The sequence below is a fragment of the Kogia breviceps genome, chromosome 7 (genome assembly GCF_026419965.1).
Source record: "Kogia breviceps isolate mKogBre1 chromosome 7, mKogBre1 haplotype 1, whole genome shotgun sequence".
In the NCBI taxonomy this organism is placed as follows: Eukaryota; Metazoa; Chordata; class Mammalia; order Artiodactyla; family Physeteridae; genus Kogia; species Kogia breviceps.
The window spans coordinates 11,307,747-11,442,888 of NC_081316.1; the positions used below are offsets into that span (position 1 = coordinate 11,307,747).

Sequence of the window (135,142 nt, forward strand, 5' to 3'; positions counted from 1 at the left end):
TATTTCTAAGTGGTAGAGACCTAGGCTTCTTGCATTTGTAATACTGACATTAGCACAAGTAACTCCAAAGGTTCCTGTGGGTTGGAGGAGAGGGCACAGATAAAAAGAATGAGGAATACATATATATATTTTTAAATTTTAGAAGCCACAGCTTCAACTACCATGATAAACTACCTTCTGATTAAATAAGGTAATGCATGTCACAGCAAGCATTCAATATATAAAAATAATTACTATTATTTGTCTAAGTACTACTTTTGGGCATGCCACACTATTCTTCATGCTTGACTAACACTTGAGTATTTCCATCTTGTGTCAGAATTTATTTCAGTCCTTGCAGAGTTTTTTGTGGGTTTTTTTTTCCATCTCTGCTGTTATAAAGGCCCAAAATTATCTTAGGGAACAAGATTTTTCAATTCCTCAGGAGATATAGCATCTCTCCAGTATGCTCTGCAAAGTTCAAGCCTCTAGTTTGGGGCCTTTTTCCTCTGTGCATATGCATTCATCAAATTCTGAAAGCAGGTTCATGAACCAAAAAACGGCTAAGAACCACCGCGCACGCAAACTATTATGACTGAAGCACAGCCTCTCTATTCATGAGGAGCTGGGCTTTGGTGCTTTTTTTCTCCCTAGTCCTAGTTTTGTATGTCCAATGCCAGATAACACCTAGATTTTCTTTTTGTCAAAGCCCCGTGGAACGGTGGTATCATTCCATAAACCCTAAAAATAATTCTGTGTTGTCAAAATTCTTAAAGTTTGGAAACAATACTTAAAACACCTCCATCCTAGAGATTCAAATGCTCACTAGCCTATTAGAAAAGCTGAGGGCTTCCCTGGTGGCACAGTGGTTGGGAGTCCGCCTGCCGATGCAGGGGACACGGGTTCGTGCCCCGGTCGGGGAGGATCCCACATGCCACCGAGCGGCTGGGCCCGTGAGCCGTGGCCGCTGAGCCTGCGCGTCCGGAGCCTGTGATCCGCAACAGGAGAGGCCACAACAATGAGAGGCCCGCGTACCGCAAAAAAGAAAAAAAAATGCTGAAAAGTACTGCAGTAAAGAAAGCTGTTTAACTTACCTCCTCGTGGAAATGCTTTTTCCTGTGTAAACCTATTAACTCCCCGACAGCATTAGGATCTGGAGAAAAAAAATTCCCTATTAGACAGAAGTGTGCAATGCATGAAATTTATACAAAGTATCCCCCAGGAGCAACGCATTGCAGAGTTCTACTCTTTGAACATTTCACGCCAGCTTTCAGAAGGACTGTATATATTTTTCCATGTATAATTCATGATTCTCTCTCATTATGCTGAGCATTTTGTAAGGACTCAGTTTTGGTCATGCTTACCTTTCAAATACCATCAAAGTGTCTGAAATGTTTTAGTTATCAATAAAAGCTTCATGAGTAAATGAATAACTCAGAACATTTTGTTTGTTTCATAGATGGGGAATTGAGTAACCAACTGTTCCAATTTTCCCAGGACTGAGAAGTTTCCCAAGACTGGAGTCTTTCAGTCCTAAAGCTGAAAAGTCCCAGGCAAACTGGAACAAGTTGGTCATGCTAAGTGGTGGTGATTTTTTATTTTGTTGATTTTTGTTTTCAGTCGTTCTATTTGTGCAGTGTGTGTGTGTGTGTGTGTGTGTGTGTGGTATGTGTTGGGAATTGAGCTAAACATGGACTATGAATTTTTTGTTGTTGTTTAATCCTCACAACAGCCCCAGGAAATAGGAGGTATTATTTTGTCTCCGTTTCAATGACAAGGAAACTAAGACAAAGGTTTCATGCCTGGCTCAAGAATACATAGACTTTCGGGCTTCCCTGGTGGCGCAGTGGTTGAGAGTCCGTCTGCCAATGCAGGGGACACGGGTTTGTGCCCCGGTCCAGGAAGATCCCACATGCCGCGGAGCGGCTGGGCCCGTGAGCCATGGCTGCTGATCCTGCGCACCCGGAGCCTGTGCACCACAACGGGAGAGGCCACAGCAGTGACAGGACCGCGTACCGCAAAAAAAAAAAAAAAAAAGAATACATAGACTTTCTCTGAAGAAAACCATAACTCGAAAGGATACATGCACCACAATGTTCATTGCAGCCCTGTTTAGAATAGCCAAGACATGGAAGCAACCTAAATGTCCATCAACAGGTGAATGGATAAAGAAGATGTGGTACATATATACACTGGAATATTACTCAGCCATAGAAAAGAATGAAATAATGCCATTTGCAGCAACATGGATAGACCTAGAGATTATCATACTAAGTGAAGTCAAATATCACATGATATTGAGAAAGACAAATATCACATGATATCACTTATATGTGGAATCTAAAAAAAATGATACAAATGAACTTATTTATAAAATAGAAACAGACTCACAAACTTCAAAAATACACTTATGATTCCCAAAAGGGAAATGTGAGGGAGAGAGATAAAGTAGGGTTTGGGGATTAACATATTCACACTACTATATATAAAATAGATAATCAGCAAGGACCTACTGTATAGCACAGGGAACTCTACTCAATATTCTGTAATAACCTATATGGGAAGAAAATCTGAAAAAGAATGGGTATATATATATATATATATATATATATATATATATATATATATATAACTGAGCTGTACACCTGAAACACAACATTGTAAATCAACTATACTCCAATATAAAATAAAAATTAAATTAAAAAGAAAAAAGAATATACAGCCTTGACCCCCCTCCAGCTCCGGAGCCTGTGCCCTTAACCACCTCTCCCCTGCCTTCCAAAATGGATTCTGCAGGTACAGCAAATACAATAAGGTCACAAAACTCCTCTTTGAAAATAAGCACACAGTAATTCATGTGGAAAATAACATGGACAAGGATAATCCACTCCCTGCTGGGTGAGATAGAGATGGGAAGAGAAAGAAACCTGGAAAGTCATAATCTTGACATTAATCCAAGAGGCGAGTGAGTTTGAATATGAGGTTTTAATATGTTATAAACAGGCCAAGCAAGCTGAGAGCTATTTTTAGCTCTGAGTTATGAAATACAATCACATGGGCAAGTGGCCTACATTTTCAGTTTTATATTTGGTGAGGAGTTTTGCCATCTAAGTGAGAATGACATTTTGCCGACCCCATTTGGAAAAGGCAGCTGGATTCCTACGGATTCTGAGCGTGCCGAGTGGGAGACCTACTGATGTTGAGGAGTGGGAGACAGAAAATCTGGGACCGCTCTCTAGCAATATGACTGGGGTAGAACCACTTACAGATTTTGTACCTCAGCTTCCTCATCTGAGACACAGGAGATGGTGGGAAGGTCAAGATAGAGTAGAAGGCATGGAGAGCCAACAAACAGAGTAGGTTAGAAACCTGGTTCTACCCCTTAGCACCTGTGTATCTGAACCTCAGTTTCACCATCTGGAAAATGAAAAAAATTAATTCACCTCTCACAGATGTACTGTGAATTTTAAAGAGGTACTGTACATTAAAATATAGAAAACATATCTGACATGATAAAAGTGATCAATAAAATTATAATTCCCTTTCCTTGAAGGTTTAATCATTAATCCTTTCAGGAAGATGCATTGATTTAGATTCCACATATAAGCGATATCATATGATATTTCTCTAAAAAAATTGTTGTCAATGATGATACACATGAACTTACGTACAAAACAGAAACAGACTCGTGAACTTAGAGAACAAACTTATGGTTACCGTGGGGAAGGGTGTGGGGGAGGGATAGTTAGGGAGTTTGGGATGGACATGTACACACTGCTGTATTTAAAATAGATAACCAATAAGGACCTACTGTATAGCACAGGGAACTCCGCTCAATATTCTGTAACAACCTAATTGGGAAAAGAATTTGAAAAAGAATAGATACATGTGTATGTATAACTGAATCACTTTGGTGTACACCTGAAACTAATACAACATTGTTAATCAGTTATACTCCAATACAAAGTCAAAAGTTAAAAAAATAAAAATAAAGGAAGATGCATTGAACACCTGCTATGTGCCAGGTACTAAGTGAGGTGCTAGGGATTCCAAAGTAAAGATGACAGAGTGCCTGTCCTCAAACCACTTATCATTTAGTAGAACATGGTGAGCCTTCTCCAGCTTTTTGTCCTTCGGGAAGCTACTCCACAGCTCTAAGCCTTGGTTTTATCAATTATAAAACTAGGGATGGAGTGGGAGTTTGGAGTCAGCAGATGGAAACTATCATATGTAGAATGAATAAACAACAAGGTCCTGCCGTACAGCCCAGAGAACTATATTCAATATCCTATGATAAACCGTAATGGAAAAGAATATGAAAAAGAATATATATATATATAATATATATATATAATATATATATATCATATATATATATGCATAACTGAATCACTTTGCTGTATAGCAGAAATTAACATTGTAACAGTGTAAATCAACTATACTTCAATTAAAAAATAAATTAAAATAAATTAAATAAATAAAAAATAAAACTAGGATAATAAAGTAAATGCTAATAGAGTAATTGTGAGAAATAAAAGTGTTCAGCGGAGCTTTTAGCACACAGAAAACCCTCAGAAAATATTTAAGGAAGCGGGGGTGGTCTCTAAGCCTCTTTACATCTGTAGGGCGTATGAATTTGTGTGCATGAACCTCAGGGCTACTATTTTCTGCTTTCTGAAGAAAGCAAGTCTGGAGATTTAGGGTTCTATCTCTGCAATCGCTGGCAACAGAAATCGCGATCCTGAGGAATGTAAAACAATATTATTCGACCCTCAGAAACTATCATAGAAGTTAGAGTGTGTGAGGAGACTTCTTAGATCCTATTTGCTGGGAAATGGGCTCTGCGACCGAGATTTGCATGCACGTGGCTCCCTGGGGAATGTTCTTAGGAACAGCATCTGTGAGGGAGACACAGCAGCGGCACCAGAGCGAGAAGTCGGACTGTGACGCCGTTGCAACAAAGGCTTCAGCCAATCCCTTGCGCATCTCTGGGGCCGGGATGGCCCTTAGGAACTGTCTGAAGGAGATAAGGGGCCAGGCCTTTGTATCCCTCACTGACCAGTCTTGGATGTGGGTTACCTTGAGTGAGGTGTCTCCCTTCAGCCGAAGGCAATTCCTGGAGGGAGTTCAAATATGAGGTCCAATTAGAGAAATGCAAATCAAAACTACAGTGAGGTACCCCCTCACACCGGTCAGAATGGCCATCACTAAAACTCTACAGACAACAAATGCTGGAGAGGGTGTGGAGAAAAGGGAACCCTCCTACACTGTTGGTGGGAATGTAAATTGATACAGCCACTACGGAAAACAGCATGGAGGTTCCTCAGAAAACTAAACATAGAGCTACCCATATGATCCAGAAATCTCACTCCTGGGCATATATCCGGACAAAACTCTAATTCAAAAAGATACATGCACCCCTATGTTCATAGCAGCACTATTTACAATAGCCAAGACATGGAAACAACCTAAATGTCCATTGACAGAGGAATGGATAAAGAAGATGTGGTACATATATACAATGGAATATTACTCAGACATGAAAATGAACAATATAATGCCATTTGCAGCTACATGGTTGTAACTAGAGTTTATCATACTAAGTGAAATAGGTGAGAAACAGAAAGATAAGTACCATATGATATCACTAAAATACGGCACAAATGAACCTATCTACAAAACAGAAACAGACTCACAGACACAGAAAACAGACCTGTTGCCAAGGGGGAAGGGGGGAGGGGGAGGGATGGACTGGGAGTTTGGGGTTGGTAGACGCAAACTATTGAGCTTAGAATGGATAAACAACAAGGTCCTGCTCTATAGCACAGGGAACTACATCTAATCTCCTGGGATAAACCAAAATGGAAAAAAATATAAGAAAAGAATGTACATATGTATAAATAAATAAATAAATATATATATTATATATATATATATTTACTATTATTGACAAACGGGGTGCTTGGAATTGAAGAGAGCAAATATGAAGAGTAGCCAACTAGGGACCCAAAGAGAAGATGCTACAATTAACTTGAAAGGCACAGGTTGGCTCTTGGATATGACTTTCTGTCCAGCTCTAGCCAGGCCCACTAAAGTGACATCATCTGAGGAGGGAACCAGTAATGTGTTTATAAGAACAAAGGGTGATTCTACCAGAAACATCCCAGGAGAAGCAAAAGTGGGTGTTCTCAAGCATAGGGTGGGTTGTGGTCACCAGCCAGGAGCACTGTGGTGTGTGTGGCGTCCGCAGTGACGGAATATGTCACAAGATCTGGCTCTGCCACTTTCTGGATGTGAGACCACTTCCCCTCCCTGGGCCTCAACTTCCTTGTCTTAAACATGCAACGGTGGTCTCTTTTATTCCTATGTACCAATAACTCCAGATCTTAATCAACATTGTCAGCATGAAAAATTGGTTAAAACATGGATGATTTGGTAATTACTTAGCTTTCTGAAGTAAGTTAAATTTTGTGGCAATGCTTTCTCTGCATTATTCATTTTCCTACTGAAATGCCAGTTGAAGTATTTATGGGCTCATATTATTGAGGGTTTTTTCCCCTATTCTTTTAACATTTAACATTTCTACCCTATTTTTCAATTTCTTGAGGCTGGGAGCTTGTCTCTTGTTCACTGTATAGTCCCTGGAGGAGTGTCTTTCACATGCTAGATATATCAGTTATCTTTTTTTTACAGAGACCAACTCAGGCTAATATAAAGGAAAAAATGGGGGTGATTGAAAGAATATCAAGACATTCACAGAATCAAAGGGAAACTGGACCAAAGGTAGGAACCAAGGGCATTTCAGAGGCTAAGGAACAGAAGTCAGCAGCCAAGAAACCATGTCCTGGCTAGAATGGCCCAATGAGAATCCCACAAATGGGGCGAATGCCTCCAAGTCTACATGCTGCCCTTGCATCACTTGCTTCAGATTTAAATTGGGGGAAATGAGAACTTGTTATCGGCTGAGATTAGGATTCATGCTTGCCTCTCTATATCTCTATGCATTACAATTCAGGGTCCTCTCTCTAGGGGGGCAGGGAAGGAAAGACTCTCCTTGCCTCAGTTTCCATAAACTTGGGTAGGCACAGGGAATTCTTCCTCCATCAACCCAATAATTAAGAGATCATTCTCCAAGAAAGTCAGAACGTTTTTAAGAAGGAAAGTGGATTCTGGATACATCCAAAAAAATAAAAAATAAAATAACCAATTTCCGTCACAACAGGTGCTGAAATAACTTTTTAGGTGGATATGTGCTCGCTGAACAATTTGCCTAAAGCAAACAAAAGCTTTGTTTCAACACAGATGCATAAGCAAACCTGTTTTAAATGTTTTCCTATAGTAGTTGGGATTTTGCCTTTAGCTCTGACATCTGCACAATATCTAAACTTTCTTTAGTGGAGTTAGAATCTATAGTATAAACTTGAAAATCTTAATCTGAAAGAGAATAACCTCTACAGTTGGGCACCAACTTACAGCATTCCAAACTTATTTTCTATTATTTATCTTCATGAATATTACATTCCAGACAAACAGAATACAGTTTGCTCAATACATCTGCATACCATCCTTCCCATTTCACTGTATCTCTCTCTTGTCCAGAACAAATGTTATGTTCTTCAAGTCCCCACCCTGGGATCTATCCTTCCTTTATTCTACCATAGCATTTTTTTTTAACATCTTTTTTTGAGTATTAATTGCTTTACAATGGTGCGTTAGTTTCTGCTTTATAACAAAGTGAATCAGCTATACATACACATATATCCCCATATCTCTTCCCTCTTGCGTCTCCCTCCCTCCCACCTTCCCTATCCCACCCCTCTAGGTGGTCACAGAGCACCGAGCTGATCTCCCTGTGCTATGTGGCCGCTTCCCACTAGCTTTCTATTTTACATTTGGTAGTGTATATATGTCCATGCCACTCTCTCACTTTGTCCCAGCTTACCCTTCCCCCTCCCCGTGTCCTCAAGTCCATTCTCTAGTAGGTCTGCGTCTTTATTCCCGTCCTGCCCCTAGGTTCTTCATGACCTTTTTTTGGTTTTTAGATTCCAGATAGTCAGAAGGATACCATAGCATTTTATGTGTATCTCTTGTAGTTGTTTATAATTTTCCCCATAGAATTAAAGTTACTTATATGTAGATATTGTCCTCACTTTAGTTTATACTATAAACTTCTTGACTATAGGAGCTCTGTTTGATACATCTTCTTTAACATTTCTATTGTGAAATATATCTTATACAGAAAAGTACATAACAGAAATGTACATAAACACTTTGATTTTAGGAGCTATGTTTGACTTACCTTTTCTAACATTTTTACTGTGAGACAGGCATGGATATTTTTAAGTGCATAAAACATCTAGTTTTAGTTGAATAATAGCAAACTCCAATATATCCACCACGTAAGTCAAGAATAGAGCAGCAGCCTCTGTACATCCACTCTCATACGTTTCTGTCTGTTTGTGGTTTGCTTTCTTTTTACACAATAGAAAAATGGCTGAAAGATTTGAAAAAAAAAAGAAACACGTGTGTTTAGTTTCATCAGTAATCAAGGAAATGCAAATTAAGACAACAATAGGGGCTTCCCTGGTGGCGCAGTGGTTGAGAGTCCGCCTGCCGATGCAGGGGACACGGGTTCAGGACCGTGTTCAGGACCGCCTGCCCCGGTCCAGGAAGATCCCACATGCCGCGGAGCGGCTGGGCCCGTGAGCCATGGCCGCTGAGCCTGCACGTTCGGAGCCTGTGCTCCGCAACGGGAGAGGCCACAACAGTGGGAGGCCCGCATACCGCAATAAAAACAACAAAAACAAAAAAGACAACAATAAGAAAACACTGACCTCTCTCCAAATTGGCACAATCACTGTGGAAAATAACACATTTTATTTAGTAAAGTTGAAACTGTATATAGCCTATGATTCAGCAATTACACTTTAAAATAGATACACTCTAGAGAACTGAAGGCATATGTGCACTGACATACATGACAAAAATGTTCACATCAGCCTTGTTCATCTTTACCCCAAACCAGAGATAAACCAAATAAACATGAACAATTGACTGGAAAATTAAATTTTGTATTTTTCTATTGGGTTGTCTGACTTTTCTCACTGATCTGTAGAAAGTTTAAAACAAAAGCATTTTATACAAACACATGCATACGAACTTTCTGCTAATTAAATACACTACAGTAATCTTATCCATCCCCGCCCCCCTCAACTAACACACACACACATACCTTGCTTGTGAAATAATCACAGACCAACCCCTGAGAAATCCCATGTTATGAACAGGAGGTAGGACTCTAGGGCTTGGATCTGCATAGCTGAGTGGTGGTTTCCTACAGAAGTCTTTCTGTAAAAGCATGATTTCTCTGTGGGGGTCCAGTCGTTCCCATAAGCCCAGGCTCTGCATCCAGTTTGATGGGAAGGAGTCTTAATTGACTAGAAGTAATGGACTGAGGAGTTGGTGATTTACCTACTTCTGATCTGAATAGTTTATTTTCTTACAAGTTCCTGCCAACAGAAGGTCCTGCCATATGCAATCCCATCTCCACACCCGAGTTCAGATGGGTCCCTATAGGTCAGGAACTGCCCCATTCAGCTCTGCTTATAATAGAATTACCAGCAGCAATAATGTCCTTAGAACAAGGGTGGCAATGTTTAAAATGCTTTCCTGCCCATTATCTCATTTGACCCTCATAACACCCTTGAGGAAGGTGTGGCTGGTGCTTTTATCTCCACTTCCACGAGGAGGAACTTGGCTCAAAGCTAAGCGGCTTATGCCAAACTCAGAACCAGTAAGTGGTAAAGTTTTGACTAGAATCCGAGTCTCCTGTCTTGGAATTCTGGACTCTCTGTATCATCTTTTCAGATTCTGGCTCAAGTTCCACCTCCTCCAGGGAGCTTTTTCCACCCACAGGATTCTTTCTCATCTCGGAAGAGTTCTAAATATTATTTTCTGTGCTACTCACTTGACAATAACCACAAATGCCTTGGGTGGTCATCTATCTTGAAGTACGTGCCTTGTTCCACTGCACTATTTGCAAGCTTCTCCTGAAGCAGGAACCATGTAGTCTATTACTGGTTCCTTCACAGACCTCACACCATGCCTTTCCTGCAGCTTGTGCCCAGTAAGTATTGGCTGGGGCTGGGCTAGTCCCGTGGGTTGCAGCATTCAGAGAGCCAATTCCAACTATCAAGACTGATATGCCCTGATCGATGCATATTTCATAGAATGTAGGAAAAATTCCTGCCAACAAAGTTGTTGAACACTGAGTCATGAATCTCAAAGTGCATTACATCGGTCACCATATATACAGGAGGATTTGCTTTGTTGAAGTAGGAATTATATCTTATATTCTTAAATGTGTTTGTATTCTCCAGCATGCCTTTCCACACAGCAGGGACATATCATGAAAGACTGTCTTGAAATGATTTCTACATCAAATAGGTCGTCTATTGAAATTTACTGAAACACAAGGCTACTTTTTTTTTCTCAGAGAATTGGGCAGGAAAGCAAGACTTATGTTCAAATCTGGGCTCCTCTTGCTACTGCTATAGGCAAGTAAGCGTTTCAAGGAGTTGATTTCTTCAACTGCAAAACGGAAGCACAAAAATCTGTCTCCTAGTGAACAAATGAGAGTAAAAATGTCTTTTGATACATCAAGAACTTTATAGAAAGTAAAGGATGAATAAGAGTCAAGGAAGATATGGTTCTTGGGAGGTTAAGCAAGTTAAACTGTGGGAATCAGGGTTTTCAACTGTAAAATGAGAGAACTGGTATAGATTATTTTTAAAGACTCTTTCGTGGCTAAAGAGTCTATGACTCTGTAATATTAGCTTCAATCGTCCAGGACTCTTAATATTTTTTTCTTTCCATATACATAAAAACTAAACAAATTATTTCATGAACAAAGGGAGACTCCTATTTAAAATAATTCAATCATGAATCCTTTTTCAAAAGGATAATCTACCCTGATGTAAATAATTGTCCTTATATATGTGTTTTCACATTCTGTTTTTGGACGTTTCAGGAAGGAAGTCTTCCTGTGCCTTTATTGTGCTAACTTGAGCTTCAGGTCTTACTCACAATGTCTTTCCTTCATGAGGACATTCATGCAGGGAGAGGGTGGGTGTTGTTAAAAACCAAATGAGCATTTTGTCTCCATTTGAGAGATTTCCCATGTGGACGTGAAAAGTTCCCCATGGTAATTTGTATTCTGTAAATTGATGTCTTAACTGGCAACAACACATCTCCTGAGTAGCTTATGTAAATGAATACTCACGTGATGTCAGATTGAAATGTGTCTGCTGCAGGACTGGGAGGTTGGAGGATAGGAAATTAAACAAGGAATGGACTTAAAGGCTTGGACTGTGGGTGGGGTGGACAGAGTCGGGCAGCCCAGGAGCCAAAAGTGGGAAGTACAAGAACAGAGAAGTGAGAGCTATTGCAGGACTCTCAGCTGTACAAATCATGCATGCATTATGACAGGCATGTTTGAATACTTTATTTCATGGTATCTTCACAGTTTATCCTGTATGTTGGGTTCAAAGAGATCAAATAAATGACTTTCTCGAGGTCATACAACTGATAAGAAGGGTAAGAATCTTCATCCAGCTCTTGATACTAGAACTAGGACCTTCATACCCATTTGCAGTCAACTGTAGTGCTAGTGTGAGATGACTTCAATAGAAAACGTAATATGTAATCATTAGGCCTTCAACTCTTAGAAGATCCACATACGTTTCTGCCTAAACTGGGATATAGAAGCAGAAAGAAACATGCCCAGAAATACACCTTACTAGGTACTGTAACAGTTTTAATATAAAAACTATAGACTTTAATTTTTCATAGGGATCTAACTGCTTAGTGGTGAGGGAAGTTCTTGCTTGGGCTGAAGATGGAAAGAGGTTGAGGAAAAAAAGAAGAAAAAGAGGAAGAGAGAAGGGAAAAGAGGAGCAGGAAGAAGAGGAAAAGAAGTTAATGATATCTATCAAGTAGGAAAAGAAGCTGAGCTCTGAGTGGAACACACTCAATGCTCGGATAGATGCTTCCCAGATTCATCTCCAAATCTGGGTACCTTGAGCTCTGTAACTGCTATAAGTTACTGAGAAGGACTCCTTGGTGAAGTGGATCCTGGTCATTCAAGGTTGTTCTTCTGTGTGTTACTGGAAAATCCTCACTGCTAAGGCAGGGAGGTGGGAGGATGGATGAGACGAGTCTAGGTTGTCAAGGCCATGGATCCAGAAGCTCCCAGTCCCTTTAGGTGATGGTGACCATGTGCTTGAGAAAGTTTTTCCTACAGGTCAGCCTAATGTCCCTCTTTGCTTCTCGCTCCACAAGACCCATGATCAACCCTCTTCAGACCAAGGCTGCCCTGTGCGTCATGGAGTTTGATCATCTCGAAACGAATATGACCTTCTAAGCTCCCTGATTTAGCCCAACCAAGATTTCTGGTTTTCACATTTAAGATTAAAAAGAAATTTTTTTTGAGATCTTGAAATCATGAAATATGCGGGCAGCTTAGACTAATCGTAGCTATAAACATCCAGCAGTTGATATGTGAGAAGTGAAATTAATCACCACTCCCTTCCCACCCACACACATCCGCTCACACCATTTAGCTCATGAAACAAGACCTGAGGGTAGACTTGTGCTGTGTATCATCAGGCCATTCCTATTCCCATCTGTGTCAAGCACATTAACACAGGCTTTTTAAATTGTTGCTGCATCTAATTACAGAACATCTGATTAGAACAGGGATCCAGAGGTGAGCTGAATTATTGAAAAAACAGAAGCAATGAGGGCACAAAAATCTATTGTGTGAATTCATAATAGATTCACCAAACTTAAGGATGAGGAGAAATGCAAGCATTTAATTCAGAAGACAAATATCCCTTCTGAAGGCCCTTGGAAAAACATTTTTTTCTTTAAACCTTCTGTAAGTTTTGGTTATTATGTTAGACCAAGGCCAAAAGCATAGAACAGAGTGCAGGAACTGTAAAAAGAGATACACTTAGGTTACAGTTTAAACAATTTATCTACTGAAACACATACACAAGGTGGCTTATTGTTTTCTACCAAAGTTGTCCTAACACTTTAACAGAAGGAGATGGGGAATACACAAGTACACAATCGGGTTTCCCTGGTGGTGCAGTGGTTGAGAGTGTCTGCCTGACGATGCAGGGGACGCGGGTTCGTGCCCCGGTCCGGGAAGATCCCACATGCCGCGGAGCGGCTGGGCCCGTTAGCCATGGCCGCTGAGCCTGCGCATCCGGAGCCTGTGCTCCGCAACGGGAGAGACCACAACAGTGAGAGGCCCACGTACCGCAAAAAAAAAAAAAGTACACAATCTATGAGTGAGGGTGGGAATGCGAGTGGGCACAGGGGGAGGGGTTAGAAGGATTTCACACTGGGTCACCTGACTCTTGGTCCAGTGCCTTGTCCTTTCCATCACAACCTTCTTTGAGACATTATTAAAAATACTGAAACATCCTTTGTCAGCATTAGACACGTTAACTTTCAAACTCACGGATCAAAGAAACGAAAAGCATAAGGCTGTGCCTTCCAGTTGAGAACTATTATTCAATGAAGATGTACCACACTTTAAAAACAAATGGAAAATTTCTTCCAATTAAAATAGGGAGAGGGAGAGTCTGTGCATTCACTTTATGCTTTGATCTTCTGCTTTCAACCGTGTCGGGAAACTAATGCAGGAAGGATTTTAAACATCCCAGGGTGCTGTTCACTAAATATAAGGTTATTTTTCTGAGTGAGACATTTCAAAGGGCTGCTTTTCCCCCACTTTTCCTAACAGCAGAAGTAACCACTGTTCTTGCAGAAGAAAGAACTGAAATCTGCCATACCTCAAAAGTTGAGGTGGCATCTAGGTCTGGGGGGAAGGTTTATCTCTTAGTTACCTGCCTACTTCCTACTCACACTTAAAGACTGGGAATTAAGTTTGTTGAGTATCGTCCAGACAGCATGTTTCACTTCTTTGTTCCTAAGACTGTAGATCAAGGGGTTCAGCGTGGGAATCACCACCATGTAAAACACAGATGCTATTTTGTCCATGTCCGTGGACTGGGCGGAGCTGGGCTGTAAGTACATGAAGATGATTGTTCCATAGAAAATGGAGATGGCCGTGAGATGGGACACACAGGTGGAGAAGGCTTTCTTCCTTCCTTCCCCAGAATGCCTCCGTCAAACGGCAATGTATATGAAGAAGTAAGAGACGAGGATGACCAGGAGGGTGAAAAAGACATTGAAGCCCACGACAAAGAAGACCACCAGCTTCCTCATGCGTGCGTTGGAGCACGAGAGAGCCAGGAGTGGAAGGACTTTGCAGAAAAAGTGATTCACCTCATTTGAACCACAGAAGGAGAGTCTGAAGGTGTCTGCTGTGTGGATGCGGGCACTGAGGCAGCCGCAGGCATTGAGGAAGCCACAGACATAGGAGCCCATCGTCAGGAAGGCACACGCACCCGCCGTCACGGTGGTGGTGTAATGAAGGGGCCTACACAGCACTGCACGGCGGTCACAGGCCACGGAGGCCAGGAGGTAGCACTTGACAGTGGCCAAACCCACAGAGAAGAGGGACTGAGCAGCACATCCATTGTGGGAGATGAGTTTGTTTCCTAAGTGCAGTGCAGCCACCGTCTTGGGAGCTACGGCTGTTGAGTAACCCGGATCGACAGAGGAAAGGTTGCTGAGGAAGAAGTACATTGGAGTGTGGAGGTGGGAGTCTGAGTAGGTGACCAGCATCATCCAGCCCATTCCCAACCAAAGTGATGAGGTAGGTGAACAAAAATACCAGGAGGAGGGGAACCTGGAGGTTGGGGTCATCTGTTCATCCCAAGAGGATGAACTCTGTTGCTTCTGTGCTATTCTCCACTGAGGTGAACTTCAATTTAGCCTGGCAATTAAAGAAGAGGAGCCAGTGAAACACATGAAAGTATAGAGGGGTGATATAAAAATAGAAAACTAATATATATATTGAGAAAGTACTCTGTGTAAGGCACCTGCTAGACCCTTCTATTACATTACAGCATTTAATCCTGTGAGATAAGTACTATTATGCCTACTTTCTTGGGAGCTTACTATTGACGAGAATAAGCTAATTAGTAGGGGACAGAGTTAAATTCACATCTTTATACTTCTGAAACCAATGTCCATACACTCAGAGCTTGAATTATTCTACCTGTTTACATCATAGGAAACAAAATATGATATGTCTTGTAGCCTAGCTTTTAAGATTTTGTTTATTCAGTTTTTAAAAAAATCAAAGAGAGAATAGTATGAAGTAAAAAGTATAAATCCCTCATTCCTTGTTTATTTATTTCACTCCTAAGAGTATAGCCTCTACAGAGATTTCCTGATATTTTGTATGCCAATAGAATTATATGGTATTAAGCATAGTGAGAGCTTACTGTATGCCAGGCACTGCTCCAAGAGATTTACTTGAAGTTAACTCATTTCATCCTCAAACCAACTCTTTGGGGTTGACCATATTATTTTTCCCATTTTACACAAGGAGAAACTGTATAAATGTGTAAAGTGTGCAAAATATACCCAAGGAGTATGTACGATAATACTCTTATTTCAAAATGTTCACCTTTTTCAACAATGCTGCATGATATAAAATATGCAAATAGAGCATTTTCCTTTTTACTTAGATTATTTCCAGTTGTCAGTATGTCTTATACTTGGTCTCTTTTTTCTGGCTACTATCTGCTCCTAAAATCTAGTAGCTTTTAGATGAAGACCAGAGAGCTATTATTATGAAATAATAGTAATAATAATAAGATGCAGAAGAAGGAGGGGGTGTAGGAGGAGGAAGGGGGGAGGAGAAGAGAAGAAGAGGAAAACATCACCCAAAGTCACATAACTGGTAAGTCTTGAGAGCGGAATTAAAACCTTGGTCTCTCTGCTATCAAATCCAAAGCTCTTAATTACAATTTTAATATCTTTATGAGTGTATCCCTCAACAGTAATTCAATTGTGTTTTATATTTATATATTTAAGTTGAGATTACACCTCTCCACTTCCTATCAGACGTCTTTGTTATTGATCCTGATTACAATTGAGTTCTCCCTTGCTCTGCTCTCCCAAAGCACTTGAGACGAGTGATTCACACAGTTAGTTGAGCAACTACCATGACCCCTTGATCACATACCTAAATATATGGTGAATTAATTAGAACATCAAAAGCAAAGTGTTTAAACATTTTTCATGCTAATTAACCCCACAACAAACAGCTTCTTGTCCTCTTGTCTAGCTGGGTCCACCTTTTCTGCCAACATATTAACTAAGACTCGTAGTATAAAAAATATTCAGAATTAACAGTGAGACCGGAGATGGGCAGGGCTGGAGAAAGACTTGTGTCCCAATTCTAGTGACCAGTCTCTCTCTCCTATTGTTTTCCCTCAGTCTGATGTGCTCATAGGTTTTTCCTGTCCCTCGTGGCAGAATGGTGGCACCAGGCTCAGACAGAGGAAGAGAGAAAAGATGTGAAGGAAGGAGAGAAAGGGAGCAAGAGGGGATTTAAGGGAGAAAAGGCTTCAGCTCTGCTTGACCTTGGTTAATCTGCAACTGCAGTGATCAGATCGGTAAGGAGCCTTTTTTACAACACAAAAGGAGACCGCCCAGCCCGTCATGTTCAGATGACGATTACACACACGAGTGTCGCAGCTGGTATCACAAGACCGGCTCAGCCAGTTTGGAAATGCTATTGGTCAGGAACCATGATAAAACTCCAGTCCTGGGCTTCCCTGGTGGCACAGCGGTTGAGGGTCCGCCTGCCGATGCAGGGGGCGCGAGTTCGCGTCCCGGTCCGGGAAGATCCCACGTGCCCCGGAGCGGCTGGGCTCGTGAGCCATGGCCGCTGAGCCTGCGCGTCCAGAGCCACAGGGAGAGGCCACAACAGTGAGAGGCCTGTGTACTGCAAAAAAAAAAAAAAAGATAACTTATATTTAAGGAAGTTCCTGGAAGACAGTAATTACATCCTGTGCTTTTTTTTTTTTTTTGCGGTACGCGGGCCTCTCACTGTTGTGGCCTCTCCCGTTGCAGAGCACAGGCTCCGGACGCACAGGCCTAGCGGCCATGGCTCACGAGCTTAGTTGCTCTGCGGCACGTGGGATCTTCCCAGACCAGGGCACGAACCCGTGTCTCCTGCATCGGCAGGCGGATTCTCAACCACTGCGCCACCAGGGAAGCCCCTGTGCTTTCTTTTAAAAGCTAAGAAGAGCTTTAAAAAACCAAGCAGCAGGGGCTTCCCTGGTGGCGCAGTGGTTGAGAGTCCGCCTAACGATGCAGGGGACGTGGGTTCGTGCCCCGGTCCGGGAGGATCCCACATGCCGCGGAGCGTCTGGGCCCGTGAGCCGTGGCCGCTGAGCCTGCGCGTCCGGAGCCTGTGCTCCGCAACGAGAGAGGCCACAGCAGTGAGAGGCCCGCGTACCGCAAAAAAAAAATGTGTTTATCAAAATTGTTTCTAAAGGTGTTTGAAGAATCACCCTCAGCCATCCCATCCCATTGGGGGATTTCCAAAAGAAGATTCTCAACGGAAAACCATAAGACTAAATTCCACAAAAAAAGACAATAAAGGATTAAGGAAGATAAAATAAGAGAAAATCTAGCCACTGTGGTCTATGGTGGGTGCTCAATACAAACTAATTTATCTTTTCATTAAACTATCCATCAATCAATAGAAAACAAACTTATGGTTACCAAAGGGGAAAGGAGGTGGGGGAGGGATAAATTAGGTGTTTGGGATTAACAGATACAAACTATAAAATATTTATCTCTATATAAAATAGATAAATGACAAGGTCATATATATTTATATATTATATATACATATATTATATATATGTATATATAACTGAATCACTTTGCTGTATACCAGAAACTAGCACAACATTGTAAATCAACTATACTTCAACAAAAAAATATTTTAAAAAACTATTGGTCAATCATATGAACTTGAGTCCCAGATTTTATTAACACCAGCTGGTAGCAGCATTCTACCTAGAAATGACTATGTCAGTTTCTGTTTAAGAAAAGATGACCCAAAACTTACCTAGGAGAGATTCATTGTCTCAGTTTTTCGTGGGGAAAATGGAATTGAGTCCTTTTTTTATACCTACTTCTGAGCCCCTTTCTCCTAAAAAAAAAAAAAACCATTATTTTTACCCACAGCAGAAGAATGTTAAAAAAAAAAAAAGTCAGGGAAAACATACCTAGTTCCTTGGGAATTCTGAGACCTTAATTCAGAACTGCCTTCAACTACGGGGGTTTTTGAAGCCTGCAAAAGAAAAGAAAAGCTGTTCAGTCTCAGAAGACCTCAGATTTCAAAGCGTAAAAGATTTCCTGAGGCTATGAAGTAAGTGTAAAAGCAGTTCAGCTGCGGTTGCAGCTTGTTTCAGAGGTTGAGAGGTACCAAACTGTATGAGAGGCCTGGGATGGGCCAGAAGCTGGAATCTATGTAGATGTGGGAGCCTCTGGAGGGACTCAACCCCAATCCAGAGCTCAGTAACATGCAAAGGAGTAATCAAAACCCCACTTTCCTGAGGGAATGAAACATTATTGTGAGGTGGAAAGGCTTAAAGGCCCAGGGGGAGCTCCAGGCCTTCAAGCAAGAGCTAAAATGATTGGTGATGAAGTTCCATCAAAAACTCCTTCAAAGGAGCTGCAGGGTCCAACCAACCCCACTCAGCCTAGAGAAGACGTCCTGTGAGAATTTGGGCTTTGGTACTTTCTCTAAGACTAAATGGGGAGAAATTTTCATTTTAATTTCATCTTTATTTAAAATTAGAATTAAAATTTCTAATTTTCATTTTAACGTCATCTATATTTGAAATTAAAATTTCTAATTTCAAATATAGATGATAGACTTGATCAAAATTTCCATTTGCCTAAATCCAGCTCTAAGGAACCTCAAGTTACAAGGACTTTTATGGATCAAAACAGTTTCATGAAATTCTTTTCCAATCAACTTGATTTTGAATGAGCTTTAGCATGGAGCTTACAGGAAGCAGTCTTCTATTCCAGCCCCTACTGGATCACACATTGGATGTTTCCTATGTTTCAGGCCCTTGCTAAGTACTATATGAGTGTGTTTTTTCATTTACTGTTCACCCAACTCCCCAAGAAATGTATTGATATTATCTTTCCAGTTTTTCAGTTGTGAAAATTTCAGTATATACCTAACACCCTAATCTTGGTTTCTAATAATAATCTCCAATAAAAGGAACCAGCACTCCTTGGAGTACTGACTGATTCCAAGACTAGAGCAAGGGATACAACACACAAACTTGGAGCAGCTTCTCACTCCAGGAAGTAAGGAGATGCTCAAGTCTGTCTGACTTAAAGTCCACATAGTTTTACACTGTGCTCTACTGCTCCTTTTGGGAATCAGTGTAGAAGAACAGGGCTGCTCTCAGAATCCAGAAAAGGGTCCTACTTCCCACAGGGACTCACAAATGCATGTTCCAATAGAGTCAGCTACAAAAGTGAAACTTATTTACATTTTTTCTTTTCCTTTTATAAAAAATTTCTGTTAGAATAAATTTAAATTTTTTTGATAAAATAAGAAGTGGCCAAGTAAGTGGCAAGCTAGGTGTTAAGAGGCCAAGGATGTTTTTGCACCACTCTTCAAATTTTGTAGGATCTAATCTTCTGACCCACACTTCCAACCTGAAGACTAGACTTTCCTCATTGTTATTTTATTTGATCACCAAAACAACCAAAAGGAGGATGGAGAGAGAAAGAGGGAGAGAAAAAGGGAGAGAGATTAAAAAGAGGGAGAAGGAGAAGGAGAAGGAGAAGAAGAAGGAGAAGGAGAAGAAAGAAGGAGAAGGAGAAGAAGAAGATGAAGAAGAAGAAGAAGAAAGAAGGAGAAGAAGAAGAAGAAGAAGAAGAAGAAGAAGAAGAAGAAGAAGAAGAAGAAGGAGAAGGAGAAGGAGAAGGAGAAGGAGAAGGAGAAGGAGAAGGAGAAGGAGGAGAAGGAGAAGGAGAAGAAGGAGATGGAGAAGGAGAAGGAGAAGAAGATGAAGAAGAAGAAGAAGGAGAAGAAAGAAGGAGAAGGAGAAAAAGAAGAAGAAGTAGAAGAAGAAGAAAGAGGAGGAGAAGGGGGAGGAGGAGGAAGGAAGGGGAAGAGGAAGAAGAACAAGAAGGAAAAGAAGGAAAAGGGAAGAGAAGAGGGAAGGGGAAGGGGGAGAAAGGAAAGAGAAAACTTCACCTTGTAGGTCCAACATCTAACAACTGAGACAATCTAGCCAAAACATCTGACTCTATAAAATAATTTAGTACTCTCCTTTATCTGCATTTAATATTCTAAAAAAATTAAACTGCTTAAAATGAAGACTATTAACATGGTAAAATGGAATAGGACTGGCTCTTGGCGAGTGAGAGACCCAGAATCCGCTGCTTACTAAATGGATAACTCATCATTTCCTCGTGCTCCTGAATTTATCTCTTCCTCTTCCCTCTCAAAGGCTCTTCATTCCTATGGGGATACCTCTGCTTTGACTTCTGTGGCTCCTTCACCGTTGAGCTCCTCACAAGATCAAGCTGTGACTTCACCTTCAAATAAGTATACTTTGGGGTTTGAGAAAAATAAAGGGGAAGAAAGGGGCCAATTCTGACTTCGGGGTTAGTTCAAGGCCAGGTATCTCTGAGTTAACGCTGCCACCTTGCGGCCATTGCAAGTCTTTCCTGCGAGGATTACAAGAAGAGTGAAGAAGCTACCAGTCCATCTAAAAAAGTTAGTTTTATAGACACATGGGACGTCAGCACCTTTTAAGACTTAAGAGATCACAAGGTGTTAAGGTACCCAAGACACCATGGCTCAGAGGTGATAAGTACAGTCCCTAGAGCTAGATGCACGGGTTCAAACCCCAGCTCTCCCACCAGTGCCTGGATGGCTCAGACAAGTCACTCATCCTCTCTATTCCTCTCTTTCTCATTATGGGATTGTTGTGAGAATTAAGTGAACAGATGTAAAGTATTTAGAATACTGAGCACTGTATAACTATGTGTTACCTTGTAAATATCTAATTTTATCGAGGAATAAACAGGTTCATAGAGATGAAGTGATCAGCCTAAAGCCACGCCGCTGATTAACAGCACGATTGAAACCCATGCTCTAAGACGCCTGACTCATTTCCAGCCATCAATTTCCCCAGAATTTCCTGAGCTTCTCTTGAGTCCTCAACCCCACTGAGGTGTCTGCACTCTCCGCGGATGACATTATCTTCTTTACTAAGATTGGGGCCACCTGATGTTAATGTCACATCAGCCACTCCATCTAAATTCAGGCTGCCTTCTGCCTTCCTAGCTCGGACCTTGCCCTCTTCTTTTCCCACCCCCATCATCTATACCCTCCATCCAATCTCTACTTACTCTTGTGAGATCTTTACTGTAGCAATCAGTCCCATCCTTCATACCTTCTCTTACTTGCCCTTACCCCATGTGTCCACAAGCATGCTTAATTTACCCATCCTTTCCCCAAAAGTCTCAAAAGGCTTTCTCCCACTCTAATAGACCCTTATGCTCTATGAATAGCCCTCCTGCTACCCTTACAGTATCATCTACATCATCTCCCATCCTATCCTCAGTCTACTGCACCATAGCCTCAACTATTGCCACCTCCATTCTATTGAAACAATATTCTTAAAGGCCACTCCAGAGCCTGCTTCACAGACATGCATCTAGCATAGTCACGTGGGGACCCATGCTCAGAAGGGCCCCATCCTTGGGGTTTAATGCTCTGCGGTTGTCATCTTCAAATTATTAATAATTTTATCTTCAAATACGTATTTTGTAGATAAAATCTGATGGGACAATGGAACGTGCGTGAGAAGCTTGGAACCTCGCCTCATGCGTGGTCACACCTCCCCCTGCCTTGCATTCTCCCTTCAATCCACCACGTTCAAAACTTCGATGACTTACCTATTGCCTACAGATTAACGTGCAGCCTCTCCAGCCTGACATTCAAAGCAAACTAGCCCCAACCAACCTTTGCAGTTTTATTTCTCTTCCTTTATTTTAGTTTAATTTTTATTTTATATTGGAGTAGAGCTGATTTACAATCTTATGTTAGTTTCCAATGTACAGCAGTGATTCAGTTACGCATATACATATATTCATTCTTTTTCAGGTTCTTCTCCCATATAGGTTATTACAGAATATTGAGTAGAGTTCCCTGTGCTATACAGTAGGTCCTTGTTGATTATCTATTTTACATAGAGTAGGGTGATTATGTTCATTCTTTTTACTACTACCAAGTATCCTACTTTATCCACGCACACCCGGAAAGGCACCCCTTAGATCCTCAATAAAGGAGCTCCTTTCTCCACCTACCGTATCAGGCACATTTCCCCCTTTGCCTTACTTCATGCTTCTCCGCCCTGCCCCACACCCCTGCCTCAGGTTGGAATGCCCCAGTTTTCTTTTCCTGCTTCTATGTGAAGATTCAAATTAAAGCCGTCTCTACCATGATGTTTTTCTCTGAGATTCTGAGAAACATGTGTGTCTCCTTCTATTTATATCACTTTTCCAAATTGCCTCCTTTTGTTTCCTTTCCCAGAACCGAATACGTTCACGTTTCCCACCTGCAGGTCCTTCCTCTTTCACTGCCCTGACCTCTGCTGCCAAGGAAGAAACCCTCCTGTATGGACAAGCTCATATTAGGGCTGAATGTGTGACTCTTCCTAGACTGTAAGCTCCTTGAAGACAGAGACTAAGTCTTACTATATTAGGTTTTCCCCTGGAACCTAGAACAGTCCTGTAAACAGCAATTGCCTACCAAATTATGCAAATCCTACCTGATTTTCTATTTAAGAAATTGGACTAGGAACAGGGATGGATGTCATTTGAGGAGCTCACTTAGGGCAAATTTATTTGTCTTTAACTCACCAAACTAACATTCAGATCACCAGACGTGGTAATGTTAAACAGCACTGTATGCTTCTCATTAAGAATAAAAATGGAAAGAATAATAATGAAAAATTATCTATTTATAGATTTGCAAACCCTGAGGGCTTCTGTGTTAGTGAAAAATAAAAAAGAAACAGTTTAAACTGGTGCTTTGAAATGTATCTCCCCATCACCTTTAAAGAGGAAACCAACAGCCATCGGCTGTATCACAGCACATTTGCATATGTAAACTCATAGAAGATGGACCATCCTTATTCCTTAGAATAACACCTCATCTCAGCCTCCATCTCATCTGTCCCCTGTTGTATCTAGTTTGATTACCTTCTTCATCTTAAGACTCCAGTATCTCCATCTGTGACCTTCGTCCTCTCAGCACACAAACATCCAAAAAATACTTCTCAACTCTGATCATCCTTAGAGCTACCCTTCTAACGCAGCTTTAGTTTCCACAATATATTTCAAAAGAGCTGTTCATGTGCACTGAGTGAATGAACAAAGAGATGATAAAAAGTCAAATGATATTGCACAAGGTAACAGAATTAGTAAGCAGTAGAGCTGGACAGAAGCCTACACCTGAAGTCAAGACCCACAACATAAAGCTGTCCCAACTTCCCTGGTGGTGCAGTGGTTAAGAATCCACCTGCCAGGGCTTCCCTGGTGGCGCAGTGGTTGAGAGTCCGCCTGCCGATGCAGGGAACACGGGTTCGTGCCCTGGTCTGGGAAGATCCCACATGGCGCGGAGCGGCTGGGCCCGTGAGCCATGGCCGCTGAGCCTGACGTCCGGAGCCTGTGCTCTGCAACGGGAGAGGCCACAACAGTGAGAGGCCTGGGTACCGCAAAAAAAAAAAAAAAAAAAGAAAGGAAAAGAAAAAAAAAAAAGAATCCACCTGCCAATGCAGGGACTCGGGTTCTAGCCCTGGTCGGGGAAGATCCCACATGCCGCGGAGAGCAACGAAGCCGTGCACCATACCTACTGAGCCTGCGCTCTAGAGCCTGCGAGCCACAACTACCGCACCCTCTAGGGCCCACATGCCACAGCTACTGAGCCCGTGAGCTGCAATTGCTGAAGCCCATGTGCCTAGAGCCTGTGCTCTGCAACAGTAGAAGCCACCGCAATGAGAAGCCCACGCAACCCAGCGAGGAGTGGCCCCCGCTCACCGCAACTATAGAGAAAAGCCCTTGCACAGCAATGAAGACCTAACACAGCCAAAAAATAAAATAAACAAATAAATAAATAAAATAAAAAATTGTAAAAAAAAAAAAAGCTGTCCCCATCTTTTAACTAAGGTTCAAATACATCAGTCCCAAATGAGCCATAAACCCATGCCTGAGTGTGTTTACTTGAAGGAAATGGGTTTACTACTCGACAAGCAGAAATCGTTGCATCTGCATTGGTCAAGATCATGCAGGCCAACATGGATCTCATCTACAGGGATATGTCACCAAGATGCAGCAGGACATCATTCTTCAGCAGATAATGTCTCAGGTTGCGAATGTGAAAAAGGATATGATTATTATGAAGAGGAGCAAATTTCCATCCTTCAAAGCAGAAAATGAGAAAATGAAACTTGAACTATATCAATTAAAACAAGTTATGGATGAAGTGATAAAAATCAGAACAGATACAAAATTAGATTTCAATGTAGAAAAGAGCAGAATCAAAGAACTATATTCATTGAACAAAAGAAAGCTGCTGGTAATGAGAACAGAAATAGTGATATTACATCGCAGCAAGATCAGGCCCCCATTTACAAAGACACTGAGGTTGCTGGCCTCAAAACCACGGTAAAGTTGTACAAGCTTGATAATATTAAATAGTGAGCGGGGTCTATATTTATGTGCCTAATGGTTAAGTCTGGGATTTCATGACCTGTGTATATAATAAAGTGTCTATTGTTTTAAAAAAAAAAGGATCAAAATTTGCCTGTTGATGAGTTTGGAATTAGATAACAGAGTGAAGCCACCAAGCTCATGACCAGAAAGCATGTGGAATTGTATCTTTGAAACTGTATCCTTTTGAGTAATATTATGGACTGAATTGTGTCCCAACAAAGTCCATGTGTTGCTTTGCTGTTTATCTGAAACTAATGCAACATTGTAAATCAACTATACTTCAATTAAAAGGAAAAAAAATCCTATGTGTTGAAGCCCTAATTCCTAATGTGTCTGTGTTTGGAGATAGGGCCTTCAAAGAGGTAATTTAGATTAAATGAGGCCATAAGGGTGGGACCCTAATCCAATAGGACTATTGTTCTTATAAGAAGAGGCGGAGACACATGCACAGAGGAAAGGACATGTGAGGACAACAGAGAGAAGGTGGCCATCAGCAAGACAGGAAAGAGAACTTAGGAGACACCAAACCTGTCGACACCTGGATCTTGGACTTCCAGCCCTAGAATTATAAGAAAATAAATGTCTGCTGTTTCAGTCATCCAGTCTGTGGTGTTTTGGTATAGCACCTCTGGCAAAACGAATACAAGTAATAATGATGCCTGGGAATTTCGTGTGAATTATGGTTAAGCCATTGACAGGCAGTGAACATCATGGCCTTGGAAGGTTCCTGAACTCTTTTCCCTTGGTTCTGCTTCCTTAACCTGAGTTCGCTGTTTTCTATGTAGGGGAAGCAGCTAACTGGATGGATTTCCTGTGCCATGGAAATCATTCTGTCTTGAGCATTATTTTGTCAATACGTTGCTGCAAAGGAAGATTATCAGCTCACACTGAAGCTCTTCTCCTTATCTCCCAGCATTTTCAATTCCATCAGCTTTCATCCTTATCCCTAAAAAAGATTTCTAAAATCATACAAAAACAACTAAAAGCCTGCCATGGTTTCACAGTCTCCATGGAAATTCTGCAGAGGGAAGCTATACTGACTTCCTCGCATATCTCTTGGACTATTTTGTTAATGCCTCTTATGTATGGTTCTTGGATGTTTACAAAGCTCTTTCGCACTTATTATCTTGGTTAATCCTCACAGCAAACCCATGTTCGGAGAAGATAAATAGCTTAACTAATGTTCACATAATTTGTAAGTGGTACAGTTGGCCTGTGAACTTGGGTCTGTCTGGTACCAAGGCTCCAGTTCTTGCCACTATACCCCTAAACATCATAGGTTGCACCACTGGATCACCCTTCCTGCCCTAGTGACCTCACTCATGCCTTGAAAATTCACCTCATGGGACATATTTCTGAGATGTATTTTACACTGTGGAAGTAAAGCCTAAGGGGAAGTGTCCCAGGCAAGGCATACTAAACAGACATTGGCCTGGTTCTAGTGCTATCACTAAAATTGAGTGATCTTGGCCTATTCATGTAATTGATCATTTTTCCATAGGTAAAACGGAAATAATAATTTCATGGCCCACTCTTTTCCTCCCTAAATCCCCTCCACCATTACTACACTGGCTGTAAGCTAGTGTAATGCATTAAGCTTTCTAGAACTGGGAACATTTTAAAATTCTGCAAACAAATGGCTTACGACCCATTCCAGATGTGATCATCAGTGACTCGAAGACCTTTCCAGTGAAGTTTTTCTTACGTGCTTACCTCCTCATAACTTTCCCCAACGATGCTCTCAGTTTCCATGTCTGGCGGTACTCGCAGCCAGGGGCACGCTGATGTTTCCTACTGCAAAAGCACCTGTGACTCAGACTAAAGGCTTTCTTTGGTCAGAAGCAGGTGCAGCTTGCATAGCGGGAGGCAGAGGCGGGGTGGGGGCACTGGCCGGCATCCCACGTGGTCCACAATAAACCTCAGAGGTCACGCAGCGTGTTGAGCTCCAACTTCCCCAGCAGCAACCCGTTCGTTAACGAACGCTGAACTGGCCCTTTGCTGTCTCATTCCCTCGACCCCCCGCCACCTGTACATCCAGCAACACCCTCCTAAATAGACTCTTGCACATGAATTCTAGTCTCAGGGTCCACTTCTAGGAAAAGCCAAACTAAAAGCCACTCCAGGATGAGAGGTGGTGTCCCCAGGCAATTTGCGTAGGGAATTAACCGAGTGACTGGATCCCCGTTGCAACCTCTGCTCCTCACAGAGTGTGCCCTAGGTCACCCTTCTTGTTTCCCCATGTTTCCTTCTTTAGTGGAAGCTCTGGAAATGTCACCTTGTCCAACTCACAAGCTCTCTTGTATATCCCATAACTTTCTCCCCTCCTTCTTTCCCTCTCTTTCAAAATTTTCACATTATTTTAGGAAAACCTCTCTCCCTCTAAGCTCCCCCACCTTATTTTTGAGCCTCCAATATTTCTTAACTCATATCTGAAAATGCAAGGGCACCAGACAGGGAAAGTCATATTTTCCCAGTGTCACTGGACATAATGAAAACCATCACCCTCAACCTCCAGAGCACTAAAAAGTATCGCTACAATCTCCTCTCAGCATCACTATAAATGTCTTCTTTCTCTTCCTCAAGCTCTTATAAACCCAATTTTCTTCAAGTACCAACTTTCGGGATAAAGGTAAATATAATTCTCTTATAATTTTCCAATTTTTTTCCTTTTTTGTTTACAAATGAGGCATCAAGGTTTTTTTGTTTTGTTTTTGTTTGTTTGTTTGTTTTTGTGGTATATGGGCCTCTCACTGCTGTGGCCTCTCCCGTTGCGGAGCACAGGCTCCGGACGCGCAGGCTCAGCGGCCACGGCTCACGGGCCCAGCCGCTCCGTGGCACATGGGATCTTCCCGGACCGGGGCACGAACCCGTGTTCCCTGCATCGGCAGGCGGACTCTCAACCACTGCGCCACCAGGGAAGCCCCATCAAGTTTTTTAAACTATTTTTCACTACAAATACACAGCATTACAGTAACATTAAAGATTTAACCATTTTCTATGCAGGGGCACTAGACAAAGCAGCATATATAACATGATTTTCAACACATTTTTGCATCTCAGAGGATGGCAGCACCCTTCCCTCTTTTCTGCCCCCTTAGTGATATCGATACACATCACTCAACTTTACTAGCAAATTGGACAGGAACAAGAAGTTTGTTTTCTAAATATATGAGCTATGCACAGGATGCCTCAGACTTAAAATACAGCATTTCACTGTGCTCTAATGTAAAAAGTACTGGGCAGTGAGCAGATAGTTTTTTGGTCTATTTGTTTTTCATGGTGACATGCAGTGTACATTCTGCACCACTACAGAGTTTACTTGTTTATTTATTCATTTTTCCACAATACTTTAAGTTTACAAAAGAAAGAATATGTCTGTTCTGCTTACTCAATTAATTGGTGAGACAATTCCAACTCAAATCAGCTGAAGCAAAAAATGAAAAGTTACAGCTTCCCAGTCTGAAGCTAAGATGCTGATATGTTAAGACTGAGTGGCTCAAAAAAAAGAAGACATTGCCTCTCCATTACTTACCTCTACTTTCCTCTGTGTAGGATTCCTTCTCAGGCTCCCCAAGTGATGCTGAAGATACTACTTTTCAGCAGCAAAGGGCTATTAATATCCTCGGAGCCAGAATCCTAAACAAATCAGAGGGCCTCTTTCCCAATAAGTCCAGGGGAGGTCCTGGGGAGCAATCTGATTGGCTTTGCTAGGGCCACATGTCTACCCCTGATCCAATCACCTTGATCCAGAAGAACAAAGAACATTTACTGGTCAGGCCTGAGACTTGGAGCTGAGGGTAAAGTCAGCCCCACCTAAGCACATGGACTGAACAATGGGAGCCATGCAGTTCCTTGTGGAGAAACTAGACTGAAAAAAATGATGCTGAGAAATGTACTTCCATTCTATTTCATATCCCAAAGGCAATAAAATCCAAAATCAAATTGTCTCACCAACTCTGAGTTAAAGTTTACAGGAAGTAAAGTCCTGTTTGATTTCTTTCTTTTTTTTTTTTTTTTTGTGGTACGCGGGCCTCTCACTGCTGTGGCCTCTCCCGTTGCGGAGCACAGGCTCCGGATGCGCAGGCTCAGCAGCCATGGCTCACGGGCCCAGCGACTCCGCGGCATGTGGGATCTTCCCGGACCGGGGCACGAACCCGCGTCCCCTGCATCGGCAGGCGGACTCTCAACCACTGCGCCACCAGGGAAGCGCCTGTTTGATTTCTTGATTTGTTCATCCTCAGCTATAGGAGTTGTATCATTTACACCCGTGATCTGAGATATCTCTCACTGGAACTGGGATAGTTTTCCCAGGCAGAAATGTTATTCCTAGAATGCAATATTTGTTGAGATTTGGTGATACCTAAAATAAGGAGGCAAGATGGATTGCTCTCACCAGGATGCCAGAATGTCTATGCAATTATCAGAATCCATGGCCTGTCAACCTAAATGCAGTTAGGAGCTGTCTTTTCACAGGAAGTTAATTTAAACACTATTGTGTTTACCATAACTGGGGAGGAGGAACCTCCTACATTAGCAGTATTTTACCGAATAGATTTGAGGATAGATTTGAGACATCGCTGCCTCTGGGCAAAATTATACATTTGTAACAAGCACGACTCAAGCACCAGCACTGATCTGAGAATTCTTTCTTCCTCCTCCAGGGGATCCCAGTAGATTTCCATTTCCCCTTTGACCTCTGGGTTCTCAGCACTTACATGCTGCCCTGATGGAGAGTTTTATCTACTAACACAACCTCCACAATATTTTGAGGGCAAGTAGTCACCTTTTTAGTCTCGTGTTTTCGTGGCTGCCACCTCTGTCCTTATTAAGGACCTGCTCACACCTGAGACACTTGCCCCTAGAGACTTGTCACTCCTCACCTTTACTTCAGCTAGAAGATCTCCCTTCTCAGATTCTCACACTGAAGCTGTTGTTTGATGTTTCTTAATGCCGTGCCCCCCCCCACCCCCCAGGGCCTAGGGAAGATCAGTATCTCTGCCATATGTTGCTTGTAACATCATGTTCCTGGCTCTCTGCTTTTACATTCTGTAAAGTTCTCAGGCATGTTCCCTCGGGGCACTGGAAAGTTCTAGTTTACCTTCCATATTATCTTGAAACTCAGAAGCTCTTTAATATTTTTGTTTTTGAACATACAGTCATATAAATTCAAGATTCATTGCCCTCTTTTTACCAGCACCCAGATTTTTCAATATTCACATCTCCTCCACAGAGCCCTTGTGTTTTTAGAAACTTGGTCCTGCCCCTAACTCTGGAAATGATCTAGTTTGGTTTAAGGCAAGCTGCGTAGTACAATTCCCCAGCAAAAATCACTGGTTGGTATGTGACCTAAGCTAGTACAGTTTAGGAGGATCTCCAGACTTTTGCTTTTGCAAAGATAGAGAAAAGTACTCTCTTGCCCTCTGTTGGTCACTAACAGGGAGCCTGTAGCCAGCAGCCAGCCTACAAGTTTACGTGCTAGAATTTGTATAGAAAAATGATTGCCATCTTTATCGAAGTATCGCCTTGGAGGACTCTATACTTATTCCAAAGAATCATTGGCCAAACTGAGGATTTCCTCCTTGAGAATAGAGTTCCCAATCTATGGCACATTCTTTTATAAAAATATATAGCCTCAGAGGTGGAAAAAACCTGTCTTTTTGAGGGTAGGTTTTACATTTTTATTTTTTTTAATTAATTTTTATTGGAGTATGGCTGCTTTACAATGTTGTGTTAGCCTCCACTGCACAACAAAATGAATCAGCCATACACATACAGGTAACCCCTCCCTTTTGGACTTCCCTCCCATTTAGGTTACAACAGTACATTAGGTAGAGTTCCCTGTGTTTCTATTTTAAAAGCGATAACTTACTCAGAACCAAGAGTAAACAGGTATATAACAGTGTGAGAATAGTATTTTTTTAAACAGGTGAACTTTAAAATTTTGAGTGGTTTCCTTGTTGCTAAAACCCTGGTCCTGAAGGCAGCATCTCCTTTTGAACAAATATATAACCACTTACTTTCATTATGAAAAGAAAGAGTTTTCACTTCTTAATTTCACCTTAGTAAACTCTGGTTTTTCTTCGAAACTTTTAAATACATAGATTCTACCGTAATCTCAAAACAGCTAATCCTTAAAAAAAAAAAGTCAGCACCTGAATGTTCTTTCTTAAGGGTTAAAACCCAAGTTTCCTTTGTCAAATTCCCAAAGCTACCATGTTAACATCTGCAAATGACATCACAGAGTCATATGCAGTAAAGAGGATGTTTAGAAATCGAACATATATTTTGCTTAGTCTGGTACTCTCAGCCAGCCAAACAGGACAAAAACCCAGCTGGCTCCCTACCTGGGTGGCCTCCCACATAGTTGGGATGCATTTGGAGTTCCTATTTTATAGAATTAACTGTTACTACTTCCTTTTAATTTTCAAAAGCCCCTTATCATCCGTTCCAATAAAGGAGATCAAAATGATAAAGCTTAGCAAGAATCATTTAATCCATTTCAGTTTTCCAAGAAATTCTGTGCCCACATTAATAATCTAAAGACACCAAAATTCAGCCCTATTTTTAAAAATACCTCCAGTGAAGGAGTTTTCCTCAGTAATTAAAAAAAATTTTTTTTAATAAATTTATTTAGTTTTGGCTGCGTTGTCTCTTCGTTGCTGCATGGGCTTTCTCTAGTTGCTGCTAGTGGTGGCTACTCTTCGTTGCAGTGTGCAGGCTTCTCACTGCAGTGGCTTCTCTTGTTGCAGAGCATGGCTCTAGGTGCGTGGGCTTCAGTAGTTGTGGCTCCCAGGCTCAGTAGTTGTGGCTTGCGGGCTCTAGAGAGCAGGCTCAGTAGCTGTGGCACACAGGCTTAGTTAGCTGCTCTGCAGCATGTGGGATCTTCCCGGTCCAGGGCTCGAACCTGTGTCCCCTGCATTGGCAGGTGGATTCTTAACCACTGCGCCACCAGGGAAGTCCCTGAAAAAATTTTAATAACAAATAATCAAAGTTATTTTTAAGATCATGGTAAGAGAGATATCGTATAGACTTTATCAAGATTTCTTTTGAGGAAGCATTACTCCTTCTGAAGCTGACTTGAGATAGGACATGAGAAAGTCAGATTCCTTAATAGCCTGACAAGTTTTCGTACAATTTTACTTATTTTTCAGAGGAAAAAATAATTAAGTGGAGATTTTTTTTTACGTGGGCCTGGGATTTTTCGAATCCTAACTGGAAAATGGTGAAACGAGGTTTTATAGCATCTTTCTTCAGAGATGCTCTAAGAACAGCCATCTTGTTTCTCTTTATGAGACAACTATGAATTAAGGAAGATGCATGTTTCATTTTTTTAGACAGTTTTATTGAGATATAATTGATATACAAGAAAATTGGACAAATATATACAAATTTATGAGTTTGGGCATATGCATACATGTGCAAATATGAATTTGGAATTGCCTAGTGGAAATCACTTTTTCCATAGGTAAACAAAGTGATGAAAAACTTTTAAGAAGCTTTGCCAACTTTTAATCAATCACTGAAGTGCAAAAGATAAAGTGAATGTTATGAGCCCCAATTAAGAGAAAAGTTAGTGACTAGGAGTCCCCCCTTTTACTTTCTTTTGAGTTAAACGAAGTGTCCATTGTATGGAAGTAAACAAGAGGTATGATACAAATTTAATTGCACATTGTGCCTAGTATATAACATGGGAAGCAGAAAGTTTATTTACCAAAGTAATATGACATTGAGTCATTAAAACCACAAGCTACTTTATTTATCTATGATGTCAGTATTCAAAGTTGTCCAGTTCAAAATCTACTTTCTCTTGAAGAAGAAATACACTGAAGGGAAATGCGAGGAGCTGAAGAGTGATATCATGATCCCTAACAGCAAGAATAAAGTCTGCAGCAGTGATTGTGAGAAAGTGAGTCACGGGGAAATGCAGGTAGCTTAAAAGACCCAGTTCTATGAGGGCCAGAAAAGAGAATATCTGAGTAGAGTCATCATAGGGGTGAAAATGGGGAAATGTGAGTAAACGAGTGTGGAATGAATGTGTGCATGTGGAAAATACATCTGCAGAGGCACTAGACAGCAGGTCCAAGATCTAAATTCAAGTACCTGATTAAAAAAAAAGACTTGAAATCAAAACTTAATACCACAAGCCTAGTCATGTAACGTCTAGACGTTCCCTTATTTGTTCATCACCTTTGCTTTCTCTGTAAGCCTACTGAGCAGAAGGTCAGCAATTACAAAGGTACTCTTTCCTCTCTTGGCTTAAATTTTATAGCAAATCAGAAGAGGGTGTGGGTTTAGCTGAGATTACAGTGGGAAGAGCTTGTTGAAGCAGGTTTGACAGTAGGTCTTGTCATCCTGCTCTCTGAAGATTCCCTTCGACAGCTGCGTCAGGCAGAAAGCACATACAAAGTGCTCAGGATGGAACTTGTAGCCCATGGCACTGATGCAGCGACCAGTGATGGGCTGCCCACATCCGTGGCAAAGGGTTCCTCGGCGGTGATGGTAGTGGAGTTCACAGAACGGACGTCCATCCAGTTCAAAGAAGGAGCCACCAGAAAAACTGCTAAAGCAGTCCTGGGTGGTGGAGAGAAGAAAAAGAAAAGGGAGGCAGATGTCAAGCAGTAAAAGCATCAGCAAAACTTCAGCCTTGAAATCCCCGCCAGTTTCCTGCCAGTGCAGGAATTCACTCGGGTTCTTGACAAATAGAGGCTAGAATATTGCCCATTTGCAAGACAGACAAGCAAATGCGCACAATGGAGGCTGTGTTTTGTGTTTCTTTTAAGAAGGCCCCTGTCAAATTCTCATCCCGAGCTTGAACCCTCTTACCAGCTGCCTCTCAGAAAGGAGAACGCTGACTTTCCCTAAATCCAAAGATAAGTGAGTATACAGACCCCACAGACAAAGCACTCTGGGTGCCAGACAGTGTCCATGGCTGAAAGGTAGTTTTCCAACACTGGGCGGTTGCAGCCACCACACTTGGGTGAGAACATGGCTAAGAAATCCTTCCGGCAATACGGCTTCTTGTCCTTCTCATGAAAGCCTGGAGAGAGAAAAATCAAGGGTTCACTACTGCACTGTGAGACCGTAAACCAAGTTAGAGACTGAGAAGAGGCCAATGATTTAAACACTCCCAAACTCAGGGTCTTCATATTCAAAACAGTGCTAATAGATACCTACCCCAAAGGGCTCTTAGAAGAAATATATGAGATAATGCAGGTAAAGTGTTTCCGTATCGTGCCTGGGTCATAGTAAGCATTTAATAAGCATTAAGGTCTATTCCTCCTCAATGCCTTTGTACTGAGTATTCCCTCAGCCTGTTCAGTTCTGCCCCGGGCCTTGATATGGCTAGCTTCACCTTGTGTTTCAGAAATCAGCTCAAATATCATCTTATCAGAGAGGCATCTCTTTTGCCTGTATCTACACGTCATCTTTTTTACTGTTTTTATAACATTTTCCATTATATGAAATTTTGCGGTCTGTCGCCCATCAATGGAACATCTGCTCTGAAAGAAACTAGATATTGTTGCTCTGGTCACATTATATCCCTAGGGCCTAATATTTAAAAATAAAGTACTATTAAGTAATAATTTCCAAATCGATGCAAGATCTAAATATAATAATGGAAACCCTACAAATACCTGAATTAAATATGGATAGGCTCCTCTTTAATCGGGGAATGAGAAAATTGTAATAAAAACGGCTCACATTTCAAAAGCAAGTCAGAGACTAATAAATTTAGCTACATTAAAAATACAAATGAATGACTCATACATGACCAAAAAACATCATAAGCAAAGACAAAGACAAAGGACAAACTGAGGAAAATATCTGCTAATTATATCTCAGAAAAATATAGCTAATACAAGAGTTCCTAACTAGATGCATGATTTAAAGTATTGTTTTATAAAGTTTTTAAAAATATAAAATAGAAAAAATATCAATCCCTAAAAATTATATCAAGTTTAAGCAAATTAACTTAATTGTATATCAAATTGATGATATGACAAAGAAAGGCAATGATTCATTCATGTGGCTTTAAAACACAGTATTTTGACTGTATAGTCATACTGGATCTATCCTAAAGACAAAAAGAGCTAAAAAGAAATTTTAAACTTTTTTCAATAATCTTGTTTTTGCAACATTTATATTGATTTCTTTAAAATAATATGGGTAGATTTATAAGAAAGCAAAAAATCAGTTATGGTAATTTGGTAATACCCTTGGTAGGCAAGGTTTTCAGTGTGAAAGAAAGATACAAGCATAAAAAATGGGGTGGGAGGGCGAGGCTGGGGTGATGTGAGAGTAGCATTGACATATATACACTACCGAATTTAAAATAGTTAGTTGCTGGGAAGCAGCAGCATAGGACAGGGAGATCAGTTCAGTGCTTTGCGATGACCTAGAGGGGTGGGATAGGGAGGATGGGAGGGAGGCTCAAGAGGGAGGGGATATGGGGACATGTGTATGTATATGGCTGACTCACTTTGTTGTACAACAGACATTAACAGTATTGTGAAGCAATTATACTCCAATAAAGATTAAGAAAAAAAAGATTTCTTTTAAATATATAAATATCTCAATCCTGGAAATTAATCCATACAAATAATACAAGAGAAGAAAATTCTACATTTAAAGATAGTCATTACAGGACTTCTCTAGTGGTGCAGTAGTTAAGAATCCACCTGCCAATGCAGGGGACATGGGTTCGAGCCCTGGTCCAGGAAGATCCCACATGCCGCGGAGCAACTAAGCCCGTGCGCCGCAACTACTGAGCCTGCACTCTAGAGCCCATGAGCCACAACTACTGAGCCGTGTGCCACATCTACTGAAGCCCGTGTACCTAAAGACCATGCTCTGCAACGAGAAGCCACCGCAATGAGAAGCCAAGCGCAACACAACAAACAGTAGCCCCTGCTCGCCGCAAGTAGAGAAAGCCCATATGCAGCAACGAAGACCCAATGCAGCCACAAATAAATTAAATAAATAAATTAAAAAAAAATAGATAGTCATTACAACACTACTAAGACATCAGAAGTAATCTAACTACACTATTACAAGCACATTTATTGTAGTTGTTTTCAGTATTTGGAACTACAATGCTTCAATGAACATCTTCAGGCATATAATCCATTATAATTTGTTTACATAAAGAAAGCCCTAATGGAATAACTGATATTATTTAAATTATTATTATAAAATTATGAAACATGGAGAAATGCTTAAGTAAAAAAATGGAATATCAGATACACTATAACTTTTGTATTCATAAATATTAATAAATGTAGAAAAATATTGGTAGGGCAAATTTTTTGTTGCATTAGGTTAAGAAGGTAACAGATTATAAATGAAATTTTATGCAGTCTTCTTATTGTCTTTGCAGTAAAAAAAGAGAAATATAATAAACTAATGCATTCTCAAGCACTTATTCAAGTGATATATTCCCTCTGCTTCAAAAATCACTTCCCAAGATACCCAGATGGTTTGGTTCTTCACTTAACTCAGGAGTCTGCTTAAGAGAACAACTGATCAGATCACCCTATTTCAAACAGAACCCTGTCACTCTCCCCACAACCTCTCCTAACAAATAGAGCGAGTTAGTTAATTAGTTAGTTAGTTGGCTAGTTTGGTTATTGTCTGTCTTTCTCACTAGCATATATGCACCATGAAGACAGGAGCTTTGTTTTTTGTCATTGTCTCCCTAGTACCTAGAATAGTATCTGACACATACATAGTAGCTGCTCAATAAATATTTATTGAATGAGCAGACATATGAACAATATTACAATAGCAAAATTGAGCCCATCAGCTTCAGAAGAGGCTTGCCCCACTTCAAGATTAACTAGAACATGTATAAAAAGGTGAAATTTTCTGGAAGAAACTCTCCTTAGCATTTACAAGGAGAGTCTACCTAAAATGAAGAGGACTATTGGCAATCCCATTTGTGCAGGGAAGTACTTTGTACTGGTTCCAACTGAGGGCTCTCCCTATAGTATTAAATCAAAATTAGATTCTTCACAGCATTCCTCCCATTTTACAAGTGAGAAGAGGGAAGCTCAAAGAAATTACATATAACCAATGTCAGTGGAGGAGCTGAAATTCAAATCTAGGCCTAACTTCAAAGCCTAACTTGGATGTCACACCCCTAGCTTAAATGCATTCTGACCTTGTGGGAACTGAGAGTATCAGCTGAGCCCAAATATCATAACTCAATAACTTTGTAAATATGAGAGCTCTCTAACTGTGCCCCACCAAAACAGCATGTAAGCAAAACATGCACAGTGGATTGGAAAGCAGCCCATCCAAGAAAGATTATTTCTAGAAATACGCTTTGATAGTAGCAGCCAGACCAAAAACAGGCAATAGGGGTAGCCAGGTTTGGGACCCAAATCATGTAGCTGCAGTGGTCTGTTACCTGCGGGCACTTTTTTTTTTTTTAATTTTTATTTTTTTAACATCTTTATTTGAGTATAACTGTTTTACAATAGTGTTAGTTTCTCCTTTACAACAAAGTGAATCAGTTATACATATACATATGTTCCCATATCTCCTCCCTCTTGAGTCACCCTCCCTCCCACCCTCCCTATCCCACCCCTCTAGGTGGTCACAAAGCACAGAGGTGAACTCCCTGTGCTATGCGGCAGCTTCCCACTAGCTATCTAATTTACATTTGGTAGTGTGTATATGTCCATGCCACTCTCTCACTTCGTCACAGCTTACCCTTCCCCCTCCCCGTATCCTCAAGTCCATGCTCTAGTAGGTCTGTGTTTTATTCCCGTCCTACCACTAATCTCTTCATGACTTTTTTTTTTCTTAGATTCCATATATATGTGTTAGCATACGGTATTTGTTTTTCTCCTTCTGACTTACTTCACTCTGTATGACAGACTCCAGGTCTATCCACCTCATTACAAATAACTCAGTTTCATTTCTTTTTATGGCTGAGTAATATTCCATTGTATATATGTGCCACATCTTCTTTATCCATTCATCTGTTGATGGACACTTAGGTTGCTTCCATGTCCTGGCTATTGTAAATAGAGCTGCAATGAACATTTTGGTACATGAGTCTTTTTGAATTATGGTTTTCTCAGGGTATATGCCCAGTAGTGGGATTGCTGGGTCATATGGTAGTTCTATTTGTAGTTTTTTAAGGAACCTCCATACTGTTCTCCATAGTGGCTGTATCAATTTACATTCCCACCAGCAGTGCAAGAGGGTTCCCTTTTCTCCACACCCTCTCCAGCATTTCTTGTTTCTAGATTTTTTGATGATGGCCAGTCTGACTGGTGTGAGATGATATCTCATTGTAGTTTTGATTTGCATTTCTCTAATGATTAATGATGTTGAGCATTCTTTCATGTGTTTGTTGGCAATCTGTATATCTTCTTTGGAGAAATGCCTATTTAGTTCTTCTGCCCATTTTTGGATTGGGTTGTTTCGCGGTCACTTTTTGATATGCCTTACCTTGTCCAACTATGCTTTCTTTGAAAAGCAGACAATTTAATAGACTTCTGAGGTCTCTATATCTAAGAATGTAAACTAATAATTTTATAAGCTGTCCTGTATTCTTCTTTTCTATCCCTGAGACACAGAAGAGCTCACTTCGCTTTTTCACTTTATCAAAAAATGTCTAGAGTCTGATCAAGTACAAAACTGAAAGCAGGCATGGGGGTTCCCTGGTGGCGCAGTGGATAAGAATCTGCCTGCCAGTGCAGGGGACACAGGTTCAATCCCTGGTCCAGGAAGATCCCACATGCCGCAGAGCAACTAGGCCCCTGTGCCACAACTATGGAGCCTGCGCTCCAGAGCCCATGAGCCACAACTACTGAGCCTGTGTGCCACAACTACTGAAGCCCGCGTGCCTAGAGCCCGTGTTCCGCAGCAAGAGTAGCCCCCGCTCACCGCAACTAGAGAAAGCCCGCGCGCAGTAACGAAGACCCGACGCAGCCATATATACATACATACATACATACATAAGTAAATAAATAAACTGAAAGCAGGCAGTCCTGCTATTTAAGAAAAACAAACCAACACCCACAACCATCCTTCTTGCTTTTGTGTGGCACACAAACTATAACGTGCATCCCTCACCTGGAGAGTTTGTCAACATGCTGACCGCTGGGCCCCACCCCACCCAGGGTTTCTGATTCAGTAGGTTTGGGATGGGGCTCGAAAATTTGCATTCTTGACAAGTCTTGATGCTAATGCTTCATAAAGCAAATGGCATAAAACTGTGCTTGCCTATAAGTAGGTGTTACTTGAGAAAATTATAAGACATTCCGACTGACCTAGGAATGACCCTCATCTAGGCATTTACAGGGTATCTGGTCTCAAGAATGAGACAGCAGAGAAGTAACAGCCTCCGTTTCAACTCAGGTGAGTCTCAGGAGAGGAATCAAAAGCAATCAGCCAAACTTGCTGTGATACCCCTGCATTTAGCAATCCAATAAATTGAGGAAGTTTCAGCACTAACTTTCCTGGAGGCTCTCTCTGGGGCCAATTACCTCTGGAGGGCGGATGAGAAACACTAACAGTTAAAAGTGCCTTAGAGAGAAGAAGGGTGTTTATACTCTGGTGAGGCTCTTAGCCACAGGGGAAATTAGGGAGCACCTGCATGGCCTGGATAATGAACAATTAGAAGAAAGACAAAGGCACTGAGGACCTGGTCCCTACAGGAGGATGCTAAGGCCCAATGTGCTTAGAAACTTGAACCTTAAAGAGGAATTCTCTGAACTGAAACAAAAATGCAGACGAATTCAATTTCCCAGGAGGCTCAGTAGTTAAGCTGTCATTACAGAAACTCTGTGTGTGACTATGTGACTTGGAGCAAGGCAGGATGCCTGGGACTAATTACTGGACTAACCATATGGCAGGAGACCCATTTACAGAAAACAAAGGATGAAAGCAAAAATACAACCGAAGAGGAGCTTCTGATTAGTAAATGGCCTTTTTTGTCACTCGTCTCAATAAGTATGTTTTAGGTGTGGCTTCATATTTTCATGTAAAGTCATAAATGACCAAATCAGCCTTGTCTGGTTAGAAGGGGTCCAAGTCAAAACCAGTAAGAACTAGCTACCTTCATGGCACTTTCTGATCATCCTATGAATAGGGTATTTCTCTTTTGTACCTAACTTACGTCTCTTCTTGAAATATGTCTGCATCCTGTTATTCTGCCCTCAGGCAACTTCCACATCATAATCATCTATGAGCAGTATTCACTTGCTGACTATTCTACTCAACAAACCCTCAGACTTCTAAGGCTACCGGTGCAATATAAGCTGACCATGACTTAGATTAAATCTCAATGAAAAATGCTGCTTAACCAAAGTGCAATCTAAAAATGAAAGATCTAATGATTTGTGAAAAGCATTGAACAAGCTTCAGTGAGCAAGCAAATTACTACAAAGCAGTTGGACAATGGATTCTATCAGTGCTGCTCTATCCAGGTCTGTCTTCAAATAAAGTGTACCGTGTTGGTGCCAAGAAAGTACAGGGACAACAACAGCAGAAGAGGGACGGAGTAAACATGGAGCTTGCTAAAATGAGACCTGAATTTAAATTCCAATTCTTTGATTTTCTAGTTGCATGACTTAAAAAAAAATCACTTTACCTCTCTGATGCTCAGTGTTTCCATCTATAACTTGGTAAAATGTGGGATAAAATTATTCTCTCAAAGTTGTGCTGGGGATTAAATGAATAATAGTTAGGAATATACATAATAACCTGCCTGATATTTAGGACCTGACCTCCAGGAAAATGGCACAACACACAGGTTTATCTTCATGCCCTCTTGAAGCATCACCACAATAGTTAAAGAAATATTTAAAGCAGAAAGACTCATAGGAAAAAAGAGAAAAGGAAACGACATGCCACAGATGAGGTATCAATAAAATTCTCCAAAATTTAAAGTAGGTATTAGAGTGGCTTGTAGCTTGGCAGAAAGAAAAAAAAACCTGAAACCTAAATCTCTGAAGAGGGGAGGTGCCAATAAAACTCAAGCCATCCTGAGCTCCAAAACATCAAAGGGGCTCAGGAACTGAATGCATAAAATAGTCTTCAAGGCTGAAAACAGGATTGGTTGAAAGTCTGAAGAGCTGTCAGAAAATCAGATCTCTCATCTTACCATAAGATGCAGTGATTATTTCTATAAATTTCAAACCAGAGGGTCTCAATGATCAGGGATACTGGACATCGTAAGAAAAGAAGTCAAGCTTTCTACTAAAAATTGAGAAATAAACAAAAGTTGGCATGCCGAATGGTGAAAACCCCATCCCCCAATCTCTTTTACTAACTTTTGTAATGTCAACAAAGGAGAATATCTCTTTGGTAAAATTTATTCAAGATGAAAGACCTAAAATATTAATAGTCGGGGGTCCTGCAGCAAAATGGCCAGAGCACCCTACCTGAGTACCATACAGTTGAGTCCACCAGTCAACACGTTCTGCCTTAGCCACAGAGCTTCCAGTTAGCATTTTAGTGTCTCATTCATTCTTAAATAAAAAATGGGCAACCAAAGGTCAGCAGCATTTGGCAAACACCATTGTAACAAGATATAAGGCATCAAGATGTAATAGACGTCAAAGTTCAAAGTGCACTGCAAGACATCCCTCAAAGTAGATAGCCACGGACTATTTGCACAAATCTTGAACTCCTCACTCATACGTAGGATATAAAACAGGTAAAGAGAAGGGGAAATTGAGAGAGGGATTTCTTTGGAGAGAACTGTGCTATGTGTGCTCCACCACCACCACCAAGAAGCATGGGGTATGGTTCCGGCTAACCTCAAGTCAAGAGAGGGAACTCAGTGGGACCACTCAGAGAGCTGGGTATGGGTCCCCTGCCATTAGCGGGATTCAGCTGATGGTACCTGGTTCATCCCAGGTGAGCATCTGGCTGAAGGGGCCTAGGGCAGCTGAATAGAGTGATGTGCCTGAAACTAACTGCAGTCCCCACTGACTGCAAGAGAAATATGCAAGTTTCCCATGGTCCATATTTGAAACTATGAGTGAAAGAGTTAATCTGGAACCATTATAATCATTTCTAAGTGATCAACTCGAGGGAACAATGAAAATCCTGCAGAAAAGAGTATCTGTGGAACGGACCCTCAAAGATCCATGTACTAAGGGGAGAACAGCCAGCCAAGACATGTAAAGGGCCACCAAGAATTTGTCATTAGATCCAGACTGAATAGACAAAAACGTCCAAGTAAAAAAAGAAAGTCAGAGTTAAATATCTGCCAGGCCCGGAGAGCACAAAGCAAAAGCAAATTAGACAAGTTAGAACTTTCCTGCCCTCCAGTGTCACCTCATCCACCCGTTTCAACCCTGGAGGGGTCAGCTATCAAGATTAGCAATGGGTATGAGAGTGGAAGCAAGAAAGGACCAATGAAAGGCCACAACCCCCTTCCCTGGCCTCCTGCAGCTTAAAGGCCCCACCAGGGGAGAGAGTAGCTGTCACTTTAAAGTTGGAAAGCTTTAACTCTTACACAGACTGAATTACCCAAGGACTTAGATTTGTGTTTTGTGTCTTAAATTTTCTATTTAGAAGAGTTTATTAAGAACAATAAAAAAAGACATGGGACTGCCCAAATCTTTATTTAGAAGAAAACTTTTCCCACTGAGTTAATTCTAAAAGGACAGGAACAGAAAAAATAAAGAATGTTTCCATGCATGAATCATATTTATTCAAAAGAAACATAAAAAGAAGTCAGAAAAAGATCAAGAAAATTCAGAAAACAGAAGGAAAAAAAGCTTGCAAAAGGGGAAAAACAGGTCACGTAGAAAGGATCAGGAACAAGAACAAAATTTTAAGAAAAAACTTCTCAACCACGGAAGCTGGAAGACAGTGGAGCAATGTCTTCAGAAAGATGAAGGGAAACAGTTCCCACCTAGAATTCTATGTCCGGGCAACTTAAGGTCGACAAATTAGTTTCAGATATTCAAGGTTTCAAAACTTATACCTCCTATTCATTCTTTCTCAGAAGCTACTGGAGGTGTGCTCCACCAAAATAAAGGCAATAACATGTATTGAAAGATAGAGGGAAATAGTAAAAATAATTCCCAAGATAACGGCCTAGAATAGCGACTCCTCAGCAGGCCTGAGGAGAAACCGTTTTAGGCAGGAGCAGAGGGTCAAAGCCTCCTGGACAGATGTGTCTCCAAGAAGAAAACAAATGGAACTGACATATTACCAGATGTGCTTGACCCGGTTGAGAAGGATTTCACAGCTCTGTCAGATAAATTAGTGATAAGTACAATGAAAATTAAGCTAATGAAAAAGGGATCCAAATATTAACTTCAGGAAAAAACAAATATATGTGAAAAGGACACCATGATAATGATAATCATCATCATTACCAGTCTCCATGTGCCAGGCACTGTTGTAAACGCTATACTGATACTGTCTCTTAAAATCTGCATAATGACCCTAGAAGGTAAGCATTATTATTAGGCCCATTTTACTCATGAGGAAAGTGAGGTACAAAGAGGTTAAATGACTTGAACAACATCGCATAGCTGACAAATACCACAGCCCAGATGTGAACCAGACAGTCTAACCCCCAAATCCATGCTCTACTACATCAGTTTGTTACGTGGCTCAGCTGTGAGCAATGCTTATGTGACTGTCAACGTATACACACTGAATACTGATCTGACCTATAATTATGACCTAATTATAACTGAGAGAATGGGGGAGGAATTATGTTGGGGGTAGGTGGGGTAGTAATAAAATTTCTAAAAAAATTAAGAGAGTTAAAAATTAAGTTAAAATTTAGTTAAAAATTTAGTTAAAAATTAAGTTAAAAATTAAGTTAAAAAATTAAGAAAGTTAATATATAATGGTTAAAACTGGGGGAAAAGAAATCAGTATATAGTAATATATTATTTAAAACATACAGATAAATAATAGAAGAAGCTAAAAAATTTACCGAGGAGAACTGGATTTGGCAGTGGAAAAAGGAAAAGCAAGGCACTGTTCTTTTCAATATTACTCTTGAAGTAATATTTGCATTTTTAAACTATGCATTTGTATTTCTTTGACTAAAAAAGTCAATTTAAACAAAATTCATCCATGTTGGAAAAAGGCAGGGAGGGATGGCGTTTGGTACTGAAACGGGCACTTGGATGGTAGAGGCAAGAACCAGCACCAACAAAGCAGACCAGGGAAAAGCTCTGCTGGTCTTCTTGTAACCGCCCTGGGTCATACCTTCTTCACCGAACACCTCTCCACAGTGAGCGCAGAAGAAGTGCTCTGGGTGCCAGGTTTGGTTCATGGCCGTCAGCACTTTCTGGAAAGGAAACACACTGGAGAGATGAAAATGCTACAGAGCAGTAAAACACGACCCCAGCTCGAAGTGAGGAGTAAGAGCTACGTGAACGCAGGGGGAGGGCGGTTTACTCACACCCAGGATGGGAGCCGCACAGTAAGCACAGCGTGGAGAGAAAAGGTGGTGGTAGTCCTTGGGGCAGTAGGCCAAGCCACTCCGCTCAAAGAAGGGGCTGGAGCCAAGCGCTTTTTTGCAGTGAGTGCAGACGAAGTGCTCCGGATGCCATGCTTGTCCTAGAGCGTGGATCACCTGGAGGACACAACAAAGACCGGCAAGTGGGGGCCCAGTTGGGGGCTCTAGGGTCCACAGGGGGCACGACTCTGGAGGGCGCGCTTCCAAAAGTATTCCATGTAAACGACTCCACCCTGGAGTTACACAACACTGAGGCCTAGACCGAGGTTCTACCCATGTGGTCTCTTGTCCGTACTTTATGGACAGTAAAACAGTGCCCAACTTTCCTGAGTGATCACACTGAGAAAAGCCTATAAATGATCATTTCCACTATATTGCCCCAGAGGATGGGAGAAACAAAATAGAGCATAGCAGTGATGGACAAGAGATAACTAACTATATCTTGGCATGGAAGGGACACCTGGAAGAGGAGAAGGCCAATGACAGTTTTTATTCCTCTGATCTGAACACCTCATCTCACATCCCATGCAAAATCAGGTCTCAAAGCCCTTTATTATGGTTTTGGTGAAGGATGATGCCTGAGCAGGAGTTTGCGGCCATGATATGGAGCCGAGTGCAGCTAAAAATCGACATCAATTGATTTACACCCAGAATGTTTGAACAGAGGGAGCAGTGAGAAAGTTCCTCTGGGTGAAGGCAGTACAAGAAAATGGTTTAGAGCTCTAAGTCGGGAGACAGACTCTCCTGGGTTTGGATCTTACCTCTACCTCCTGCTAGACCTTGGACGTGTCAGTTAATGACCCTGAGTCCTCGGGTTCCTCATCTTTATAAAGGGCTTGTGACCACTGAAGGGCTAATGTGACCATTAAATAAAGGAATACTTGTAAGGTGCTTTGTTCAGTGCCTGGAGCACTGTAAGGGATCAGTAACAATTACTAAACTGTCTTAGAATATAAGGAGAGGGCTTCCCTGGTGGCGCAGCGGTTGAGAATCCGCCTGCCGATGCAGGAGACACGGGTTCGTGCCCTGGTCCGGGAAGATCCCACATGCCGCGGAGCAACTAAGCCCGTGAGCCATGGCCACTAGGCCTGCGCGTCCGGAGCCTGTGCTCCGCAATGGGAGAGGCCACAACAGTGAGAGGCCCGCATACCGCAAAAAAAAAAAAAAAAAAAAAAAAAAAAGAATATAAGGAGAAAGAGCAATCCTTAATGGGATGGAGACAGACATACACACAGACATAGATGGCTGCAGGATCAACGTCTTGGCCTATCCCACCTTTCCAGCAATCGGTTTACAGCAGGAAACACAATGGCCCTTGGGCACTGTCGCAATTCCAAGGTCCTGCAGTTCCTGCTCCAAACCCCCCAGCATCGAGTCCAGGGAGGCCTTGTGATCATGCTTGTCTGGTAAGTGTTTCTTGCTGGTATCTGCTTTCACTGTAACCTGTATCAAGAAGAGAACCGTAAAGAGAATCATCCCCACTGGCATCTTCTGCGCGATCCCTTAGTCTTTTGCTAACCTTCCTCCAAGGCACTGGGAGAATCTAACCTTGTAACACCAATAAAAATGCTTTCATTTCCTTTTCATTCTAAGTTCCTCAGGGCAAATGAAATCTGACTAATCTTCCTCAATTAACCTTATCTTCTTTTTATTCACTTATTTTGCAGTATTTATTGGGCCCTGGGTTTGTGCCAATCACTGCTCCAGGCTCTCGGTACAGAACAAGGTACAAGACCAACCAAGTGTCTGCGGTCATGTAGTTTACAGTCTCTGGGTAATACACAATAAGCAATTAAAGAAATAAAGATATGATGTATATCTCAGGTGGAGATAAGATATAAGTTATATATTGAGACAAATGACAGAGGGTGGAATGGAGAGGAAAAACTGATTTAGATGAGGGTGATCAGAGAAGGCTCTCTAAGGAGGTGATATCTGAGCAGATATTTGAATGATGTACTGAGATCTAGAAATACTGATATTTGTGGGAAAAGCAATCCAGAGGGAAGGAAGGCCCAGAGCAAGGAGACGGACTGACACATAAAAAGAAAAGTAGAAAAGGTCAGTCGGGCTAGAGCGAGTGAGAATGAGCGAGAGGAAAAAATGGTGGAAAAAGAGGCAAAGATCACATAGGGCCGTCAGGGTAAAAGCTGCAGTTTTATTCCAAGGGTGATGGAGCCATTTTGTTTCAAGCACGAGAGTGAAAGAATCTGATTTACAAGATCCTTGTGGCAGCCGAGTGAGGAATTAGGTGTGGGCAAGCCAGAGTGGAATTAGAGGCACTAGTTAGGCAGGAGACCATTATAACAGCTCGAACTAGAAATGACTTGGAGCAGTGTCAGTGGAGGAGGTGGTGAGAGGCTGTCAGATAAGACTTGCTGACGGATTGGATTTATTAAAGCAGAACTCCAAAACAGTTATTATAAAACGTTCAAAGGAAAAACCACAAATTACAAAACAGAACAAATTACAAAACTGCCCAACTTGTCCTTCGTCAACTCTTGTCCTGAGATTCCATCTCTCTCAGCTCCTTTCCAGCTGGGCTACTGTGACCATCTATCTAATACTTCCTGATCAGAGAACTACAATGATTCTCCATTGCTTCTAGCATGGAATTCGCAGCATCAGATGGACATTCCAAGTCTCCCATCCCCTGCCCTCACTTTACCTTTCCAATCTCATCTTTTATTACTCAGTAAAAAGCCTCCATTGTTTAAAGCCAGCCAGGTTCCCTGCAGTCTCCTGAATGTTACCGTCTGCCTTCAGGCCTCCACTTATCCACTTTTTACTTCCTGGAATAACCTCACATTATCTCACTAATCCAAAATGCTCATTTCCCTTCAAGAATCTTACCATATGACACATTTCCTTCCTCCTCTATTATATAGTGTTAGTTAATGCTGAAGAGAGTAGTGTTCAAAAGGTTAACATGGAAAAGGCCTGAAAGTACCAAAGTAAAAACACAATAATGTATCTATAGCTACTCATCGTACATCTACATCTATAGCTATATCCTGGTATATTCCAGAATTCTTTTGAAAGGGTATGTTAAACGTAAGAAAATACCGACTACCTCCAAGGGGCAGAACTGGATGGCTGGGAACAGCTCACTGTAAACTTTTGTACTTTTGATTTTTGTACAGTGTAAACGTATTCAAAAAATAAACAGATATTTTTGGAAAACGTAAATAAACCAAGACGCGTGCTAAACCAACTTAAAAACACCACACAATTAAAACTCCCAGTGCAGGGACTTCCCTGGCAGTCCAGTGGTTAAGTCTCTGCACTTCCAATGCAGGGGACACGGGTTCGATCTCTGGTCGGGGTACTAAGATCCCACATACAGAGTGGCATGGCCAAAAAAACCCCAAACAAATTCATAATGTAGATTTTTTTCTAGTATTTTCAGATATACAGTGCAATGAGGAATGCACCCAGCTTTACTGTAGACATTAAAGAAACCTTGTTTCTGATATTTATTCATTTGTCCCTCTAATAAGTACACATTACTCATAATGTATCAGGAACAGGGCTGGACATTGGAAGTCCAAAGATGAGCCACAGAGATAAGCTTCCTGCCCTTCCAATCACACACATTTTTATACACTGCCCTGAAATTATTTCATAGTCATTTCATGGGTGCGTATCATATCCCCCAACCAATTCAGAGTGGGTGGATTCTCTACTTTTAAGAATTCTAGCTCAATATTCTGTAATAACCCAAATGGGAAAAGAACTTGAAAAGGAATATATACCTGTATATGTATAAGTGAATCACTTTGTTGTATACCTGAAACTAACACAACACTGGTAATCAACTATACTCTAACATAAAATAGTTTTAAAAAAGAATGAATTCTAGATGATAATTCCCTTGATAAATTCTTAGGTCCATTTATGTGAGTTCCATTCCCTGCCAGGCCAGTGAGCTTGCCACCCATGCTCTGGAGACTAGAACAAGGGCCAGATTTGATCTCAGTGTGAGTTCAGGACTCATCCTTCCTACCGCCAAAGCCACACTCCGCTCTCCCTTGCTCCGACCCAGCTTGCCCACGGCTCTCCTCCATCCCACTCAGGGGGCTCTCTTTAACAGCCCTTCCGCACTTTATCCAGTTTTAGTGGCAAACGATCTGTCTTTTATTCTATAAATGTCACAATCCCTCATTTTATCAAGCACGCTCCAAGCCCCTTGAAATCAGAACCCGTATCACAGTATCTTTTATGTCCACACCTTAAAAAAACGGATACAAATGAACTTATATACAACACAGAAATGGACCCACAGACTTAAAAAACAAACTTGTGGTTACCAAAGGGGTAAGTAAAGGGGTGGTGGGGGGTAAATTAGGAGTTTGGGATTAACATATACACACTACTATATATAAAATAGATAACCAACAAGGACCTGCTGGATAGCACAGGGAACTGTACTCAGTATTTTGTAATAACCTATAAGGGAAAAGAATCAGTTTTATATATATATACATATATATGTATGTGTATATATGTATATATATGTGTATATATATATATATATATATATATACACACACACACACACAACTGAATCACTTTGCTGTACACCTGAAACTAATACAACACATTGTAAATCAAGTATACTTCAATTAAAAAAAATACATAGTACAAATTTGAGTTCATCCATCGAATTAAATTTAGTATGGGAAAATGAATCATGACTTAGGGAGTTTCTCAAGGGGGAATATGCCGAGCTGAGTTCACAGAGATAAGACCTGAAGGCTGTATCACAGGGACTGTGCTCACCTGGGTCTGCATTTCACACAGGTGGGCCATCAGCTCCTCCAACTGCACAGCTGCTGAGGTTTTAGGAGGTGGTGGTGATTCCTTTGGCTCTTGGACCTCACTATAGGCAGAAAACAAAAGTCATACCAACACATCAAAACTTAAATAAATGTTAGGCCACGCATAAAATACTAGAAAACGCAGTTTTAACTATTAACCCCTTAGACATGACTAAAACTAGAGACAGAGACTATTTTTAAAAAATAGGTACTAAACATCTGAACAAGGTCTCCCTGCCTTTGTCTCCATGTTTCCCTCTGGTCGTCTCAAAAACTGACTGTTGTTCTCAAGTGCATGAAGAAAAGTGCCAGACCTGTAGCTGGGTGGCCATTCTCCCCCAACAACCAGGAAATAAGCGGCCTCTGAAAAGAGTTTGAAGACCACGGTCCAATGTGTATTTTTTATTTTAATAGCATTCTTTTTTAAATTATAAAGTATTATATCTTCTTTCAGTTATTGTCAAGTGAAAGACAAAAAATAAATATATATACTATATATTTATATGTTTAATATATATTTATATAACACATAATATTTATATAATATATAAAATACATAAAAATAAATAAATACAGAGAAGACATTGGTCCATGGGCCCCAGAAACAGTAAACAGATTTTTATTCAAATACATTAGTAAAATTAACCACGTGTGAGGACACAAAATAGAGTCTAATAAATTCTAAGAAGTAAATCATACAGACCATATTCTATCTACTTAAGTAAAAATAAAGTAATTCTAAGTAATTCTTGGGAGAAAGAAAAAATTAACAATTTTCAAACTATTTAGAAATAGCTATAAAATCACACAGGCTCTTCCGAGTTGAAAGCAAAATGTTATTGAGAAGAAAAATATAAATAGACTTAGGTGCAATATTGAAAAATAAAAAAGACCAGAAGCAAATTAAACATCTAACTCAAGACTATTAAAAAATTTAAAAAAATAATATAATAATTAAACAGAATGAATAAAAGCATAAATCAATTAAACAGAAAACAAACCAAAAAAACTAACAGCTTTTTGGGAGCGTTGTATAAATTACCAAGTACATAATAAAATATGGAAAAATCACCCAATAGGTTCAATGAATATCTCAGAAACTTGGTACTAAAACCAAAGACAGAATGGTATACGTGTGTGTGTTGGGGGGGGTACTGTGCATACCAGTCATCCAAGAATGGTTCAACATTACACAAAGGATTATTATAATTCACTATACTAACAGAAAAAGAGAAAATCTTTATAAACATATTGAGAAGTACTGAAAAGCAACTGAAAACAAATTTAACCACCATTCCTGTTGTTGAAGATTGAGGAGGAGAAGAAAAATTCCATAACCTGACAAAATATGTCTATAAAAATCTATAACAAGCCTCATATTTAATAGTCAAATACTGAACACATTTCTAATTAAGGGAAGAGGAGGACAAGGCTCCTACTATCATTGCTAGTCTCCAATATTATTCCAGAATGCATTAGCAAATGCATTTAAAAGTAAAACTAAGATTTATATGTTTTCAAGAAAAACGTAAAGCACTCTCACTTTTTAAATATATAATAATATTCCTAGAAAATGACAGATAAATGATATAACAACTATTATAATGAATTTTAAAAAATCAGGATGGCTACTAGATACAAGAATAAAATGAAATAATTAGTGTTTTTCCTATAGACCAGGGGTAACTGATTTGAAAATCCAATGAGGAGAAAAATGTGTTCACAATACCAAGAAAAAAATATATTAAGTATTAAAGAATAAATCTAACAAGAAATGTGTAAGATTTCTATGAAGAAAAATCACTAGAAAGAAGACCCACCTGAATAAATATGCATAATATGATGTCAGTTTCTCCCAATTAAACTATAAATTCAACGTAATCCATACAAAAATTATAATCGAATTATTCAAGTTAATAGGCTGATGCTAAAATTCAAAACAAGTGAGAACACTCAAGGCAATTTTGAAGGAAAAGAAAAAAAACAGGGATAACTTGTCCCAGTAGATGTGGTATCCTATAGAGTGATAATAATTTAATTTGTGTGATGTTGGTAAAGAAACAGACAAGTAGATCAAAAGTAGGGTAGACTAGAAAACCCAGAAACAGACTCTGGTACCATAAGCACTCTGCGCATGGTAAACATGGCGTTTCAAATAATCAGAAACAGACTATTGGAATCAAGGTGCATGATAACCTATTTGGAACACAATACATTTAGATCCCTAACACACTGTACACACGAATGTGTTTTTAATGAATTCAAGATATAAATGTTTAAACAAAAGTACTAGAAGAAATGGAGGACTTTTTAATAATTTGGAGTGATACTTTCCTAAGAAAGGCATAAAACTCTGAAGTGAGGTCAAAAAAGAAAAACTATTGATAAAGATAGTATTTAAAAATTTAACATGAATAAATATTTAAAACATAAACAATATTCAAATATTTAAAAGTTGATTAATCAATAGTAAAAATATAACCCAAAAGAAACCTAAGCTAAGGATTTTTTAAAAAGTAAGTTTCAGGGCTTCCCTGGTGGCACAGTGGTTGAGAGTCCGCCTGCCGATGCAGGGGACACGGGTTCGTGCCCCGTCCGGGAAGATCCCACATGCCGCGGAGCGGCTGGGCCCGTGAGCCATGGCCGCTGAGCCTGCGCGTCCGGAGCCTGTGCTCCGCCACGGGAGGGGCCACAACAGTGAGAGGCCCGCCGCGTACCGCAAAAAAAAAAAAAAAAAAAAAGTTTCAGAAAAAGACATTTGAATGTTTACTACATAAAAATATACTCAATCTCAATCTTTAATATGGAAATTAAATGGTGAGATGCCATTTTTTTCCCGTGAATCAAAGATTTGAAAGATTGACAATATGCAGTGTTGGCAAGAGTCAGGGTTATTTCTACACAGATACATTTACATATATTATAGGTAGCTACATAAATTATAAAACCCTTTGCAAGGCAGTATCTATCAATATTTCAAATGCATATACCCTTGGATGCAGCAATTTCACTTCTAAGACTCTATCCTACAGAAAAATTGGACATATCAATAAAGATATACGTACAAGGACATTCCTTAAAACACAGAAACAGAATAGTTTTCATGAGCAAATTAAAACTAAACTAAATGAAAATATAGTCAAATAAATTATGGTCCACCCATGCTACAGAATAACCCTGCAGCTGCTAAAAAGAATGCCGACATAGAATTTTATGAACTAAGGAAGACTTCTAATTTATATTGTTAACTTAAAAAAGCAAGGCCCAGAACAGTATGAAAGATATCCTTCCATTTATGTAATTTTAAAAGCACAGATACATAAGTATGAATATGCATACACAAAGGTCTGTAAGGAGACATACCTACTGGCACAGTTACCTAAGGAGCTGGTAATTAGGTGGTGGGAGGAAAGACTCTCTCTACTGGAGGTGGTCTCACATCTTACCCTGTATATCTCACATTTCTTTTGACTTTTTTTTTTTTTGATGGTGCCAGCGTGGCTTGCGGGATCTTAGCTCCCCAACCAGGGACTGAACCCGGGCCCAGCAGTGAAAGCGCAGAGTCCTAATCACTGGACCACCAGGGAAGTCCCTTCTCTGACTTTTTTTAAAGACTGTTTTTCAGGGCAGTTTTAGGTTTACAGCAATATTAAGCAGAAGGTACCTCTCTGACTTTTTATATATGTGAGTTTATAAAATAATTGTGTACATGCAGTTGTATTTTCAAAACAAAGATCCTCTATACTAGAAAAGAAACAATGATGCAAACAGATGAGGCCATAGGGGTGGCAGACGGGGCATCAGCAGTACAATTCTCACGTATTATCTTAGTTACACACATTCATAAATAACGATTCCATAAACAACCTTCCATATACTACATTAATACAGTTACAGTGTTGAGTCCTACTAAAATTATTTTTAAATATTAATATATTAAATGTAGAACATTTTAAAACTGCAGAGGAATACAAAGAAAAAACTAAATCACACATAATCTTCCTTTTGAGAGGCAGTTAATACTCTAGACATGCTGGCTTATATTTTTACACTCTTCTATGACTGTGTATGATTTTAGAAAATTTGAATATTACTGTTTTTTTCATGTTTTAAAGTTAACATTTTTCCATATCCTTATGCACATCCTTTATCTTTGCAAACGTAATAGGTAACATTTATTGAGTGTGTATACTACACGAGGCACTCTGTAAAGGGTTTTACACATGTTCTCTTTAAATCCTCATAAAAACCTTAAAGGTAAGTTTTATCACTCCCAGATGAAAAAACTGGTGCCTAGAGAAGTTAAAAACTTTGCTCTACCCAATACAGATGGCAAATAACAGAGTTTGGGCCTGCAGACTGTGAAGCTTGTGTTTTCTATCACTAAATTATCTTTTAAAATGATATATAAAGGCTATATAGTTTTCAAATGCATAAGGTGCCATAATTTATTAAATCAATCACTTGTTAGACACCTAGATTGCTTCTGATTTTCACTGTCATAATCAATACTGCTACATAAATATTTGATATTTATTTCCATAGAGTACACGCTGAGAAGTGGAATCACTGGGTTAGACAGGGAACTGACTCTGGAATAATGTTTGCCATCAACATTAACCAAGAAGCTTAGCTAACAATCCACCAAACTGTGTGTGTGTGTGTGTGACAGACACACACACACACAAAGCAATAAATAAAACCAAATATTCTACGTCTTTCACTAAATATGTTTTCAAAAATGACAACAAAGTCTTACTACTTTACTTATTTTTATGTATTTATCAGCTAGGGAAAAAGTAGAAGGAAGATGCTTATCTTCCTCTGTTAAGAAAAAAAGACTATCTCTTGGGTACAACATGTCCTGCTACTGACTCAGTTTGAGTTATTTAACAAGGAAAATTTAGGAGGAAGTGGATCTCTTCCCTTCTTAAAAGACTTTGTCTTTTAGGTACAACATGGCCTCCTGCCCCACATAAGTTTGGGTTTGTTTTTTTTTTGTGGGGGGAGTAGGGGTGTTTAATCTAAGCACACAAATGGTCAGGTGACTGATTACAAGTGACTGATTTAGTCCTTGGAGGCTTCCAACAAAGTACAGAGGAGCTCTCTCTCACACAACTCTTTTCAGTCATAATCCCTTAGTAATTGCTGCCACAGGCATGTGTCTTAGAAATACAAAAGGCAGCAAGACTGGGAACACATTCTTCTGCCCTGTGCCCCAGTGTAGAATAAATGTAGTTTCTTATATGGGTCTGTATAATCCTAAAAACCTGTCCATCTCACAGGTGGGGTATACTTGTGCTTATTGAAAGAACTCTTACTGGTTTCTAACTAGACTCCTAGTGCAGTGTATAAAAAGAAATAGATCATTGCCAAAATACCCTAAGAGTAATTGAGTCAACAATACAAACTTCTAAATAAGAAATGACAGACCTTGAAGAGTTGATGTTTGCCTCACTACAGAAAATGTTTGTGAAAAGAGAGAAACCTCAAATCAGAGCTCCTTTGATTTGTCCCCAGACCTATTGAAGATGATACAGGCACTTAGCATGCCATCAGCAACAACTTCATTACTCCGAGGTTTTAATAATACAAATACAAGAGATGAGTTTAAAAAATCCAGACTTCTCAAGTGAGGGGCTTCATTTTTCTCCCCATTCATTCCTCTGCAATATTTTTATGAAGTCTCCCTATTTTTCTTTTTTCTTTTTTTTTTTTTTTTGCAGTACGCGGACCTCTCACTGTTGTGGCCTCTCCTGTTGCAGAGCACAGGCTCTGGACGCGCAGGCTCAGCGGCCACGGCTCACGGGCCCAGCCGCTCCACGGCATGTGGGATCTTCCCGGACCGGGGCACGAACCCGTGTCCCCTGCATCAGCAGGCAGACTCCCAACCACTGCACCACCAGGGAAGCCCCTCCCTCCCTATTCTTACCAAAATTATTTCTGTTTATATAAAAGATACATTTCTAAATACTATCATATTATATTCACGACTAGTATTTCAAGGTATTGGTACTTTTAAAGTTGAAAGTAACGTCTGGTAAATTTAAGCCACAGCCAGAGGTGTGGAATGGTGGAAACAAATGGTGGAAACAATGCAGGAATCTTCTTTCTGTGTCTCATGCTCCATCTGTACATGTGAGCCTTGTTGGCTCATAATTATACCAGCCTCGGGTCTGTATCAGTCCATTACATATTTACTAGGCCACCTGGATTTCATATCACTCTCCCACTCAGATCTACACAATAAGTATCATTCAGTAATGGTTAAGTACATCGATCAAGGTCCACTCAGGAAAATACAAACGCTAGGAGTAAGAAGAAGGAATTTAATCCAGCAATTTGATTACACAGGTGATGGGAGAGCTAAGAAGCAAACAGAAAACACTGAGGGAACCCAGAGATTAGCTACAGCAGGAAGCCATGAGGCCAAAGGGACAAAGCAAAGAGGCAAAGTTACCAGAGCCCAGGAGCCCAGGTTTACAGGCATAAACTGGAACCACAGCAGACCTGTTTTTCTCCAGCTGAAGCCATAAAAGTAGATATAACTGCTGACAGAGACACTGTGGAGAGAGAGATTGGGGAAGCAAAGGCCCTAAATTTCCCAGCCTTTCACCCTCCAGTCTCTCCACAGTGCCTCCCATTGGTTGAAACCAGTAAAAGCCTACAGACTCTGGAGCCTGGAGAACCCAACCTGCAGGGTTCAGCTCCCCTGGAGTACAGAGCAGAGCAAGAGAAGAGGGAGAAAGGGGTCTGATGGGAAATAGATCACAGATTTGTACTACAGAGGAGGGGGTGTCAATAAGTTACCATTGGCATACCATCAACTGATCACAATGTCAGATATACAGGAAAATGGCTGTTGGTTGGGCTGGTTCTCATCGTAAACATTCCTGTGTTTATTAGTATTTCCATTAAAGTCTTGGTTTCCTCAATTAAAAAAAAATCACAGCCTACTGTGTACCAGGTACTGTTTCGTTGTTGTTGTTTTGCTTTGTTTTCATTTTTTTACAAGGGGGAGAGACAGGAAGGCGTAGGAGACTTGCCCACCAGGCAGCTTCCTAGAACAGGAATAAGCTGGCATATGTATTAGTAAATTGGCTTCACTCTCATCAAAGTAGAAAGTGCCTTAAAGTGGGGAGTTGTAAAAAGACTTCAAAAGATAGCACAGGTCCTTCCCTTATTTTTACACCGTGTGTGCACTATTGGTTGCAATTCTGAAACCAAATAATATGTGGTGTAGTACTCTTCACCAAGCATGGACCTTTACTATCTACATTTTACACCCTTTGTTTCCCAGAACGCTGTTTCACTTTTTTTAAAAAACTGCAAGCTATAACTGAAGAGAGAACACGAAAAGTGGCCTATTAATTTTTTTAGACTGTCAATTCTGCTTTGGCCAAAAGAGATAATTTAGTAAGTGGATCTGTTTCAATATGTAACTTTCATTAAAAGGAAATCCCTCCACCACTAAATAAATTTTGAGCAAATATGGAAAGAAGTATATATTCATTAATCTTCCATGGAGACACACTATTTTAGTGCAGCCCTGATCCTAGGTCTGATTTTGTCGGCATCTTGCTGAAATTTCTTTAGGTGTTTTCTCTTTTGTGAACTCAAGCATGATATCTGAAATGGTTGGGCCAAAACATCTGTGGTGACTTTGGACTATTCACACTTTTTCAGGTGGTAAAAGGAATAGCAGAGCCCACCAGCCTGGACAACCCATCTAAAAGCCAGGCTCTTTGAGAAACTGCCAAGTCAGCTGGGCAGAAATCCACCTCTGCTCACAGATCATGCAACGAGGGGGAGGGTAGTAGGAATTCTAATAATAAACACCTGCAAAGCAAATTATGATCCAAACACAGGTGATAACAATGATCTAATAAACTTAATTTTTAAAATATTTACTTAAAAAAAATACCTGTGGACATGGGGCTCCTGGATTTTGGTAGTATACATGAGCTGCACCTAAGACATACAAGTGAAAGAGAAGAAAGAATGAATTTCTGTTGGATGCTGGATGAACAACAAGGTCCTACTGTATAGCACAGAGAACTACATTCAATATACCCTGTGATACTAACACACCACTGTAAAGCAGTTATACTCCAACAAAGATGTTAAAAAAAATATCCTGTGATAAACCATAATGGAAAAGAATACGAAAAAGAATACATATATATATGTATAACTGAATCACTTTGCTGTACAGCAGAAATTAACACAACGTTGTAAATCAACTATACCTCAATAAAATAATTTTTTAAATTAAAAAAAATGTTGGTACTTATCTACACCCAGAGTTAGAAGATGTTTTTAGCTTCTAAAGGGGACGGTAACTAGCCTATCTCTGAAATCTCATTTCACAAGGCAGAGGAGTACCAGCCATCCCACAGAGAAAGGCCAAATTCTAAGCACAGTAGCTGGCATGTGAACAAATATGGTGTCCCCCTCCCTGCCCTAACTGACATAGAGAAGTCATCGTACTCAGAAAAGAACCATAAAACAAACAAAATGAGTCAGAGCAAAGCCCCTTTAACTAGACAGGATGGTGTCTAGGGGAAGACCATAACACAATTAAATTGAACATACCAAAAGAAATAATGAGCGACTCTAAAGGGTAGTTGGCCAGTAGTTTATTTCACAAACAAATATTTATTGAGTGCCTGTCATGTGCCAGGGCTGAGGATGCAGGAGTCAACAAACAAAACAAAACAAAGGAACAGAAATGTTCCTGAGCCTTACATTATGGTGGTGAGAAAGAGATAATAAATTAATATGTAAAAAAATAATAAAAATTAATGAAGGGTAGGAGATAAGAAATGGGGGAGGGATGGCATTTATAAATATATTGGTCAGGGAAGGACTCACTGAGAAAGGGGCACTTGGACAAGGGCTTATAGGGGGGTGAGGGAAGCATGCAGATATCAAGGGTAACATGATCCAGATAGACAGCACCCTGGAGCATCTATGGAGCAGATAGGAGGCGAGTGAACCAGTGAGACAGGGGCAAAGAGTACAAGGGGCCAAGTCATGCAAGTAGGGTGACCATATAATTCATTATTCAAACTGGGACACCTTTGAGAGTGAAGGAGGGGACTAAAAAATAATTAATATTACATTAATTTTTTAAACATTTATTTATGGACCAAAATTTTATTTTATTATATTGGTGGACCAATAAACTAATTCTATTCAAATAAAATTTTCTAGAATATTTTTAAATGGCACACAGCTATGAATATGAAAGCAAAAAAGCTTTAAACCTTTCATATTGATTATTTAAACATTTAAAAATAGCATAAGTAAATAATTATTCTTGAGATATAGATATATTTATATATACCTTAATTGGCTACTTAGCCATTGTTGCCTTTAACATTGTGATGTGAAAATTTTTCTGAAAAATGTCTTTCTTTTCAATATGATCTTATTTATTTTTATATTTTTTTATAAAATTGCAATCTTCTACAAAGCTTCATTTTATGGTTAGTATATTTGAAATTGTTGACGCTGCTTCTCCATAGCCCATAATAGTTTTAACTGAGAAAATACTCTCTCTCCAGATGCTGATGAACCTATAAGTTCAGAGCAGATTCTGCTAAATGGAAGATATTCTGAACTCTATTTTTTATATTAAAATGTGTAATTATTTCAGCTCCAATATTTTCACATGTGCTGTATTTCTGCCTCCACTAGGCCCACCTTTCTTCAATAATATTTTTACAGGACAGAGCTCTTAAATTGTCTCTACTTGTGATGCCTTTTAATACTTCATCAAATGTAGATACTGCAAAATCACAGGCCTTTACAATTTCATCCCATTCCTGTGGGAAGATAAATTTATCCAATTAAAATCAGGAGGTCCCACAAAGTCGAGATGTTTCCAAAGCACGATTTTCAAGTTAGGTAATTAAACCATTTGAACTTTCATCTTTTGATTTGCTGAATTCCTCCCAGGCTTTTGTAGGGAGAAATCTGAGCTTCTTCCTTTTTGTAAGCTTTGTTTCACATAATTGCAACTTGTTAAAAACTTCAAAAGCTGACTTTTCATGCTACGTTCATTAAATAACTTGATTAAATATTTCCAACTGATTTTGCACATAATGTGGCCTAAATTTAGGCTGCTTTACAAAGTGATTTTTCAAAGGCTCAGGCTCACAGGCAATGAAGAGAGAACATACAGCCATGCTAATATATGTTTACATTCAACAAGAGCTTCTGTCACAAAAGTTCTGTAGATGAGTTACATATATATACTCTGATTGTGTACAAATATACATACATATACAACTTGTAAATTTTAACAATTGCAGTTTCTACTTTGATTGGTGGAATACTAAAGCTTATTTGGATGCAGTCATGAATTTTGTGCATATCACAACCAATTCCAAGTACATATCTGCTCCATAGGCTTTTAAGTATGTAAGAACATTGATTTTACCACTATGCTCTGCTCCACCAAAATCTGTATTAGTATTATCACCCCCGCCAAAACAACATTTTATCTCCATTGTTGAACTTTTCGACTAAATTTACAACGGCATTAACAATCTCATTTTAGACAAAAGAATGAACTTCTAAATATTTTGCTTTCTTTGAATTGGATGTAAAAATTAAACCATTTTGAAATTAAATTTTCTGCTGTTTTTTTTTTAATTTGTTTGTTTGTTTTTTTGCGGTATGCGGGCCTCTCACTGCTGTGGCCTCTTCCGTTGTGGAGCACAGGCTCCGGATGCGCAGGCTCAGAGGCCATGGCTCACGGGTCCAGCCGCTCCGCGGCATGTGGGATCTTCCTGGACCGGGGCACGAACCCGTGTCCCCTGCATCGGCAGGCGGGCTCTCAACCACTGCGCCACCAGGGAAGTCCCTGAAATTAAATTTTCTAATTGAGGTCTCTAATTGATTTAATCTGGTATTATTTGACGGCTTGCAAAGGGAATCAATTAATTAATCATCACCAATTCACTTTACTTACAAGCACAAGAAAACTTGGAATTGAAAATGAGCAAAATTAATTTAGAAGAGTAATTTGATCCAAAGGGAAAGGTGTGTTTTTCAATGACATGTAAACATACCTCCTGCAGCTTCACATATTGAATTATCATCTGCTGGCCCATTCTTCTTAAATTAGATGTTAATTTTTGAAGTAGATCCTGATGCTTCTTCCCCATATTTGTGTCTTGTGGTTTTCAAATGGACAGTGATAATTCTATTCCCCCCACAGTGGATGGTAAATGTTAACAAATACTTAGATTACACATCCGTTATCAACTTTATTTTATTACTTTTTTTATTTGGTTGCTCTGGGTCTTCTTAGTTGTGGCAGATGGGCTCCTGAGTTGCAGCGTGCGAGCTCTTAGTTGCGGCATGCATGTGGAATCTAGTTCCTTGACCAGGGGTCGAACCCAGACCCCCTGCATTCGGAGTGCCGAGTCTAAAGTACTGCACCACCATGGAAGTCCCATCATCAACTTTCTTGAGACAGTTAAACGTGCAGTTTGGGTTTTGGTTTGAGCCAAATGCTGCTGAAAGCATTTGTTGCAAAATTTAAAAGCATTACCAAATAATAAAACTAACAGTTATAACTTTAATATACAATTAGTGACAAAACTGATTTAACAAGAACATTTAGATTATACTGTACTCTATGGCAAGAATGCTCAGCCTCTATTTCCTAGACACAACTTGTATGACATTAAGTCACTATTTCCCATATTTCTTTCTGACCCTGAAGAGGCTCCCCACATCTCACAGACCACCACATGGACCACAGCACAGCATGAGTGGTGCTATACCAAGTGGCCATCAGGGGAAAAAAAAAAACCTCAAGGTTTTTCCTGCCACCACCTAAGACCAGAGGAGTTAGCTGCCCCTGACGGCTGTGCTTGAACTCTTAGCTTTAACAGCCAGCACCTTGCACATTATCCTTCAAAGGGAGCTGTCAGTTAGATTTTGTCTTATCAGGATCAGGAAATGAGAGACAAGCGGTCATTAGTCTTTTAGATCCAGCAACAATAAAATAAGAACTCTGTTCACTGCACGTGTGTTTTATATGCTACTACACGAGACTGTGGGAGAAGCCAGAAGAACCAAATGGAGGTCTATTAATCCATGCTGGTTTACTTTAATGCAAATGCTAATTTTAAAAATTTCACACACACAAAAAATGGAAAATCTGGGGTAAAAGGTAAAGTCAGTAATAGGATGTCAAGAAAATAAGCATAAACCCAGGCTCTTCCAAGGGAACCAAGACGTAGGTCACCCCATAAAGTCAGTGTAAAGACTGTGGCTTTTATAGCAAATGAGATGAGAATTCATCTCATGCGGTTCTGAGTAGAAGAATAAGATGATCTGCTTTAAGTTTTACAGGATTATCCTGGCTGCTTTTTGGAGAATAAATTGCAGGGGGGCGGTCAGGATAGGGGATCAGTTAGGAATCTATGGCTATAATCTCATAGTGAGAACAAAGACAATAGCTCCTTAGTAGAGAGACAAATGTGTATCCTTAAAACTGTATGTTTGTAGCTGGAAGGAAGAACAGTTAAAAGGGAAACCTACCCATAGGCTCAAATTTCAAGTCTGTGCTACTGGTGATTTCCCTTCGTGTACAAGGATGGATCAGAATATCATCGTTGAGAAACACCAGATATGCAGAGCACCAACTTAATTCCTCTTACACTAATCCATTCTCATCAAGTAACCTTCTAATCATAAAGTAGATGCATGTAGACTTATCCATAGGAAGGGAATACATATATCAGCAAATACTAGTATCTGTTCTACTTGATAGTTTAAACTTAACCAGAAATTAATAAATTGGATTTCTGGAGTTTTTTTATACATAATCTTTTATGAGTTTAGTTTGTGTTGGTTCCCTAGAGCTTCGTCATCTCTGGATATACTAATTGAATTTCCTAATATATTCAGCAGAAAATAAGAGCTGGAAAGTGGTGATCCTAAAAGGTCATCCTGAGAAGATCTGGCTGAGCTGCGGCCTGGCCTTGCCCAGGTGACCTCTGGCCTTACTGAGTGTCATTCCAGTCAAACTGCAACATGCATCTCTGATACCCAGATGGTGATATCAGAATATCCCAAGTGAATTAGGGAATACTGTGCCTGTTACCAGGCCCTCAGGAAAAAAAAAAAAAAAGTTCTCAAAGGTTTATTGTTTTATGATGACTTTTCTCCATTCTCCTTTCTGAAAACAACCACCTTTAAGTTATCATTGATAATTCTTTTCTCTTTCTTGGATATATGATTTTCCTTTTGCATCATTTTATGTAAGATACAATTAATTTTCAGAAATGCACTCAAATATCTATATTCAAGGTACTCCAATAAATGAAACGTTACCGGAAAGGGACTTGAGTCATCCAGAATGGAAGGGGCATTTGAGGTCTCAGCGTCGCTCCTCTCCTTTCTGGAATGCTGATCCAGGGGAGGAGAAGCTGTGCTGGAGTATTCATCACTCTCCTGGAGGATGGAGTATTCCAGTTCCTCCAACAAGGCATCTATATCAAAAGATACAAGGGAATCATGACATAGAATATGTACGTTTTCTGGAACAATTATCCTCTTTAATATCCCCACTGTGCCTCCATTCATCTCCTTCTTCTCTTGGGTCTTAAGAGAAGGATAAATTCAAACATCCTCCCTTACTCCTTATTTGACTTCAAGAATATGGTCTATTCTACCAGGAGATGTTTAATGCCCCCTGCATACTGTAGCCTGCTTCTTATTTCCTATGGTTGCATTCAATTTCATAGTCTTATTCTACAATTTGACTTTTTATATTGCAGCATATTCATTTTTATCATTTATTTAGAGTGGATCACCCACGAAGATCTCCAATTAGAAAAATGTAAATGCTACATATTTTTTCCATCAGAAAAATATAGGCAATTATATTAACAGTTTTCCAAAACATAACAGTAGAGTAAAACTTATTCTTAATCTTGATAATTTTTTTTTCTTATATCCTCAGCACATAACAAAATTCTCAAAGCAAAGTATAAGTATTCTGTCATTTCAGGCGTGGGGAGAAAAAGGGATTGGAGGGGAAACAGATGTTGCAAAGTCAAGCAAGATGCTGCAATCCAAACAGCTGAGATTTGTTTCTCTTGTAGTTTTCTTGGGAAAAACCAATGGACTTTATTGTATGAGTATTACACTGTTACCTTTCTGTTTTGAGGGAATTAATGTTAATAATAAAATTAACACAGGACAGGCACTGTGCTCAGGAGTGTATATACTTCTTATATATTTAATTATATATTTATATATTTACTCATCCTAATGCTTTGAGGCAAGTGATAGCATTGTCCTTATTTTGTAGATTAAGAAAGAGACAAATACCTTGCTTAAGGTCACACTGCTACTGAGTGCAGATCCTGGCTGATCCTGGGCTATCTGATCCCTGGCCCCTGCAAGTCAGAAATTCCAGACCCCATTTCCATGTGGATTCTCTAGATCATCTTGGCATGACACTTTCTTTTCTGAAGCTGTTTCCTCATCTACATAATAAAGCAATTGTATCACAACAGTATTTTTTTAAATTGTGGATCAAGACCCACTAGTAGATCTCCAGCGGATTTCTTACCACAGATTGTAGTTTTTCAACTTTGCAAAACACTGGATTATATTATTTCTAAGGATCTGCCTAGCTCTAAAGTCTTCAGATGAGGAAAATGAACTTTACAGGACATTAAAAAAAGATTTTAATTTATTTCAGATATTCGGGGATGGGTATTAATTTGCGGTACACGGGCCTCTAACCATTGTGGCCTCTCCCGTTGCGGAGCACAGGCTCCAGACGCGCAGGCCCAGCGGCCATGGCTCACGGGCCCAGCCGCTCCGCGGCACGTGGGATCTTCCCGGACCAGGGCACGAACCCGTGTCCCCTGCATCGGCAGGCGGACTCTCAACCACTGAGCCACCAGGGAAGCCCAGATGGGTATTTCTTAATGGCATAAGAAAAGATCTAAACATTTCTTACACATGAAATCCTCTACAGATCTTTCTCAAGAATCCAGCTCACAAATATAATGAATTTAATCCACCATTTTAGAGATAAACAAACTGAGCTAAACTCTTCAGGGCAAATGATCCTTCAACAAACTGCAATGGAAAAGAAGAGATAGAGGGGGAACCAATAGGTTAAGAGAGACATAAGAGACAACTGACTTCAATGTATGACTCTTAAATAAACAAGCAAAAACCAAACAAAGAAAGAAACAGTTAGTAATACTGAACAGTGACTGAAAATTCAGTAAGTAGTAAGTACTGTTATTTTAGTTGTGATAGGATATTTGATAATATTAAGTAATTTCTGTTAATATTTTAGGTGTGATAATGGTATTTCATGACATTAAGAAATTACTATTAAGGATATTATGGATATGATAATGGTATTATGGTTATTTGTATAAATGTGTATATATATATATTTATGCTGAAACATTTACATATGAAATTATATAATGTGTGAAATCACTTTAAAATAATCTAGGAATGGAAGGAATGAGTGGATGTGTACATGAAATAAGATTAACCAAGTTGATAATTGTTTAAGGTGATTGATGGGTACATCAGATTTCTTTAACTATTTTCTTTCCTTTTGTAAATTTTAAAATTCTCTATAATAAAAGGTTTTTAAAAAGAAGAGGAAAGAAAAGAAAAAGTAAGGTAGAAATAGAAGGTAAAACTTTTTCTCTCAGGACTTTACTAGCCAAACTGAATGCCAAATCTCTGAGTTCCAAATTTTTATTCTATAGCCCTCTATTAAGATACAGCTTCTTTCTTTTCTATTTCCTAAGCTTTGCTCCAAACAGAAGTCATGGTTCCTCTTGGATTCAAAATAAAAAGTCGGGACTTCCCTGGTGGCGCAGCAGATAAGAATCTGCCTGCCAATGCAGGGGACACGGGTTCTACTCCTAGTCCAGGAAGATCCCACATGCCGCTGAGCAACTAAGCCTGTGCACCACAACTACTGAGCCTGCGTGCCTAGAGCCCACGCACCGCAACTAAGAGTAGCCCCCATTGGCCACAACAAGAGAAAGCCCGAGCACAGCCCAAGCACAGCAACGACGACCCAACGCAGCCAAAAATAAATAAAATTAAATCTTTTTTAAAAAAAGGCATTTACAATAAAGATGAGGGGAGAGGGAAGACCCTCTACAAGAGAAGCAAACCATATCACTAAGAGTAGAAGGTTACCCTTAGAAGCGCCAGCTAACCACAGTTACTAAAACTCCTTTCTGGGTCGTGAGTTAACAGGCCTTTCTCTTCCTGTTTCCTATGAGTGTACATATCACCAACACCCCGAGATTATCTCCCTTTTGGCCAGATGCTGTAATTTGAGGATGACTAATTTCAGCATGATAAATACGAGATTACTGGTGCAGGGTGGGGGGTATCAGACTGAACACGCTGCAGTCCGTTTTCATAGCGCCTCATCTGTGGAAATCAAACAGTGTCAACATTCACAGGAAGGGACGTGAGTGAGGTGTCTTGAGGGTCTCACTAGACTGTAACGACTTCATTCAGAGCCAGAGTCTGCTCGCGCTTCCCCTCTATCTAGCATCCCCATGTAATGAGGGTTGAGGTAAGACTTTCTGGGTGGATATAAACTACTAACCTTGGGGGCAGTACTGCAGCGAGGAAATATTGGCCCACCTGGGCTGACTTGTCCTCCACGCTATTTCTCCACATCGGAGAAGAAACACCCACCCTAAGTCTTTTGGGTAGTTATTGAGCTGATGACAATTTGAAGAAGCAACTGAGGTGTTGCTATTAACAGCCTAATGAGGTTTAGCCACCTGGATAACATACATGAATGTTACCTTCCAGGCCACTTGGTACTTTCCACATTCCTGGATCAAATTTCTCTACCATTCATCCTGCTGAGGAAATGCAAAACTGCGCAAATCTACTTTATAAAAAATTTAAAAATTATCTGGGTTATCCTATTGGCTGGAACACCAGAGCCAACAAACTGCTAAAATAGGAGAACACCTTGTCACGTAATCGGTTTTGGTGTCAGATGCTCCTATGAGTGACATTGAACATTATTATGTTTTTCTTAGTTTTCTCATTTGAAAAAAGCAGTGGATAAAACCTATTTCAGAAGGTTGCTTGGAACACTAAAATGATTAACATATGTACAAATGCAGCTTAAGTCACTGAATAAGCATTACTTCCCATGCCGATTACCTACATTAAAGCCATGAGGTATCCCTAAAATAAAAAAGCAGAACTGGACTCTGGAGGAACTCGTACAGAAATGTGAACTTCCCCAGCCTTCACACAGGATAAGAACTGGGAGTCTACCCCAAATCCAAAATATAGTCTACGCTAACTATCAAAATAGACTTTAGGGGGCTTCCCTGGTGGCGCAGTGGTTGAGAATCCGCCTGCCGATGCAGGGGACGCGGGTTTGTACCCCGGTCCGGGAAGATCCCACGTGCCGCGGAGCGGCTGGGCCCGTGAGCCGCGGCCGCTGAGCCTGCGCATCCGGAGCCCGTGCTCCGCAACGGGAGAGACCACAGCAGCCAGAGGCCCGCGTACCGGAAAAAAAAAAAAAAGACAACATGCACGATGTTTTTTGTTGTTGTCGTTTGCACTTTTGATATACCCCAAACATACAAAAACCCAGGACACTGTAATTATGCAGCTTGAACACTGGGTAAAGGTGACTCAGTGTTAGTAAGGATGACAGCACAAAAGTTGGCAAAAGATATGAAATGAGTCCCAAGAATGACAGACCTTACATTACTCCAAGGGTTTGAAATGAGGGATCTCTCTGAGCAGTGTGGCCAATGGCCCCACTGCTGGTTTCAATTGCCTTGGAGTGGAAGGAGGCATCATATTCGCGGGCCACGGTAATCTGTTCCTTCAGAATTGCTCTCAGTAAAATCTTAGCAATGAAAGCACTGGAGTAATAGTGCTGTCTTATTTAATACTAAACCATGGAACAAATGAAATCGCTCTGGCCTTTCTCCAACCCTTGCGAATCCCTCATTCTTGTACTTCTACTCCATTTCTTCTTATAACACCCTTTAACCCCCCCTCCTTTATCTTTCTTTTTCCCCCCAAATCACATCTCCGAGCTTGCCAACTCTGTGGCCACCCTGTGCTCTCCAGCAGCCCCCAAGAGGCAGAAGGCTCGTAATAAAATGACAATCTCAATCACGACTCAGTCCAAAAGTATTTGTGCAGAGTTTACTCTGTGGTTAGCACCAATTTCTCTGCCTATTGTGCCTCTGCAAACAGCAAACCCATAGTTCCCCAAAATAACGTAGTTCCTCATGCTTCACTCTTGGCTGGCCTGAGGTCAGGAGAGAAGTGAAAATAAAATCTTCCAACACTGTCCTCCATCTGGCTAGAAGTATACCCCACCACACATGGAGATGGAAGCCAAGTCTTCATTCCCTCAGAGTTTCTCCTCCAGGAAGCTTCTCACTCACCCAACTCTTCCATTGTCACACACCCAAGATTCTCTGGTACCACAGGTTGTGAGGAACTGTTTTGGCATGTGTCGAAGAAGAGGACCGCAAAGGAACTGAATGAGCCCGCCTGAAGCAGCCTCTATAACCCTTTTTGGTTCCTGTATTTGCTTAGCACTTCCTCTCTTTTGATTTGGTGAGTTTCTCTCTCTCTCTCTTTTTTTTTTTTTGTAAGTCAAGAGTTTTAAAAAATGAGCCTGACATAAAAGAGGAGTAATTGGATTTGAGTTCTGGCTGTGCATTGACCAGGGTGATAAAGAATCAAAACTAATTTTGAAAAATTTGAGAACCTACTATGTGCCTGGATTCATCTTGAATTCATGGGAACGCAGATTTGCACTTGTGTTTTTGCCCAGTGTGGGTATCCTGCTGTAACTGTGCATGATGGAATCTGATATTTTTTTCCCCTGAGGGACCACAGAAGCATAATCTCCTTCATAAAATTTCCATCAGAGCTAACTAGTACCCAATTCATTTTGCTTAATTATCCAGAAATTGTGCTTACCTGGTTTTCTGAATAGATCATCAACCCATTAAAGGCAGAAAAAAAAAAAGAGATACAAATGAACTTATTTATAAAATAGAAGCAGACTCACAGACTTAGAGAACTGAATTTATGGTTACCAGAGGGGAAGTTGGGGGCAGGGATAGTTAGGGAATGTGGGATGGGCACACGGCTATATTTAAAATGGATAAGCAACAAGGACCTACCGTACAGCACAGGGAACGCTGCTCAATATTCTGTAACAACCTAATCGGGAAAAGAATTTGAAAAAGAATAGATACATGTATATGTATAACTGAATCACTTTGCTGTACACCTGAAACTAATATAACATTGTTAATCAACTATACTCCAATATAAAATAAAAAGATTTTTTAAAAAAGGCGGAACAGGATTCTCAGGACCAGGTTCACATTTGGATTCTCAGGGCCAAGTTTATTTCAGTGGTTCAAAATGCAAACAACTATAAGGGTCATGAAGAATGAAACTGGAAGATTTAAGACACCAGGTTCTAAGCTGCAGACATCCCGATGAAGCACAATTCCCGCCTAGTTATATTGTCTTAGTTTCTCTAAAAAGTGACACTTAGGTTAACTTTCACTTTTTTTTTAACCACTGTGATTTTATTCACCTTGAATAAAATAAAACAATTACAAAAGGCCTACTATGAGAAGGCAGTACATAAAGAACTAAAATTACGGTCCTGTGAAATAGATATTATCCCCATTTTTACCAGTGGTGAAATAGATACAAGGAATAGGAACTTGCTAAAGATAATATAATTAGTAGGTGGCTTTGCTACTTACTATACCAGATTTAACTTCAAAGCCTGTAATCTTTCCTCTACAACACAGTGGTCTTTTTAAGGTTAATCTAAAGGAATCATTCATTCTCCATTCCATTGCGACTCTAAGACTTAAAAAAAATTTTTTTAATGTAAAGGAGATCCCACCTCTGCATTACTTTGAGCAGCCATTGGATGTCAGTGCCATTCTAAAAGTCTGCTCACTGCAAACACAGTTTTGAAAAATTCCCATCCACACTATGCTAAACAGTTTTTACAACTGAAATGCCATTACCCGCATGAAAGTGCAAAACACTCAACAGAGAATATGAACTTTTGCCCAATCTGAAGTGGTAACTGAGCCAAAATACTGGAAGGAAAAATGCTCTTCAGCATTTGTCTTGCAGATATTGGACTCCATCTGCAGTTTAACTAAATGATTAATGTGAAATTTAGAACTGGATTCCGAGATCTTGTTTCCATTCACTTACGTTGGAGATTTTTAACCCCGGATGCTTTAGTTTCCAGGGGTAAGAACTGTTCCTGAAAATCACTCCTGGATTATAATGGATGAAAGGAAAAAAGAAAGCAACGCAAAAAGCTCACCGCCATCACCAAATGCAACTTGGAGATAAGCAAACGGAAACCCCCATTTGATGCGTTAGGGCAATTTAGTTTCACATGCTAGCTGAGAGAAAAGTAATTTCTGACAAAGCTGCTATTCTGACCATGCTTCCTGTGCAGCAGAAACATTTAAAAACCGCAGAAGCAGATGGTTTCAGGGTGGGGAGTGTGAGGGAGGCCTGCAGTTTCCCGGGTAGGTCACGCTAACAACCCTTCACCTCCCTTCCTTCCAGCCCAGGGACCACAGCCAAGTTAAGCAGCCGATACCAGTTCCTTGGCCCCGACAACATCTAGTAAAAAAGCAATTCTACAATTATTTCTACAAACTTTTATTAAGAATCAAATGAGTGGTAGGAATTGTGCTAGCCCCCCTAGGATCCAACGGAACCAGATTCAATCCCTGACCTCCAAACGCTCACAGGTTAGTGGGTCAGACACAGAAGACGAATATTGCAGATACAAACGCTAACCGGTCCCAAATGAAGTGCCACCTAACCAGACAAAGATGAGGGCTACTACGTGTCCACCCTACAAATGGTTCGCCAACACCAAGTACGAAACTACGGAAACCCTGCCAGGCAAATCCCACCAGCTACTGGCCTCACAATTGTGGCCAGATCTGCGCAGGCGTTGAGGCCTAACACTGCCTCCCCGGAAGAGTAAAATCGAAACGCGGAAAGAGTAAACTACCTTTCCCATCGCGCATCAGTCAAACACTCCCAGCATCCTCCGCCTCTGGCTTCTTATCTTTTTTCCTAAGGTGTAGGATAAGTTGAACTTCATTTCCCAGGATGCCCCTGGGCAAGTTAACCATGCTCATGCGCCAAAAGGCGGGTCCTCCTTGCCCTCACGACCCCGCCTCTGTCCTACCGCCGCCATTTTTTCAGAGACTTTCATCCGGCAGCCGACGGGGCTTTTTTTCTTAAAGGAGAAGCGACAGCTCAAAAAAATTTCCCCCTTCTCCCCGCAAGACCTGGCGGCGCTGGGGACAGAAAGGCTACAGACAGGAAAGTGGGATCGGGGTGGGGGCAGACGAACGCCGAGGCTACTTCCGCGGCTTAAGAAAGAAGGATAGAAAAAGCCCTTGTGGCATTAGCGGCTCCTTAGGGAGGCAGGTGCGCGCGCAGCCATTCCAGGGTGCGCGCGAGGCGGGGAAAGAGGTGCGTTTTTTTCCCACCAACCTCCTCGCGAGACCTGCCCCTCCCACTGCCCTTAGCGCGCGTTGAGCTCCGGAGGTGGGGGAGAAAGGTCACTTTGGCATTGTCGCGAGACGCAGCCGTTTAACGGTGAGAACGGGTGCGCGGGGAAGAAAACCTCGCGCGCTCCCTTGGAGCCGTTTCCTGATTGGTTGAAGGGAGGGGTGGGGGAGGGAACCGGTACGCCGCTACGTGAGAGACCGCGGGGGGCGGGGCGAAGAAGCCGTTCCTCCTCTCCGATTGGTCCGCTGAGCGTCTGCGGCGGGCGCGCGCGCGCCGCCTGCGGTAGGAGGCCTTGAGTGGCAGGGGGTGGGGGGGGCGCCCTCGGAGCCGGGCGGAGGGGAGGGGGGGAACGAGGAGCGCCGAGTGAGAGTGAGCCGGTCGCTCCGGGGGGCGGGGGGAGCAGCGCCGCGGCCGCCGCCGCCTCCGCCTCCGCCGCCTGGGACTAGGGGGTGGGGGGCGGACGAGTCCCGATGCCGGGGGAGACGGAAGAGCCGAGACCCCCGGAGCAGCAGGACCAGGAAGGGGGAGAGGCGGCGGCGGCCAAGGCGGCTCCGGAGGAGCCCCAACAACAGCCCCCTGAAGCGGCGGCGGCGGCCCCTGGGGGGACCACTAGCAGCCGCGTGCTGAGGGGAGGTCGGGACCGGGGCCGGGCCGCTGCGGCCGCCGCCGCCGCTGTGTCCCGCCGGAGGAAGGCCGAGTATCCCCGCCGGCGGAGGAGCAGCCCCAGCGCCAGGCCTCCCGACGCCCCAGGGCAGCAGTCCCAGGCCGCGAAGCCCCCGTCTCCAGCTCAGGGCAAGAAGAGTCCGCGACTCCTGTGAGTAACGCAGTCTTTCAGGCGGTGGGAAAGACCCCCCTCTACCCGCACGCAACCCTCTCGGCTCCCGTAGCGATCACTCCACGTGACATCCTGCTTGCTCTGCCCCCTGCCGGCTCGCATGGCAGATGTCACGCCGCTTCCCTGGCGGTCTTATCACTCCTCTCTGGCTTCCTCCGCCCCCCCTTGCCTGTCTGTCCGGCCACTTCTCCACTCCCTGAAGGCGTCCTTTGTAGGATACACTTCTTCTGCTCCTTAGTGACCCACCTCTTCCCTGCCGCCTCAGGCTTCTCCCGCACTCTGGCATCTGCGCTCCCTTTGTCAGCCTATCCCTTTCCCGCTTAGGGCGGCTCTCCAGTATTACATCACATCCCCATTAGGAAATCTACAGCATGAGCTTAGATCTTAGCCTTCAAAATTGTGTCGTCCCCCTCACCCCGCCGTCCCATTAATTAGCTCAAGAGCCAGTTGTACTAGTATCGTTATGTAGGTTTTTTCACTCTACTGAATTTTCACATCACTTTTCACTCGTTTTAAAAACCTGGGACTTAGTTGTCGGGTAGAACGTGGCTTGCCAATTTTAAGTGTAGAATCTTTCATGTAACAAGAGGAGATGCGGGGTTTTTTTCCAACAAGTAGCTTATGTGTTTGTTTTTGCATATGTTTTACTGTAGGAACTTCGTCCTTAAAATTAGAATAATCTGAAAGTAATTTCTTTATTACCTAGAGATCATAGAGAAACTAAGATGACCAGAAATATAAACATTTTATTTTAAGTTGTTTATGAAAATGTTTTTATGCTGAAAATACTGAAGCATACGTGTTTGTAAATTCTAGAAATTAATCACATTAGCCATTGAATTCGTTACTGAAGACATTTGTGTCTTTGGACTTTCAAGTGAAAAAAATTAGTAAAAGCAGGGAAAGTTGAAGGTGGGGGGAGAAATCAGTTTTAAATGCCCCCCCGACCTCCACCACCACCCTACCTCCCCAGCAGAGAGCATGGCAATATTTTGCTTGTACAGACCCGATAGATTTAAAACACTCCTATTCTGAAATTAAGAGTGAAGTCTGTGACCTTGGCATTCTTGTCTTAAAAGACTCTGAGAAAGAGAAATAAAATTCAAAGGTATATTGTGTATTATATGTGCTTTCAAATTATTGAATGTTATTTAAACTAACATAATTTAGAGAATTGTATAAACTAAATTTCTGTGGACAAAAAAAATATGTACTTACAAATGGTTCAGCTGCAACTAGGATTCTAATTGCTGTAAATGAATTTCATGGTCACAAAAAATTTAAGCTTCTGTATTTAATCTCATAAATTTGAAGAGATATATCATTAGCCTTATTTGGATATAAATTCCTTGGAAAAATTAAACTGCTCATGCCTCAATTTTATTATCTGTAGGAGATAATGTTAATCTCTGTGAGATGTGTTTGTGAGACTTAAGTACACCATGTGAAACACTTAACACAAAGCATGATATGTAGGAAATATTTACTAAAAGTTACTGTTTTGAGCAGTGATGTCTTTGGTAGAAGTAAAACTAGTGTGTAGTGGTCTTTTTCATGTAAATTCTGTGAAATTGGATTTTTAATTATTTTTCTATTACCATACACAGGAAGGTTAATAACTTAATATATTTTTTAAAAAATTCCCTTCTAATTTCACCTACCCATTTGAAAGTTAAATATACCTCTATCTCCTTGCCACATTTCCCTCCCACTGATCCACCAGTTTTACTTATAGAAATGACCTCTTAAGATAATTATACCTAGAGTGGTAGTTTTACCGGCTGTCATGGTTTATTACGTTCCCTAACTCTAGGCAAAAAAGTACTAATGAGTTTTTTTATTTCCACATTATAAATGTTAACAGTAGTTGAACTTGGATGAAGATGACTTAATTAAACCCCTTCAGTTTTTTTCTCCACAATATTCCTTGGGGGGGAGGGAAGAATAGTCTTAATTCTTAAAGTCCCTTTCTCTCTCATCCAGTATCATAAAAGATAGTACTGTTCTTTTACCTTTGCTTAGTCTTAGAACTCTTTTACTTATATATATATATGTATATTAAATTATCCAGTTTTGATTGGATTGGTACAGTACATTTTCATTGTAATAATTTTTTTGTTACACATTTTCAATTTACTGCATGCCCTGGAAATCAAAGAACTAAAGCATTTCAGCTCAAACCTTGATTGAGCAGTAACTGGTCCTGGTACTGTGTTGACCCAGGGTTTATAAAGGAAAATGAGACATGGACTTTATCCTCAAGGACTTTGCAGTGAAGGAGGAAGATGCATTGATTAATGGAGGTTTGTTAAATGTGTGCATGGTTTACAGGTTTTCAGAATGATAAAATAAATTTTAAAACTAATTAAGTGAGAAACAATCCTTGAAGACATTTCAGTTTACTGAACCCTGGTCTAGTGCCTTCTCACCTTGATTCAGCCCTACTTTCCAAATAACATTTCCCCCAATAAATTCCCAGTAATCAGCTGTTTACTGATTACTGAGTATCAATTTACTGAACCCTGGTCAAGTGCCTTCTCACCTTGATTCAGCTCTACTTTCTAAATAACATTTCCCCCACAATAAATTCCCAGTCATCAGTTGTTTACCCTGCATTTGTTTCTCTTGATAGAAGAGACAGCAAAGTGTACAGTAGCTTAATAATGTCAGTAAATACAGAGACTTGGATTGATTGTAACCTCTTTTCCTCTTACAAGGCAAAATAACAGAGGAAAAAACATTGCTTTCTACTGCTTACTAAGTGACCTTGGGCAAGTCACTTAATCTCCTTAAATATGCTTCATCTTTAGTTGATAATTTATGATTTGTGAAATGAGCTTTATAGTTAGATGACAATTATCATTTTTAGAAACTTTCCTAAGCTTTTAACAACTTTTCTATTTCTGTTGAAATGTTCAGAAATTAATGAAAAGAGTAGGGACTCTTTGTGAAGGGAAATAAAGAATTTTTCAGTGAACGTGCTCAAGAAAAAGGCATGAAGTTAAATCTATAATCATTATAGATTAAAACTTAAAGGCTAATAGTAAGGAAAGATAAACCAAATTTGAAGAAAGATTATTTATCAGTACTAAGAATTAGCCTTTTCATTTGCTGTAGTTTAGCCAATAAAGCCCAGAGTTAATATTCTTATGTTTCAAATACAGATGTTTACTCACCTAGCTTAGAAATGTATGTGTGTGTGTGTATATATATATATATATATATGTATGTATGTATATGGGAATTTATATATATATACACACCCACACACTCCAGCTTATTTCTGATTCATAAGTTCAAACATTCTTGCTTTCTGCTAATATGGAAACAATAGAATTGTTAAAATAAGGCTACTTTAAATGCAAAAGGCTTATTTTCTTTCTCCCATGTGATAATAAGTCCTTTAGTTATCTGATGCATTTCAGAATTTAACACTTAAATACTTTTTTTTTTTTAATTTCTCATTTAGCTGTTGAGGAAAGGTGTTCTTTCCTCACCACAGGGAATATAGGCTAAAACTGAATATTACTAAAGGTAAACCTACAGGCTCAGATGGGTTACAAATGAAGGAAACAAATACTGCTGTTTTCTGGTATATGGAGTTCCTTTTGGGTTTATTTTCTTGCTGAAAGTAAAATGGTAGTAAACCTTTGCATGATACCTTCTTGCTGCTTTTGTAAGGAAAAGGCAATGGTCATAATAGTGACAATGAAGAGGCAGTAATATTGTGAATTGGAAAAACTTTTATGACTCTTTGGAGAAGGCTTCAATTGTATTTAAGCCTGAAATCCTGAGTTTTCCTCTTAACAGTAATCAGTGCGTTCCAGAAGGTTTTCAGGACATTAATTGTATAGTGTTTCAAGTTCTAACAATAGTTTCTGTACTTTTCATTTAGAGTTACCATGATTAGCAGTATTCTTGTGTTAGTTGTTAATTGGGACATTAATAACATAATTTTAAATTATTATACCAAGCTTTTTTAAAGGGCATGAGAAAATGATATTTAGTCTTTCTAAAGAGAACAGAATATTTATATTATGCTATGGCTTCTGTATTTGCTTAGATATTCTTTTGTAACATAAGAGTCTTCATTTGTGTTAGGTTTGCTTTCAGAGAAAAAGAGAAAACTTTGTACTGCTCAGAGATGCTGTGTGGCATCTTTATGGTAAAGATCCAAGACATGTCAACTTTGAATGTGGGTAATGGCTGTGAGGGGATTCACTATACCGTACTCAACAGTTATGTGTGATAGAAATTTTCCTGAATTAAAAACATGGGGATGACTTTTTTTTAGCCAGTAGTTTATTACACATTAGCCTCTTTACTGTTCCTGTTTAATTTGTAAAGTGCAAGTTACATTTATTTCTGAGGTCCAGTCTGTTGCCTTTTTAGAAATAGATTTTGACTTGGATTTAACAAATGAATAATTTTAGGGTTTTCTTTTAGGTTCATTAAATTTTTATTTTGAAAATTGTCAAATAAACACAAAGTAGAGAATTAGTATAATGAAACCGCAGTATTTATCACCTAAATTTAACAATTGAGATTTTGCCATGCTTGCTACCTTTATCCCCCCTTCCCCCTCTTTTTCTTTCGGTAGAAGTGTTTTAGAGGAAATCTCAAACATTATTTCATTTCACCCCAAGTTACTGCATTTGTGTAGAATAAGGACATTTTTCTCTTATGACCATTTAATACAACAAAATTAGCAATATTTTCTTTGTATTCACATGTTTTTACAATTAAAAACAACTTTTGAATGATACTCTAGCTGTGTGCTGTCAAATATGATAGCTACTTGTGGCTATTTAAATTTACGTTAATCAGAACTGAAAATTCAGTTCCTCAGTTACATAGCTATTTTAGGCACTCAGTAGCCACATGGCGACTATGGTACTGGACAGTGCAGATGTAGAATATTGTCATCACTCCAGGAAGTTCTGTTGGACAATACTACTCTAGATGTTTTCTGCATCACTCTGGAGATGAACCTGAAAGAGGTAAATATTTGTGTTTTAAGAAAGTGTGCAAGATTATTCATTTAATATTTGATTCTCATTTCTTTCAGATGCATAGAAAAAGTATCATCTGACAAAGGTAAGACTGAGTCATTCTTACCTCATGTACATTATATGACTGCTTTATAATCTGATAAAAATTAGAATGAGCTTCAGCCTAATTATTCAAATTGTTCCTATTTAAAAGTGACTTTTATTTAGTAAAGAATTACTGGAGTAGATAGAACCTATTTAAGTTAACAGCAGGTTTGGGCAAGTGGAACATTTTGGCATTATTTAGAAACCTAATAATGGGAAGTCAGATTATTTGATGTCACTTTATTGCAATTTTTAAAGCTATTTGGTTTTTCAGTAAAGTAACAGAGTGGAATGATATAGACAGAGTATATATAGACTGTATATATACAGAGTATAGAGAGTAAAGTATAGACAAACTGTTGATGCTTGTAGCGACTCATGTTATAAATGCAGTGTGAAGAATGTGGAGAGAAAAGTTTTCTAAGATTTTAGCCTGGTGAATAATTAAATCGGGTCATTAGGTCTTTCAAATAGCAAACCAAATATATGTATTAAATGTATTCTTCTGCTTATCTGGATTATGAAGGGAAGCTGATGTTCACTTTATCCTTTTAAATGCTTTTTTAAAAAGACTATTCTGGCTTTGCAAATTGGGTTATTAAAATTGCCCCTGTCATGTTGGGCCAGTTGCTCATTTATTACATTTTTTTTCCCTAGTTATTGGCTGTGTTCCTTGATGCTGCATTCAGATACACAGCGTCCTTCTTAAAACTGGAACAAAGATACTTTTAAGCATATTTCATTTACAGTGTCTGATCTTGGTCTAATCCTAAAGGATTGATCAGTTAATTCATTATGTATATATATAACATAAATACTTATTATTCTTACTGTAGACTTTTCTCTTACAAAGAATGCTTTGCAAATATGTATAAGGCAAGTGTAAAACCTGAATTTATGCCATTGAGAAGAATGACAGTGTGGTTAGGAACCAGTAACTTGAATTGGTGGCTGCTTTGTAAATAATTAGACGCCAGTGACCAGGGTTCTTTTTTCTCTGAATTTTAGAATCTAAGGCTAATATTGCATAGTATACCAGGCATAAGTATTTTGTACTAGGCAAGTTTTTTGTGTAGAAAGTTTTGCATGACTATTTGTTTAGCAAGTTTTGGATTTTGTTGCTGTTGATACTTGGAAATTAGAATATGTCTGCCAAGAATGGAAAGTCTTGTGTTCCTTACTCAGAGATTATTTTGGAAATTTTAGGATGAGGGGGAAATGCAGAGACAGGTGGCAGTTAAGTACCAGAGCAGTTTCTATTAAGACAAAAAACGAAAACCGCAACCTGCCTTTATCAGAGCTAAAATTACCTCCTGTGTCTAAAGTCTATGTCTAAAGAAATTATTTTGGGTTGTCTTGAGGTGAGCTCACGGAATGCGGTGGAAATTTTGAACCCTGCTGGAGATAAATTAATCACTGTTTGTGTCAGTTTCTTAAACCATAGGTTGGCATGTTATGTACAGTTTTGCAGTTGAGAGATTAAAACTGCATTGTGGTTAATTCAGTCTCAATCAATCCCACTTTAATCCGCTAGTTAAATGCTCTGGATCTAGAGTTAGAGCTCAGGGTTTGAATTCAAGTTCTTCCTTTTATTGCAAATAATCCAGTACACTGAATCCAGTAAGGACTCAGTAAAAGGTAGCTGTTGTTAAGTTTGTAAAATTTCAAAGAAATACTCTCCAACCCCCATCTCAGTCTGCATTAGTTTACTTGTTACAGTAGCTGTTCAACTCTGAACAGTATATATAAGTACATAAGTATATCTTATACAACTAGATCAGTGAATAAAGAAATGGAGGTTGATTTTCTAAAGGTACAGCTATCTTTTTGTTTTCTTAACATTGAAAAGATGTTTTCAGGATTGTTTTTACTCTTATTTACTCCAAACAACTTGAAATTATGTACTGTCCTTTAACTAAAGATAAGAACTTTGGACATGTTAGAATAAATGACTTGGTACACACAAAAAAACAGCTTGCTGTTGTTTCTAAATTATTAAATTGCAAAGTGCCATGTTCATTTTTCAAGCTGAAATAATAGTAAAGAAACATATTAGTATAGGTCCCTGTTCCTACTACATTTATTTAACCCTGATGGGCATATGTAAAAGAATGGAAAGTTGCTTTGCGAATAATGTTTATTAATTCATTCAACAAGTGATCGCTCAAAACATGAAAGCTTGGTTTACCACTGCCGGAGATTATCATCATCGTTGTGGAGCTTCCAAGAATGTTAGCAGAAATTCTGAGGGATGGAGCCTGGCTAATACCTTCTTAACTTGGCTTTATGTTCTCATTCTGGTCTGTTTTGAACCAGTGTTATCCTTAAGGTAATAAAGTAAAGGAATGAAGAAAGGTAAAGGAATGAAGAAAAGTAATGAAGTAAAGGAATTACTAAAATGTAATTATTAATAATCCCAGTGTTACTTTATCTGCTAATTTTAATTTCTTTCACTTTTCAAACCTCCAACCAGAATTGCCCAAGATAAATCGTAAAAAAGGAGACAGTAGTATCTTAATCTTTATTAAATATTTCAAGAGTTTCATGGAATAATAACAAATATTACAGAGTCAAATAAATGTGGGCAGCGTTTGAGTCATCAAAGTTATCTATTGCAGGACTTCTCAGAGACTTTGATTTAGGGTACTATGCAATGTAAATACCAAAATATGCAGCAATTACCTATAAGACACCCCCTCCTTTTTTTTTCCTCCCTTTAAAGAATAGTTCATGAAATTAGAGCTTATGGGAAACAGTTTGGAATCCTGGGTGCTTGAAAATTTGATTGTATAAAAGTTTGGGTCTCATCTTTTATTCAAAATCATTTTACTGTTTTTAGTTACTCTTCCTGTTACAGAGTAGTGATGTTTGGAAAAGATTGCCTAGACAGAATCACCAAATGAGTTCATAGCAGATCTATGAATTTACTTAGATTGTTTAAAGTTTTGACTATTTGCCTTATCTAGTTAATAACTTTCATAGCTTTAATTTCATCAGAGTGTTTCTGTTTTCCTGAGTTGGAATACCTTTGATTATTTCTTATCGTCTAATTTCCAGTATTTTTAAACAATATTTGTGTCATCCTTTAATGTATAGAACAGGAATTCCCACCTTTTTTTTCCCACTCTAACGAGAAAAATCTAACTTAATTTTTACCATTTGAGTTTCTGTGCAAAGGATGTACAGAACATTGTCTTCACAATTCTTTCTTGAAACATTTTGAGTTTCTTTGTTGATAACCTGGTTTCCTAGTGAAAAAAAAGTACTATAAGTTTTGAATAGAAAAGAACTCTGGAAGAAAAATCTCTAAGTAAAAAAAGGCATGTATACTTCCATTCTTAACCCTCAGATATGCTGTCAGGTTTAGCTAAAAGACTCTCCTTCACGTATTAATGATACTCTTCTAAAGTTGGCTTAAATATAAGTTTTTTTTAAAAGGACTCGCTTTCCCTGACTTCTTTTAATATTGCTGAGATTGGCTAGTATTTCAAAATGGACTTTACTAATTATTTATGGAAAACAAAGTAGAGCTAATTATCGAAATACACAGAGTAGTACGATCAGGTTTCCGAAACTCAAGTTGTGACTATTATAATGCTTAAGTCTCAAGAGGCTGACAGTACTTTAGATAGGCATTTTATCTATCCTATTTCCTTCCTAGCCCTTTATCTTAAGGTAACAGGAACCATATTATTTCTCTCAGTATGAGAATGATCAGCTCAACATCTTGTTCCATGTTGGCAATGCCCCATAACCTTTAAACCATTTTTCTAATTCAAACATCCAGACCTCCTGTGGTTCTTCCTGAAGTGCAGACATACCTCATTTATGGTTAATGTGGATTGTGACATAGGCTTAGAAAGCCTTGATTATCAGCTCCTTTCAGTTATGGGATGTTTCATCACTCAGGTAAATGAGTCTTTCTGTCCCTTACATATAAAAAAATAACTATAATAATTTGCTGATTAGGATTCAACATATCAGAACCATCTCAGCACAGTTTATTCTGTTATATATAATAGTGATTTTTATATTGAGATTCCTTTCCCTGCCAGAACCAATTGAGAGTTGCAACAGAATGCCCTGGTAGAAGAAAACTGAAGCAGAAGCCTAAGGTCCTGAGTGGGCAAGCCTACACTCAGCATATAAGAATCTGAACCCCCTGAAGAGACACCCATCTCTACATGCAAGCATAACATTATCCTCACACTGAGATCATGGGTGGATGAGAACATCTGACAAAAAGAAATTAGCTCTGATTTAATGACCCCTGACCTTTTAAGTCCAAGAAGGATCAAGCTTCTCTGAATTAAAACTAGCCAGGTTGATCTAACTACATCCAGGCAAATACCCCTTTAGCTTCAGTGCAGTTAATTCCTTTAGAGGTAACTGAGGTTCTGTCTTTTGCCTGCCTGCTTCCTTGCATGTGGCTTACTTCTTTGATCCTGAACTTGCAACTTACATCCTGCCTTCTTACTGACTGATTGTTTGTAACTTTACCTCTTTGAGAATTTCTAAACCCATTTTCTTTACTGTGACTCTGAACTCTTACGCATTGTTGCATAACAAACCATTCAAAAACTTAGTGGTTTAAGATACAAAAATTTGTTATTTCTCAGTTGTCCCTCTCCTCAGTGGCCTTCCAGTTCAGACATTTCATGTCATGGTAGGCTCAAGTCAGTGGTCCAAAAGCTGCAAGGCCTCTTGAAGTCTCCCCACAGGATATAAGATCAACATACAAAAATCAATTGTATTTCTGTGTATTAGCAACAAAAAATTGAAATTACAAAATTTTTTAAATATCTTTTACAGTAGTATCAAAAATACAAAATACTTAGGGATAAATCTGATAAAAGATGTGAAGTATACCTATACACTGAAAAGTATAAAACATTGCTGAGTGAAATTAAAAACCTAAATAAATGGAGTGATGTGCCTTGTTCATGAGTTTGAAGACTCAATGTTGTTAAGATGTTATTTCTCCCCATGTTGATCTATAAATGCAGTATAATCCAAATCAAAATCCCAACAGGTTTTTTTGTGAAGAATTTTGACCTTGAAAACTTCTTGAAAGGGTATTGGGGACCCATAGGAGGTTGCAAACTACACTTTCAAAACCATTAGCTTACCCTCTTTTTAATAGTGGATTTGATTCTTTAAGGGGAGAGGAAGAGATCAAATAGATACTTGGTGGGCATCCAACCATGACTACTACACATGTATGTTCTGTGTTTATTTAACTATTACTTGATTGAAGGACATTTGATACTTCTCAGGTGTGTCGTCCCCCCCATTACAGGTGATTTTATTTACTGATTGATTGGCTGCTCAAGACATACCATACATATACAAAGGTACACTTATTGGAAGTGTACTGCTTCATGAATATTCACAAGGCAAGTCCAGCCATGTAACCATTACCCAGCTCAAGAAACAGAACATGATCAACCACTCCTACGTGTAACCACCATTCTGACTGAACAGCACAAACTAGTTGTGCAAGTTTTTGAATTTTATATAAATGGAATAATACATTATGTTCTCTTTTTGTAGGGCCTCTTTTGCTCACTGTATGTGACATTCCTCTATGCTGTATTTGTTATAGATTGTTTATTTTCATTGCTATGTAGTGTTCCATTGTGGGGGAATGTATCACAATTTATCCATTTTACTATTGATGGGCATTTGGGTAGTTTTCAGTTATTGGCCTTTATGACTAGTGCTGCAGTGCGTATTTAATATTTATTGAGGCATAATTTACATACCTAAAAATTCACACATTTTTAAGTGTGTAATTCAGTCTATATAGATTTGCCTTTTCTGACATCTTATATATAGACTTGTACATACAATATGTGAGGTTTTTTGTTTTGAGTCTGGCTTCTTTCACTTAGCATAAGATTCTTGGGGTTAATCCATGTTGTAGCATGTATAAATATTTTCATGCCTTTGTATGGAAATACTCCATTTGATCTCTCTGTTCATCAGTTGATCCACTTTTTAGCTAGCTACTGTGAGTAGTGATACTGTGAATGTTCTAAACATGCAGTTTTAGATTAAGAATTCACTTCCTTGAAGTAATTCTTAATGGTCTTTTAGGTCAGTATCTTACATAAATGAGCTTCTCTTTTGGCTCTGAACCTAAGGCTGGGTGGAAATGAACCAAATCTGAATTAAGCTCTTGGACTGGCATGTTCCCATTCCTCTTTTATGTGATTAGGTGTGGTATAGTAGAAAGAATATAGACTTTGGACTTAGATATACCTGAGTTCAAGTCTCAGCTCCACGATTTAATATGTGAGCTTGGGAAAGTCAGTTACTTGCTTTCCTCATCTATAAAAATAATAATTACTTGGCAGGATTATGAGGACTAAGTTTAGAAAAAGGGAAAAAATATTAGGCACTTAACAAGTATTTAAGGTTTGTTAGTTTCCCAGAAGAAATATAAATATTTAAATAAATAGAGATGAGACTTTTACTCTGGTTTCTTCCAGCCTGTCAACCAACTATTCCCTATTTACCCCAAATCAATGTTAGCTTTATAATCTTGGGTAAGTCATTTAATTTCTCTAAGCCTCAGTTAGGAAAATGAGGCAATCTGAAGGAAGGACCAGGTCATGTTAGGATAGACGTTAAGGCTTGAAGTATTTTGTCATGATGAAATGGCTATCACCTTTTGGAATTTGATGTTAGGTTGTTTTGAAAGGATTATTGGTTGCTCTAGGATTGAGAAAATTTATGTTTCATCTTTTGGTACCTAGAGGAATTGGGAGGAACATTCCTGCCATTAATTAGTACCAGTATCTTTTTATCTCAATTCATAGCATCAACCACTCTTGATTTGTCCCTTCTTTCTCTTTCCAGAACGTGGTTGTATTCACTGTGCCTGCAGTGGCTTGCCTGGTGTCTTCCTTCACCCAGGCTACTGTGGCTCTTTTCTCTTCTTATCACTTATGTATTAAGGAGCCCTTCAAAGTCACCTACTTAAATTATGAGAAACAACTACAAATTGTCTTTGAAGCACCACACAGACAGAACTTGGTTCTTTTCTAGCTTGTCATGATTATCCTAATGTGTGGGCTATCCTCTCTGTTGTCAGTTTCTACTCTGAGAACCTGAAGCGCTCCTTTTTTTCCCTTTGTATTTTCTTTTTAAGGTGAAATTCATGCAACAAAATTAACCATTTTAAAGCATAGAATTCAGTGACATTTAATACATTTATAATGTTGTTCCGCCATCACCTCTGTCCCCACCAAAGAAGACCCTATACCCATTAAAGGTAGTCATTTCCCACCCCACCCCCATTTCTAGCCTCTAACGAACATTAATTTGTTTTTACCTAAGTTACCTTAAAACATTACTCTGAATTTACCTCTATTCTGAATATTTCATGTACATGGAATTGTACAATATGTGACTTTTGTGTCTGGTTTTTGTCCTATAGCATATAATATTTTCAAGGTTCATCTGTGTTGTAGCATGATTATTACCTGTTGGTACTTCATTCTTTTTTTTAAAATGAATTTTAAAAACAATCTATTTTATTTTTTATTTTTGTATATTGGAGTATAGTTTATTAACAATGTTGTGTTAAATTTCAGGCATACAGCAAAGTGATTCAGTTATACATATACATGTATCTGTTCTTTTTCAAATTCTTTTCCCATTTAGGTTATTACAGAATGTTGAGCAGAGTTCCCTGTGCTATACAGTAGGTCCTTGTTGGTTATCTATTTTAAATATAGCAGTGTGTATATATCAGTCCCAAAGGTACTGCATTCCTTTTTTTGTGAGTAACATTCCATTGTATGGATATACTGCATTTTGTTTATCCATTCATTGTTTGACAGACATCTCCCTTGTTTCCACATTTGTGGATTGTACTGTTAGGAACATCCGTGCACAAGTATTTGTTCGAATATCTGTTTTCAGCTTTGGGGGTATATACCCAGGAGTGGAATTGCCAGGTAGTATGGTAATTCTATGTTTATATTTTTGAGGAACTGCCAGATATTTTCCACACTGGCTGCACCATTTTACATTCCCACCAGCAATGTACAAGAGTTCCAATTTCTCCACATTCTACACTTGTTATTTCTCATTTTAAAAATTATTATTGTAGCCATCCTAGTGTGTATGAAGTGGTAATCTCATTGTGGTTTTGATTTGCATTTCACTAATGACTTATATTGAGCATCTTTTTGTGTGACTTTTGGCCATTTGTATATCTTCTTTGGAGAAATAACTGTTCAACTCCTTTGCCCATTTTTTAATTGGATGGTTTGTCTTGTTAAATTGAGAGTTTTTTATATTCTGGATATTAGACTCTAAATATATGACCTGAAAATATTTTTTTCCATTCTGTAGATTTTCTTTGTTTCTAAGAGTTACTTAGTGTTAGCTCTTACTATTAGGTCTTTGATCCATTTTGAGTTAATTTTTGTGTATAGTATAAGGTAAGGGTCCAGCTTCATTCTTTGCATGTGGATATCCATTTGTTGAAGAAGCTATTCTTTCCCCATTAATGGTCTTGGCAACCACGTCAAAAATTATTTGACCATAGACGTATGGGTTTATATCTGGACTCTCAGTACAGTTCCATTGGTCTTTATGTCCATCCTTATGCCAGTCCCACACGGTAGTACTGATTGATTACTGTAGCTTCGTAGTAAGTTTTGAGATTGGACAAAGTGAGTCCTCCAATTCACCTTTAAGATTGTTTTGGCTAATCTAGGCGCCTTGCATTTTCGTATGAATTTTAGGATCACGTTTTCAACTTCTGCAGAAAAGGAAACTGAGATTTTGATAGGGATTATATTCAATCTGTAGATCTATTTGGGAAATACTGCCATTTTAGCAATATTTAAGAAGTTTTTTTCTTTTTGATTGAATTGTAAATGGAATCATTTTCATAACTCCCTTTTTGGATTGCTCATTGCTGGTATAGTTAAAGTAATTTTTGTCTGTTCATCTTGTATTCTACAACTTTGCTAAATTTGTGTATTACCTTTAATAGTTTGTTTTTTGTGGGTTTTTTTTGCAGATTCATTAGAAATAAGGTCGTTTCATTTGCAAATAGAGGAATCTTACTTCCTCTTCCTATTTATGTGCCTTTTTTTCTCCTGCCTAATGCTCTGACTGGAACTTCCAGTACAGTGTTAAATGGAAGTGGAGGGAAAGGGCATCCTTATTTTGTTTCTGATATTAGGGAAAGAGTTTTCAGTCTTTTGCCAGTGAGTTTATTAGCTCTAGGGGTTTGATAAATGCCTTTTATCGGGTTGAGGAAGTTCTAGTCTATTCCTAGTTTATAGTGCATTCTTATCTTGAAACTTTGTTGATTTTGTCAAATGCTTTTTCTGCATCAATGGAGATGATCCTGTGGGTTCTTTTTTCCTTCATTCTATTAATGTATATTACATCAGTTGATTTTTGTGTGTTGAACCGCTCTCATAATCCTGGGATGCATCCCACTTGATCGTAGTTTTAATGTGCTGCATAGTCCTAATATGTGCTGGATTTGGTTTGCAGGAATATTGGTCTGTAGTTTTCTTGTGATGTCTTTGTCTGGCTTTGGTATCAGAGTTATGTTGACCTTACAGAATGAGTTGAGAAGTGGTTCCTCCTGGCCTTTTCTTTCACTGGGAGGTTTCTGATTACTAATTCAGTGTCTTCACTTATAAGTGTGTTCAGATTTTTGGTAATTTGAGCCTCCTCTTGTTTTCCCCTCCGTCTAGCTAAAGGTTTGTCAATTTTCTTGATCTTTTCAAAGAACTAACTTTTGGTTTCATTTATTTTTCTCTGTTGGTCTACTATTTTCTTAGATATCTCTGCTCTACTCTTTATTTCCTTCGTTTTGCTAGCTTTGGGTTGGTTTGCTCTTTTCTGCCCCCTTTTTCTTTAAGGTGTGAAGTTAGGTTATTGATTAGACATGTGATTTTTTTTTCTATTTTAATGTAGCCATTGATGTCTGTAAATTTCCCTCTGAACACTGCTTTTGCAGCAGCCCATGTTTGATGATATGTTGTTCTTTTGTTTTGTGGTTGTGGTGGTCGTGGTTGGCCCCACCCCATGGCAGGCGGAGTTCCCCGGGAGATCAAACCCTTGCCCCCTGCAGTAGAAGCACAGCGTCAGGGAAGTCCCTCAATCTTTTTAAATTTCTTGAGTGGCTTAATATATATGGTCTACTCTGGAGAATCTTCTGTGTGTACTTGGGAAAATGGTGTATTCTGTTGTTTTTGTGTGAAGTATTATATATCTGTTAGGTTTAATTTTTTTTTAATAGTGTTGCTCAGGTCCTCTATTTCCTGTTTGAATTTCTGAGTAGTTATTTTATTCATTACTGAAAGTAAGGTATTGAAGTTTCCAAATTATTTTAGTAATACCTATTTCTCCCTTCAATTCTGTCATTTATTGCTTCATATATTAGGTATGTATAGGTTTATAATTCTTATATCTTCTTGATTGATTGACTCTTATTAATATACAGTGTCCTTCTTTGACTCTTATAACAGTTTTTTGACTTGAAGTCTGTTTTGTCTGATATTGATGGAGCCACTTGCTATCAGTTTGTTTCCCCCCAAAAGATGTTGAGTACCTGTGGATGTAACATTACTTGGAAGTAGGATGTTGAGTTTCTTTTCTGTGTAGATTTGTGTCTTTTTTGAGATTTGGGGGCGTTTTTGTCCTTTATATCTCCAAGTATTCTTTCTGCTCCATTCTCTGCTCTCCTTCTGGGACTCTGTATGTTGATTTGCTTAATGGTCCCCCACAGGGGGGCCTAGGGTCTCTTAGTCTCTGTTAATTTTTCTTCATTTTTTTCTTTCTATTCTTCGGACTAGATGCTCTCAGTTCTGACCTATCTTAAAGTTTGCTGATTTGCCTCCTTTCTCAAATCTGCTGTTTAATGAAACCCTTTAATCAGTTTTTCATTTCAGATATTATACTTTTCAGCCCTAGAATTTCTGTTTCGTTCCTTTTTATAATTACTGTCTTTTTGTTGGCACTTTTCTATTTGTTGAGACATCGTTCTCCTGATTTCCTTTAGTTCTTTGTCAGTGGTTTCCTTTAGCTGTTTGAGCATATTTTAAAAAATCATATTCTTTGTCTTGTGTGGTCTCTCTAAAGGCTCTGTTTGGTTAAGCTTGTGCCCAACGTGTGATTTGACAGAGATTTCCTTACATGGCTTGTTTAACTTTTTTCTTGCTTCAGTGTTTACTTGGTTGCTGTAAACCTATGACTATATCCCAGAGTTCTTACAAAGTTGATTCTGGCAGGTGTGTGTTGTGTGTGTGTGTTTCTGACAAGGCACATTTTTGCTGATGTCACTCTCTGACAATGCTTTTTTTTTTTTAATTATAGAGTTTTACGGAATGGGTATGTTATTCAATAAAATAGGCTATTATGGTTTATAAGGATAAGCAGTTCTCATCAAATTGCTGTTATTTGTCCAGTGGATAATATCCACAGTATGAGAAGATGTGGGCATACAGTCCTTTCATCATGAAGTATAAAAGAGCTTTATTGAGTATAGGAAGTTATGGAATAGGTTTAAAGTCCAAATTAGCATAGCTGGGTTGGGTAAAAGAAATAATTTTCTCTTCATTATTTAATGTTCAGTACTTTATGGAGGGTATTGAATTGCTCCCTTTGAAGAAATTTTCTTAAAAGCAGCCATCACCTACATGTAAAAGTCCTGATTACTAGTCTCAAGACAGGATTTTTAAATCCAGGTCTGCTTAGATAACTTTGTGATCTAGAACAAGTTGTCTTTGTTGGCATTCCAGTTACTTTAAGGGGAAAATTCATTGGATTGTACGTAGACTAGTTAATCTTTAAGATATTTTCAGCTGTAAACTTTTTATTATTATTATTTTGATACTTAAAGTAGCTCAGATAGTAGAAAGGTAAGAAAGGCATTTTAATGGTGAAAGGGAAATCAAAGGAAACGCATTTCTGATTTAATAATTATATCTGTTGTTTTTAAAGTTCCCACTGCTATATTCCTATCTGCATTTCAAATGAATGTTATTTCATTACCTTAATATGTTCTCATAAAACTTTCAAACAATGTAGTTAAAGCTGAAATAGCCCCCAGTGACCACCTTGTTCCACAGTAGAGGAAACTATAGTTTTTCAGATCATTTTTTAAAGGTTAAGCAAAAAAATTTACCATACTGTGTGTGTGTGTGTGTATGAAGTTTTATTTTTTCCATTTAACAATATTTTTGCCAGTAATTCCATGTCATTCATTACAGATACCTCCATATATTTTATTCTATCTTGGTGATATACCATGGTTTATGTAATAAACAGTGTCTCTTTAATATGGAGAGTTAGGTTGTTTCCATCTTTTGGCTATTATAAATATGTTATAGTGAACCTCCCTGTGCCAGTTTATTTTTCTAGGGTAGATACTTTGAGGTGGAATTACTGGAAGTACTTTTGGACCTTCCCTGGAAGGTGACCAGTATTTATCTCAATTTCTTGAAATCTGTCCAGAAGTGTTGTTGTGATATATAGATATAAATAGATAGATTTATTTATTTATACCACGGGTATACACACATATATATAATATTTGGACATTTTATGGGCATAGGTTTTATAAGTGTGGTTATAGTTTTGTAGGATAAACTCCTGGTAGTTGAAATTAATATGAAAAGGTATATGTACTTACAGTTTTGATAGATGTTGCCAAATTGTCCTTTATAGAAAGGTTTTGCTGGTGTTCACACTGTTACCTCTATTAAGAGTTCCTATTTTCCTACAGCCTTGCCAATACAAACATTTGGATCATTGCCAGTATGCTAGGGGAACAATACTACAGTAATATGATTTTCATTTGAGTTTCTCTTGTTATGAGTGGATTGAGCTTTGTTGTCATTGTTTTTGTTTGTTCATATGTCTGAAAACCATGTTTTTACTGAGTTGCCATTTTTCTGTTGGGCTGTTAGACTTTGCTTATAGAGGAATTTGCCATGCAGAAAACTTTGTTTATATAGTCAGATGTATCAGTCTTAAGACCTAAAATTCTGTGCTATTCTTAGAAAGGACTTCCATTCTGAGATTATTAAAAGGATCTTCCATGGTTAATATAGGCTCACTTTTAATATACTAAGTAAAATTATTGAATAGAATCAAGGGAAGGCATTCCTACCATGGAATTTTCCTCTTTATGGAATTCCTCTTCAGTACTTATTTGAAGCATTGTTTATTAAATCGTCTAGACGTATGCTTCTTTCTTATAGTAGATCTGGTCATCTTTTTGGGACCACTCACTCAATTTAGTTTCTTCTGTCTTAGATCTAAAGGTTAAAATATGGAACAAAAGGTTAGATCTTAGGTATATTTCTCTTAGCATTATTTTTTAGTATATATATATAATATACTATAAATGTAAAATAACTACTTTGCAACATACAAAGTTTTTTCTTTAGACTGATGACAATAAGGATAAGTTTTATCAAAGTTTCCTCTCATCTTGTTGTTTCTATTATATCAGTAAACTTCTGAGGGTTTTTTTTCTCACCCCCGCCCCCCGGGAGAAATTTATCATCTTTGCATTGACTATATTTATTTATAATAGTAATATACAGAGATTGTTATTGGTTAACTATAAACTTTAAAAGAGTGGTGTATGTTTTCATTTAGATCCCAAGGAAGAGAAAGAGGAAGAAGGTTCTACCATCCCTCAGGAAGTTTCCGTTGCTGCAACTAAGCCTAGCCGGGGCTGGCGTAGCAGTAGCAGGACATCTGCCTCTCGGCATCGTGACACAGAGAACACCCGAAGCTCTAGGTCCAAGACTGGTTCATTGCAACTCATCTGCAAGTCAGAACCAAATACAGATCAGCTTGATTATGGTACAGTGAATATAGAGTATGGTTATTTAATAACCAGTTGCCTGTTGATTTTAAACATAATGTTGAACATTTACCAGAACAGCTTAATTTTCAGGGGTAAGTTTGGTGTTATAGGAAGGATTCCTTTTTGACATTTTGCAGATAATTCTCCTTTTGTATAATTACCCTAGGCAGTAATTTGGTTTGAGTCTCTTGGCTGCAGAGAGAAAATATCTATACCTACAGAGGTAAAGTTTTGTTTTTGTCTTTATCTAGATGTTGCAGAAGAACATCAGTCTCCAGGTGGCATTAGGTAAGATCCTTTTCATATTTCATATTTAAACCCTTGGGGACGTAGAACACAGTCAGTCATATCACATGACTCAAGTTGTTTTCTACTTGAATTAATTGTCAATTTTGTTTGTTTGTTTTGTTTTGTTTTTATTTTATTTTTTTTGTGGTACGCGGGCGTCTCACTGCTGTGGCCTCTCCCGCCACAGAGCACAGGCTCCGGACGCACAGGCCCAGCGGCCATGGCCCATGGGCCCAGCCGCTCCGCGGCACGTGGGATCCTCCCAGACCAGGGCACGAACCCACGTGCCCCGCATCGGCAGGCGGACTCCCAACCATTGCACCACCAGGGAAGCCCTGTCAGTTGTTTTTTAACTCTTAGTGTCACTGAGCCATCATTGCCTTGCCTTTATTTAATGAAGTGATAGCATGTCTAGGATTTATGTATTTTTTGTTCCAATTATTATTCTTTAGGATAAAGCAGCTAGATTGCAGTCCAACTATACCATAAGAATGAAAATCCTAGATAACTTACTGTAAATCTTCAGCTACCTCTAAATAAATTACTGAATAAAATCAAGTCAGATATAATTCATACAGCTGGAATTTCTAATCTCTATTTGCTTCTTTTTAGCAGTGATGAGGAGGAAGAGGAGGAAGAAGAGATGTTGATCAGTGAAGAAGAAATACCATTCAAAGATGATCCAAGAGATGAGACCTACAAACCCCACTTAGAAAGGTATGTCTCAGATTTGTCAGTGAAAAATAAGTTAGGAAAGCATTGTTGCATGCTTTTATTTCACCTTGTTGCCAAACTAATGGATATGGACCTAATTTAAAATGAGTAATTAATTATGCACATGTTTTGCGAATCTAACATTATCTTATTACTCCCTCATACAGCCCTCTCTTCCATTTATAGAACTTTGTTTTGATCATATTCAAATTATTATGATGTCTGCCTGTTTTATCTTAAGGTATCATGAATTGCCTGAATACTTAGAATTTTTTACTTTTGTTTCTCTTTACAGCTATAGTGAGATTTGATTCTAAGGCATTGTTAGCTTGCGGAGGGGGCGGGTCGTCTCATAGGTTCTAAATATATGTATGATGTACATATGAGGAATAGCTGGCTGGAAACCACATTTCATGGACTAAGGAGCATAATTTTATTTTATTTTAATTTTTTAAATTTTGCATTTATTCATTTTATATATTATGAACCTATTCTTTTTTAAATTTATTTATTTATTTTTGGTTATGTTGGGTCTTCATTGCTGTGCATGAGCTTTCTCTAGTTGTGGCGAGCAGGGGCTACTCTTCGTTACGGTGCATGTGGGCTTCAGTAGTTGTGGCGCGCGGGCTTAGTTGCTCCGCAGCATGTGGGGTCTTCCCGAACCAGAATTGGCAGGCGATTCTTAACCACTGCGCCACCAGGGAAGCCTGAGGAGCATAATTATATAATAAATCAGTGATAATTCCTGGCTTTACCCTTTTGTCACAGTTGTCCTTGAAAGGGTCCTTTGCTGGATACCAGTATTGAAATGTATTTGTATTTTCAGGGAAACCCCAAAGCCACGGAGAAAATCAGGGAAGGTGAAAGAAGAGAAAGAGAAGAAAGAAATAAAAGTGGAAGTAGAAGTAGAGGTGAAAGAAGAAGAGAATGAAATTAGAGAAGATGAGGAGCCTCCTAGGAAGTGAGTAGGCAATTCCTACTAAAAATGGAAATTTAACAGATTTTCAAGCCACTAGTGGAAAAAGGGTAGGAGTGTGAGGAATGATATTGACATATACATACTGCTGTCTCAAGCAGCTGACAGTTTCATTGGAAAGACTCTGCTCAAAAGCTTCAAAAGTTTAATTCAAAGCAATACTTAAGAGACGTTCAGTTGAGTGGGTAGGACAATAAGAGCTATAGGGATGCCGAGGAGGTAGAGGCAGCGAGAAAAGCGCGGCACATATGGATCCTCAGAAGAGGGGCACAGAAAGCAAGTGATGTGGTAACCTTGATCGGGTGAACACTTTTGGCTAGCAGTTATTTCCTGTTGTGGAAATAGCTTTTTTTAAGTGTGTAGGCTTTTGTCTCTATTGCAATGAGAGTATAGTTTATATTCTTAGGGTTTTTAGATAATAGACTCGTTTATTCTACTTTTTAAATTGATTGAATGATAGACTTTTCACTGAAACAAGTCTTAAGTAGTAACCTTGAGGTTTATCCACATCTTCCATAGAAATGTATAGTTTATGATAGGTATATATTTTAACTTGTGGTGCAGACTTATTTGTAAGTGAAATTGCTTCAGAGTGAAATCTTTGTTTGGTTTGCCAGATATGTCTTTGGCTTTATGTATTCTGGGTTATCCTTTGTTTCTGCCACCTGCTCTTTGGTCTTGAGTATATGTCCTCAGCTCTCCTTTACTATATAAGCTTCAGTCTGGAATATGTGGACAGTTACTCTGCTCTTTAATTATAGGAGAGGAAGAAGGCGAAAAGATGACAAAAGTCCACGATTACCCAAAAGGAGGTGAGTAATTTATACTCCTGCTGTGTTGTGCCTTCTTTCTGGTGGTGGGCACTTCGCTCACACGTTCAGCCCTCATAATTATCCTGTGGGAATGGCTAGTTAAAAATTTCACAAAAGCAACTGCATTAGTGTCCTTGATGCAGAGTGAACTATGTTTTTATTTTCATTGCAGGATCTTAAAGTTTCTAAAAATTTTAACACTTCTTTGCCTTTTGGGGAGTTACTAGTTTGTTTTGTGCTCTTTTTTAAAAACTCTGAACATTTGGCAATTTCTGGTTACTTCTAACATAAATTCTGTACAAGCTATAAACTTAGAGATTTTAATTCTTCATACTGTAAAATAGCTATTCCCTATAGTGCAGTTTGGCCACTGTGCAGACTGCCTCTTTTCTATTGCTAACTTTTCTCCTACATATTGCTAATAGAAAAAAGCCTCCAATCCAGTATGTCCGTTGTGAGATGGAAGGATGTGGAACTGTTCTTGCTCACCCTCGCTATTTGCAGGTCAGTGAAGTTGTTAAATAAGGCAGCCTTGCAGGTTACGTTGCATTACTAGTTCTTATACTTCATGAGAGTTTACAATTTGTGGACTTGTGTAGGCTTTATCATTAAATGTGTAATGTCAAGGAAAATCTTTTTGTAAACATCAAATTACTTCAGTTGAGTGTTTGTCGTCATTGTTTTTTAAGTGATTTAGAACCTGAGCTTAAATATTTCCTTGGGATCTTGGAATATTCCAGTGTTTTTCATGGTGTAAATACTCCTGATACAATAAATGATTGTGTAACAACACACCAAGACATAGTGGAACAGATTTTATTTTAATGTGTATTTTTAAAGAATAAAATTAGCAACTAAAACCAGTGACTTTTTGAATGCTGTTTAGAATAAATTCTAAAATTTTTAGTTTTGGGGTTTTTTTTACATGAGCAGGGTTTTTAAAAATAATTTTATATAAATTGCTGTGCATTCTGCATGTTTTTAAAAATTTATTTTTATTTTATTTATTTTTGGCTGCTTTGGGTCTTTGTTGCTGCGTGCGAGTTTTCTCTAGTTGTGGCAAGTGGGGGCTGCTCTTTGTTGCGGTGTGCAGGCTTCTCATTGCAGTGGCTTCTCCTGTTGCGGAGCACAGGCTCTAGGCATGCGGGCTTCAGTAGTTGTGGCTCGTGGGCTCTAGAGCACAGACTCAGTAGTTGTGGTGCATGGGCTTAGTTGCTCCACGGCATGTGGGATCTTCCCGGACCAGAACTCGAACCTGTGTCCCCTGCATTGGCAGGCGGATTCTTAACCACTGCGCCACCAGTGAAGTCCCAGAATTTTTTTTTTTTTTTTTTTGCGGGACGCGGGCCTCTCACTGTTGTGGCCTCTCCCGTTGCGGAGCACAGGCTCCGGAAGCGCAGGCTCAGCGGCCATGGCTCAGGGGCCCAGCCGCTCTGCGGCATATGGGATCTTCTGGACCGGGGCACGAACCCATGTCCCCTGCATCGGCAGGCGGACCTTCAACCACTGCACCACCAGGGAAGCCCCCAGATTTTTTTTAATGAGTAAAGATACAGCTTGTATTTAGGTCTGGCAGAAAACATGAAGGCGAAATACTAATTACTAAAGCTTAAGAAGTGTTTGATCTTTATTTAGCAGCAAGTATAACATAAGACTAAGGCCTTACTTTCTGATTCTGGTTCTACTATAATAATGATAGCTACGCTTGTTTTGTCATGTACTATTTGCTGCACTAAGCACTGTACAATATATGATCTCTGTATTCCCACAACAGCACTACCACACAGTTATCATTACCTCCATTTTACAAACGAGAACTGGAGCTTACAGTATGGAAGTATTATATTCTAAGATCATGCTGCTAGTGAATGACAGACCCAGAGAATCACCATCTATCTGTTTCTGTAGCCTGTGTTCGTAATCATTTTATTATACTGCTTCCTGTTCATAGAGTATCTGGTTTTCCTTCAGCACTTTTGACTTAGCAAAGGAATGAGCTAAGCTAAGCTTTCTGGAATCCTTAATTTTTATCCCCCTTCACTTTCTTTTACTGTTTTAGCACCACATTAAATATCAGCATTTGCTGAAGAAGAAATACGTATGTCCCCATCCCTCCTGTGGGCGACTCTTCAGGCTCCAGAAGCAGCTTCTACGACATGCCAAACATCATACAGGTATTTTTAAAATAAAATGTTCATCAAATAGCTAAATTCACTGATTCAACATCACCAAGTTTGTTTTCCAGCTAAGAAACCAGAGGCTGAGCAACATTAGGTAACTTGCCTGTGGTCACACAGCTAGTTTTTAGCAGAACCAGGGTTTTCTAATTCTGCCTCAGGTAAATAGATACTCGTAGTAACTACCTGGACTGAAAATGAGGTGTAAGTGGAGAAAGCTGAGATGGTAAGGAGGCCGGCTCGCAGTTCATGTTACCCACCAAACGGCTCCTGAGACTTCTGCTCCTGTTGGGATCCTAAAGGCTGGCTATTAAATTCACATGTGAGCTCCTGTAGTGGCTATTGACCCAAAAAGAGAAACGGGATGTCTTTGTAATACATGTTATAGAATGGATTCAGACATCATTCGTTTTTATCCACTTGACAGTCCCAGTGCAATGTAGCTAATAGGAACAAATTGGGCTGGGTGTTAGTGGTAATTGAGCACATGCCAGACACTTGATTAGTTACTATATGTTATATTCTTAATAATCCTTGGAGGGTAAGACTAGGAATTCCAGGAGCAGAGATTTCATGTCTCTTGCACAAGGTCATGTGGTCAGTGTCATATATACCCTTTCCATCATTTACTGAATGTGTGACTTAGGGACGTTACTTAATTTCTTCTCACTTTTCCTCATTTGTAAAATAAGCTCATAATGTTACCAATAACACTGAGTTATTACAAGGATGAAATGAGATAACCTATGAAGTGCTGTTTACTGCACAGGGCTGGGCACCTGAGAGCACCACGATTTAAACTCAGGTCTTAATCACTCCAAAGTGTACTGTCTTTGCATTACACTATGTTTCTTCAGAGAGTATGCTGTCTCCAATGTATCTTGATAGAAGCTGCCATTTCTCCACTCCTTCTCCCTGCTACACTGTTTTATCCTATAGAAAAGTAATTTCTGACAACCAGATTAGACTGTTTTAGTTAAGTATTACAAACCTGCTATGACAAACAGTGTTTTAGAAATTCAGTCCATTCTAGATATTTATATTTGGTTGATACAGTTTTATGATGTCAATGTTAGAGAGTTTTCCTTTTCCAAATCAGTGTTTACTGGCTCCCATTGAAAATATAATTTATTTAAGCAAGTGGAATGCCCCACATGGGTTTGTCATGCGACTGTGGGGCTGGAAAAGTGGACAAGACCTGAGAGATACTAAGAAATTGTCCCTGAGTTAGAAGTGTGCATTTTTAGACCCTCCCACTCATTATGTAGAACATAGAGCAGCAAACATTGGCATCACTGGAGCTCCATTTAGAGATGGAGCGTCTCCGGCCTTAGACCATCTGGGTCGGCATCGGCTGCTAGTAAGATCCCCAGGCGAGTCCTCAGTGCATTCACGTTTGAGAAGAACTTGACTCTTCTCCCACACTTGGCTTTAGAACTGTTTGGGATGGAATGGAAGATTAAATTGGATACTGTTTGCCTTTTAACTTATCCTTGTGTTTTTACTGTGACCATTTCTAGTAATTTTTAAGTGAAAGGCATAGAAAATGGGTAGTGGCCATTTATTCAACAAATGTATGTTGAGCATCTGTTTGTCCACTTTCTCCCCAACCAACTGATAAAGAAGAAATTAAGTCCAGTGTTCCTTTGCCCCATAGAATTTTTGAGAGAAATTTAAATTGTTTATCTTGGGTAACTTTTTAAAACATCTGAAATAGAAGATATGAGTAGCACTTTATATGTGGGTCGCTTTTCTTTAGGGAATGCCAACTTCTTTTGTTGTTGTTGAATGCCAGATTATTTATATGTAAGCATTCAGCTTTCACAGTCTGAAAAAAGCTGTTTTAAGAATAAAAGCTATGTAAAAATGTAGTTTACTTGCTAACCAGTTTATCCAAGGTCTGGATTACTGGTAAAATTGAGATTAGGATTCCAGTTCTCATATTTCTGTCTAGCTGTGGGTTTTTTTTTGTTTTTTAAAATAGGTTCATATGCTACTGAATGAATGGACTAAAAAGAGATAAAAATGATATTATTTACTTTTAAGTTTTGTTTACCTGAAGTGCTTATACATTAAAAATAGTATTGCTTTTCCTCTAATTTCACCTGCCTGATAATCTGCTTACTTGTTGTAAGCTAGGAAAAAATACTTGGGGGATTCTAAATGGAACACTAAATAACCACATTATTTTTCTTCTTAGATCAACGAGATTATATCTGTGAATACTGTGCTCGAGCCTTCAAGAGTTCCCACAATCTGGCAGTGCACCGGATGATTCACACTGGCGAGAAGCCATTACAGTGAGTACTTATTTACTGGTGAACATCTGGGGTCTAAGTGCGTATATGCCACATGAGGGTTAGACCCTTCACAAACATTTCAGCTGGCACTGCTATTTTACTTTTACCAAATTAAAGAGTGGGTATTGATTAGGGGAGCTCCTTAGTCACATTTTTCTTTTGTTTTCCTCTTTTTCAAACAAACAGAAAGAGGAAAACAGATTCGTTTTCTTTCTGTTAACTTTTCCTAATCTTTCACAAGAAGTATATATTACTGACTATTGCTTATAACTGTGACCTCTAAATTCTCACCCTGACCCTAAATGAGAAGTCTCTTTATTTCTCTATTTGATCAGCCATTTCCTTTTTCACTGTCATTAGATGCGAGATCTGTGGATTTACTTGTCGGCAAAAGGCATCCCTTAATTGGCACATGAAGAAGCATGATGCAGACTCCTTCTACCAGTTTTCTTGCAATATCTGTGGCAAAAAATTTGAGAAGAAGGACAGCGTAGTGGCTCACAAAGCAAAAAGCCACCCTGAGGTGCTGATTGCCGAAGCTCTGGCTGCCAATGCAGGCGCCCTCATCACCAGCACAGATATCTTGGGCACTAATCCAGAGTCCCTGACACAACCTGCAGACGGTCAGGGTCTTCCTCTCCTTCCTGAGCCCTTGGGAAACTCCACCTCTGGAGAGTGCCTCCTGCTAGAAGCCGAAGGGATGTCAAAGTCATACTGTAGTGGGGCGGAACGGGTGAGCCTGATGGCTGACGGGAAGATCTTTGTGGGAAGCGGCAGCAGCGGGGGCACCGAAGGGCTGGTCATGAACTCGGATATACTCGGTGCTACCACAGAGGTTCTGATTGAAGACTCAGACTCTGCTGGACCCTAGAGCAAGGGAAGACTTTGGGCACTGGGACAGCTGAGACTTTGTATTTAAAAGACAAAAAGGACAAAAAAAAAAATTTAAAGCATTTAAAATCTAGTAAAATAACTGAAGGGCCTGCTCTTTCCATCGTGGATCACAGCACACGCGCGCACACACACGCGCGCATACACACACACATCCCCTCGCGTGCGCGTGTGCACACACACACACACCCCCACACACCCTCTTCTCCCTCTGTTGCCCCCTTTATAAAATGGATGTTGCCTTTACCAGAAAGCTAGACGAAGAAGCAGCAGCAGCTCTTAAAGTAACGGTTATTCTTATACTCAGTTCCAGCCAGGCAGGCTTCCTGCTCATCGGCAGATGCCCCTTTTCAGCCTGTAACTCTGATGTGCTCTGGATCAGCTTTTGACTCTTAATAATATATTAATATTCTCTAAACCCCTTCTCCTCCTTTACTGCTTCCCTATGGTTCTGGCTTCCATCCCCTGCAGCACATTTATCTGCAAAGTATCATGTGATTCTAATCCCTGGAGGCTGGCAGCTTGACTTGGCACTTTAGGGTCCCTTAGCAGGGTGAGCTGTTAAAACAGCACCCGTCTCTCACCCCCTTTCCCTCCATTCCCCCGGGGTTTAGGAAAGGAAGGATACATGGGGACCACCTCCCGCCTCTTCACCTCACCACCTTCCTCGGTCCCCCTCCCAGCACCTCCGTAAGGTTCTCAGTGGTGCTCACTTGCTTTGCAGGCAGGCTCCCAGCAGGGAGGGAGCTACCGTCTACGTGGTCTCTCTGACCATAAGACAGGGTTCTGTATCAGCGAGACAGTGAGAAAAGTCCCAGACTAGTGGCAGAAATTTGCACTTTGAACATGTGTGTTTTTGTGTTGTGGAACCTGAGATTCCTTATTTATTAACAAAGTCTGATTTCTCTCTCTTTTTTTTTTTTTTGTCGTTGTTGCTATATTTTGTGGGGCTGGGAGAGATTAGATTATTCTGACATGCGGTCCTTTTCCTAAGAGGTACATGTAGAAGGCAAGATACAGGGTTGAAGAAGTACCGCCAGCCTCTCAAATCACAGTTCTCTAGTGGCCTTTAAAGAAAGCTGGCCCTCAGCGCTAACAACATCACTACAGTAGCCTAGTGCTTCTCCGGAAACCTCTTTAGGGAAGGATGTTAGGTTTGTGGTAATTAGTGGTCTGAGTTTTTAGAGCATCGAGATTTAGGAATTTTGAGGGGGTAAGGAAGGTTGTTCAGGGTCTGAATTACAGATAAAAGGTTTTCTCTTGTGAATTTGTTGATTTTCTTTTTTGTCCCCATCATTTCTTTATACAGACCTCCCTATTATCCCAGCTCTGGCCCCTTGCTTTGCTTTTGCTTTTGCTTTTGCTTTTGCATCATTGGTTCATTCCAGCTCCCAATTAGTGAAGGACACTGCCATCATTGAAGGAATAGTCTGAGTCATAACAGCTGTAAGTAAAAGAAAATCGCTGTTTTGTTTCCCTTTTAATATCACTTCAGAAGAAGAAAGGCTTCAACAAAGTTAATCTGTATAATGCTTTGGCTTTCACCTGAAATTGTAGGAATTATCATTTCCCTCGAGGTAGGGATTTTCATGGGGTGGATTACTTACCACTGTCCATGGGAGAGACAGTTTTGTACAACTTCATAACTTCCAGAAGACTAAAAACATATTTTGGCTCATTGTTAGAGAATTAGAAGGGCAGTCTATCCTACGTACCTCAGAAACTGGAATTAAAGGCTTGCCCTATTCATTGTTTGTCAGAAATGTATGATGGCTGTTGGAAAGAATGAAGTTTTGCTGAGAACAAAATAAGGAACAGCTTGTTTTTCACAAACACTAAAACTACAAAGTTTATCAGTTTTCTCTTTTGATTTTTTTTTTCCCCAAAAAGAAGGGTAACAAAACGTCATCTCTGAAAGAGGCTTACTTTACACCCACCAGTGTCAGTGGTTGGGATGCCAGGGAATAGGGAGCGAAACACCTACAGTAAGCAGTCTTCAATGTGCTGTTGTTTCTTTCCGCTGTTGCAGATTTGCCATCCCCTTCAGTGTGAAAGTAGAAAATGGAATAAGGTTAGAAGGGATATAGAGTATGCTTTCCTGCCCACAGTAAGGATTTGGAGTTGACTTTGGTATGTTCAGTAAATTGGAAAATACTATAAGAGTGACTGGATGGGTCTACAACGAAGTTGTTCCACTCCCATATGAAGTCCATTTTGTACTGTTTCACTAGCTAGCATCTATACCCCACCTTACTTTTTGTCTTCGTCACATTTATCGTATCCTTTGTCTCCATAAATTACATTTGCACTTGTTAGTCATCAGATGTTTTAGCCACCTACACAAAAGCAAACTGCATTGAAAAAAAAAAAAGAACTTTATGAGATAGAGGGAAAATATATTCTTCCCTGTATCACGCTCCTCCCCACCAAAAGCAGCTAGCTAGTTCTCATAATTAGAAACTTTCCCCTTTCTCCATTTTTTTACTCATCTTCATTTGCCTGTAATTTGCTTCAGTAAATTATTATAGCAGTTTGCGATACATTTTAAAATATCTTTCATGGACTTAAGATTTTTTTCCTTTTGAGAAAAGGGGTGCTAGCAAAGTAAAGAGTTGGTTAAAGTAAACTATCTTATACTAGACTCTTTTTCCCTTTTCCTTTCTGCTCCTCATACGTTTACTTCATTGTCCTTCTAAGGAACTCAGTCTTAAAATTCTACATTTCCTACTCTTAATCAAATTCTGCTACCTTTTTAGTAACCCTTCCCACAGCATATTCTCCATCTTGAATTAGCAATTCTAAATTTTGAAAATGTACTTGATACAAATATTATTTCTACAAGATACAGAAATACGTCTTGTAGAAATACATCTTTCCCCTTGTTTGTGGTTGCTCAGGGTTATTTTGCAAAATTGAGACTTAATATGCTTCAGAGAATTTAGATAAACACTGGCCAAGATTACTGGAAGTAAAAAATGGATACATTGAGGTATGGAAAAGCATTCACATAGAGCACTTGAACTTCCTTAGAACCTGCTTGGAGAAAAAAATATAAAGAGTGTACTAAACCTAACTAAGGTTATTACAGTCTGGCTGTTCGAAGCACCATTTTTCCCTCCTGTCTTTTTCCCACTTTGCAGTGTACTCAAGAAAATTGAAAAATTGTATTGAATCAATTTAAAATATTTTATTTCCTAGAAGCCTTTTTTGCCTGTTGTAATATGCAGGACCCTTCTCCTTTGGTGGGAGAGACAGGTAGTTACCTGAATCTAGGTTGAAAAGGTTATGTAAAAAGAAATTATAATAAAAGGGATACTCTGCTTTTCAAATCCTTGTTTTCTCTTAATCTAGGTAAGGCATATCCAAAATAAATATGTAAAGAAGAAAAATAAAAGTTGTCTTCATGGAAGCAACTGGTCTTCCTTGGTTGTACTGAGTTGCAGTTATCCTGGGGTGAAATAATTGATGCTGCCAAATAAGAAAAACAAGTGCCCTCAGAGCAGGTTTTAAGTGGCAGATACTGTTGTTTGCTCTTGTTGAGAATCAGGTAGTTAACTTTTGGCTTAGTTCAGTTCTTGATTTCTAATGCTGAGATGCCATATGATTCTGTGATCATTTGACAAAGTTGGAAATCCTTTCCATGTTTCAGCCTTAGGAAAGGTGGATTCTTAATCTAGTAAAGAGAACGTTAAGGAAGCTGTAGGGTTAATTTTGCTCTGATAATGACAAAACCCTGATAGCATTTAATATCAGTGCTTCTTCACAAAACTCAATGTCCATACAAATACAAAGTTAAAAAAAAAAAAAAAAGAATCCTCCTACCTTCTTAAAAAGCCGACTGTGACAGCCACCCCAGCCTCATTTCTTTCTCCCCTATGTCCCTCGATTATTGTTTATGTATGGAAATTCCCCCCACACACACCAGAAGGCATGTGTTTCAATTTAGAGGTAATGTCCGTGATACAAAATAGTGAAAACTGATTCATTTGGGGATGAAACTTGTAACTCTTACCCAATTGGCATCATCCTGTAACCTACAGAGGTAAATGCAATAGAACAACAGCTCTCCGGGTGCTTTTAAACTCTGCCTTCTTTTCACAGTCCAGCTCACTCTCTTATTTTGTTAGGAAGCAATGTGGTATGACTGGGATAAGGAAGGAAAAGAAAAGCATGTTGTCACTTGAGCAAGACTGCCTCAGAAATGTTGCCAAGTCAGGGTTGGGTGTCTCCTGTCCTTTGGAAGAGAACAGGCCTAAACAGTACCCTCCTCATCCTATAGCTACAAGGGAGGCACCATGATTGAGATTACAGGTGCTTCCTTAGCTGATTTTTATCAAGTGTAAATTTAAATACTCAGCAAAAGGATGGGAGTGAAAAAACGCTGTTATTTTCACAGGATCTATTTCATGTAAACTGTGTCTTGGAACAAAATGTGAACTACCTAAAGAATGATATTGGAAACTCAGTGGGAGGGACAGTTCTAGAATCAAAGACCTATATTTAAATTTTGAACCTAGTTATTGGATTTTGTGCACATTATTTAATTTCTTTAAGCCTCCATTTCTTACGTAAAATGAGGAAACTATCTTGTAGAATTATCCTAAAGATCAAATAAAGGCTTTAAAGCTGTTAGCAGTGTCTGGCCTAGGGTAGATGCATAATGAATGGCAGCTATATTAATAATAACTTAATATTACTGAATAACTTACAAGGCCAAGAAAGGAAAGGACATGGGGAGCACAGGGAGGGTGATAATCAAATGAACTGATTATAAGTGTATAGAAATAGATTCCATCGGGCAGGGGTGGCACGAGGATCAGTGTGACAATGACCTTGTCGCCAAGTGCAAGAGCAAAACAATGACATGAAAACAAGTACACCAGGCCCCGAGTGGAGGAGAGAGTTGGAGGCAGACGCCGCAGGCCGGAAAGCTGAGTGAAAAGGGGCCTTTGATTCCACAGGCGCAGAAATCCACAGCCAGGAATTTACTGCCACCTCTGAGTCAGGCAGGGGTGGGTGGGTGCCGGATTCCATTAGCAGGGAAATGCCCGGTGGATTTAGCCCCGGAGTCACATTTCTTATTTGGACCAGTACAGACAGAAACAAACCCAGCTCACTCGTTTCCCGGGACAGTAGAGTTAGGGGATGGCTTTCACCGAGCATTCACTGCTGACCCCTCACCGCCGGGACCTCTGTAGCCGCTCTGTCTGGCTAGCAAGGAAGATCCGTTCAGACCTGACTGCTCTTATGGAATCTTACGTAAGTTGCCTATTTTGCTGTCGTCCATTTTCACTTCATCTCTTCTGATCCAGCCCTTTACCATCATGTTCCAGCCCCATTATCAGTTACAAAAGCCCTAATCGTATAATCATTTATATATTGGGCACCTGTCATTTGACATGGCCCCTTCCCTTAAGGAAAGTCATGTGACCCTACTTTCTCTCTCTAGGCTTTTCAGGAGACATGTTCCTTGAATAAGAAAATATACATGGGGTTCTGTGGAGAATTGGCTTTACGTCCCAGAGGCTGTTCCTAATTTGATTTCCTGTCTGAATTCTGCCAGAATAGATTAACCACGAGGCCTCGAAGCTTGGGTTCTTCATATACATCGTTCTGATTTTTTGAGCTTATAAACGAAAGATGGAGTTAGGTGTATAGGATTGGGAGAAGAACAGTATAAAGCAACCAGTTTCTCCTGTTACATTATTAGCAACCCTATACAATCAAAAGTGTTCCTGTGTCTAAATAGACAGGTCACCTACACTATCAAAAAAGTCTAGAAGAATCACTGGGGACCTGGGGAGGTGTCCGATTCTTAGGGAGCAAACCATGGATCTCAGGTTTTCTGATAGAGGAAGATCCCCCTCGGTCTTCATGTAAGGCCTGCTGTGGAAACACTCCAGCCCCCCGTGGAGAGTTCTGAATTTAGGTTCTCTGAGAACTGGTTTATCTTCATAAAACTCCAGCAGTCAGAAATCAGATTCTTTGAAATACCAATTTTTAAAAAAGTAATTGCCATTGACTCCTCTAAGAAAGGATTGTCCTCACCACTGACAGCGAGCAATGGAGAGGGCTGTTAGAAAAATTCTACGATGCCTATATGTTAGAGCTTAGGTGTGGCCAGTGTCTTCGGGTATATTTAAAATACTTAAACTCCAGGATGATTATAATACTCCAGTTGCCAGGAGGGAGTGTCAAGTGGGAAGGAAAAATCATTCTAGACCAGTCAGTGAGTGGTTTTCAACCTTTGGCGCCTAGTGAAAGCTGCACATTCTCCCAAGAAAAATGAACAGGTAGTCAAAGCAGTATGTGTAATTTCTGGGAGAATAGGTTCTTCCTAAAGTCAGTCAAGGTTCCCAAGTGAAGAGTTCCTCATCTAGACTCTATTTTCTTTACAATTTGGATCCTTGACCAGGGAAGTGAATAAGATTTTATATGAGACTTAGAGATTAAGTGAGAATGGTGGAGCGATTACAGAAGATGTGAAGTCTTTCTCTGTATCCTTGACCAGGTGAAGCACCAAGGTCTGAACGAGAACGTAAGCCTGGAGTCTGTGCATGGTGTGCCAGTGGCAAGCACTGATCGGTGGAGTGAGCTTAGTGAGGCAGAGCGACTCCAAGAGAACCTCCAAGCTTATCGTACCTTCCACGTTATGTTGGCCAGACTGTTAGAGGACCAACGGGTGCATTTTACTCCAGCTGAAGGTGACTTCCATCAAGCAATACATACCATTCTCCTCCAAGTGGCTGCCTTTGCTTACCAGCTGGAGGAATTAATGGTGCTCCTGGAACACAAGATCCCTTCCAGTGAGGCTGATGGGATGCCCCTTATTGTTGGAGATGGTGGTCTCTTTGAGAAGAAGCTGTGGGGCCTAAAGGTGCTGCAAGAGCTTTCACAGTGGACAGTGAGGTCCGTCCGTGACCTTCGAGTCATTTCGTCTTGTCAAACTGGGATCCCAGGACATGGGAGCCATTGTGCTGCTAAGGACAAGAAAATGTAGCAGTTGCCCCCCTCTCTCTCTTACTTGCTTTCTCCTCTAATGGAATATATATCGTTTTCTGAGGCCTCACTTTCCCATTCTTACTTTTGAAAACCTTTTAAAACCACAGGCATTTCCATCAGCTAGGGTTGGAGACATGGACAAATGGGCATACAGGTTTAGTCTGGGGGGGAGGGATGTGTGCGTGTGTGTGGTGGGGGGGGCTTAAGGGAGTGGGGGCAGGGACAACATCCTTCCACCTCGGTGCTGTGATCTTTCCTACCCACTAAATAACCCTTACAGGCATCTAACAGTCTCGCATATACTTTTAACTTTAGTGCTGGATGACTCTTCTGAGAAGACTGAAATAGTGAATTAAAAATCATGGACTCTAGTCAATTCAAACTCTTGGATAATAAAAACAGGAACTAACATTTATCGAGTATCTATTATATTGAAGCAATATGCCAGGAGTTTTACGTATATCATAATTTTCACAACCCTGCTAAGGGAGGTGGTGTTATTTCCATTTGGCAGATGAGAAATCAGGCTCACAGAAATGTATAACTCCTTCGAGGTTACCCATCTAGCAAGTGGCACCCTGAGTCTGAACCCAGACCTTTCTCATTCCAAAGCCTAGTACCCTTCACTTGAAAAGCCTGATTATGAACCTCTATCACTGCACCTCTTTGCTGCAGAGGGTTGGAAAACGTATCCATGTAATCTGTCCCCAGCACTGAAAAAGCAACCCCCAACTATGTCCTGATAGTGTTAAAGGCAGTATTTGTTGCCCATATTTGGCAAAGAAGAGAGCAGTGGAGATCTTAAGATTAGTCCACCAGACTTTTGAACTTTGGAAGCTGGGAGTGTGCAGCTTGCTTTCAAGTATCCACTGATGTTCTTGAATTTGGGGTTGGGGACAGCTTGTACTAGGTTACCTCACATTTACTGTAATCAGCAATGCAGTGATACAGGCAGTGTAACCCAGGCATTCATGGACAGTGGGTAGAATACTGCTCAGGTTAAAAAGTCACAGAACTCCTTCATCAGACAGTCTCTGGACTTAGTCATGAGCAGAGCTGGAGGCCCACTCTGTCCCCAGTGGGAATGCCAGTGATTCTGAAACAATACAGAGCAAAGCCTCCATACTTCAGAACAAAGGGCACAGTTCTGCATTTCATGTGCTGGAGAGAAATGGTATGAAAAGCACCAACTAGTAAATGTGGGCATTAATGTAAAAGGTCACTTACAGTCAGGCCTGTGAACTCGTGGTGCAAATGGGAATCCAGAAGTTCTCAGGCGTATCATTTATTTCACACTACCAATTAATTCAAACTCGAGATCTTGGGTTGGGGGCCCAAATCAATTTGGTTCACTTATTCGAGGCTTCTATATTGTTCAAAGGACCGTGAGTCAGAAGGGGCTAGCTGCCATAGCTTGTATTCTTTCCTACATGGGTTTATGTCCAAAACTCCACGAAGTCAATATTCTGAGAGGGCCCTGGGCGAGGCGCGGTGGCAATACAGGGGAGGTCCGGCCCTGCTTCCCAGGCTGCATCTGTGGAAACGGTTGTAGGCATACAGGAGATCAATACTATTGATAGACCTGAATCGTAAGATGGGTTTAAGCGGTATGGAGTTGAAGGATATCGGTGAGGGCCAGAGATCGCTTCCTGAAGGAGGGAGGAGTTCAGTTGTGTCTCAGAGGTTGGCTGAGTACCAAACAAAGAGAAAAGTCATGAGGGGAGAAATAGAGGAGAGTTGCCCGGTTAGAAGAAAATGAGGCAATAATAAACATTTGGGTCCACTATCACTAGAAGTTTATCGTTTTGTTTGTAATTTTGGTAGTGGTATAAAATTTTGCAGTGAATGCATAGAGGCTTATTCCCTTCGAGCTTTTCCTTGTGTAAATTGTTTCTTGTGCTTAAGAGCAGTATTTTGATTGGTAAAATACTTGCTTATTAACGTGAAGCGCTGAGATTTATCTGTATAGTACTTTAGCCTTTTTTATTTAATGAAGAAAGGCGTGACTCAAAGTTCTTTTTTATTAATAAATTTATTATATTTATTTTATTTTTGGCTGCGTTGTGTCTTTGTTGCGGTGCACAGGCTTCTCATGGCGGTGGCCTCTCTTGTTGCGGAGCACGGGCTCTAGGTGCGCAGGATTCAGTGGTTGTGGCGCACGGGCTTAGTTGCTCTGCGGCATTTGGGATCCTAGCCATAATAACAAAGACATAAACGTGTGGCTCTGAGTTTGCAGACTTTGCATCATGCTCATCTAAAATGGATGAAACAAACTAAATAAGGGGCTGATAATAGGCCATACACATATAACTCTATATATTAATAAGGTCTTAAAAGGCATAAATTTAGTTCCCAGCCCCTAACTCTTATTTCATAAAGGGGATTCCTTCTATCCCACTCCCTCCAGAAGAGTCCTCTCTATGGGGAGAGATTCAGTTCTTCTGAATCTGTCAAGGAATTGTATGTATGAGAGTTGATAAATACTTCATGCATTGATTTACGAGGATAATTTGGAAAAGACTTGCAAATTAGCACAAACTGGAAGTCCAAGCGTGGAATAAAATTGACTTTAAGACAATCAGGTTTTGAGGGAAGTGAGAATTTTAATAAAAATGAAAAGTGTCAGGTCATAGTCCTGGAATTGCTGTTATTTCAGGCCGCTGTGGGTTAAAGCCCAATGGATGACTCACTGTTGTGAACGCTGGTCAGAGAGGGAGAGGACAAGTAATATTTGTGGGAGACATATCTGACAAGTTGTTTAGAATGACTTCTGTTTGTGAATCCTAAACTCCTCACGAAGTAGCTGAGCAACTTTTCCTATTGAGTAAAATAGAAATGCAGGACGCAGAGGGGCCTCCAGCAGAATGAGAAAGGGATTGGTGAAGAGGAAAAGGAGAAAAAAAAAGTCTTTGGATATCACTTGAATTGACTTATCTGTGTGTGCGTGTGTGTGTGTTACCAAAAATGTTTAGGCCAGGGCATTTAAAAAGGGTGGTTTTGGGCTTCCCTGGTGGCGCGGTGGTTGAGAGTCCGCCTGCCGATGCAGGGGACATGGGTTCGTGCCCCGGTCCGGGAAGATCCCACATGCCGCGGAGCGGCTGGGCCCGTGAGCCGTGGCCACTGAGCCTGTGCGTCCGGAGCCTGTGCTCCGCAGAGGGAGAGGCCACAGCAGTGAGAGGCCTGTGTACCGCAAAAAAAATAAAAATAAAAAGGGTGGTTTCTCATCCTACCTCAGCTTCAAGCATCAGACCCAAGAATGAACCTTCTGAATATTGGTACATTTAAAAAGTGAAAATGATAAAAATTTCATTGTTTCATTCAAAAGCTTCTATAGAGCTCTAAGGGCTACAGATAAAGATGGAGTAAAAATATAATTTGATCTTTTGATGAAATATGTGTGGGGTGTGAGATAAGAAAATCCATGTGCATGTGATTCTTTATATATTACTTTGATCGGTCTGTTTTTGGCAGATAGATGCAAGAATGAAAGAATAAAGGATTCAGTAATGGCTAACAATAAAGATCTTGCCTCAGCAAGACCACGAGTTGCTCCTTTCATTTCTGTATCTGGATGAATAAGGGGAATTTCAAGTGTTTTCAACACTGGATGAAATGTAATCCTCTCAGCCAGGGCCAGGCTCACTCAGGTGTGCTAGGTAAATGTCTATGATGCCAGGCCACCGGCATCGACCCAAGGCCAGTCGGCCTCAAAAAGGTAGAGTCCCCCTACATTTATCACCTAGCCTGTAGATGAGGAAGATTTCCTTTTATATGGTTTAATTTCAAGTATTTGAACCCTAATCAAGCCTTTGAAACAGAAGGATCCTTACTAGCCTGTTTCTAGTCAGTCTGAAGGCAGAAACTAAGTTGAGGAAAATACACAGGAGAAAATATAAAGCATGGCTAAGAGTATTTTCATCCACATGTTCAAAGTCGTATGAAAGGGAATACTGCATTTACTTACGGTGTCAGACGGCTCTACCCTGTCTTATGTCATTTGCTCCTCTTTCACAAACAAGGGAAATGAGAATGAGTGTTAGCTTGTCCACGGTCCCTCCTCTAGTATATGACAGATTTGGAGAGTTGTGGCTCCAAGGCTCATTCCACTATAGTCAGCTGCCACGGTACACCTAGCAATCGAGATCATCTTAGACTGAAATCCATTCTCCATCACTGTATTTCACTTTTCTTGGATAAAGCCAGCTACAGCCTTGTACAAAATCACTCTCTGTCGCACACCCTATTATGTTTCCAAACTTTGGGGCAAGTCACTTTATCTGAGCTCCCTCATGTATGAAATGGAAATAATTAACTTCACAGGTTGTTACAGGGTTTAGACAAATTTGAGAATGTGAAAATACTTGTAAATGAACAGATGAATGGATAAAGAAGATGTGGCACATATATACAATGGAATATTACTCAGCCATAAAAAGAAATGAAACTGAGTTATTTGTAATGAGGTGGATGGACCTGGAGTCTGTCATACAGAGTGAAGTAAGCCAGAAGGAGAAAAACAAATACCATATGCTAACACATATATATGGACTCTAAGGGAAAAAAAATGTCATGAAGAGATTAGTGGTAGGATGGGAATAAAACACAGACCTACTAGAGCATGGACTTGAGGATACGGGGAGGGGGAAGGGTAAGCTGTGACGAAGTGAGAGAGTGGCAGGGACATATATACACGATCAAATGTAAATTAGATCGCTAGTGGGAAGCTGCCGCATAGCACAGGGAGATCACCTCTGTGCTTTGTGACCACCTAGAGGGGTGGGATAGGGAGGGTGGGAGGGAGGGTGACGCAAGAGGGAGGAGATATGGGAACATATGTGTATGTATAACTGATTCACTTTGTTGTAAAGGAAAAACTAACACACCATTGTAAAACAGTTATACTCAAATAAAGATGTTTAAAAAATAATAAAATAAAATAAAAATAAAAAATAAAAAGTCATCACCATAAAAAAAATAAAATAAAAAAATAAAAAATAAAATAAAATAAATACTTGTAAATGACATACAAACATCAAGTATACTTAATCCCTCAAATAGCTTGGATTAACAGAAGACTTTCGAGTGAAGAGAGACTATCTTAGAAATACCAGTTGCTTCCCAGGATCCATCTGGTCACAGCCTAGACTTCACCCTGTTTGCTGTGCCCATGGGCCTTTGGCCATTAGAGGCTGACCCAGTTTCAAGCACAGCCTCCAGGAATCATGCACCTCTGGAGAGGTGGGACCAGGCTGTTCACTACATCCACTAAGATGGTTTTCACAAGCATCAGACAAGTTCTGGAGAAGCCTGGCGGGCTCTGTAAAGAGCCAAGGAAACACTCAAGCCAAGGCACCACCCAGGATGGGTGAAAGCATGCATTCAGACTTGGAGTCTCCCCGCCATTGGCCAGCACCCTCCTCAACACAAGAAGGAACTCAAACTTCATTTAGTTCAATCTCACCATTAAACACATTGCAGAAGGAAGCCAGAGAGGTGCCCCGGTGTCCTGGCTGCAAAGTAGAATTAGAACTATAATTTGGTCCAGCTCATTCCCCGCTGGGCCTCCCTGCTTCTCCATTAGACCAGGGTCATCTTAGGAAGCCTCAGTTCTCTTTGTCTGCGTCCTTTCACTCTCCTGCATCCAGTGCTCTCTGGCACCCTTCCTTCTAACAAGGCTTTGGAAGCTCTGGGAACAGCAGCCCATAACCCAGACTTCTTTTGCCTCCCCAGACGCCATCTCTACTATAATTTGGTGTTCCCGTATCCCATCCCTCCCCTGATATTATGGGGGAAATGGGACACATTCTGAGGTAATGGCGAAATATGTTATTCCTTCCAGGTGAGTAGCATTTGAACAAACGGCCCAGGGAAAATTTTTTAACATAAATTTCTGAGGCAGGTTTCTTATCTTTTTTAGGTCAGACCAACCATTAGACGACACCACTAGGAAAGGTTTAGGACTATTTTCTCTTTTCTTACTTAGCAATCCCTAGTTCCTATCCCCAAAGCTTGGGGTGGAAAGAGGGTTAGGAGTTACATAAATAACTTAAATAGACCAATAAAAGTTCCCAGCCTGGTTCTAAGCAATAAAGCTCTAAATCTTTCAGAAGTGTGTTCTGCCAGACTCCAACCAAATTCAAGAACAAGGCATGACACCTACTTTGGACCAGCACTAAGAATAAGGAAATGAATATTAATGATAGTAGCAGACATCTATGTGGTGTTTACTCAGCCATTCATCGATCTAATCGCTGTATGTGCATTCATTCATTTACTCCCCACAAGAACCCAATGAGGTGGGTACCAAGATTTTTATGTTACAACTGAAGAAACAGGGGCACAGAGAGCTGGAGCTCCCCTGCCCTGGAAACACTCATGGTCTCCTGAGAAAGACAACAGGTACACACTCAACTGTGACAGAAATCGGGGTGTGGTTAGCCATACCAGAGTCTAACCAGAGGCTGGGGGAGCCCAGAGGAAGGAAGGGTTGTAGGGAGCCTCTCAAAAGAGGCACTCTGGGAGCTAGGCTTTGAAAAATGACTAGGATTTTGCCCTCAGGAAAAAATAAGGAGGGCGGGTGGGGTGGGGGGGCGGTGAGGGATGGGCAAGAACATCTCAGGTAGAAGCAGAAGCACTTGTCAAGATTTGGCTGCTGGAAGGCATGTGGCATGTTCCAGAATGTTCCCCCAGGAGCCCCCGTGGAAGATGGGGCAAAGGGGTGAGGGGATGATGACTTGAAGAAAGGATCTATGAAAGGGTTTTGAAGAGGGATAATGCTAGCATCTACCCTTTGTTTCAGAAAAGGAATTCGGACAGCTGAGTCAGAGCTGTACAGGAGGTGAAAGCTGCTGGAAGCTGAGAGACCCATTAAGAAGACGCTCTTTTGCTCAAGGTAAGATATGTTTCAGCTATTTGTGGAAATGTTAGAAACACTAGGAGATAGAGGCGAACACGACACAGTCCCTGATCTCTTAGAATCTGCATTTTCGTGGGGGAAGACAGGAACACACGGTAACATAACCGAGTGTTAAAAATTATATAGGAACTGAGAAAAGTGATACAGAATTACAGAGAGTAGGAGCCATGAAGGCCTTTCTCAAGTGGTTATTTCCTGCTGAGATCTGAATGATGACAAGGAGGCAGCCACCAGTAGACCTGAAGGTAGGGTATTTCGATCACAGGGAACTGTTTTTTGTTTTTGTTTTCAATTTATTTATTTTTGGCTCGGCTGGGTCTTCGTTGCTGCGCGCGGGCTTCCTCTAGCTGCGGGGAGCGGGGGCTGCTCTTCGCTGCCGTGCGTGGGCTTCTCATCGCGGTGGCTTCTCTTGTTGCGGAGCACGGGCTCTAGGCACGCGGGCTTCAGTAGTTGTGGCGCATGGGCTCAGTGGTTGTGGCTCACAGGCTCTGGAACGCAGGTCAGTAGTTGTGGTGCACAGGCTTAGTTACTCCGCGGTATGCGGGATCTTCCCGGACCAGGGCTCGAACCCGTGTCCCCTGCATCGGCAGGAGGATTCTTAACCACTGCGCCACCAGGGAAGTCCCAGGGGATGGTTAAGTACAAACCCTGAGGCAGGAATGAGCTTTCTGTCCTCAAAGCCACATTAGCCTGAAAGAAGGCTAACATGGCTGACACCAAGTGAGCAGGGCCAGTGCCAAGGCCCTCAGCCAAACACCAGGAGAAACACACCTGTAATTAAACAGGTGGGTTTATCACCTGTTGCAGTGAGGAAGAACGGACACCGTGGGAGACCCTCTCTCAGCAAGAGAGTTCTAGAAAGAACTTATATAGGATTTAGGCTTTGGCTGGGTGATTTATGAGAGGGCCTAAGGAATTTGCTCTAGTTTGGATGCTGTCAGAAAATGGGGGCAAGTCCATGACTGGGTATTTTGTCGGTGGCCCAGTGACCTTGCTTTTGTGTGTGATTAGATAAAACTATGAAGTGACCTTGCTTTGCTGCATTTATCATGGTCTCAGGGAGCTGTGTGAGGTTGCTGTTCTATGGGGTTTTTAACGTGTTTAGGATTGCTGGCTGTGAGCCCCAGACTGACTTGTAAGACTATGGCAGACCAGCTGTGATCATCGTTTCAATTCTGGACATCAGAGGCTACCTTTTTTCTCCCTCACGACTAATAAGCTTATGTGAGGAAAGGGAACTGGATTTTCCTCTAACTGCTGAACGCAGACAACAGGTTTACAGCCAACTCTGACAGAAGTCAATGTGCGAAGAGTATTTCCACATAGATAACAAAGAAGAGCTCCTCCTAGTTAAAAATGGCCAAGACACCAATCATAGTACTGGCCCTGCTTTCTGACAGCACCCAACTCCAGAACAAAACTGCTTCATCGAATCCTTCCCAAAACTAACTAACCCAACTCCAAAGCTTATAGCTTCAAATCCCTCCTAACCTTTCTTTTTTGAGATGCCCATAGCAACAAGCCAATAAACTCAACTTTGACTATAGGTATTGTCCTGGAGGTCTTTGGCTAAAGGGTATCAACACTGCGAAGGGAAACCATTGAAAATTTTTAAGCTGTAAAGTTACATGTTAGGGTTGACTTTTTTTTTTTTTTTTCCCCAGTACGCGGGCCTCTCACCGCCGTGGCCTCTCCCGTTGCGGAGCACAGGCTCCGGACGCGCAAGCTCAGCGACCACGGCTCGCGGGCCCAGCCACTCCGCGGCACGTGGGATCTTCCCGGACCGGGGCACGAACCCGCGTCCCCTGCATCGGCAGGCGGACTCTCAACCACTGCACCACCAGGGAAGCCCCTGGGCACCCAGTTTTATCCAGAGTTCCTGGGCGACATTCAAAGCAGAGCTGGGAATTGGCAGAGCTGGGATTCAAATTGAGGTATTGGACTTCCCTGGTGGCGCAGTGGTTGGGAGTCCACCTGCCGATGCAGGGGACGCGGGTTCGTGCCCCGGTCCGGGAGGATCCCACATGTCGCCGAACAGCTGGGCCCGTGAGCCATGGCCGCTGAGCCTGCGCGTCCGGAGCCTGTGCTCCGAACAGGAGAGAGGCCCACGTACCGCAAAAAAAACCAAACAAAAAAATTTAAAATTAGTTTTCATTGTCAAATTTTCAGGAACTCCTTGAGATAACCAGAGACTCTCTGCTTTACAACAGTCCCTCTCTAGGAAGTACACAGAACAATCACTACAGGATAATTTGGACCAAGCCTAAAGCTATAGGTAGTGAAATTGCGCCGGGGATAAGGAGTGGGCTCGGAAGCTGGGGCTCAGAGGTTTCCCAGGTTCGCCCTGGGAAATGTTCCTCCACAACTGCTCAGATCTGTTATCCATTTCTTTAGTTTTTAAAAATAATACATGGTGTTTTATGTAAATGCATATCTTACAAATTTTTGAAAAATGAGTTAATCAAGAGGCAATATAAGTAAAGAAAAATTGGGACTATGGTTGAGTTTAGCAAGAAGAATGTTGAAAAGGGGGCCAAAATTTGGCTCTCGGCTCCCTGGAAGTCAAAATGAGGAGAAAGGTCTCTTTGTTCTGTATGACTTACAGTGTCTGTAAGATCTCAACAACCAGTTGCCCAAGAGAAGAAGCCTGTTCCAGGAGGGGACATCGTGTGATGTCCAAGGAGCAGCTCCCTGACAGCAAGTTGTCCGTCAGTCCCCATTTTATCATCAGCTGGGATGGAACTTCAGCAGGCTGTCCACCCTGTTACTCAGAGCTCTAAAAGGAACTTGGAGATTTGGTGGTTACCCCATGCCACCACCTCGCCCTCTCCCATCCTTTTTATTTTTACTTTTTGTCTACTTGCCTAGAATATATTGAGACAGTGAAAACTGAGTTTTATTTATCTTTGTATTTATTCAAGCACTTATACTGGGCAAAATGAGGCTTAAAACTGGTTCATTCATGAGAATTCCCTGGCTGTCCAGTGGTTAGAACTCTGCAATCTCATTGCCGAGGGCCCGGGTTTGATCCCAGGAGAACTAAAATCCCATAAGCTGTGTGGTGCAGCTAAAAAAACCCAAAACCCCAAAAAACCCAAGAAGAAAACAACAAAAAAAACTGGTTCAATCATGAAATAATACAGTTAAGACTCCCAGAAGGGCAGATAAACTAAAAGGATTTGATAGCCGAGTTTAATCACCTGGGGCCTCCCAAGATCTTTTCTGGTTTTCTTTCATGCAGCAAACTTGTAGAGCAGCTACGAGGTGTTCTGCCTGATGCTGAGCTCTGGAAATAACTGCAATGAACACAACACCTTCCTTTCTCCTGCTCAAAGAGCTCATGACCTGGTTGGAAGGAGAACTCAGGCAAAGTGACTGTCTAGTAGTTACACGCTGCTATGCCGTGGCCTCTCCCGTTGCGGAGCACAGGCTCCGGACCCACAGGCTCAGTGGCCATGGCTCACGGGCCCAGCCGCTCCGCGGCACGTGGGATCTTCCCGGACCGGGGCACGAACCCGTGTCCCTTGCATCGGCAGGCAGACTCTCAACCACTGGGCCACCAGGGAAGCCTAGAAATGTATTCTTGTGTATTCTCAGGAAGGTGACCTTTGAACCCACTCTTGATTGATGAGCAAGATTTCATCAGCCAGGAATTGACATGATGTGGGAATCAGCACAGGGAATGTGTACCACGGGGAGAGGCCAGCTGGAGGTCAGGGTGATAAAGTGGGCGGGGGCCCAATGGCAAAGTCACCTATAAGAGTGGAGTGACGTATCTTTTGATTAACACGTCCTATATAATTATTTATAGTGCCTCCTTTTGGTCTCAACAGGGTCCAGATTTGGATGATCACTTACATAGCCACCCTACTTATAGGATGGTTCCTTTCGCCCCTTTTCTTCCTTATTCCACATCAAAATCTTTTATTATGCCCCGGTCCCCAACCTGGCTCGTATCAGTTGGAGAGCTCAGTTTTTAGAGCCTGGAGGGCTATTCCAGGAAATGAACTGAGACCGTCAGAAATGGGCATTCGGTTTCTGTTAAAAGGATCCTCTTAGGATCCAGCAGAACTGAGCAAATCTGAAAATGGGCCTGGCTGAGACAAGAGTCCCGTCCCATGCCAGAAACATTATCAGCACCCTCCCAGTTAGCATCTGCAACCCTCATGCATTTTCCCATAATGCTTTCTTGGAAGCTCTATGACATTTTTACAATGGGTAATTTATGTTTTGTGGGTGTCTTACCCACTCAACTGTGAGCCCCAATCATACAACGTTGTGTACCCAGTCCCCACATTGTGATAGCTCACTGTGACATGCCAGATGTGAGGCACTGTACCAAGGGATTTCTTTGCATTGTCTCATTTAATCCTTGCAACAATTTTTGCCATCAGTCTTATGATTATCCCCATTTTATAGATGAGATTAGTTCTCATAGAGGTGAGACAATTTTCTCGTAATCACAGAGCTAGTTAGCAGCTGTGCTGGGACTTGAGCCCAGTTTGTCAGATTTGATTCTGGAATCCCACTCTTTTTTTTTTTTTTTTTTTTTTTTTTGCGGTACGCGGGCCTCTCACTGTTGTGGCCTCTCCCTTTGCGGAGCACAGGCTCCAGACGCGCAGGCTCAGCAGCCATGGCTCAAGGGCCCAGCCGCTCCGCGGCACGTGGGATCCTCCCGGCCCGGGGCACGAACCCGCGTCCCCTGCAACGGCAGGCGGACTCGCAACCACTGCGCCACCAGGGAAGCCCTGGAATCCCACTCTTAAAGCAGTGGCCAATCAGATCCTAAAAGTGTTAGTGTCATCAATTTCAAATTTAGAAAGGCCCGGCTGTTCCAAGGTGCTTTGCATCCATTAGCTCATCTAATCTTCTCAAGTAACCTAGGAATTTAACATGCTAACTCCATTTTATAGAGAGGACCAAACTGAGGCAAGGAATTTCCAGAGGCCCATATTTGATCCAGACCAAGCCCATAGCTTTACTACTGTGCTCAGCAAAGAATTAAATGAAATAATCTTTGCAAAGAATGAATTCTAAATCTGTAGTAGGCACTAGCCATTATTATTCTTATTTATTTGTCACATGACTGTGGGCAAGTCAACCTCTCTGAGCCTCAATTTCCTCATCCATAGCACAAGAAATACTTACCTACCTTAAGTTCTGTGAAAAAAAGAATAAATCTCTATAAATGGTAGTGACCACAAGTCTGGAGAAGGCTCAGGAGAGCCACTAGTCGGTCAGTTCTTAGCTCACAGTCAGCTCTAATGTGCCCATATCAGACCAGTAGGAGAAATCATCTCAAACGTCTAGAGTTATTTGGATTTCAACTGCCTCTTCCCCTCAGGACTCAGAGTTTGCACTATCTCATCAATATCCTGATATATTCCAATTTGTAGCCAAAGTAGATGAAACACCAAGAAGAAAATTGACTCACTTAGGTCACTCAGGTCATGGAAACGGGGTCTTGTCAACCCTGTGAGGCCACACTTGCCAGCTCCCTAGGGTCTCTCCACGTTACCTTTGGAATTGGCTCTAAACTTCACACATGAGGGGCCCATTTGGGCTAGGTCCTGCATGCCCTGTGGTTCCAAGGTTAGGGTTTAATGTGACACCCTGTATGTCCTTGTGACAACTACAGACCCACACTCTGGGCTTAAATTGCCATGAGGCTTGTGTTCTAGGAACACCGCAAAACTGAACACTGGTCCCAAGAGACTGCAGTCTTGGGTTAAAGAATGAAAATGTACTCTGGTGTACTGGAGAGAAACTGGATCTCCAAAGGGAAAACTCTTCCACTGGGGGTGAGGACTCTAGTTTTCCAAAGCTAAGTTTCATGGAATATAGAATGAAATGGAAGAGTGGAAGAGTTTTCCCTTGGCTTTCCAGTGTTTTGACTGTGATCATATTTTGATAGTTTGTATCACATCTTACATTGTGATCTCATATAAACCATACAAAACTGACATTTTTTGGTGAGTCAAAAATGACTGGAGGGAATTCCCTGGTAGTCTAGTGGTTAGTGGTTACAACTCTGTGCTTTCACTGCTGAGGGCCTGGGTTCAATCCCTGGTTGGGGAACAAAGATCCCGCAAGCTGCGCGGCGTGGCCAAAAAAAAAAAAAAAAAAAAAAGATTGGATATGGGCGATTTTATGTGATTAACCTATTTCACAAAATAATTATTATAGCTGTTTCATGCAATGTACTGTTTTCTGTTGTTAAAAAAAATTTGCTGATTACAACTTAATTCATTTCATCATCCACAAGTAGGTCAGGTCCTATTTGGAAAACAAAAAAGACCCTCTGAGTTAAACCAAGCTGAAGAGGAAACTTTTTGGGTTCAAGGCAATGATTCTGGGAAAACAAATTGACAATGAATTTTATAACAGTTACAACAACAACAAAAGAATTCTAACTTCAAAGCTACATAATACCTCCTGGGGTCAGTGCTGATTCTATCTCCCCTGTTCACCCAACCCCCCAGCAAAGAACACCGGGAATACACCTGTATCTGAACAAAGTTGGGTTTATTGGCTCCTTGCAGAAGGGAGGCGCCCAACACGGGAGCACTCCGAGGAGAACGGGGTGCCTCTCAGCAAGAGGGCATTAGGGAGAGATTGCTACAGGACTTGAGCTTGGGCTAGGTGATTTGGAGGCGGGCTTGAGGAAGTACAGTTTAGTCCTGGTACCTTCAGGAAGTGGGGCCAGTTCTATGATTAGGTATCTTACAGCTTTTTACCTAGGCAGTAGAAGAAACAGAAAGGGCTAGAGCTCTGACTAGCAATGATGCAGCAGTCCTGTTTTGTTAAACTCTAGACAGAATTCTTGTCATTCTGTATGCATTCAGACCGAGCTGGGCTCTCAGTGGTTTCTGTGGCCCCATAGGCCCTCTGTTCCTCTGTCAGGATGCCTTCCTGCAGTCTCCCGTAACCCCCTTTCTTGTAGAACCTGAAGCCACAGCGTACCCCCAGAGCAAGAGCCACCAAGGCGACCGTGGCACCACCCAGGAGCCAACAATGGCCCCAACGCTGGGTCCCAAGCCAGCCTGGCTCAAGAGCTTGGCTGACAGGGATGGGTCATTAATATTGGCCTGCTGCCAGTGGTCAGAGCCTTGCAGCCTCACCCAGACCCGCTGACCACTGGAGTCAACCGGACAGAGAGCCTGTGGGTGCTGCTTCTGTTGAGCCGGGGGGCGGGGGGGGGGGCGGGTAATAAATGGGGGTATCCGAACTGCTGCCTGCTGCTGGTCCAAGAGGGCCCCAGCCCTGAGGCAGTAGCGGATTTGGCAGCCATCGCTGAGATAAGCCTGGTGTTGGCTGTACCCTGCTGGGCATTTCATGGGGAAATCCGTGGGGCTGTCCTGGTAGAACACCTCCTTCATGAGCCCTGGGTTCTGGTCCTTCACAAGGCCAGCCAAGGGGTTGCCCGCCTGGCAGCTGAAGAAACCCCCAAAGGGGACTGCCTGGGCTGTACCCAGCTCTGAGTCGCTACTGACACAGACCTTGAGGTCGCCAAAGAGTATCAGTGGGTAGAAGTGGGAGGGGCAGGCCTGGGACCCAGTGAGCGGGTTTGGGTTGCCAGGGCTATACAGGCCTCCAAAGAGGAGGCCCGCAGTGGCGGGCAGGGAGGACCCCGAGAGCGCGCACCAGGAGGCAGCCAGGCTCATGGCATTCCGATGCTCATGGGTGGCGCACACTGTCGAGCAGCATCGGAAGAAGAGCCAGCACCTCCGGCAGTGCTGCCGACACTCAGGACCGGCCTCGCTCCACGTCTTCAGCCCGCTGCTCAGGGCGCTCGCTGGCCGTGTAGTTGGCCGGGCAAAAGGCTTTGCCGGTGAGCGGGTTCGGGATGCGATAGGCCCGGCAGAGGTGATCGGCATGCCACCTGGACACGGCCTCGCATTCCTTGAAGACACACCCGAAGCTTAAGTTGCCGCGGCAGTGGCCTCCGCAAGAACCATCGTCCACATTGGCCTGGGGGTCGAAGGTGGGAGCCCCAAGCTTCAAGCACCACCTGGGATGCGTGTTGACGGCGTAGTAGCGGTGGATGACCCGGCGCACGCGCGGCCGGCAGGCGGCGCACGCGCGGCCGGCAGGCGCGCGCAGGAGCTCAGGCGGCGCACGCGCGGCCGGCAGGAGCTCGGGCAGCGCCTCCAGATGGAGCAGCACCGGCAGGGGCGGGCCCTACCTACTGATGGCCACCAGCCGGTTGCTGATGCCCTCCTGTCACTTCTGCAGGGTGATGCCTGGGTAGAAGGGCACGCCGCCGTGGCTGTGCATCTTGGAGGCCACCGTGTTCCGCCCGTAGTTCTGGAGAAGCCAGCTCTGCACCTGCCAGGAAACCCCGTCCCCAGCGTTGACCACGTGGAAAAACAAGGCCGACGCGGCATACATGATGTTGATCTTGTCTCGGGCTTCGCTGTCCACCAGCTCCCGCCTCACCTGGTCCTCCTGCACCAAGGCAGCCCCAGCCTCCATGTTGGTGAGAACGTGCGTGCCGTACCTAAGCACAAGCATCTCCACCAGGTATTCGGCCTCCCGGGTCTGGTTGTTCTCCAGGTGGTCGCTGAGGGTCAGCAGATGTCGCAGAAAGTCGGGCTGGAAGTCGGGGTTCTCCGGGGCCTTCACAGAGTAGCCTTCACAGAGTAGATGCCGTGGTGGATCTGCACCCTGGTTGTGACCGTCTGGTACTCCAGGCTGTACTTCCTGACGTTCTGGCAGTCCACGGAGAACTTACCATTGAGGTCGGGGAGGAAGGAGAGTTCAGTGTTGATGGAGGTGGCCCAGGTGTCAGTGTAGTTGACCCAGTGGTCGATGAGCTCCGCGCGGGTCTCCACTATACTCTCTCGCTGTGAGACCACGTGCGCGCGATCTGGGATGAGGTACTCGCCATCCTCGGTGGTGAGGCACTTGCAAAGAGTCTCTCCTGAGCACCAGCCCCGGCTCGACGTTGCGCAGGTTGTCCCAGCCACGTCCTGGCAGCGCCCCCAGCACGGACATGTTCAGGGTCTGCCTGCAACCTTGGAAGCCCGGCGCCCTCTGTTCCTCCATAACACGGCACCCGGCCAAGAGGAGAACCAGTAAGGGCGGAAGGCACAGGGCCATGGCTGGAGGAGAGCTTCGCCTGGGCGGCCTGCTGCGCCTTAGCTCCTCCAGGGTTGGGGGCGCGGAGGGGAAATTCTCAGCCCGGGAGCTGATGCTAAGTAAGCCTCAAGGCAGTGACTCAGCCCAACTCAAGACCCTCCCAGGTTGCTCTCCTTGAAGTGTTCAGAGGAAAGAATAGCAAGCAGGTCTCCTATCAGAAGCACCAAGGGGAGTGAAACTAATTCCAGGCTTTGCGCCAGGGAAGGGTAAATTAGAGTGGCGAATTGCCCAAAGGCCCTCTTGAATTAATCTCTACGAAGAAAATCCAACCTCATCTGTTGAATACCTGGTATTTCAGTCTCTCACTCTCTCTTGGCCACTGGCCGCAGTTAGGCTCCTATTATTCTAAGTGTCAAGTTCAGCCTCGGTGAGGAAGTAGTCCAGGAAAGCGGGGCCTTTCCCCAGTTGACCAGCCAACCTGAGGGCACTGTGTCTAGGAGGTCACATTCACTCCAGGCTGATTTCCTTGTGGGCCTTCAGCACATATTACAGAAAAGAGCCCCTTTCTGGACTAGAGCAGGTTCAGGGCAGCTCTAAAAAAAAAAAAAAAAATCAAGTATGGCTGTGCCAGTGCTCCACAGCCCTGACATATGGGCAGGACAGAGCTTCTCAAGGGGGCTTAGCACAGTTCACGAACAGTCCAGGGCCCAAGAATATTTCTCCTCCTCTTCCATCTGCTTGGAGCTCTCTAGGGCTCCTGCCCCGCTGAGATCAGCAGCTGCTCTAAATGACACCCTGAGCTAGTGCTTTATAATCCCATTCTAACATCTCACCAGTCTCTTTTTACACATTAGGAGACAGGCCCAGGGAAGTCAGAGAGAGTACCCAGGGTCACAGTGAGGTACCCAGGGGAGGCAGCATTCGAATCCAGGCTCATCTGATGCCAAAGCACAGTTTCCATCCACTGATCTGGGCTCAGGGCTTCTTCTTCCTATTCAGCGTCAGGGTCTTCTTGATTTTTGTCTCTCCTAGGGCTTTTGGGGTTCAAGAAGGCTCCTGGAAAGGGCATGTGGGATCACCGAACCCAGTGGTACCATTCCTGGTTACACCTGTTTGCAGTGGTGTGGTTGGGGCAGAGGTCTTTTCTCCCCATCGTGTATGGGAGAGGCAGTAGTTTCTGGAGGAATAGGTACTGGCCTTGACATCTCAAGATCTGACTTGGGAGTCTGGGCTCTGTCATGTCATCAGCTGAGCCCTCCCACTAGCATGGCTTTCTTCTCTGAGTCCCACTTCCTTCATCTGGTACGTGATGAAAGCAATACAGAGCTCTTCAGCCTTGAGCTATTGGATGTAAGATGCCCAGCAAGTTGCCCGGCACAAAATAGGGTGTTCATTCAGCGAAATGGGTTAAGTGACTTGTTTAAGGTCTGAATTCGCACCCAAGTTGGTCTGCATCCAAAGTGTAGTGCTCTTTCTACCACTGTGTGGTTCCCTCTGGTCTCTGTGTTTTCAATTCTTCGATCAAAAAGTGTCACTTACTTATCATAAGGTAGTTTAGGATGGAGAATTTGCTAGAGAAGCAAATTCCCGTTCTCTGGGAAAGCAGTAAAGCTCCCCCCGCCCCCCCCGCCCCGGTGTATCTTCCTATGACGGGGACGAGTAATCACACTGCTATCCCACAATCCGCGCTTGTGACTTAGGAACAAACACCTCAAGTCATAAATTCAAAGAAACTGGGAATTTATCTCGTTGGGTGATAGCTCTTTCCCAGCACCTTGGGCAGGTTTGTTGGATAGTTTACGGCAGTGGATACAAGAGAAGATAAGCACGCTGTGGTTGACTGGTGGCTAAGCCTTTGCTGGCGTGGATCGGATGCCAGCAAGAGGAGGGCGAGGAAAATCGTGAGGGTGTTTTGTTACCAGCCCTGGGGAGCACCGGCGGAGACTCGGGGATTAAGAGGGTCAAACGGTGCTCAGCACTCACACCCCCCAGTTGTTCAGAGGCAGGTGTAAGGAACACACAGGCAGGACAGCCTTGAGTCAGATGTCAAGGCCCCCCGTGGGACCAGGGATAAAAAGTGCGACTTCCTGCAAAACCGGAACAAATAGGACTTTTCTAGCTGTTCACTTTTTAAAAATCACAACACATGATTGTTATGGAAAATGAAGAGTCAAGAGATTAGAGAAAGTGAAAAGGCCCTCCTTCACCCAGTTCCATTCCCCCACCAATAGCCACGGTGATCGGGTGGGTCTATATCCTTCCAGACACGTCTCCTTGTGTGAACCCAGGCTCATGGACGCATACTGTTTTCTTTTGCAAAAGTGGTACCAGGCCGTATGTTGATTTTACTGTGGAGAGATGGATTCCTGGGGAAAGTGTGGTACAAAAGAACCGTAGCAGGGCCAGATCTGAGTCCCTGTGTCCTGAGCCAACCAGGCTCAGTCCAGGCCCCACCCTGCTTCACGGCCTGAGGCAGTACGAACTCCAGTTGAGAGCCCTAGGGGACACACGTGCAACTCCCCTGGCAGATAGGCAGAGAAAACAGTCCAGATGTTTAACACCCTGCAAGTGGCAGGTGAAGCCAGTCAGAACTGACAGTAGCTGCAAGTGGCCTTCCTGGGGTTACTGGCTAAATATTGGCCCCTGCATGTAGGGGTCTTACGGTCGAAACCAAGTTTGTGTGCCCGACACCAGTGAGGAATTTGGAGCGCAGGGAGGTTTATTGCAAGACGCCAAGCAAGGAGAATGGGCAGCTCATGGTCAAAAGACCTGAACTCCGTAGTTTTGGGCGAAGAATTAAAGGCAAAATTTGGAATGAGGGCTTCAGGTTGTGTGACTTTCTTCTGATTGGTTGGTGGTGCAGTAACAGGGTGATGCCTCCGGAATTGCAACCTATTGGTTCCAGCTAGTCTGGGGTCTACGTGCTTGTGGTCAGCAGGCGGTCACTGGCATCCACCTGGCTGGGTGGACCTTAGTTTCTGTAGAAGAACTGAGAGATGTGTATCAGATTGTTACCTATAGCCCTTCAGGAGGAACTAGGAGTCTTGTGACTATATTAGCCTATTAACTGCTTGAACCTGCTCTTTGGAACTTGGGGAAGGCCTAGAAGACTCAAACCTTTTTTTTTTTTTCCTACAAAGAGGAAACGGGGGACACTGAGGGGCTTTTGTACCCAGGAGAGCTCCACAGTCCTGTTTGATTTCAGTCTCATTCCACACCCTACTTGCTTCTAGACGCTTATCTGAGGAGGGAAATACATGAATGAATGAACGGATGAATGAGGATGCAAAGTGGTCCTAAATAACAACGCAAAGGAAGAAACTCCTTCCGATAGAATCACAACATCATTAACTGCAGCATTCTCTGTGTATATATTTTTCAAATAAGGACAAGGACCAAGTAATCATGCTGCTTGAAAAAAAAAATCATGCTGCTTGTCAAAGGGAAGGAGGTAATAATGATAAAGAAGTAGAGGGGGGAGGTTAGCTGGAGTTCGGCAGAACTGGATTTGGGATAGAGTGTGGCACTGTGATCTTCGATGAGTGACTTAATCTCCTTGAACTTCTTTTCTGTAAACGTCTGTGAATGTGAGGGGAAGAAGAGGAACATGGTGATTTAACCAAGATTACACCAATTAAGGGTGAGATAGGCTGAAAAGTCTGGGGGACTTTTAGTCTGGGGTGTTTACAGTTCAACGTCAGGGGCAGCCCAGGGGTCTTAAATTCCAGTCTTAAGGACTCAAACATCGTGAATTTAAGCTGATGGGGGGGCTTCCCTGGTGGCGCAGTGGTGGAGGGTCCGCCTGCCGATGCAGGGGACACGGGTTCGTGCCCCGGTCCGGGAGGATCCCACGTGCTGCGGAGCGGCTGGGCCCGTGAGCCGTGGCCGCTGAGCCTGCGCGTCCGGAGCCTGTGCTCCGCAACGGGAGAGGCCGCGACAGGGAGAGGCCCGCGTACCGGAAAAAAAAAAAAAAAAAAAAGATTCATAAGCTGATGGGGATTCTGGGTTAAACTTCTAAGTAACTCCTATGGCCTCTGTGTGGAAACGCCCCCTCACTGTGCCATCGACTCCCAAGAGTCACCTGACCAAGGGACCTGTAGGATAAAGAAACTTCCAGTTCCCACTCCTGCCCTCCTTCCAAAGACACCTGGGAATACTTGCTTCCTGCACAATCCCTGCCTTTCCTGTGATACTCTTCCTCATGGATTTTTCCTGGGTTTGTCTCACCTGGCAATGGATACACGTATTCTCTGCAACTTAGCTTGGAGAAGATCCAGAATCATCAAAGAGATGAGGAAAACTGGCAGTGGGTACAGAATCTAGAAAAACCCTGACCAGCGTCACTGAATTAACCTGTGTTTATACCATCGTTATATCTTAACCTACAGTGGTTCATGGCTTTGCAGAGGAGGAAAAATAATTTCCCTCCACCGTTCTGAGTTCTTTACTGAGACCCCCTGTAATAAAAGACAGATTAACAAGAGAAAAACAAGTTTATAATATGTCTACCTCATGTATACATGGGAGATACCCAGGGGGAAATGAATAGCTCAGAGAGGTTGGCTTTAGAATTTAGGCTGAAATATCCTTTTAATAGGAAAAGAAGAGGCGGCCACAAACGCCTCTTAAGGGAGCACAAGTGATTTTTAGGAAAGATGCATGGGTCCTTAGAAGGCGGATGGGAGGTGTGATTGTGATAAAGTTCATCTGGTTCTGGAGTTGACCTGTAGTCTCCTCTCCTGTGTTGAGTAGTACATCTTCTCTGGGTGATGAACTCCTGGGGAGGGGGTTTATGACAGTGGAGCTCCTTTTGGAAGATTTCTCTTTAGACAGATAAGGAAAGTTCAGAAAATGCCTCTTCCTGCATTTGCTGTTTTTCAAATGCCTTTAGCTTGAAATAAGCAATATACCAAAGCAGCATATCTGGGGACAGTCTGCCCTACTACCCGTCAGCTTATAGCATTGATTCCCAATGAAGCCTACTAAAAATAAAGGTTCTTGGGTTCCACTGAACAGCAGCTTTTGCAGATGAGTTCTGAGAATCTGTATTTTGACAAAGTTCTGAGACACAAGCTACCTGTACTCCACAGAGCTTACTCTTCATGTTAACCTAGTATTCCAATCTGTTCCTTAGCATAATTTTACTATTCCAGGAGATTCTTGCCTAGACGAGTGGCTTAATTATTCTTTCCAGAATATCCATCACTGCCTCAGGGAAAGCACAACAGTTTGTGCCCTAAGATTATTTGACGCCTTTGCCTTCCCTTGCTTTTGCTGCCTGCCTTAGACTGTCGTGATCTCTACCCAGTCCTAGTCAAGACAGCCCTCCTCTCCATTGAGGGAGCTGCCTTAAACCAAACTTCCAGTTCTCACTAATTCTAACCTTCCCTTCCCGTCTCTGAGACACTGCCGAATCTCTGCTGAGATGGAGTTCTCCCTGTCTCATCAGCTGGGTATTTTGATGGTTATTTGGGGAGCTGGCATTCCCTGGACCCCAGGAGGTTCTGTGGCACAGCTGGATTTGAGAACTACTGGACAAAATTAAGTCCAAATTGCTGAGCCTGACGTACAGGGTCCCCCAGTAGTCTAACTGTTGCCTCACCTACAAACCGATTGTCCACTGACTCTTTTTTACAAACCATACACTTTAGCCCATTGTTTTGTGTCTTTAGATACTTCGGGCTTCTATCCAGGCTCTTCTCTCTGCTCATCCTTCTATATCTCAGCATCTGTTTCTCACCGTTGTTGTAACCAGTGTCCAGCGATGGTCCCCAATTAGCCACCCCTCCCAGGATTCATGCCTCCGTGAGGTCCCATCCCACAGGGAATCTGGGCTGGCCCTGTGACTCATTTTAACTAATTCAATGTGGTAGACATTAAGCTGTGTCATCACTAGGGCCTACATATTTGTAAGACCCGGAAAGCTGCACTCCCGAGAGCCCTGAGCCATCCAGCTATTCTCCTGGAGAGGCCGTACAGAGAGGGAGAGACCACGTGACTATCTGGAGAGAGGCACGGCCTGCTCTGCCAGTGTCCTGGTTTAGCTCAGCCTTCGCGCCGTCTCCATGGAGGCTGTGTAGGAGCTCCCAGCCAACCCAACCTCCCATGGAAGGAAAAAGTGCCCGGCTGAACCCAGTCAGAGCACAGAAGAGTGAGTGATTAAACAGTTGTTGTTTGAAGCCAGTAAATTATGTGGTGGCTTGTTACACAGCAGTCGTCAACCAGATGTGAACTTTCAAGCCTTATCTCGAAAACCACTCCTTTATGGAGCCTTGTGTATTGTCTCACTCAATTACCTTCCCGTTTCCACAGTGGGAAGTAGAAATCACCTAGTTCCCTGCTGGAGTCGAAAGGAACGCATTCAGCTTCCTGAGTGGAAACTTCGATTTTTTTCTGGTCTCCTCCTGAAGAGTATTCCATGAATTCAACCTGTTTTGCGGCCAATGGGCCTTTTTAGGTGAGACTAGCAGTTTAGGAAAAACGCCACCAAGGGTCAGAACAATTTGTGATATGTGCATTACGCTGATAAAATCACTATCCTGATACATCCTGATATCCTGAGAGGTTTTCGTTTTTTGGTGTTTTTTTTTTTGCCCCGCCACATGGCATGCGGGATCTTAGTTCCCTTGCAGTGGAGGTGTGGAGTCCTAACCACTGGACCACCAGCAAATTCCCCTGAGAGCTTAAAAAAATTTTTTTAATCTTATTACTTTCATTATTAAAAATTTTTTGTATTGAAATATAGTTGGTTTACAATGTTGTGTTAGTATCAGGTGTACAGCAAAGTGATTCCATTATATATATATATATATTCTTTTTTAGATTCTTTTCCATTATAGGTTATTACAGATATTAAGTATAGTTCCCTGTGCTATACAGTATGTCCTTGTTGGTTATCTATTTTATATATAGTACTGTGTATATTTTAATCCCAGACTCCTAATTTGTTCCCCATCCCCCTTCTCCTGGAATCGTACCTTTTAATCTTTCAAGTCACCAGGTTATGGTTTCTCTGATAGAGGCTGAGATACCTTTTGAGAGGATGTGGACATAACAACCACAGGGGCAAGCGTAAGGGGAAAAAACGTGAAGGGTGGGGGTGGCTTTCGACCCTCTTGCTTTATGGTGCAGGCTTTCCATGAAGTTTTTACCCTCTGAGCATACTTCTGCCAGTTTTAAAAGCCAAGTAGCAATAACATAAAAGGCTCCGCCTAGTGGTGCGCAGTTGATTTTATTCTGGAAGCCGGGAGTGCGCCTCCCTGCGTCGTGGGCATCGTTGACCAGCAGAGGGCAGTGCAGACAGCAAGAGACATCAGTTGGCAGGCTGTTTTATGAGCTATAAAGAATTTTATTTTCCTTCAATTACGGTAAAAACCACGTAACATAAAACTTACCACCTTACCTTTTCTAATTGTAGAGTTCAGTAGTGTTAAGTATATTCACAGTGTTGTGCAACCGATCTCCAGAATTTTTCCTCTTGCAAAAGAAACTCGGCACTCATTAAACGACTCACCATTCGCCCCCTTCCCCTCCAGTCGCCGGCAACACCTTTCTCCTTTCTGTCTGGAGGAATTTGATTACTCTAGATACCTCAGAGAAGTGGGACCGCACAATGTTTGTCTTTTTGTGGCTGGCTTATTTCACTTAGCTTAATGTCTTCAAGGTTTGTTCGTGCTGTAACACGTATCAGAATTTCCTTCCTTTTCGGAGCAACTAGTTTCGCACGTCTCCTCTTTTTGATTCAACACGTCAAGGTGTGTCGTGTACTTGTAAGTGGGGGCATCACTGTCTCCCTTCAATTCTTTCCTGTGCCGTCCTCATATACGTGTTTACTGTACAGCCTGGTGCTACCTACGTGGCGTTCACGGAAGGATGGAGCAGGAAAACGGATACGGTCCACCGGGCCATCCCCGCAGAGGGCATCCTGGCCATCGGTATTAAGAACCAGGACATTGTTCATAGTCTCCCTTTGCTTCAGGGTCTCCATGTCTGGGAATTCATGTAAAAGAAATGGTTCAAGGAGGAAAAGAGTATTCACATTCAAAATATTTAGAGTGGTACACGAAAGCAAGAATGATGGCGCACCACTCACATCTCCCTGCAAGAGAAATCCTGCTGGGGGGGCTGCAGGGAGCTGACAGCCCCCGGCTGCTGCCCGTTTGGGATCTGCTGCAGCATTTGCCCAAACTCTATACTCTTGTTTGTTTGTTTGTTGCGGTACGCGGGCCTCTCACTGCTGTGGCCTCTCCTGTTGCGAAGCACAGGCTCCGGACACGCAGGCTCAGCGGCCATGGCTCACGGGCCCAGCCGCTCCGCGGCACGTGGGATCTTCCCGGACCGGGGCACGAACCCACGTCCCCTGCATCGGCAGGCGGACTCTCAACCACTGCGCCACCAGGGAAGCCCCTATACTCTTCTTGGGAATAGGAAGGGCCTCTCTTAGAAAGTGGGCTTTAAGTTAAAACTTGAAGGATGAATACGACGACCTACTCAGGCAAAGAGTGGATACAAGAGTTTTCTAGCAGATGAGTTATTTATAAGCCAGCCTCATAATAAATTTCACCCCTCTACCTTGGTTATCAAGAGTTGTGCTCCAGTGGACCCATCTCTTTCCCACAAATGGCCCCAAACATGCCCTCCCCTTGAATCTGCAAATGCTGCTTCTGGCTGCAAATTCCTGGCCAGACAAGGACCTCTTGCAAATCCCCTGGATCTTTAGAATAGACTTGGTAAGTATTGGTCCAGTGATCAAGGTTATCTGTCATCTCCTGGATGGGTTAGGAAAAGAAAGAACCAGAAGGGATTTTGAAACACTAGGGAATCTATGCAAACAGAGGGCTTGCTCATTTCAGCTCTGGCATAAATATCACAGCAGAACGAGCTTAGGTTTCAACAAAAGCACAGATACTCCTACCTGTTCTTGTGGCCATAGGATGACTGTGTTAAAATTAGACCACCTGTCCACCAGCACCTGAAGCTTGAGTAAGCGTTCCTCTGGTTTCTATGGAAAACGGTGCCATGAACCTGTCTGTAGCAGGCCAAAGACTATAGAGAGTCAAGGCATTGGGAGAGGGCCACAGAGCATTCCATGTCTGTGGATAAATCTTGAAATAAATTCGTCGACTTTCAGGGCTGCCAGGGGTGGGGTCTGTGTGCAGCATGTTCGCCAGATGGTGTCTGCTTGAGCAGCTTGAGTAACGGGGGGCTCACTACCTTCAAAGGCGACCCAAGCTGCCCTTGGTCAGCTCTGACTATTAGACGTGCTTTTTGCTTGGTAGTCGGTCCCATGGATGATTTCACGTTTCAGTCTCAGGGTCCAGGCTACACCTGCAGGGCTATTTTAATCTCATCTTGGTTTAAGTACAGTGCACACACCGTCGTGTTCCCAAGATATTATTTGTTCAGCGAAATCGGTGGACTCTGCGTAAACTGCTTTTACATGAATCCAGACTGCTCAGAGGGTTCTTAAATTACATTAAGCAAATATTTCTTTTAATCAAATAAGTTTTTCCTTTTTTATTAAAGAACATTTACTGAACAGCAGCTATGTGAAAAGCACTCTACTGGACACTCCAGAAACACAAGCAAGCAAGAAGCTTTAGTGTCTTCATTATTTACCTCTATACCCATTCATTAAACTACAGTCCCAGGCCTTTTTTTTTTTTTTTTTTGCTGCCGCGTGCGGCTTGCAGGATCTTGGTTCCCCGACCAGGGATTGAACCCAAGCCACAGCAGTGAAAGCGCCAAGTCCTAACCACTGGACAGCCACGGAACTCCCCCCACATCTTTATTTGACATCACTTCTTCTCCTGGAGAAATGTCCAAGGGCACACACTTCCACAGGTGCCATCCACAGGGCATGGCCATCTATTTCAGGTTTGGCTGACCCTTTGTACAACCGGGAAGTCTTGGTCCACGTGGGCATACATGGGAAAACTGAGTTTATTCAGAGCCTGGATCTGAGAGTAGAAGATATGGGGAAGTAGAAGATACAGGACAAGGTTCTTGGTACTCCGGCACGGCACCTCCATTCACAGCTCTCAGTTTGGTCCATCAGGGTCTGAAGATCCCCATCAGGTCCCAGCAGATGGAAGTTGGGGAAGGTCTGGATACTGTGCTTCATAAATCTTAGGCTCCTCTCATTCCCACAAAAATGCCAAAATTCATTCGCCAAGGCAGTGAGTGACATCCAGGGATGAAAGTTGAAACATCTCTTATATAAATTCTCTTATATAAATTCACATATAAGAGATATCATATAATATTTGTCTGACTTACTTCACTTAGTATGATAATCTCTAGGTCCATCCATGTTGCTGCAAATGGCATTATTTCATTCTTTTTTATGGCTGAGTAATATTCCATTGAATACATGTATAATACAATGGGATGTATATGTATGTGTGTGTGTGTGTGTGTGTGTGTGTGTGTGTATATATATATCACATCTTCTTTATTCATCTGTTCATGGACATTTAGGTTGCTTCCATGTCTTGGTTATTATTATAAATAATACCGAAATTATGTGTGTCATTTCTGGGTAGAAAGCCCTAAGAATCAATGCACAATATGCCATCCTTTTGATTTTCCCTTCTGCCACGGTGGGCATGAAGCTACATTTGAAATGGTTCCAGAACGGGGATACATGGAATAGAGCCTCCATCTGAATTGCAAAAGTGATCAAGAGTAAGGGAGAAATCATCTTTGTCTTTTTTAAAAAAAATATTTATTTATTTGGCTGTGCTGGGTCTTAGTTGTGGCACACAGGATTTTTTAGTTGCAACATGTGGGATCTAGTTCCCTGACCAGGGATCGAACCCGGGCCCCCTGCATTGGGAGCGTGGAGTCTTAACCACTGGACCATCAGGGAAGTCCCTCATCTTTGTCTTTTTAAGGCACTGAGATTTTGGAGCTGTTGCTGCAATATAATTCAGACACTCCTGATTAATACACTTTCCATAGTAACTTTCCACAGCCTCTCATTCACCATTAGCTTTAGGCTGGTCTGACATCCTTGATATGACTTACAAGACGTGATATAATTTTTTCCTTGCTTAGTTAGTCAGCCTCATGTCTCACCATGTCCTTCTTCCTTCCTGTGCTCCAGGCTATCCTGTACTTCCTGTTCAGTGCATGTGTTAAGCTCTGTTTTGCTTCAGGCCTAGAACACTGCTTGCTAAGTACCTTTGCTCAGAGCATTCTCTCCCCCATCTTTCTCTGCTTGGCTAGCTTCCACTCATCCTTCAAGTCTTTCCTAACACCACTTAGACTTAGGGACCAAAGTAGTATACAGCTCTCCTCCCTGTAATGCAGCTGCATTATTGTGACATAGTGTACTGAACAAGGCAGCCTTTGCCTGTCTTGCTCAGGACCGTTTCCCGAGCATCTGAGCACATAGTAAGTGCTCAATAAATACTGCTTGAATGGATGAATAAGTGAAAAACATGATTCCTTCTTTTGGAATACTCTTCATCCCCTTTTGATCTGGTCGACTCTTAAATGTCCCCTCTTTTCTCAGCTTAGGTACCATCTCCTCCAGAATCTTTGCTTTCATCATCTGAAAAATAATGCCTGTGCAATTTTAAAGTATCAAAGCTCTCCCAGGAATATAACACCCAATAAATCTTGGGACTGCACGTCCCCTAGGAAATTTTTCATTTTTCTAAAGTACAAATCAGTAGGAAACCAGAATGTACTGTACAGAAATGTTCTATTTTACTAACCAGATTGGACAGTCACCTAAAGTGTAAAGAAATGGCTGCATATGTTCATTGTCCAACTCCTGAGTCCTTGGGTTTGGAAGTTCTGGGAGGTGAATTCTTTGAATATAGCAGAGAGGAAGACAGTTCCTGCAGTATCTCAGCATTCACATAAATAAGATGGTCTGCATGCTTGGCCCTTAACTGATTTGGTGAGGGCCACATTTTTTATAACCTCATCCAAGTTGGCTTGTAAACCTACAGGAGAAGGAAAGAGAAGCAAGATTCTCAGGATGAGCCACTGTGTTGAAAGAACAGTGAGCTTTGGATCCCCAAAGAGTGACTTAAAGTCTTAGTTCTGCCACCCAGTAGCTGTGTGATCTTGGAGGGGCTGCCTCACTTCCCTGATTCTCAGTTTCCACATATGTACAGTAGGGATGGACAATATCACCTCACCTGTCTGCCTCACATGGGTTTTGGGAGGATCAGATTCTTTGAACACTAATAGCAGCCTGAGAGTCTCTGCTGCCAACTCCCTTACTTTTCGCTCCCACCCCATCTCCCCACCTTTCTCCCTCAGGAATCTTGGGCACAAGTCTAAAAGAAATCATAAATCAGATAAATAGATAAATGTGTGTAGATACAGATATAATTTTGCCTGAAAACTTCACATTCCTTGGAATGTCCTTCTCATCTACTACAAATTTGTGAATTCTAACACTATTTAATAATCTACCTCACTGGGACTTCAAGTTTGATACCTTCATTGATTTCTGTTTATTTTGAACGCTGACATGTAACTATATTAAATATAAAAAATTAAATATAAAATATTGATATATTAAAATAATTTAATAATTAATATGATTATCTAAATATATATTAATTATTCAATTAATATATAATTGTTAAATTATAATATATGTAAATATATTAAACACTCCAATTAAAAGGCAGTCCCTACTTCTCTCGCAGGTGGCAGCTTAAAATAACTTTCCCAGGGCTTCCCTGGTGGCGCAGTGGTTGAGAATCCGCCTGCCGATGCAGGAGACACGGGTTCGTGCCCTGGTCCGGGAAGATCCCACATGCCGCGGAGCAACTAAGCCCGTGAGCCATGGCCGCTAGGCCTGCGCGTCCGGAGCCTGTGCTCCGCAACGGGAGAGGCCACAACAGTGAGAGGCCCGCATACCGCAAAAAAAAAAAAAAAAAAAAAAAAAAAAATAACTTTCCCAGGAAAGGATGTGCTGATCTCCAGCTGCTGGAGGAGATTAGGAGCCACTTGTATGTTCTCCTAGCCGCCTTTATGTATACTCCCTTGCTCTTGTTACAATTATATTATTATTTGTGTAGTTATTTCCTTTTTCTTTTTATACTGATAGAGTTGATGTACAATACTATATGTTACTGGTGCATAACGTAGTGATTCACAATTTTTAAAGGTTATATGCCATTCATAGTTGTTATAATACATTGGCTGTATTCCCTGCATTGTACAATATATCCTTGTAGCTTATTTTATACATAATAGTTTGTACCTCTTAATTCCTTTCCCCTGTTTTGCCCCTCTGCACTTCCTTTCCCCAGTGGTAGGTAACCACTAGTTTCTTCTCCATATCTGTGAGTATGTTTCCTTTCTGTTATATTCACTAGTTTGTTGTATTTTTAGATTTCACGTATAGGTGATATCATACAGTATTTGTCTTTCTCTGTCTGACGTATTTCACTTAGCATAATGCCCTCCAAGTCTGTCCATTGCAAATGGCAATACTTCATTCTTTCTTATGGCTGAGTAGAATTTTATTGTATACACATCCCACATTTTCTTTATTCATGCATCTGTTGATGGACAA

General features: G+C 41.2%; 4 protein-coding genes, 1 non-coding gene and 1 pseudogene across 18 annotated transcripts; 3 read left to right on the forward strand and 3 right to left on the reverse strand.

Annotated features, from left to right (window-relative positions):
* Window positions 1–13,899: 13,899 nt before the first annotated feature.
* LOC131759710 (olfactory receptor 5B21-like) lies at window positions 13,900–16,631 on the reverse strand. The gene is given in 3 exon segments (XM_059069126.2): window positions 13,900–14,748; window positions 14,750–14,890; window positions 16,551–16,631. Coding segments are annotated over 3 exon segments (1,071 nt in total).
* Window positions 16,632–24,233: 7,602 nt separating this feature from the next.
* LOC131759711 (mitochondrial calcium uniporter regulator 1 pseudogene) lies at window positions 24,234–24,780 on the forward strand (annotated as a pseudogene).
* An 8,095-nt stretch (window positions 24,781–32,875) lies between these two features.
* Window positions 32,876–71,804, reverse strand: LPXN (leupaxin). Of its 13 annotated transcripts, none has more exons than XM_067037296.1 (11): window positions 71,723–71,786; window positions 68,241–68,280; window positions 63,382–63,539; window positions 62,380–62,537; window positions 56,945–56,991; window positions 48,983–49,082; window positions 45,476–45,643; window positions 44,144–44,317; window positions 43,948–44,029; window positions 33,633–33,781; window positions 32,876–33,315 (listed from the first exon to the last, which is right to left on the reverse strand). In XM_067037296.1, the coding sequence occupies exons 5-11, from the start codon at window positions 56,980–56,982 to the stop codon at window positions 33,046–33,048; spliced, it is 981 nt and encodes a 326-aa protein (XP_066893397.1). In that variant the 5' UTR covers window positions 56,983–56,991; window positions 62,380–62,537; window positions 63,382–63,539; window positions 68,241–68,280; window positions 71,723–71,786; the 3' UTR covers window positions 32,876–33,045. The 13 variants fall into 13 exon arrangements, with proteins under 13 accessions (XP_066893397.1, XP_066893396.1, XP_066893398.1 ...); XM_067037295.1 differs by lacking the exon at window positions 63,382–63,539 and adding an exon at window positions 69,310–69,374 and having other exon boundaries at window positions 71,697–71,757; XM_067037297.1 differs by lacking the exon at window positions 63,382–63,539 and having other exon boundaries at window positions 71,723–71,764.
* ZFP91 (ZFP91 zinc finger protein, atypical E3 ubiquitin ligase) lies at window positions 70,990–101,923 on the forward strand. Of its 2 annotated transcripts, none has more exons than XM_059070476.2 (11): window positions 70,990–71,455; window positions 76,545–76,573; window positions 90,223–90,432; window positions 90,688–90,724; window positions 91,340–91,441; window positions 92,265–92,399; window positions 93,176–93,226; window positions 93,652–93,730; window positions 95,286–95,400; window positions 97,604–97,703; window positions 98,064–101,923. In XM_059070476.2, exons 1-11 carry the CDS (start codon window positions 71,112–71,114, stop codon window positions 98,572–98,574), a joined length of 1,713 nt encoding a protein of 570 aa, XP_058926459.1. In that variant the 5' UTR covers window positions 70,990–71,111; the 3' UTR covers window positions 98,575–101,923. The 2 variants fall into 2 exon arrangements, with proteins under 2 accessions (XP_058926459.1, XP_058926458.1); XM_059070475.2 differs by having other exon boundaries at window positions 71,031–71,455; window positions 91,337–91,441.
* A 1,715-nt stretch (window positions 101,924–103,638) lies between these two features.
* On the forward strand, window positions 103,639–107,644 carry CNTF (ciliary neurotrophic factor). The gene is made up of 2 exons (XM_059070545.2): window positions 103,639–103,853; window positions 105,106–107,644. Exons 1-2 carry the CDS (start codon window positions 103,740–103,742, stop codon window positions 105,592–105,594), a joined length of 603 nt encoding a protein of 200 aa, XP_058926528.1. The 5' UTR covers window positions 103,639–103,739; the 3' UTR covers window positions 105,595–107,644.
* A 24,746-nt stretch (window positions 107,645–132,390) lies between these two features.
* TRNAW-CCA (transfer RNA tryptophan (anticodon CCA)) lies at window positions 132,391–132,463 on the reverse strand. Its single transcript has one exon. It is a non-coding gene; the product is annotated as a tRNA-Trp (tRNA).
* Window positions 132,464–135,142: the final 2,679 nt, after the last annotated feature.

Coding starts and splice junctions, on each gene's coding strand:
- ZFP91 (XM_059070475.2), top strand. CDS start 71,112: ATGCCGGGGGAGACGGAAGAGCCGAGACCCCCGGAGCAGCAGGACCAG. Junction 90,725..91,336: donor CAGTCTCCAGGTGGCATTAG/GTAAGATCCTTT, acceptor GCTTCTTTTTAG/CAGTGATGAGGAGGAAGAGG. Junction 91,442..92,264: donor TACAAACCCCACTTAGAAAG/GTATGTCTCAGA, acceptor TTGTATTTTCAG/GGAAACCCCAAAGCCACGGA.
- LPXN (XM_059070495.2), bottom strand. CDS start 71,762: ATGCCAGAGTGCGGGAGAAGCCTGAGGCGGCAGGGAAGAG. Junction 44,030..44,143: donor GTGCGGCTCCCATCCTGGGT/GTGAGTAAACCG, acceptor TTTCCTTTCCAG/AAAGTGCTGACGGCCATGAA. Junction 33,316..33,632: donor CAGAGTGCTTTGTCTGTGGG/GTCTGTATACTC, acceptor TCCACCACCCAG/GACTGCTTTAGCAGTTTTTC.
- CNTF (XM_059070545.2), top strand. CDS start 103,740: ATGGCTTTCACCGAGCATTCACTGCTGACCCCTCACCGCCGGGACCTC. Junction 103,854..105,105: donor CTGCTCTTATGGAATCTTAC/GTAAGTTGCCTA, acceptor ATCCTTGACCAG/GTGAAGCACCAAGGTCTGAA.